The sequence below is a fragment of the Xenopus tropicalis genome, chromosome 4 (assembly GCF_000004195.4).
Source record: "Xenopus tropicalis strain Nigerian chromosome 4, UCB_Xtro_10.0, whole genome shotgun sequence".
NCBI lineage: Eukaryota > Metazoa > Chordata > Amphibia > Anura > Pipidae > Xenopus > Xenopus tropicalis.
In genome coordinates, this window is record NC_030680.2 from 118,917,457 (window position 1) to 119,061,635 (window position 144,179).

The 144,179-nt window shown below is 39.3% G+C and overlaps 3 protein-coding genes across 11 annotated transcripts in view; 2 read left to right on the top strand and 1 right to left on the bottom strand.

Annotated features, from left to right (window-relative positions):
• The first annotated feature begins 15,368 nt into the window (after nt 1–15,368).
• rxrg (retinoid X receptor gamma) lies at nt 15,369–84,014 on the top strand. Of its 5 annotated transcripts, none has more exons than XM_004913772.4 (10): nt 15,369–15,633; nt 63,755–64,008; nt 66,817–66,970; nt 67,730–67,909; nt 69,808–69,968; nt 71,454–71,583; nt 72,947–73,079; nt 74,244–74,335; nt 75,707–75,812; nt 82,346–84,014. In XM_004913772.4, the coding sequence occupies exons 1-10, from the start codon at nt 15,384–15,386 to the stop codon at nt 82,491–82,493; spliced, it is 1,608 nt and encodes a 535-aa protein (XP_004913829.2). In that variant the 5' UTR covers nt 15,369–15,383; the 3' UTR covers nt 82,494–84,014. The 5 variants fall into 5 exon arrangements, with proteins under 5 accessions (XP_004913829.2, XP_004913832.3, XP_004913830.3 ...); XM_004913775.4 differs by having other exon boundaries at nt 15,437–15,633; nt 72,989–73,079; XM_004913773.4 differs by having other exon boundaries at nt 15,437–15,633; nt 69,811–69,968.
• A 6,017-nt stretch (nt 84,015–90,031) lies between these two features.
• Nucleotides 90,032–133,371, top strand: ddr2 (discoidin domain receptor tyrosine kinase 2). 3 transcript variants are annotated; one of them, XM_002933778.5, is made up of 17 exons: nt 90,032–90,498; nt 107,309–107,417; nt 109,626–109,728; nt 112,727–112,958; nt 113,512–113,659; nt 114,099–114,204; nt 115,791–115,974; nt 116,785–117,028; nt 117,796–117,858; nt 119,308–119,438; nt 120,865–121,093; nt 121,664–121,887; nt 127,349–127,476; nt 128,731–128,922; nt 130,202–130,436; nt 130,949–131,098; nt 131,702–133,371. In XM_002933778.5, exons 2-17 carry the CDS (start codon nt 107,315–107,317, stop codon nt 131,849–131,851), a joined length of 2,622 nt encoding a protein of 873 aa, XP_002933824.2. In that variant the 5' UTR covers nt 90,032–90,498; nt 107,309–107,314; the 3' UTR covers nt 131,852–133,371. The 3 variants fall into 3 exon arrangements, with proteins under 3 accessions (XP_002933824.2, XP_031756925.1, XP_031756926.1); XM_031901065.1 differs by having other exon boundaries at nt 121,667–121,887; XM_031901066.1 differs by having other exon boundaries at nt 121,784–121,887.
• Nucleotides 133,372–140,071: 6,700 nt separating this feature from the next.
• The window catches only part of LOC100145323 (uncharacterized loc100145323), an 11,784-nt gene continuing 7,676 nt past the window's right edge, over nt 140,072–144,179 (bottom strand). For 2 of the 3 annotated variants that reach the window (XM_031899849.1, XM_031899850.1), the window contains 4 exons: nt 144,061–144,179; nt 143,348–143,535; nt 142,719–142,860; nt 140,072–140,733 (listed from right to left, as the gene is read on the bottom strand). The exon at nt 144,061–144,179 is cut by the window's right edge and continues 23 nt beyond it. In XM_031899849.1, the coding sequence (XP_031755709.1) occupies nt 140,555–140,733; nt 142,719–142,860; nt 143,348–143,535; nt 144,061–144,179 (628 nt within the window). In that variant the 3' untranslated portion in view covers nt 140,072–140,554. 3 annotated transcript variants of the gene reach the window in all.

A 144,179-nucleotide genomic window follows, 5' to 3' on the forward strand; every position in this document is an offset into this window, starting at 1 on the left:
GGTTAACCAAACTGTATCTCCACCACTAAACTTGGGTGCTAGTGGTTCTTTTAAAGCAGATTAACTCTTTATTGGACAAATAATACACACTTTGAAAATGATGGGTGCTGACGTTACAAGGTCATAATTGTTAAATGCTTCAAATACTTAATCAAACAGTTGTTGCAACCACAGAAGTAGTGTTCACATCACCCAATGTGCTGCCACGCAGCTTCTTACTGGCTAGCAGTTGTTATTACATGTTATGTTATAATGTTATTTGGTATCATCCTTTCACCCCTGCTGTTTTCTTGCCAGATATTTGCTCCCGCCCTCCATTTTCTTGCTGTAACTCCCCCTTTGGTTTAGTGTGTTATGAAGAGACTGCAGTGTGTGTAAGCTGTGTAACTTCATTAGAAATTTACCTATGGAAAAGTCTCTATGTTTATACCTTTGCTACCTTGAAGCATAAAGAAGCATTGGAAAACACTTCTGGAGTCTTTATTCATTGAGTAAGCTGTCTGTCAAGGTGATCATTCAACCTGCTGCACTCATCCTCACAGACTGGGTCTACACTGGGCTTGTGGCAGGTACAACCGATGCTGAGACAGAACACCCAAAGGGGTAGAACTGACTGCCTTAGAGAACAGACCCCAGTGCTAGGCTAAGCTTGCAGGGGTGCATTATTCCAGGGATCTCTCTGTTCTTGACCCTGGCCGTTTGAGTGCCTATACTGGTAGCACTGACACCGCAGGCTATTAAACCTTACTGACCTCCTTGTTTGAGCCTCTGACTGCTTTATTAACTTACACTGATCCTGGCTTTCACTCCTAGAGTAAGCTAATAGAAATCTTTTCTGGCACTTGCTTCACCTAATGAAACCTTTCTCTCTTCCAGGCCCAATCAGCACAACACCACTCCCTCTAGCAAGTGAGGGGCCAAAAGAGACCGTGCACACGTGGGCTTCTCTTTTTATAAACTAGAGAACTACTCCCCCTCCCTACTATATAGCATTTTCCCATATTGCTGGCAAAGGACCCTTCTAGGGGGAAACTAAAGAATTAAAGGTTGGCAAAGCCTTTACCCTCCCACACTTTTATCATAGGTCAAATTGCCTCCAGGACCAAGAAACCCTTTCTGTACATCTGTGTTTGTTCTCATAGATTGATGCTGCCATGCTGATTGCTTTGGCATATATAAACATAATCTCACCTACAATACAATGTCCACCACTGACCAATCCTTTATGAAAAGACAATATTGTTGGTTTTGCTTTTTTAATCACTAATCAGTTGCAAATAGAAAGCAGTCCTACACATTGGTTGCTGCATTTGGTTAGGGGTCCATATTAGTAATATCTGGGGAGCACTCACCGGAGCAGTTCCACAATCAAAGAGTTCCGTGCTGTCACGTCTGGATACGCCCCTGGTCCAGGCGTGAGTCAGAGCTAAGGAATGTAGATAAAGACAGAGCACTCCAGGACCTCTTTTCAATAAAAAATTATCTTTATTCGCGTGTCCATAAAAACATTCTTGTTGAACTACAACAACCTAACGCGTTTCATGGCGTCTCGCCACTTCTTCAGAAGCTACCACAGTGTTTCCCCCAGACCTGTTCCCCCCATGTGTATATTAACCCCACAGGTGCCAGGGGAAAAAAAAAACAATTTTCCCGCTTTTTTAATTAAGCAGATGACAACATAAAATACGAATTAAAAACATCAGTTAAACCAAATATATAATATAATTCAGCCATATCCCACAATGACTATAAGAAGATCTAAGGGTCAAGCCCCTTTGGACCACCCTCCTGACATTTGGTGTTTAATGAGCACTGTAGTTCCTTCCATAAATATGTATCAAAACACACATCAATCACAGATATTAGACATCAAAAGTATCATATTAATGTAAAAGTAAAAATAAGAAGGCCCATGTCATCCCAGAACCTCTAGTATCAGATTATCAAATTATTAGCAGATTATTCACAAATCATTAGCAATAGCAGGAGACCTCCCATTCCCTATTTAACCCACCGAATGACTCGATGGTTTTTAAATGATATATCCAGTAAACTTCCCTCTCAGAGAGTTTCTTATCCAATTCACCTTTTCTAATATTCAACTTGGGTTTATCAATAATTTGGAAGGTGATTAAACCCCTACCGTTATGCATCTCAATGACATGTTTAGCTATAGCGGACCTCAAATCGTTCCTCTCAATTGCTGATATATGCTCAAGAAACCTAGTGCCCGCTCCTACATACTGTGTCCCACATTCACATGTGGCAAGGTAGACCACACCCATCGACTGACAGTTGAAATATTGGGGAATCTTGTACTCTTGTCTTGTATTAGAGCTCACAAAAGTTTTGGATACCCTAATAAGGCTACAGGCTTTACACCTGTTTCTGCCACACTTATAGGTGCCTTTATAGCGTAGCCAAGCTGCCCCTTGTTGCCTAGTCTCGGTAGAGTATAGGCTTTTAGAGACCCATGAGGCTATATTCTTGCCTCTCTTATAGATAAATCGTGGTCTCTCTTCCAGAACACTGCATAGAATTGGGTCCTGTAACAACACCCCCCGGTGTCTACGGACACTTCTTTGTATTTCATAAGCTCCTCTCCCATAAGTCATACAGAACCGGGGGTTATGCTTATATTCACGTTAGGAATAGGTTAGGAGTCCAGTAAGGTATCATGTATGGAGTCAGCTCATATAAAAAAAAGTGGTGTATTTATAAAGCATTAAAACAGTAGAAGTTTGCCCCTGTTTTTCCCTTAGATGGATTATTCCAATATATTTTTCATGCAATCAAAATATCACAAAATGGATGTGGATTCATTTAGTGATATTATGCTACCCAGTGATAATATGTTCATTCATATGCTTTTGAAATAACAGGATTTCAGCACTATTTTACTATTTCAGGTAATGTTCCATTTCTATATTGATATACAGGTATTGGACCCCTTATCCAGAAACCCATTATCCAGAAAGTTCCAAATTACAGAAAGGTTATCTCCCATAGACTCCATTTTAATCAAATAATTCACATTTTTAAAAATGGTTTCCTTTTTCTCTGTAATAATAAAACAGGACCCTGCACTTGAGCCTAACTAAGATATAAATAATTCTTATTGGAGCCAAAACAATTCTATTGGGTTTAATTATTGTTAAATAATTTTTTTAGCAGACTTAAGGTAGGAGATCTGAATTACGGAAAGACCCCTTATCCAGAAAACCCAGGTCCCGAGCATTCTGGATAAAGGGTCCCATACCTGTACTTTAACAGCACTCCCACTTGATGAAACCCTTTTGAAGTTTGAATTTGGAGAACTAATGGTTATAACACTGAGGAGGGAAATATGTTGTGCACTGCCAAGTGAGGCAAATCGCTAGGGCACAGATGTGTAATCCATCTCTCAAGTGTCCTGTATGGCTCCCAGGGCAAGTGTATACAAAGTACGGTGCTTACGAAGAGTTTTACTACTTATGTTGGCCACCCCCTAGAAACTATAGTCCTCTTTTAAATATGAAGTTACAAAACAAATGGAAACAAATGCATTGAAATATAAAACATAACCAGTTCAATGATTAATACATTGGGCCTTTCCTATATAAACTCATTTATGATCACAAATTGCAAAGCCCTAAAATGAATGCAAAAGGTACTTGTGCCCATACACACCCCTGGCACTTGTAAGTAGCAGGGAACCAAGGCATATACTGATGTTAGGGAGCCCTGGAATTACTGCCAGCTTGGTTGAGCCAGTGGGCGCTATTGATTTGTGCCAAGCTAATCACACGAGGGATGGCATTATTAACATGCATGCCCATACTATATTGTGTGCAGTTACCAAATATTACATTAAATCTACAAACATATTCTCAGAAACTTCACAATAATTATGTTACATTGTCACTAATCAAAGAAGTAACTCCAGCAATACTGAATTTGAAAGAATATAGCCTGTTGGATATTTATTGCTAGAAACATTCGGCTATATATTATTCTAGGCTATCTGACTGACAATACCAGCATTACCAAATGCATTTTGCCGCTGGGACCAAGCAGCTCTCTATTTACCTGACTGAAGACAAATAGCTGTAGGACACAAGGTCAGTTCACTTCAACACATTGCCTAGGCTGCCATAGTACACACACAGCATCCACAAAATCAAGTTATTTTCTTTATTATGTTTGAAGGTTTCAGACTTTTGTCATTAGTTAGTGGGTTTTGGGTCTCCTGAGAACACTGAGAAAGACTTTTACATAAACATCCAGTTTGTGGTTATGTTTATTCAGAATCAGCAGAACTTTGTTTATTTACAACCTCATCCTTTTGGCAGACAACAATAAAGCTGCTATTTCTGTATTTGTTCAGAATATATGCTAATCAGACTCACACCAACTAGCTACGTATACAGTTAAACAAAACTGCTAACAAAACATGGCTTTTTTTTAGTAAATATACATGTATAGACCTTAGCTATTCTACATAAGTGATGAGTGAGTGGCATTTCTTAAATATGAGTGATGACACAATGTATTAATGTTGTTATTATTATGAGCAGTGCTACTGTTCTCAGCCCACCCACTATCCTGTCTCTAGAAATCACTGTCTTCTGGGCAATAAGTTCCAGCAATGCCTTCTCTTTAGAGGTAATTCTAACAATCTGCCATTGATTTAGAGTCAATAAAATAAACAGTTTAAGGGTTTGACAATGTCCAATGCAGTGTGCAAAGTGCAAAAAAAAGGCTGCAGTTGGCCTCCTTTTTTGCTTTTTGTCCACTGTGTGGGGCATAGACTTTGGGGGAAAGAGGACCATTTCTTACATAAGTTAATTTAGATTACTTTAAGGTAGTACTAGTAAGGCTAGTAGAAATGGCTTAGATACAATCAGAGGTACAGGTTAAGAGATCTGGGTTAAAACTAGAATTATATAAATATTTTTAGTATAGAAATGGCACTAGAAATTATATAAATGAATTAGTTGGCAAAGGAAGGATTCATACAAAGAGAAGAATAAGGGCATTAGTATAGAACCTTGAGGAAAAAAGAGAGGTAAGGAAGAAGCATATACTCCATTGTAGGGGGTCACTTAATTTAAAAGTTCAGAGGAAAACCAGGACAGGGCAGTGTCAATAAAAGCCAATGACATGGAGAGAATGTGCTGAAGGACTGGCATATGGTAGATTAAGATCAAAACTGGGATCATTTTTCATTGTGGCTTGTTGGTACACAAAGTTAAGGGAGGAAATAGGACATGTTGCACTTGTTAGAGTTTAGACCCAAGTTGCAGGTTGTATCCAGGGGCGGATTCGTAATGCAGGCGCCCCTAGGCCCCTGTCTCCTGGCTTAATGCTGCCCCCTTCCTGTGGGGACTGCTCAGGTGCACGCACGCACAGAAATTTGTAGTTGGGTCCGGAGCACTGGGGATGGGTGCGTGGGGCATTAAAAACTATTAGGTCTTCCACACCTCCCCAGTGCTTCTCAGCCCTAGGCCCAGGCCTTTGTGGCCTTGTCACCAATGGTTGTATCAGGCCCAGACTGGCAATCTGTGGGTTCTGGCGAATGCCAGAGGGGCTGCTGTAAATGCCATAGACAGTCACTATTTCTTGGGCTGGTGGGGGCTGTTGTAGCTGAAATGCCAGGGCCTATTTTGAATCCTAGTTCAGACCTGGGTTAACTTGGCGAAAACTCACAAAATGCGGCTACTGTGCAACTTTTTTCCGTGCGCAACTACAGCTTTTCTGATGTAGACGTGACTTTTTTTACACAGCTGCAACTTTTTTCTCACCTCAAATATATTAAATTCAATGGATGCTTTTTCTCTGCAAATTTTTTTGTTGTGGCAAATTTTCTCAGCAGTTTCGTGAAAAATTTACCAATGGCAAAGTGCGGAATTTTGCAGCGAATCCATGCCTGCCAAATAAATTCACACATCACTAATGTCCATTTTCTATCACTTCTGTTAAGCCATAGCACTCATTGATCAGTTAATGATAATTATTCCGGGTCATTCTGAGACCAGTCTCTGGGTGGTTTATGTTGATCACTCTGATCCTTTTAGCGTGCTCTGCAGACTCTGTTCCTTGGTATTTGATTAAGAAATCTATCTACTGACTGTATGAAAGGTCTAAGTCTCTAATAGCAGTTTGAAAGAAAGACCTCCAGGTTCTATAGGCTTCAGAATGATGTTCTCCAGCCTGGGGAAAAAAACAGTCTGAGTGCTGCGCAGGCATCTCCTTGCATTTGTTTCTTATTGCTTGGCACTTGGCATTCTACATATACGCAGTAGAATAAATCTCATATACACTGCTGTGCATGTATGAACAGGGATTTGCGCAGAGGCTGCCTGGGATGCCAGTAGAAAGGTAAGTGAAATGTGGGTGAGGTGCTCCGACAGTTTTTTTCACAGGCTGGTGCGGTTCTCTCCTAACAGGAGCACCAGTCTGGGGAAAAACTTAGCAATCTATTTCACTGGGGGTGCCTAACATTTCAAAGCACTTTTTACCCTAGCTTTGTCGGCAGTTTTTACACTGCTAGCATAATTTCAGTTTGGCTACAGAGGGAATATAATGAACCAATCTGAAATGGAATCTCGTGATGTTGCTTTTGCTTAGAACTGATCAGAAATGTCAGCTGATACCTCTCTGTGATTGGCAGAGGAGAAGAGGACCTGAAGTAGTGTGTGATGGTGCCAGTCAATCAATTAGCTACTCTGCAGCTACAGCATTCAGAGAAATTTAAAGGGTTCCTGGTAGTGTGGATTAGGGAGAATTCTGGAGGGACCCAACATATCAGGAAGAGTTTCACTTTCCTTTAAGCATTTCAGAAACTAGTGGTATTTACTAGTGTTTTTTATTTCTTTCTTCTTGCATTATTTGCACACAAGTTCTGGTTCTCAGTGTTTTCCACAAGAGGGCAGCATAACTTCTTTATAACAGCATTTTCTAGCTTGGCCAGCATAGACTTCAAAAGCCTTATAGCCCCAAGAGCTAAATGCATTTTAATATTTTTATAAATATTTATGCATGTGTAAATATAATGCTTATCTATTGTTACCCTGCACATCTAAAAACAATGTGGTTTATTCTTAAACTGGAATCTAGTTTTTTATATATATATAAATATATATATCTAGATTAATTTATAGGAATACTATTGACAGAATTCGAAGTGAATGTCAGCTAAAACAAATATGAAATACCATTGAAAATTGTTGTTTTACTTTACCACTTTGTTGTTATTGATGCTGTTTGTGCTTAAATGTGGGACCTGCAGGTATAAGTGCAAAAGTAAGGTGTAGTTTAGCAGCAGCAGCAGAACTCCCAGTATGCACATTCCAGCCCCTTAACTAAATGTGTCAACTTTCTATAGACCCTAGTACAGCTCCCAGTAACTCCACTGGAGGGGTGCATTCTGGAGCCTGCAACAGATATTAAACTATGAGACTGCCAGTGAGAGACTGAATTCTATCATGTTTTTCAAGAGAGAGGTGGGGGTAGTGGAGGCTGCAGCAAAGAAAAAGCATTATCATAATTTTTGGTTAATTCTAATCAAGAAAATGTTTTGTCCAAGGTTCCCATGCTAAACTTTCCCTTTAATAACCCACCACAGAGCTCTTGCACACAGGCGTTTTATGCATTTTACCACATGGGAATGCGTGAGTCACTGCTTCAGTGTGGTCTCATTGGTACCGGCAAGGATGGGGTCCATAAACTCATGTGTTCCAGTGAGGTGTAACCCATGAAAAGGCCAACACAAGGGAATGCACGGTGTGTATGTGCCATAAGGAGAAAAAGACATCAACACTTAACTATACTGTTGCTGGAATAATAGTTGAGCAGGGGCAGAGGCATATTTATAAAGATGTGTATGCCAAAGAGTGTAGAATAAATTACATATTTTTAAAGCTCAATTGTTGTTCTTATGCGTATGGGACATGAGACATGACCTCACAATTACTGGATCAGAACCTGGGGGATGTCTGGAGAAGTTTCAGTGTCTTAAATGCATTTCAATAAACTGAATTCTATTTAAAATTAGGACAATTTGGACAAAATACCTGATCTGTCCAGACCACATTTAATGACATTCTGGCATGGCCCCCAGTCTCACCGCCCACTTTGAATAAGCCTGCCCCTTTTCCTGTCCACAAATTTGCACCATCCCAACTAGGAACAGCTGGGGGGTATGTGACCAAGAAGCAGTCGAGCAGAGACATGTGTTTCCAAAATGACTGTGCCCTTATGAACAGGGATACAGTAAATCCCAAGTGTTAATGGTAACAATACATTTGAAAATAAATTTTCTTTTAGGCTTATTGGCTCCATAATCCAGCCCCTACCTCCAAATTCCGGAAATCTGGATGGAGGCCCCTTGCACTTTAACATATTAGCCTGGAAGATAATAATAACATAGCAAGAAAATCCAAGGCCCAAAGCCCTGCAGTCGCCAAACACCATTTAAGCAGCCAAGGTTTGGCAGAGAGCAAGACTAGACAAGGAAAGGTCATAGGCGGAGGATGACTTTTGTGTTTGGGGAGGCTAAAGATGGCCCATACACAGACTGACCTACAGCTAATGTGACACTTAGTGGATTCACTGCTGGTGTAAAAAATTAACCTCCCAACTACCTCTGGCAGTTTCCATTGACTCCCAGGGATACTGTGCAAAAGTGCGGGTGGGGGGGATTTTTTTAACCCTAAAATGCTTAGGATGTAAAAGCAATCATACGTGCACTTCTGTTAGGGGTTCTCTATACATTTGTGTTCAGTTAGGTTAAAGGGGTAGTTCACCTTTAAATTAACTTTTAATATGATGTAGACACTGATATTCTGAGACAATTTGCAATTGGTCCTCTTTTATTTTTAATGGTTTTTCGGTTATTTAGTTTTTTGTTCAGCAGCTCTCCATTTGGTATTTCAGCAGCTATCTGGTTGCTAGGGTCTTATTTACCAGGTAGTGGTTTAAACAAGAGATGGGAATATGAATAGTTAAGGGGTCTGCATGGAAAAATAAAACTGTAGCTTCACAGAGCAATACTTTTTGGTCAGTGACCCTCATTTGAAAGCTGGAAAGAGGCAGAAGCAAAAGGCAAATTATTCAAAAACTATAAAAAATTAACTAGGAAGACCAATTGCAAAGTTGCTAGAAATAGGCCATTCTATAATATACTACAAGTTAACTTAAAAGTGAACCTCCCCATTAGATGGGTTTAAGTTAGCTTTATAGAAAGTCCTGGAGGCAGCAGGTACTGACATCCCAGGCGCGTTATATACAGCGAGACACAGTCTTTATATACAAACCCAGCACATTATATGCCATGAGGAGCAGTGGGTACAGATGGAAGATATTCAGGCCCTGGCACTATAACACTGGCACTGATACACAGCATTGGCCCCACTGTAACTTACTATAAATGAAAAAAACAATGACAAAAGTAAAAGAAAAATAGAATGTGCAAAAAACCATAACAAATATATAAAAGCACAATGAGCTTTGTCAGGGGGGAAAATTAACTTACCCTCCATCTGTTAGGGTAGGGGACATTATAAATGTCAGGTGACAAAAAACAATTTAATTCCAGCTAGTGGGTCAGTCTTTAGAACATATACAGTACAGTACCTGTGGGATGAAAACTGCAGCAAAGTTCAAAGCTGGTTCATGGGTAAACTTACAGTCTGCAGATTCTTCTTTTTTAAGTCTTCATTTCTGCAGTTTGCAAAATTTCCCGATCCCTGTCTGCATCTGTGTCTTGATTGGTCAATTTTACTGTCTGTCAAGAAAGCTGTGCTCTGATTGGAGAATATACAAGAAGAAAGATCCAATCAGAGCACAGCTGATTAGAGCAGAACCCGGAGCTTGCAGGGACAGGAGAAGATTTGCAGGGCAGAAATGGAGCCAGGTTTTTTTTATTTTATTTTTTTATTTTTAGGGTGCTTAGCCTCCCCCAGCCTTATTGAAAATCCGCCTATGGGAAAGGTAGAGACTAAACTTGATGGACTTGTACTTGTGTCTTTTTTATACTCTACTTTCAGTCCATAAATAGTAGTGACTCAGGCAAGAGCCTTTTGCAGCTTAGGGAACATTAGTATGACTTTTCTGTAGGTGGAACATTGTTCAAGACTGGGTAATTGTATGTATTTAATGCAGATTGAACTGGTCCCATTTTTACTCTGATAGAATATTTATGCATTTAGATTAGGCAGTCAGATGGCTAGGAAATAGTGATGAAATAAGGATGAAATTGTGTGTATACATTTTACATAGAGAGAGTTTGGTGGTAGTGATATTTAAATTTATGGTAGGAAGTTACTTGGGGAAGTGAGATGGACTTTATGCTTGATAATATATTAAAAGATCAATCTGTTCATTAAGTCTGATCATTAAAACAGGTGCATGTAAGCCCTAATCCACTGAGTATTTAGACCCAAAGTTAGATTAGCCGGAAATGTCCTGATAAGCAGCACTGGCTTAGTGAGCAAGATCTGTTTATGTAAAAAGCAATGGATCACAAAGCATTTAGTGGGACCTAGTTGAAAACAAATATAAAATGCAGGATATGCTTTAGTACAGGGCTGTCCAACTGGAGGCCCATGGGCCAGTCAGAGGCTTCACTATATGACATCATTTTAGTTTAATCTGGCCCTCCAACATGCTTTATAAGATATAATTGGCCCATTACATGTAATAAGTGCAACTAGTCCCTCTGCCCCCTCCCTCCCTCCTGGCCCTTTCTTGCCACACTTCCCGGCCCAATTGCGCTGCTATATTTAAAGGTAGGAAAGGGCCCAGGGAGGGGGGATGGTACAGAAGACCCCGGGCCCCCCCTGTGATGCAGGGTCTGCTGTATACCTAGTTATATCACTGGTGAGCAACATGTTGCTCATGAGCCACTGGTTGGGGGGTCACTAGTCTTTATTTAATTCAGCTGCCCCTATGCAGTTCTAAATCAGGTACCTGCTTTCCATTCAGGACATTCTGCTTCGCAGTACAGCTAATGGGGGCACTGTTGTATGAATCCTCTGGGGCAGCTGTATGGGTAGGGTCCTACTCAGGGGAGCACTGAGTAAGCTCAGCAGATATTGTGATGTAGTTCATTTGCAGCCTTTTACTTACTGGTTCTGAACTTGCAAAGCCTCTTTTTTAAGGAGGAGACACTTAGGTTAAATGTCTTTACTTCCCTGATGTCCCACATTGCATTTGCTGTGCAAGTCACACACATGGTCAGCTGCCAAATATTCCACATCACCCTAAGACCCAATGGCAAAGACCTCGTCTTTTAAACTTTGAATGAGTTAACAGTCCAATATAAAGAACAGATTGAGAATTACTGATCCAATTATATCTACCTTTCCATATACATTAGCCTTGAGTTTTAATCACATGCAAGTGCAGGATAATGTCCGTGCATTGTTGTTTCCATGGCAACTACATTTTTCCTGTATTGTGAAGCTGGAGTATTAATTTAACCTCAAGAAGCCTGGGTTATTCTTCCTATAGGAAGCCAATTATGTCTCAAGGCCAACAGCTTTTTTGAGATATATTTCTATCAATTTTTTTTCTTTAATACAAATAAAAGTCTAACCAAACTTTCAGTGCAAATTTCACAGGAAACTTTACCCAACCCTCTAAACCATTGATGCCCGACCAGTGGCTCGTGAGCACCCCCTTTGATGTTGTTCCCAAGATGCCTCAAAGAAGTTGCCAATTTTAAATCTCTGGCTTGGAGGCAAGTTTTGGAAGCAATGAGACACAGTTTTACTCCAAGCAGAGCCTCCTGTAGGCCAGCGGTCCATATGTGGCTAGCAAATAGCCAATCACAGTCCTTATTTCGCACCCCCAAAGATCTTTTTTTCATGTTTGTGTGGTTCACCAACACTTTACATACATATAAATGCAGCTAAATATGGATTTGCAAATAGTAAGAACTAAAAATATTGATATTAACCATGTGATTTATTTGCCCAGGCTGCTGTGAAGCTGTTGTATTAATGGCTCAGGTTAAAGTTTTATCCAAACCACCACTTTCTCACAGACAAGCTAATCATAAGCATCCTATCATTTCCCACTGGGCTCCTACTGTATTTATAAGCTTGCCTTGCCCCCAGTGACATCACTTCCCACACCCAACCCAGTGGCCAGTATGGCAACCCTAGAAGAAGCCTAAGGTGATCTGTTGCTGTTGGACTTAATTGTAGTAGTTTTCCAAATACCTATTTTAAGCTAGAAAATGGTTTATTTGTGTTCTTTTTTCAACCTAACACTTTTTTTCTACCACAAACAACCCAACCATGCTGGTTGTCTTTTGTGCATTACAATTGGCTGACTTGTGCTGCAGCTGCAAAAAAAAAGTTATTAAATATACAAAATATATACAAATACTACAAACTATATTGAAGCAGATTTAAATGCATTGTTTTGTATTTTTTTTTAAATAACAGTACCCTTTTTAGCCCAGTAATTGTGTATGTGACACTGTATTAAAAGCATTTGCAAAATCTAAGGAGGCCACATTTACTGCAACTCCACATAAATAGCAAGTACCGTACATTTGTACAAGCTCTGCCCTCCATAATGCATGCTATCTTATACTTAAGAGGTCATTCAACAGAACACATTCCTGAGTATTATTATATTACTACCTACAGGTTTCAGTTGTACAGGCCATTATATTACAGACTGAGACAACACTGGAATTACATCTTCTTTCCTCCCCAAGATAATTTCAGACCTGGCTCAATGTGTTCTGGTGACAGGGGGCTTCTAATAAGTCTATATGAGGTGACACAGGGGGTTTAATCATTTCTCCCCTGGCAGATATATGTCAGTAGACTACGGCTCCATGCCAACAAATTAGAACTGAACTACAGTTTAGTTAAGAATATAAGATCCCCATGGGATTAGACTAGAGTTTTTAAATGTTAGAATCTGTCCTAAAATGCTTCCAATGTGAACAAAGCTTGTTGAGACAAGAATAAAAAGGGGGAATAAACACATATGTCTGTACCAAAAGGAATATGTGAAATAAACAATTACGTTGAACTGCAGCAGAGCAGCTGAATCTAATCTTTGCACAGTTACGAATCTTACACTGGGGATTTCAGTGCTATATTTTACTGCTTCTTGCAGCTTTGGATATGGAATTTGGGCTGTAATCCACAGGCTGGGGTGGTGCAGACTAGTCACTCTGATCGGGCAATGTTTGTTTGGATTTATTGATTCCAAATTTCTTTACCCTATCTGGAGTTACCAAACGCTGTTTGGAATACTGTCCTGTTTGCTTGCTCTTGAACTATTGATTTCCCATCTGACCTCCTTTAGCGAGGGGGCTGCTGAAACAATTCTGTTTTTAACTTTCACTATGTCTCTGATCATTTAACTATTGTGTTGAAGAGCAGATATTGTTCAACTCTTAAGGGAAAACATACACAAAGGCTTCTGGGGGCAATAAAACTACAGTAGTACTTTATTGTAAGTAGGAAGGCTTCGTGTTGGTCATCTCTACGTTCGATATCTTTTTTATGTGATATCCCACCACACAGCTTCTTCCAATTCTTCCTCCAGGCAACTGACTGTTCTTCCTTTTAGCATGGGCTGACTGATTACCTTTCTATATTTAAGCAGGAATGAGAAAATCTGCTTTCACAATTATTATGAGGAGAGCTATATCTGGGCAAGTAGTCCTGGGCATCATCACTAGAAAAGACTAGTGGGCTGTTTCCCTATTATTATGTGTATGAGATCATGGGTAAATCCAACACTTCATGAGCCCATGCTTCCACTTAGGCCAATGAGTTAGGTTAGTGCTTGGCTATTTGTAGGTGTGGCCATATTGTAGAGAAGTCATCCCCAATCAGTGGCTTGCAGGCAACATGTTGCTCATCAACCCCTTGGATGTTACTCCCAGTGGCCTCAAAACAAGTGCTTATTGTGGAATTCCTGGCTTGGAGGCAAGTTTTGGTTGCATAAAAAACAGATGTATTTGAGGGGCAGCAAAAAGATTTGTATTTTCTAAAGAAAGTTTCCAAATGTCACAGGGGAGCTTTACTGGGACTCCATGAATACTGCCTTGGCTATATGCGGCAGTGCTGTATTCATGAGGTACAAGCAAGGGGTTTCCCTTTTCCTTCCCCTTTCCCCAAACTATGGCAGGCAGTAAGAACAGGGCTTTCTTGCTCTGTGATCTGCATCCATCACCAAATTTTTAATCAGGCACTAGGTGCAGAACACAGCCAGACTCTAAACACAATTGCTCTTTAAATAAGCACTAACTTACCACATGCGTCTGCGCCAGTGGAGTAACTACAATACGCCTATTCTCACCCCAGAACCTACAATCCCACCCCCCTTGTCCCCCAAGTGCTTACCTTTTCTGGCCCGGATTGAGGCCGGGGGGGAAGAACATTGCTGAGCAGAATTTCCAGTTTAAAAAATGCAAATTCAGCTCTTAAAGTTACCAGGAAAAGCAACTCACCTCATGGCAGCAGCACCCCTAAATACAGCAGACCCCCAACATGGTCTCAGGGGGGTCTGGGCTGTGGGGTCTGCAGTACTGTATTCCTCCCTAACTACCCTCCCTCCTACTTTATACTTTGCCACCTGCCACAGTCTAACAGTGCCACAAGCAGCCTTGGGCAAGGGGGAGTGTGTGCCCTCAGGAGGCACTGTGCATGCTGGGCCCCTCCTAAGGTTTTTTCAGGGTGGGGGTTGACACGTTCTAGTTACACCACTGGTCTGGGCTCATAGAAAATTACCATTTGCATGTTGTCTCTCTGTTTGTCCCACACTCCAAAAATATACAGACTGGTTGATTGGTTTCTGACTTTAGTTTGTGTGTGATAGTTATAGGGGCTTTAGATTGTAAGCTCCACTAGGGCAGGGACTACTGTGAATGATGTATAATCTATATACAAAGAGGGTTATTTAAAGGGCAACTACCACAACACAAAGGCATACCTCCAACAGCTGCTGCATGGCACAAACTGCACTTCATCCATTCTACAAAACTTGCTGCCTCTCATGGAAAGCAGAAGCCGGCTAAAAACTGTAGTCCTTCTGATGCCATAAATTAACATGGGGGGGGGGTAAAGATATGGCATAAAAACTGTAAACTGAAAAAGAATTGTGTAAAAATAGCCTTTATTGCACAGCATTTTGCACCATTTTTTTTTTACAGAAATGCTGAGTACTTCACGTTTTCCACAATATTTTCACATCAAATACTTTACATAGCTTTATAAATCATTGCTCTTATGTGTTATTTCCTTGTGAAAAATGAAGCCCATAAGGTTCAGCAGATCTCAGACATTCACAATTCTGTGCCATGGAAAGGTAGGAAAAATCTCACTGCTCTTTAGTGGATCCAGCCCCTAGTGTTAGAAAGCAACACCATGCAGATATCATTTGGAAAGCTTGCAACACATTACACCTCTCCCCCTGATTCTGACTTCTCACCATCCTTTATCCTCCCTCCCAACACACAACTCCCTCCTCTCCTCCTCTTCCTCCTCCCACAGAGAGGGCCCCGTGAGGGAGTCCAGCTCCCACTCTGTTCTACCCTCCGCAGCCTGGCTGTCTGTAGGATGCATCTTGCTACTGAGACAGCTCCATCCATGGCTACGTACTCCTCCACTCACTTCAGTAAGTTCCTACTCACTTTATTATATATTTTTAGTGAGACTCAGTCATGGGCTGCACTTACCATGGCACACCACAAAGATTAGATCCATCAGCCTCTCAAGTGTTTATAAGAAGCTCAAACATGGACCAAAACTTGCTGCCCAATGTGCCTAGAAATGCATTTACTTACAAAAAGGTGCAAAGTGCAGCAACTCTTGAGTAATTGCTACATGGTTGCTATGGGTTATTGCTCTTGTGTGCCTATTGCACCTAAATAAATGCACACCTTATTATTTATAAACAAGCAAACAAAGACATGATTTTTAACTTGCAGCAGCCCACATAACCATTAACCAATCATTACAAAACCGTGGCATTATTCGTGGACAAGTATCCATGTGCTGATACATCCATGTTTAGAACTTCTGCTGGAATTGTTATGCATTTTTTCTGCCTTGATAGTAATTGTGAAAATGTAGCTTACTTTTATATTAAAAGCACTATTGATGTACTTTGCCTGTCAGTCTCAGAGGGGTTAATGGGACACAGGAAAGTCAAGCACAGGGAACATTTGGGCAAGAGTGCTTTCACATTCTACATACATTATCAGTGGGGATGTCATTTACTTTGATAGTTAAACATGTGAACTTGAATTAAATCCATTGGGACACATGGCAGATTGTTTATCTTCCCTGTTAGTTCATACTCTGCTCCAAGGAACAAGAATTGCTCTTGGAATTATAAAGAGAAGCTCCCACATGGTTTGCAATGAGTTCAGGAATGCCATTATTTTATTCTTTATGATTATAATGTACTTTATTTTCTTTTTTTTTTCTTAGTGGGAGTTGATTTAGTTTGATGCTGTGTGCTTGTCTGTTGATTATAAACCCCATTCCTTTGTAGTTCACATAGATCTATATTCCAGGTTGGAGAGTGAATAAAAGGAATACTAATAATAAAGCAATTAAGGCTGCTTATATGAATTTATCCTTTAATTTCAGTCCTGCTATGGTGCAGGTGTTTCCTCTTCCCACTTAGCCTACCTCTGCTGTGAGCAATGGGACAGAGCTGTATAACACAGTGGAGGGGGCACTTCTGATATAAAACCGGTAACAGGCTCAATCTAATAGCTAAGTATTTAAACAGTACTACTGTTACATCTAGTGGGCCAACACTTGTATTATTGGTAAATTTGATGTAAGAATGCAAATACCAAGCTTCATGCTGCTGCACTGCTCAGCCACAGACTTTGCATAGAATTAGAAATGTAATCTTCAGCTGATAATCAGGGATCTTTTTGTCTTCTACTCGGGCAATTCTGACCCTCCTGCTGTCTGAACCTGCAAACACGGTTTCTCACCTTTCCTAAAGTATATAAAGTATCTTTTCTTGTTTTACCTGTTTTGGGGGGAAGAGAGACTTTAAATAAGTTTTCCCCTTAAACTTCTCCTGCAGTGTTAAAGAGCTGGCGGCACGGGAGTTAATTTCTTAGGCTCTTTATCCAAGGGCATAGATATAACTGCCATCAATGTGGGCTGAAATTGTATGTATTACACCCAATGATAATACAGGTGTTAACTGATCTTATTTTGCCCATTGGGCGCAGGGCAGAATGTCACTGTGTGGTGGAACCTGTTAAAAATGCACCATGGTACAAACATGATTACAAAAGCCCATAGGTACAGAGCCTTCCTGTATGAGCTGATCACCCTGTCCTCTTGCCCCGTCCAGGCTCAGGTCTCTGTTATCTTTCTCTCAGTAAGATCATGTTATGTCGCCAGTCTGACACTGACCTAGTTCTTTCAATATGTTACACCCGTAAACTATATTTCCAAGTTCCCAGCAACCCACTGAATAAGCACAGGTACCCTACACCCTGATTGGGCTCATTGTGTATGTACAAGAGGGCTGCACAAAAAGCACTCAGTAGGTAAAATGGGGGACTGTAAATTGAGGTTCTGGCCCTAAAACCTCTGTTAAAGGGGGACTCCGGATTCCAAACTAAAACAACACACAGAAACTTCTAGTATAACTGTAATCTGTTTCTTAAAAAAGTATGAATAAATACCAGTTTTTATGCTAAAATCCAGCTGCAAACAGTTTTCTTTCTCTCTGCATCATTTGAAATCCTGGGGGGGGGGGAAACTAAAACATTGATGTTACAAATTGCAACAACTTCTTGACAGCTTATAGACAGTATGCATGAACTACGTAACCCACAATGCATCGCACTATGATGTTCCTTTCCTTATTGATATTACGTCTGCAAGGAATTGTGGGATTTGGCGGATGCAGACTGAAGGCAAGCTGAGCACAGTCGACTACTGTTACATTATTGTTACAGTCTTAAAGTAAGTCAGCCAGATCAGCAGGAGAACAGGGGGCAGGCTTACGTAACTGTTCCAAACCATATTATTACATTAAAAATCATGAAAAAGCTGCATATTGTTTAATTGATGTTGCTTGAAATTATGTTTTCTTTTCCTGCTATTCTAGCAAAGAAAACCCAAGAAATTAAGGGCAGGGGCCTGGTAAAACTAAAATGCATTACCCTATCTATGTATATACACTAATACACTGATTTCATGTTAAATAGATACATGGAGACAGACGACTGGCTTTTTGCCGTACCATTGGGAAAACCTTTGTTTTTACGTTAAGCAGCAGATGTCTGATTACAGTATTGTTGGTTTTGGTAATATTTCCTTCTGTTGCCCAGTGTCTGTACAGTACGGGTTGGCAATCTTTCACAATATTGTGTGGGACTTTGGCATAAAGGTAATAGGTGACTATTGGACGTAACCAGTTACCTTTCTCTGCTTTTATTTTTTTCACATCTGGGAGAGGGGGCAGCTATTTGTACTGGGTTATCAGTGTTGCCTTAACTCCATTTCCTGTTCTGTTTTGTCTGTGGCCATGTAGTACCACCTTCTACATCTGTGCCATTAAATTTTACACCTTGCCTTAGGCCTTAGGCAGAGACCAGGTTGATTTAAACTCCATCTGACAGGAACTGGAGCAAACTAGCAGGATTGCACCCCACATTGCAATCACCTGAGTGTATAGGTTTGCAACCTGGCTGGATCAAATGATACTTGATATACATGTTATTAATTGAAATAAAAAAGTGTAAAAAGTAATAAAAAGGCCAGTGTTTGTTGTCTGACACAACAATGCTGTGTAATGGAACTTTCACCCAACATTCATAGCTGGGTCACATTACTAGAAATTACATTATATAATATATACATATTAGTGCAATGCAATGCCACGCACCCATAACTTATTATAACCTATTGTCAATTCAACCAAAACTGGGCCAGACTTACAAATATGGAGTAGATCGTTATGATTCACAATGAATACTGGTCAATTTTATAGAAACATTTGAATTCTTGCCTTCAGATAGTTTCTATATGTTATCATATATTATGTTAACTTTTAGTATGATGTAGAGGGTAATATTCTGAGACAATTAGCCATTGGTCTTCATTTTTTATTATTTGTGGTTTTGTAATGTTTTCACTTTTTGTTTAGCAATTCTCCAGTTTGGAATTTCAGCAGTTATCTGGTTGCTATGGTCCTAATAACCTTAGTGACCAGGCACTGGTTTGAATGAGAGACTGATATATTTATCGGAGAGGTCCTAAATAGAAAGAAAAGTAATTAAAAGTAACAATAAAAAAGCCTTACAGAAAAATTGTTGTGGGTGCTGGGGTCACCCCCATTTGAAAGTTGGAAAGAAGAAAAAGGCAAATAATGAAGCTATAAAATATAAATAATTAAGACCAATTGAAAAGTTGATTAGAACTGGCCATTCTATGACATACTAAAAGTTAACTAAAGGTGAAACACCCCTTTAAAAGGTGAAATTCCACATTTTGCCAATGGCAAATTTTTTTTGCTAAAGTGCAGCAAAAATTTGCTGCAACAAAAATCCTCGGAGTGAGGAAAAAGTGAGCCAAGTTGTATGTAAAAGTGATTTAATAGAGGTATCTTGGTGACGTTTTGCTGCTGTGACCTGTTAGCCACAAGCTCAAGATCTGCTGGTAAATCCATTTCTGCTTTTTGGTCAGTAATGTGTTGCTTTGTCACTTCAAAATGCATAGTCTGGCTATATGTCAGTGCTTTGGGTTGTCACACGGTTATAGGGTGCAAAAGAGGCAGGGAGTGCTCAAACGCTATCTTCTCTTTTTATAGGGTATGTTAAACAATATATAATAGTAGGCAAGGATCAAGTTGAAAGAATAAGCCCCTAGTAATACAGGAGGCCCTCATATAAGGGTTATACAAGGATCGGGATGTCTAGCATCTCCCTATCTCCTGCTGACTGCCCTTAGCTTTGTGGATACGCTTTAGGAAAGGATAGGGTTTGTAACTGTGTAAAATGTTTCATTAAATAAGCAATTTACCCTAAAAATAACTTTTAGTATGAAGTAGACATTGATATTCTGAGGAGGAACTTGAAATAAAGAACAGTGTCACATTACATGACAATACCACGGCCTATGTCATCATTCAATTCAAGTTTATTTTAAAATGAACTGCCCCTTTATGATGGCATGGCATACAGAAATAAACATAATTGGCATAAGCACTAGTGGGTGTGTTTTATGCTCTTCAAACTCTTCTCAGGTGCACCAGGCATGCTATGCTTATGGTTAAGTAGCACATTTATAAAAATGTGTAAAATACCATTTTATTGCCATATAAAATGAAGGATATTGATAAAGCTGCATAATAACTTGTACACCTTGTGAGGGGTTATGTAGCTGGGACCAGCTTTCTGGGGCTAAAGCAGCCCATGGCACAATCACAACTCACTGAGCTTACACAGGCAGCTGTGTCCTTCCCCCAGACTGGAGCTTTCTACTTTGGCCTAAGCTGCCTTTTAATTATCCAACTGAGATACCACAGGTAAAAATAAATCACCTGGGCTGGACTAGCGCCCTGGAACCACTCTGTTAGGAACCTTGTAGATATATAAGCTCCATCCTGGACTTTGCCAGGTATCCTGATAGTGACCTTACAACAACATGTAGTCGGCCATAGGACATCATGCTGCTCGCTAGCCTATCACCACTTTGGATTGGGCAGGAGATTTTGAAAGCTGTTTGAATCCCCCACCCAGTCCCCAGTGGAGGCAATCATACAGAAGCAGGAATAATGGTGGATGTGAGTAGGGAGTAGGTGGTAGGATGAGAGAGTGGGCCTGTGGCCTAGGGGTGCGCACATTTTAAACTTTGCCTAGTTTACATTTCATTACAGTATATTGATACCTAAATTTGTCCTTTGACCTCATTGGGTTACACCAGGTCTGAAATCCTGTAAAATGGTACAATTTTAGTACCTAGTCAGTGTGTTACCTCAACAGCTCTCTTGTGCTACAGGCAGTCTGGGGCCAATTTCTTTAACAGCTGGTGTGGTTTAATGTAGGTAGTGATAGGGGCATATATATGTATTGTGTACTGGGAAACTCACTCTTATTCACTAGAGCTCTTCAAAAGGTGAGCATAAGACATGGAACTTTTCACCAACTACATAGCACCAACCAACAATACAAGAAACTGATCCAGGACTGCCCACAGCATGTAATATATACAGCAAGATAATGGTTGGGTTGGAGACAGAGCAAGTTTCATGCTAGCTTGAACTTTGTAAAGGTGCAAGAAGGCTGGGGCTGTTATGTACCATCTAAGATCCTATCTAAGGTTCTATTAATGGGCAGTTGCTGTTATTAAATGTTTTGTAATAAATACAGAAATATTTAAAAGGCTAATCAATAACATTTTGCTACTGGTCATAGGTTCAGGCACATTATTCAATAACCCACTATCGTTTGTTGGACTCGCTGACAGATTTGATGTAGTGAAATCAAATATATTTGTGAGTAGAGACGAAACATACAGAATTAAATTACATAATGTGCCCATTTAAACCCAGTAGGCATGTAGATCTCTGGTACAGTAATTTGCCCCTTTCTAAGAATGATCTCTATTGTTTTCAGCAGCAAGTAAGCTAAAAGCTGACCAAAGTCGGAAAAATCTTTTCAGCTCTTTTTTTAGGCAAGCGATGATGATGGTGATTCTGATCTTTGCAATGTCTCTGCAGATGTGACTTAGGTCAGCAGGGGTGTGATATAATTGGTAATGGATACAGTGACATGTATGGTTGAAAATGTACCCGCAAGGCATAATGGGGGGAACTGTAGAAATATCTGAATTCAATGGACAATTACTTTTATTCAACCCACACATTACGTTGCCATTCCCATGTCCCTTATCTCAGTGTATGACTTGTTCTAGGAATCATTTGTGAGCTTGGCATACTGCTGAGTGCGCAACACACAACTGAATAAATTCTTTATTCTTCCGTAGTCCTGAATGCTCTGGAAAATACTTTTATGCTCTTCTATACATTTCATATTTCTATCAATAGTGAGAAAGTTGCTGACCATTGGGATCTATAACTTTAATATGGATAAGTCCAGCATTGCAGTCATCTTTCATTATCTTTAGAGGTGATAGCAGCAGCTTTATGTCTCTATTCTGAGAAAGATTTCCTTTTTTTTTGCGGGGGGGGATCTGATTTATTGTGTGTATGTGTAGTGTGTATAATAGACTTTTTTTGTAAATTTTTTATGTAATTAGATAGAAAAAGGCTTCCTTGTGATAAAAACACTTTCCCTCTATCTCTCCTCATCTATTGTACCAGAGAATTCTAGGAATCAGAAAGTACGGGGCATGTTTACTATGATTGGTGATAAATATCACTGGTGATGTTGCCCCTAGCAACTAATCAGATCTTCATTTTTGATTTCTAACTTGTAGGTGACTGTTTAAACCTAATTGCTGATTGGTCGCTATGGGCAACATCACCAGTGATATTTATCTCCAATCTTAGTAAACACACCCCTTAAATATCTTAGATATTTAAGAAAAAACACGATTCTTGGTTAGGAATGTTGGTGGGAAAATAAAGCAATAATTATGTAGGAATTCATCTGTTTATTTTTCATGATATTTTTAGTAGTTTGTTCAGTACAATACTTGCTTTGGCAAGGTTAAATTGAATATATTTGATCGACTCCAGCAATACAGTGTGGTATTATATTTACCTGTATTTTTACCAAACTGGTTTATAATGAAGCATCTCTGTTGCATTCTGTGTTACGTGATGCCTCCACAAAACTTTGGCATTAGCCAATGAGATTTTGAGCAACTGACTAATGAGACTGATGGCAATTCCAAGAAAATGACATATTAAATAACGTGGAGTTTATGGGCAGTATAAAGCTGGCCATACATGGTTCAATTTTAGCTGCCGACTAGGTCCCTCAAGAATGACAAATAATAAAGTCTCCAAAAAAAAGTCAAGTCATCATTCATTTAAACATTTATGTTTTATAGTTTTAAACTTATATTTGTAAGAGTGAAGAAGTTCAGCTCAAGTGCAAACTAGGGGTACCTGCCTGGCACCCCATCATTGTTGCACCCTAGGCAGGTGCCTCTTCTGCCTAGGAATTGACTTTGGGTCTTGGCTTACTGAGCATGCTCCGTTCTTCTCAACTCAGGTTACCAAAAATGCCCTCCAGTCTATCATCCAATGAAGAGATGGCAATGTTGGTTACAATGGAAACTCCAGCTCTGCTAGAGAAACATGTTTTTTCTCTTAACCTCCAGTTCTGAGCTCAGTTTAACCATTACAGTATTCAATCCTAGCTGGACTTATCAAATTAAGTTCTGCCTGTGTAAGCCTGCATTCTTTATTGCATGAACTTTACAGCGCAAATGTGCAGTTTTCAGATGAAAATGTCACTGAAGATGTGAGAGAGGGAAAATGGCCGCCAGGTATAGCTGCTATTTGTTTTATGAAAATGTGATAGTGCTGGCATATGGAGGGGATATATACAGTACAAAAGGTGTGGTTTGGGTTGGAGAGATGTCCCCAACTTATACATGGTAGGAAAATATATGGTTTACATGTCCTTTAAGCTGTGCCACTGAAACAGAAGCTTCCATAGGAAAGGTTTAGCAGAGAAAGTAAAAGCGAGAGGGGGAGAACGTTAAGGATTTGGAGAGGGAGAGTCATGAAAGGGAGCAGTTTGTTAAAATATCAAGATTCTTGTGTAATTGTCTCACATGTAAAATAAAACAGAACCTGGAGTCAGAGATTCTGATTTCATTCTGGCTGATAATATATACATTGTGTAGCGTTCATTAAACGAATAAAAGCTTTATGCAAGATGAATGTGTGTTTCTCTGCCAGTTCAGTCGTATTTATAGCAAGGAAAATTGAGAAACAGTTTTGCAACAGAAGCAATCTCTTCCATCCATTGCTTTATAACAAGCAGACGTCCCTGCCAGATAACTGTCTGTTCGGCCCATTGAGACGTATTAACTTTATACACTCATATTAAGCAAGATCTCTTCTGGCGAGTCCCTTTATTTTTCTGTGTTTTAAGCTAAAAATCACTGTGTGTTAATACTGCCATTATTGTATAGATCAGTGTCTGAAGGGTTGTAAACTGTTGTTTTATTGTCTGTTGCGTTTTCCCCACAGCTCAGAAAAAGAATATAATGCAGGTATGGGATCCATTATCCAGAAACTCATTTTCCTGAAAGCTCCCAATTACAGGAAGGCCATCTCCCATAAACTCCATTATAAGCAAATAATTCACATTTTGAAAAATGATTTCCTTTTTCTTGGTACTAATAAAACAGCAGCTTGTACTTGGAGGCAAAACAATCCTATAGGTTTAATTAATATTTACATGATTTAATAGTAGACGTAAGGTACGGAGACTCAAATTACAGAAAGACCCCTTATCGGGAAAACACCAGGTTCCGAGCATTCTGGATAACAGGTCAAATAGCTGTAGTATGTGTACAGAGAAGGCCAGGTTATCTGTGCTAATGCATTCTGATGTGATGGCACTGTCATTTCTGCCAATATGATCGTATTCATGCATCGCTGATATTTATGCTGGAAATCTTCACTCCTTAGCCCAACATGCAAGGATTTGTGCTATAGACTCCTGAGCTTTACTTAGCTACTTCAGTTGAAACTTAACGTGTAATGTTTACTACATATGATTATTCTAATTTCTGCACTATAATGCGGTTAGACTTTTTTTTTTTTTTTGCTCTATTCTGACTGCTCCTAACCCTGTCAGCGTTTTGGAAGCTTTCTAGTACTTAGGACTTTAGGCAAGGGCAACAATTGTAGTTAAAAACTCCAGGACAAGAGGACCACAATCATCATTGTCTATAGAAAGCCTAGCAACAGGAATATTATATCACCTATATAATCTCTTGATATTTCATTACCAAAACACAAAGGAAAAGAAAAGGGTTAGTGCACCAAAATACGCTACATTATCATATCCTCTTCTTCTGCCCTTTGCTCACACACGGAATCCACTTTTTTAACTATAATTAAATGTGGCTTTTAAAAGAAAGAAATAACACAAACCCAGATGCATAGTTTTATTGGTTTATAATAAGGTCATTTTTCAAAGCATTATTATTCACATGTGACTCTGCTGATCTGAAGTAAAGAACGTCACGCAATAGTTTGTTTTAATGTCAGTCTTTTTTGGGGGTTTCATTGTGCATTTTCTCTTGGCATGTGTATGTAAGGAAACACTCCTGAGTTATCTCCAGTGTTGTGTGTTGAAGTGAATAAATCAGCACAACTTGTGGGGAAATTGGTTTAAAACATATGGTGTTTTCAATAAATTGTATTGATTATTGCATTTTTAGTGGCCCCGTTTTGATTTTGGCACCAACTAAACAGTTTTGTTTCGTTGTATCTTTGTTAAGTATACTCCTTGCTTAAAGAATGCTTCCATGAATTGCTAGAACATATCTGCGCTTGGACTGCTGCCATCACATATATAGTTTTCATCCTGCTTTTCTGTCCAGCTGCATAATGCTGTTGAGCCTTAACCCTTTTGGTGGTGGAAAGTAGGACAATGTTTGCAAATTTTGGATGTCTCATAAAATCATGTTAACATATCAGCAAGAAAATGCAATAACATAACAGGAGCTCTTTACCTGTAGTTTGAGACCCAAAAGAGTGGATCACCAGTATCCCCTTTAATAAAGCATCGCCCAGTACTAGCCCAATGCATAGTGCTTCTGCCGAACATTCTTTTTGACTATTGTTTTAAAAAAATATATATTATTTTCATTACTCCTTGCACTATACAAGAAAATTAAACTACTTTCACTTTAGCACTTCTTATGCACTGTTAAAGGAGGAAAAGGTAGGAGTCACTGTTTAAGGAGGAGCTGGTAGAAAAACAAACTATCGGTCCACGGATTAGTCCTTTGTATAATGAGCTGTTCCTTACTGCAAATGCTGCAGCTTAGAGTTTGTTTCCTTTTCCACCCATGCATGTCCTTCCCCTTGTAAGGCTCTGCTGGGGTGTCATCCTGGAACTTACTTGTTGCTGGCTGGTCTCCCTTGTTTTCCCTAACTACTCCCCAGGAGAGCAACCGGCAAGCACTTATATCCTTTTCATCTGGATCCCTTTCTATGTTATATCACCCCAGCAGCCTTATTGGTTGGGTCGAGTCAGCCAATCAGGGCTGACTCTGCCCTATATTAGCTCAGCCCTTTTCACATCCTGGGCCTGAGTATTGGCCTATTCTGTACACCGTCCGAGATCCTTTATCCGCTTCACCCTGCTCCTGCCTGTCTCAGATCCTTCATCCACTCCACCCTGCTCCTGCCTGTCCCAGATCCTTCATCCACTCCACCCTGCTCCTGCCTGTCCCAGATCCTTTGTCCACTCCGCCCTGCTCCTGCCTGTCCCAGATCCTTCCTCCACTCCACCCTGCTCCTGCCTGTCCCAGATCCTTCCTCCACTCCACCCTGCTCCTGCCTGTCCCAGATCTTTTGTCCACTCCACCCTGCTCCTGCCTGACCCAGATACTTTGTCCACTCTGTCCTGCTCCTGCCTGACCCAGATACTTTGTCCACTCTGTCCTGTTCCTGCCTGACCCAGATACTTTGTCCACTCTGTCCTGTTCCTGCCTGACCCAGATACTTTGTCCACTCTGTCCTGCTCCTGCCTGACCCAGATACTTTGTCCACTCTGTCCTGCTCCTGCCTGTCCCAGATCCTTTGTCCACTCCACCCTGCTCCTGCCTGTCCCAGATCCTTCCTCCACTCCACCCTGCTCCTGCCTGTCCCAGATCCTTCGTCCACTCCACCCTGCTCCTGCCTGTTCCAGATCCTTCCTCCACTCTGCCCTGCTCCTGCCTGTCCCAGATCCTTCCTTCCACTCCACCCTGCTCCTGCCTGTCCCAGATCCTTCCTCCACTCCACCCTGCTCCTGCCTGTCCCAGATCCTTTGTCCACTCTGTCCTGCTCCTGCCTGTCCCAGATACTTTGTCCACTCTGTCCTGCTCCTGCCTGTCCCAGATCCTTTGTCCACTCCACCCTGTTCCTGCCTGTCCCAGATCCTTCCTCCACTCCACCCTGCTCCTGCCTGTCCCAGATCCTTCGTCCACTCCACCCTGCTCCTGCCTGTCCCAGATCCTTCCTCCACTCTGCCCTGCTCCTGCCTGTCCCAGATCCTTCCTTCCACTCCACCCTGCTCCTGCCTGTCCCAGATCCTTCCTCCACTCCACCCTGCTCCTGCCTGTCCCAGATCCTTCCTCCACTCCACCCTGCTCCTGCCTGTCCCAGATCCTTCCTCCACTCTGCCCTGCTCCTGCCTGTCCCAGATCCTTCCTCCACTCCACCCTGCTCCTGCCTGTCCCAGATCTTTTGTCCACTCTGTCCTGCTCCTGCCTGACCCAGATACTTTGTCCACTGTGTCCTGCTCCTGCCTGACCCAGATACTTTGTCCACTCTGTCCTGTTCCTGCCTGACCCAGATACTTTGTCCACTCTGTCCTGTTCCTGCCTGACCCAGATACTTTGTCCACTCTGTCCTGTTCCTGCCTGACCCAGATACTTTGTCCACTCTGTCCTGCTCCTGCCTGTCCCAGATCCTTAATCCTCTCTATCCTGTACTGTTCAGTTACCACTTCTTCGTCTGCTCCATCCTGCTCAATCCAGTAACTGATTATTCCCCCTTTTCACCCTGATCTCACTGCTGTACCTTCATCACCCCTTTTCACTCCTGTCACCACAGTACCAGCTCATGCCCGAAGCACTCATTCCTTTTCCATTTTCCTTAAGATCACTTACTTTCCCTTGTACCCCCTGTCCTTACATTGTGCGGAAGGCCCTTACAGAGCTGCTCTCTCTTTAAAAATGCCTATGGAGCCAGCGTCAGACAGTGATGAAGTTGCATCAGACTTTCTGGAACGCACCCATTAAGTACAGTTTTGCATGGCAATATAGAAATTGTGAGTGTTGGGCAAGGCTTGCTAAATCTTCCCAAAGCAGCAATCAGTGTAACATTATAGAGGGCACACAGTATCTGTAATGAAAAAAGCAGTGCCAGCTGTGAACTGTTGAAAATAAAGTGTGTCAGTAGGAAAATGGCACAGGATTGCCTCCTAATGCAATGATATTAATATATAGTCTATAAATATACAGTCTATAGCACTGTAATGGGTTACCTGTCAAACATCTACTATTTGTCTTTTTTAGAGATTCCTTGTCACTGTGGTTCTTCCAGTTATGCTACTTGATGTTCAGTAAACTCACCTGTTGTGTCCAACAAACGTGCCATGGCACTGGGTGGCTGTACTGCTTGGCCAAACAATAGTCAGTAGGGTGTTGTTGTCACTATAGTACTGTAAGTGCATTGCCTAACCCATCTGTGTATGTGTAAGGGCTGTATCAAACTTGGTTTGAATGAATTCATCCACCTGAGTAAATGGGGAGGATATCAAACAGAGAAATCAACTTGAGTCTTAACAGGCAGATGCAATTCATGTGCACACATAGGCTGGTAGTTGGCATTCTTTCACAACATAAAGCATCACCTGTGGCATAGCTCTAATGGCAGCCATACATAGGCCGATAAAAGCTGCTGTAGGACCAAGTTGGCAGCTTATGGCCCCTGTATGGTGTCCTCAACAAGGTCTACCAGATTGATATCTGACCAAAGATCGGCCAGAAGTTTGTCAGGCAGGTTTAAAAATCCTGTCAGGTGAGGAGCCCACTGACTGCCCACATCCACATGGGATTTATTTATGTGGATTCCCCTGGCCAAACAATCAGATCAATGACATGGTGTCAGTTGGTTGATGAGAACAGGAAAAAAGCAGAAAATCTGAACTCTTATATTTCATCTGTCTACACAAAAGAGACTGGAAGGGATTCATTCCAGGGTATTAAACAAGCTTAGCACTGTGATTACCAAACCTCTTCACTTAATTTTTCCGGATTCATTGAGGTCTGGCATGGTGCAGAGAGACTGGCGAATTGCTAATGCGGCGTCATTATTCAAAAAGGGATGCCATTCTCAGCCTGAAAACTATAGGCCTTGAAACTTGAATACATTGCAAATACAGTTGCAAAAATATAGGTTTGTGCCAGAATGGTTTTATGCATAACAGATTTTGCCTTATTTAATTGCCATTTATGAGGAGGTGAGCAGGAACCTCGATGCTGGGATGGCAGTGGATGTCATCTACTAAAGCATTTCATAAAGTACCGCAAGTTAATGATAAAATTGAGGAATATTGGCCTGAAACATATTTGTAACTGGCTGAAGGATAGATTACAAAGAGTGGTGGTAAATGGAACATTTTATAATTGGACCAGTGTTGTTAGTGGAGTACCGCAGGGGTCAGTCCTTTGTCCTTTGCTTTTTAACTTGTTTATTAATGACCTGGAGGTGGGCATAGAAAGTACGGTTTCTATTTTTGCTGACGACAACAGTATTCTGCCGCTTTGCAGAGCAATTTGACAAAACTGGAAAACTGGGCAGCATATTGGAAAATGAGGTTCAATTTTGACAAGTTATGCATTTCGGTAGAAATAATTTAAATGTGAGTTATACACTGAATGGTAGTGTGTTGGGGGTATCCTTAATGGAGAAGGATCTGGGGATTTTTGAAGATAACAACTTGTCTAATTCCAGGCAGTGTCATTCTGTGGCTACTAAAGCAAATAAAGTGCTGTCTTGTATAAAAAAAGGTATTAATTCAAGGGATGAAAACAAAATATAGGACCCTGGTAAGGCCTCACCTTGAGTATGCGGTGCAGTTTTGGGCTCCAGTCCTTAAGAAGGATATTAATGAGCTGGAGACAGTGCAGAGACTGCAACTAAACTGGTAAAGGGGATGGAAGATTTAAGCTATGAGATGAGACTGTCGAGGTTGGGGCTGTTTTCTCTGGAAAAGAGGCGCTTGCGAGGGGACATGATTACTCTGTACAAGTACATTAAAGGGAATTATAGGCAGATGGGGGATGTTCTTTTTCCCCATAAAAACAATTAGCGCACCAGAGGTCACCCCCTTAGATTAGAGGCAGCCTAGGTTGTTTTTCGGTGAGGACAGTGAGGTTGGGGAATGCCCTTCCTAGTGATTTTATGATGGAAGATTCTGTTAATGCCTTTAAGAATGGTTTGGATGAGTTCTTGAACAAGCATAATATTTAAGGCTACTGGGATACTAAAATCTACAATTAGTGTCGATGTTGGTATATATAGTTTATGTATGTGAGTGTCTAGATAAGTCAGTATGGGTCTGTATGTGAGTGGATAGATAGGTCAGTATGGGTCTGTATGTGAGTGTATAGATAGGTCAGTATGGGTCTGTATGTGAGTGGATAGATAGGTCAGTGTGGGTCTGTATGTGAGTGGATAGATAGGTCAGTGTGGGTCTGTATGTGAGTGTATAGATAGGTCAGTATGGGTCTGTATGTGAGTGGATAGATAGGTCAGTATGGGTCTGTATGTGAGTGGATAGATAGGTCAGTGTGGGTCTGTATGTGAGTGTATAGATAGGTCAGTGTGGGTCTGTATGTGAGTGGATAGATAGGTCAGTATGGGTCTGTATGTGAGTGGATAGATAGGTCAGTATGGGTCTGTATGTGAGTGGATAGATAGGTCAGTATGGGTCTGTATGTGAGTGGATAGATAGGTCAGTGTGGGTCTGTATGTGAGTGGATAGATAGGTCAGTATGGGACTGTATGTGAGTGTATAGATAGTTCAGTATGGGTCTGTATGTGAGTGGATAGATAGGTCAGTGTGGGTCTGTATGTGAGTGGATAGATAGGTCAGTGTGGGTCTGTATGTGAGTGGATAGATAGGTCAGTGTGGGTCTGTATGTGAGTGGATAGATAGGTCAGTGTGGGTCTGTATGTGAGTGGATAGATAGGTCAGTATGGGACTGTATGTGAGTGTATAGATAGTTCAGTATGGGTCTGTATGTGAGTGGATAGATAGGTCAGTATAGGTTTGTGTGTGCTGGGGTTCACTTGGAGGGGTTGAACTTGATGGACTTTTTTCAACGCAACTGAACTATGTTACTATGTAATCCAATATCGCCAACCTTAATGTGGGCACGATTGGCAGAAAAGTAAACCAAATATAATTTGTAGATATACATAGGGGTAAATTTTCCCTTCCCAAGGGTTTGAAATTTGCCCTAGTTCAGGTTTCCAGCCTGTGAAATTTTAGAATAATAATGATAGGGAGGTTTTATAAAAGGCACAAGGTCTAATAACCTAAAGTAACGAATTAGATTTTTGCTTTCAAATAGGTGACCAAGAAACACCACTTGCTTATTGAATTGTATAGCTGCAAACAGTCAGGTGAAGCTTTGGCAAATGTCCAAGGGCCCACGTGCCGCAGTGCATGCTTTACTGTACATATAACTTCAAGTGGTCTATTACCCCATAGTGCTCCTATCATGTCCAGAACACTACTGAGAATGAACAGTCTATTTAATGGGTTAAGAGGAAGCAGCTGGACTGAGCAGGGGTCCACCAAAAGATAAACAGAAAGAGTCAATGGCCTTTAGGTAAGGAACACATTAACTCTCTGATTTCTACTCATGCCAGAATGCTGGCTTGTTAGTATTATGCATGTTACTTACTGTTATATGGACATTTGGTTGTAGCCTGGAAACTTCTGCATTCAGAACACTGTATGATTACTGTAATAAGAAAATCATTATTGAATTAATAAAACTGAGTGATAGAGTGATCTGTCAATCATGACCGTAGGCTGAACTTTTTTTTATCAATACATAAGTGACATGGAAAAAACATGAAAGGTTGCAGTGTAAGGGTAATTTCACACATTGCACTCAGATTGCTGAGACCGTATCATGGAGAACTGTGTAAATGAAAACTACTGGCAACTGTTTCCCATTCTACCGAAATCTGCAGTGTCATGGCCTACAGGGCACCATGCCAAATGTTCCTGAGAAGAGTTTGTATGCAGCAACAAAAATAACTTATTAGAAATCTTCTCTGTATTTTCATAATCAAAAGCTGCAGTTATTCTGTTAAGGCAGTGAATGCTGGGGGTGATATATCTAGATACCCAAAGGATATTCCAGATTGTTGCCAATGGTGGCTTGTTACCTTTAAATCATTTATTGCAGCAGAACATGCTGTCCTGAAGAATAATGAACATTGGTTTGCTACTGCAACCCTTATGTTCCCTATATAGTTTTCAAATCATTCCATCTAGTGTATCAAAGAGTCTGAATTGTTAGGACTTGCAGCAGCTGTAGTAATGCTTTACAATAGGTAGGCCAGGTTTTAAAAAAAATGGTTTTAATTAACAAGATAACAGAGTTTTTCCTTGAGATGGTCCAGTGGTGGGGTTCTGCTAGCCATTGGCAGTGCTGTATTCTGGTCCATTGCTGCCCTAGTCACCAGAACATAGCATGCCCCCTGAAGCCCGAACAGTTCATGTGCAGAAGGAAATGTCCTACTGTACCTGCACCGATAGGGACTTTCTGCTACCCCCCCATCCTAGTAGCTCTGCAGCTAAATACTTAACTATATAATAAATATGACCCTGGGTATTGGTTTTCCCAGCAGCAGCAACTAGTATCATGAAAAGTATCATCGTGTAAGTATTTTCACAATATTAATGTAAATTTTAAAATATCTACTGTCGTTGTTTATAGTGTGTATTCCAGCCATCTAATTCTCAGAAGACTTGTTTGAATAATCACGTTATATTAATACATTTTGGCAGCAGCTTTCAAGGATATTTGACCTACTATGTGAAATAAAAGTTGGAAAATATTGTCAGATATCAATGATGCCTGTGTGCAGTCCCATGTCCAGTGTAGATATTTGCAGGTCCTAAAGTATAGTGATTTTATCCCAGGGAGACTGATGTTTTAGTTAAAATGATAGCCTTTTTCAATGCAAAGATACAAACACATAGTAAACTATAAGAACAGTTAGTGGGGAAAAATATAGGGAGAACGAGTTAGTGACGTACTGGCACAGCAAAACTAAGACACTCGGTGTATACAGGCAAAAAACAACATAATAAAGTGACATCAAGGGGCATTTTTCCCAAAATGTGAGATTAGAGTGCTCGCCACAAAAAAATCCCCCACTTTCTAACTGTTCCTATGAGATTTTTAGAAGGGGATTTATCAAATAGTGAACTCTAAATTTCTAAAACAATAAGATTGATATATATTATATGTAGAAAGATGACACTTTTTCCATTCTTTCTGATAAAATCCCCTTGCAACAAGCTAGCCAGGGAAGTTACTAGCCATAAGTGTGATGTAGTTCAATTCTCTCCTTGAATTGGTTGCACGGGCAGACACATTCACTAGGTTTAGCAAGTTAGGAAATAAAAGGCTACTGAAAGTAAATGATAAAGCTGAGAAATTGGCCTAATTACCCTTTTAGAGTCTGGAGCTATATTTCTTATTTTTATTCTGGGGCAAACTGGACTTGACTTTAGATGGAGATTTTCTCGCCTCCTCTGGATCATTTGGAAGTTAAGCAATATTTTTCTGGACAAAAACTTGAGCTTGATAGATGAGTTTTTTTGTTTTTTTTCCGCTTGGTTGTTTTTTTTTAACCCAAGATATTCACACAAAAAATGTGAAGAAATCATTAATATGAGGTGTAACCAATGCTGTAGGAGTGACAGTCTATTTCCAGAACTGTCTTTTAAAAAGTGTGGTTCTTTTGTAAATACAATAGCAGTAAAGTGGATATAGAATGACTTTTATATTTCAAATACAATGTGAACTGATCATTTTTTCTGCCTTTAATTCAGCTGGGCCTGAACCCCATCACTGGTCATAAAATACTTTTTCTTGCAATATAAATAAGCAGAATACACAGAAGACACAGAATACAGCTGACATAATAATTGTTTCCACACAAACTTGCAGTGTCAGATAGCTGAGGCTTTAGGCCTGCCATTTTTTTTTCTTGTGCAAAACAGATAATAGCATAAGGTTTCCATGTACAGCACCTAAATCCTTTGCTAATTATGTGAGAGATGTGCTTCTTCTGTGGATTCTTTGAGTACAAATTACCATTGCTAGAATATTGCAAGTTCATATGTTCGTATTTTACTTTTGTATAACTTATTGAGTAATGATGGGCTTGTACAAATAGCACTACCAGATAGAAGGTACTGTAAATTTATATCGTGAATAATGTACCCCCTATTTTAAAGGAAAAGGATATTTCAAGCCATCAAGGAGTTCCATGACCATATAAAAGCATGAGTCCAAGGTCAAGTACTTTTATACAGGTCAAGGTGACTTGTAATATCCTCATATTTTATTCTATGATTTGTATCACCATACATGGAGTCTGCTAAAAGTCATCTAAGCATTAGATAAAGCCAATGTAATGTCCCATAATTCCAGAGAGATCATATATAGATTTATATAGGCTTGTCACAGTGGAAGTCCTGTTGTCACTGCATACACTGCACCAGGTAGTAAACAGTACAGGAATGGGACCTGTTATCCAGATTGCTTGGACCTGGGGTTTTCCAGATAAGGGATCTTTCCATAATTTGGATCTACCTACCTTACTAATAAATTATTTAAACATTTATTCAGCCAAATAGGATTTTTTTGCCTCAGATAAGAATTAATTATATCTTAGGATAAAGTACAAGCTGCTGTTTTATTACAACAGAGAAAAAGGAGATCATTTTTTAAAAATGAAATTTGAAAATTTGATTTATTTGCCTAAAATGGAGTCTGAGACCTTCCCGTAATTGGCCCACTTTCTGAACTATTATTCCTCCTCTCCTCCCTCAACTTCTTTATTATCCGAGTCTCTTTTCTCTATACGTCTATCTCTTTTTTCCTTGCAGAAATAGGGAATGACCATGCAATTAGCCAAATAGTTAGAAGCAAGAAGACCCACTGGGAGTTTTCCTGGTATCCTGATGGGCCAGTCTCACACTGTGGCCAGCAAATGTTCACACCACACATAACCCCAGCTGACTTTTAGGCCGACACCTCCTTTCTGATTTAGAAACCTACTCCTTCAGATTGTAAGTTATTGTGAGCAGGGCCCCTCTGTTTCTATATTTACCCTGAAACCCTTTTTGTTAAGTTATTGTAAGAACCCAATTCATTATAAATGACATTAATCAGTGTAACTTGCTGGTGCTATATAAATAAATGATGATGGTGGTATCAAAAAATAAAGGGAATATATACCTTTAGAAAGTGTTATTAAAAAAGTTCATTTAAATATTTGACTGTGGTTCAATCTTTTAAAAGTTAAAGCTGAACAGATATAGCCCCCCACTCTCTGCCAAAGTCGGGGGTTCACTGACCCTGCTTGTCATACAATGTCATGACAAGGGGAGCACAGGCATGGAGCATCTGATATGTATCAATCTGCAATTACCATTACTATTGCTGTCAGTAAAGTTATTATCAAAGTAAAATTGGCAGCAAATGAAATGAGGCAGTTTGTACATTTGCTTCTGGCTTAACAATGTTTTGGATTTGGTTTTACTTGAAGGATTTATGACTCAGCTCCTAATTCTCAGCTATGCAACTCCAGAGGGTAATTCTGGGAAAAGATGTGCTGACTATTAACTGGAAAGAATGCTACATTTACTTTTGGGTCCTTTGCTGGCCTGTGACGAGAGGGTTGGCAACTCTTCTCTATACCTTGAAGGTAGAGAACATGCACAACCAGACAGATGCTGCTTTCAACAGCAATTACATTTACAAATAACTGATAATGTTAGTATGTTAGGTCTCTAGAGGAAATGGAATCACTCATATAAAGTACATCATTACATAATTATGGTTCTGCCATAAACCTTCACCAGCCAACCAATTATATGCTATGTTACTTAGAACAAACATAGGTTATGCCATGGGAAAAGTGTGTTGCTAGGCACGTTTAGTCTGGTGAAACACTGCCAGGTACAGGACTAATACTTGCTGTTACCATACATAGCAGGAATACAGTGATATGTCTATATTTCAGTTAGGTCACTAAGGCTGCCATAATCCTGGCACAGGAAGACTTGTAGGCTACTTGCTGAGGCTCTCGCTAAAAAACACAGAAAGAATACACTGTATGTGGTACAGACCAGGTGGAGGCTGCAACTTGTTGGGACCAAAGCTAGGAGACTGGTACTAATTCGCCTCAGAAGTGAGAGGAAGACAGGCTAGTCAACAAGGGTTAGTATTTTGGCCTAGGACCCTGTGCGATTGATCTCCAGTTAGGGATTGGAGTGTTCAGGTGTAGGTTAGTGAAAAACACACAGGTACTGCAGTGGGAAGCTTGTGCACTGAATACTGGACACTACAGAGGAGAATGTGGATGTGTTGCATGAGAGAGGGCCCTCTGAACAGCTATTGGCACTATGCTAGTGCATTTACTCAAGATAATGGCACCTGGAGGCGTCAAGAGAGAAAGAGAAATGTAAAGTACAGGGGAAATGTTTATCAGTGTATCATATGTTTATTGAAATCTGCTACAATAAAGTCTTTTTATTAAAGTCTGTCACTTTGATGTAAAAGATGTCAACTTTTCACAGCAAATGTCTGTCCAACCATCTTTCCAGTGACAGGAGTCCACCAGTCATGGATGGCCCCATCAGAAGCTTTAAATGGACTTTAGTATGTTATAGATTGATCTATTTTTCATTGTTTATTTAGGTTTTTTTTAATAAAGATTTTGCCTGTTTTCAGCTTTAGTTTTATTGTTTTTATTTCTTATTTCTATTTTTTAAGCCTCTTCTATTCATCTTTTGTTTTGACTCCCAAATACTGCCTGTTTGCTAGGTATTGAAGTCTTAGAAGTTGGCTAGCAACTAAATATCTATGTCATATGCAAAGCTTTCAAATGCCACCAAAAAAATCACACTCATTGCTATTTTGGGTGGGCTTAAATAAATAGTTCCATATAGAAAGGTCCCTCCCCCACAAGCCATGCTGAATGCACATTTATCTTTAAAGAATATCCATTGTGTCCATTGTCCATCCAGTGTCATTAGAAACAACAAATACTCAGATACCTGTATATGAAACCTATAGTATATGTGAATAACACACTGGGTGGCACAAAGTGCCCATATATATAAGCAAATGCCCAATTCTGACTTTGTAAAACATAAGATGACAAATGCTTTAGTTATAAACTGATGCACAATTGTCAGAATTGATGAAATACCAGAATAAAAATATTAGTTAGAATTTTAGAGTGTTAACTAACTAGGGCATTACACACTTGAAAAGAAAGAACACTTTGAAATAACCTTGTTTAATGAGATTCTATACAAATGAATGCTATCTGAGGAGATAGGTTTTTGCAGTCTGTATTAATGCCATGAACCCATTTTAACTGAATATATCTAAGCCAGCCAACTACATCAAATCATCCTTGGTCTAGCATGTCCTACATCTAAATTCTTTTATTTTATTCTTTTTACTAGTGATGTGGTAATGGCAGATTCTGTTAATGCCTATAAGAGGGGCCTGGATGAGTTTTTGAACAATCAGAATATCCAAGGCTATTGTGATACTAATATCTACAGTTAGTATTAGTGGTTGTATTTATAGTTTATGCATGTGAGTGTATAGATTGGTAAGTATAGGTTGTGTGTGCTGGGTTTACTTGGATGGGTTGAACTTGATGGACTCTGGTCTTTTTTCAAAAAAGACCCTATGTAACTATGTAACTATACAATTCTATTTCATTTGCACATTTTACAGGGACTTCATTTTACTTGCAACTTGCTTTTTAAAGGTGTAAACTTCCTAATAGTTGCCCTTTTTATTGGATACAGCAGGTTAAAGTCATATGGAGGTCCAGTTTTTGAAACCTGGACCCACAACCTGCAATTTAACCCATACAGACCCATAATATGATAGTATGGACCATTTTTAGGTTCCTGAATGTCAAGTATTCTGCAAGTAACAAACCAGAAGTAGAACCCTACTGAGATTTGCCTGAGAGGAGTTGGGAATGATGGCCATTACAACAAGTAGTTGCCCACTGCTCCTGTATAATCTAATAGCAAAAGGAAAATGTGTACTTATCTCTTAATATTTCTGAATTATAATGCAGGGGGAACACAATGTGCTTGTCCAACTTGATATCGTAAAAAGAAATACCTTGTTTGTTTAACTTTTAATTGCACTTTTAGTAGCTTAAGGTCCTTAATAGATTGAATTGAGTGTCTATATAAATCTGGTATAACCATCGATGACACTAAAGTGCACTCAAATATCAACATGTTTTGTCAGTTTACTTTTCATGCACCCCATTCATATGGAAATGAGCTTCTCTTGTTGCTGATTTAAAGTGAGATGAATGTGCCCAGATGAAGTATGTGTACAATGTGGGCAGCCACTTCAGTTAATGGATGAAGGACTCTTTCTGGATTTTTTATAGAAGACAAGCTAAGCTTCTTAGCACAGAAGGCCTTTAATACAAGTGGTTCACATAACTAGGTACATCGTTTGTTCCAGAAATGTCCATGCATCAGGCTAAGTGGAACGCGCCGTCGCTCACAGTGCCACTCACACAAACATTTTACCATTTTAACTTTGGAATCTGCAAGTTGCTAAGTACATGATTGGCCTCCTGTTGTACCCGCTGAGTGAGAGGGAAATGACTGCCTTGCACATAATTCTGCTTTTATTCCATGCTTTTGTTGGTGTATGTCATTTTTCCTATGTGACAGATTTCTGTTAATTTCTGTGCAACGAGAGTTGGAGGTCAGAGAACGGTCAGTGGCAGAGGCAGCGTTAGAACTGCAGCCCCCACTTCCATCATGGGGAAAGAAGTCTGCAACTTTGCTTTAGTTTTCATGAATTTCATGTAACCTGCTACTTTTTACATTATGGAAAGTTGATTGCAGTTGGAACTCTTCCATTTAAACAGCTTAAATGCTAGATGAGCAACACGATTTTTATATAAAATTAAGAGTTCCTGTCTTTTAACTCTGGCAGTTTATTGTAGAAGAGAAGTTTCTTGGAGGTAGAAGCATATTGTTTATGTTATATATTATACAAGAGCTGTGAATAACCTGTAAAAAAAAATGTTAATTAAATTCCTAGTGATATTATGAGTTATAATTAGTGCTCGGTGAGGGGTGCAGCCATGTGCATTTGTAAGTTCCTGGAACTACTCTGTGACTTGTAATATCCTTCTATTATACAACAGGGGATTAGTTTGTGTAAAAATTCTCAGCATGGGCAAAGCTTAACTGGTTCTCCTCCCATCCCTTCAACTTCTGTTTCCTTGCTATTGATCAGTGTCAAAAACAACCATATAACCCAATTTCCCACTTAGTGGCCACCTTTGTCTCTGCCCTCTTTATCATTCCCATCATTCAAATGCTCACTAAATTATGCTGCTTTCACCTTAGGAACATTTCTTGTATTCAACCCTTCCTCACACAAGCAAATTAAAATTCTCATCCATCCCTCCTCATATACTGTATAAACTGCTGTAAACTGTTGCTCTGTGGACTCCCCCTATTTAACCTGACCCTGCTCCTATCCATCATGGACACTGCTGCCAGTCTCATACAGCTCTTCTCTGGCACCACAAGTGCCACCTCTCACTACCAGTCCCTGCCTTGGCTCCCTTTCATACACCATAATAATCTAAAGATCAAGTACCCCCCCCCCATCCATAACCTTTGCTCTGCACTTGACCTCCTACTCTCTTCCTCGCTGATATTTATGCTCTGACATCCATAACATCTCATGTGCTGCACCAATCCTCTGGAACTCTCTCCACTGTCCCTTTAGGCACTCTCAGAATCTCCAGGCTTTCAAACGGTGGCTTAAAACAAACCCTTCCATTTAAGCCTATAACCTAAGCCTTCAGGTGCCCTCATCAACTTGACAGTGTTCCTAACCCCTTTACTCTGCCCAGCCACACCATCTAACAATATGCATCTATTCTAGTGAAATGTTTGTGTTTATTTGTAACTGTTGTTTCTTGTATTGGTATCCCCTTACTCTGTAAAGCACTGCAGGAGACTATTGTGTTATATAAAGAATAATGGTGGAGTTTACAAATGCCCTATAGTTATCTATGTGTGCAAAGGTGGGTAAACAGCATCATGGATCTGTAACACAACTAATAACTTTGGTTCCAATCCTCATTGGTACATGCTTGGGTCACCAACCAGAAGTCCTCAGTGCTTAAAATGCAGTGGAAAGAATGCCTTTCACTTAATTTATTGCAGATTGGAGGTCTATACAGCATCTTCCTTTTCTAAGACAGAGCTGCATAAAGGATTAGTTTTGATTCAGAATTTCTTAAGTGAAGGCTCAAAAAAACTCTTTTTGGAGTTAAACAGCACTATGTGTGTGTCAGGATGTGTGTGAATACCTTCTGTTTTGGTTAGTCAGCCTATGGGGCTTATAGAAACAGTGACAATTGTGCAAGTACATTTTTATTAAAAAAGTGCTTTAGTATGCAGTGTTGTACAGCAGAAACATATAATAAGAAAGACAGTCCTTAAGAGAACGAGAAGCTCCTCCCTCTTGGGTATAATACATTAAGTTGTTCTGGTCATACTTAAGGAGCAAGCAAAAAATCTAAGATCAAATCTTGGATGAAGGTGTATAATACATAAATGCCAAAAATAATTGAAAACATATATTTAGAATATTAACAAGTGCTTAATGATGTCATCACTTACAAATGGTGCATAGTGAGGTCAGTTTATATCACATGACACTTTGAAGCTTAGTTTTTAACATGCCAAAGTGTTAGGCGTCCCCCAGGAAATCTATTTGCTATCCTTCAGACTAAAAGTTCCACCGCCGCCCCCTGTGAATATCGCATTATTTCTCCTTTACAATATAAAGACCGCATATCCATGATCTGTATAAAAACAGTTGTATGTGGTCATGGAGCTCCTTGCTGATCTTATATATTTTTTCACTAGAGGATGTATTATTTTCTATGTAACTGACTTCACTTTTATATAAGGCAAATGCAAGCTGCTTAAAAACAGCTTTATATATTGGTGTGTCATAATCAAGCCTTTTAAAGGGCTGGTTATAATATTCTTTGGGGCATGTTCTTCAGTTAGAAAGGATATGCCTTCCCCTTATATAGTATATATATATATATACTCGAACAGAAGGACCGCTCCACACAGGACTTATGAAGAAATTTAGTTTTATTCACGCATCTAAAAATGGAGATATTTTTTGATGCATGAATAAAACTACATTTCTTCATAAGTCCTGTGTGGAGCGGTCCTTCTGTTCGAGTATCTATGCAATTTTGATTTGGACTGCACCCAGGCCACTGATCCTTTACTTTATTGTGAGTGCCCTTCCTTCTACAGCATTCTATATATATAGCTCCCACCCCTCCCAGCTGCAGTCAGGTGATCCAGTGGAGCCAATAAAAGGGCAACCATATGGGGGTTTTAACCTTGAAAGCAAGTAAGTTGCAGGTAAAACTTAGTCCCTTGGCTAAATGTATATTGAAGCAGTAGAATTCTTAATGAATCGCATAAGTCAGTGTATGAACTGGTCAAAAGGGATGACTTTGACGCAGTTGGCCAGCTTGAAGTATATTGCAATATATGGACAAACAATCCCTGTTTTGCTTAAAGGGAAGGGCATTTCTTAGTAGCTTAAATGCACCGGATGTCTTAATGTTCTATATATTGATAATGGGTGAGTGCAGAGGATCTCTTGTTGTTGTTTCTATATATATATATATATATATATATATATATATATATTAGTATGCTTCTGCTCCCATTTATTTCTTGGTCAATGTGTGCATTTCACAGCAGCTTGTCTGTTTACAGATGCAACACAATTTGTTTTGTCCCTTTGGGGAATGTCTTGTGACGAGAAAGAAGCTCTGTCACCTTGAACTTGGAGCCCCAGATAGCGCACAACAATCCAAGAGCTATAAATAGGAAGTTTCATACAAGGGATGGTGATGGGAATTGACAAGTGATCCCCTGGGATGCTTCCTCTGTTAGAGCAGGAAAATCTTTAGTAACACAGCAGCAAGTGACACACTCAGAATAGCACATTTCCAAATATTGTGAAAGAGGAAAACAAAAGGATTGGTACTTTAGCCAGTGTTGGAAAATGCCTCCACATCAACATCTTACTCCAAGCACATGGCCCTTCTACTCATGCTAGTAACCTATGAATATGTTATTGGGATATTGGTTTTGGTTTGGTGATGAGTGAATCTTTCTCTTTTCGCTTTTGCTAAAAAATTTGCGAAGCTGTGGAAAATTCATTAAAATACAGGTACCACATGACTTTTTTGACGTGCAAATTTTTTGATGCGACCACAACTTATTTGGCATGACCACAACTTTTTATTGACATGACCTTCATTTTTCCCTCACAGTTAATTCCTGTGGCAGTTTCGTGAAAACTCAACAATGGCGCAATGTGGAATTTCCCTGTAAATCCATGCCTAGCAAAAAAAAATTCACTAGTAACAATCGTGAGATCCTTTTCAAGTAAATGGCTTTGCCCAAACCATGTTTTCTCTACCACCACACTTTTATCCTGACAAAGGGAGGGTGCACCCCCCGAAACGTTGAGCTAAAGCAGTCACAAAAATTGGGGTAAACTACCGGACTGCGTATACTGTGTGTGTGTGTAGAGCTCCATTACAACGCTATTTGGTTGTTGAATTACATCTCCCACTGCCAAATGTAAAATAGTGATGTAAAGAAGGATGCCAGGAGTTCTTTTGCAGTACACTAGACATAAGGGCGAGGAGGGCGACTTTTTTGTTTGGGAAGGCTAAAGATGGGACCTAAAGCCAATGTGAGACTTAGTGGATTCACCGCTGGTGTAAAAAATGAACCTCCCAACTACCTCTCGCAGTTCCCACTGACTCCCAGGGATACTGCAAAGGTGCAGGTGAGAGTCCTTTTTTTTTTTACCCTAAAATGCTGAAGATATAAGAGTATTCATACATACACTTCTGTGAGGGGTTCTCCATCCATTTGTGTTTGGGATCAGTTAGCTTAAATGTGTTTTAGTTAGTTTTATAGCAAGAAAGGCAGTGAGAACTGGCCCCCAGGCACATTATATACAGGGAAATGCAGTCTCTATTTACAAACCAGCACATTATTCAGTAAGAAGCAGTGGGTACTGATGGCAGATATTCAGGCCCTGGCACTGATACACATTATTTTGTTTCCCAGCTATGCAGTCTCATGAGGGCTCCACTGTAACTAACTAGAAATGAACAAAACTAAGTGACTAAAGTAAGAAAAAAAGTAAGTCCAAAAAACAGCAACAACAAATATATAAAAGCACAATTATCTTTTTAAGGGGTAACGAGTTAATTTAGGACTGAAGCAAGGGTGATATGGATATAGGGATAGTATTGATGCCAGGTGACAAAAATCTATTTAATTCCAGATAGTGATTAAGCCTTTAGAACATGTTAAGTACGTGTGGGAGTGGGATGAAATCTGCAGCAAAAGTTCAGAGTTGGTGAGATTCTTAGGTAAAGTTTGCAGTCTGTAGATCCTTCATCTTAGTCTTCATTTCTGCAGTTTGTTTGGTTTGTTATATCTCTCCAGCCTTGCATACATCTGTGCCTTGATTGGTCAATTTTACTGTCTGTCAAGAGAGCTGTGCTCTGATTGTAGAAGCCACAAAAAAAAAGATCCAATCAGAGCACAGCTGATTACAACAGAACCAGAGCTTGCAGGAATGCAAGAAGATTTCCCCAATGTTAAAGGTTCCAGAGCAGAGCAGAAACAGAGTGAGTTTTTTTTTAAGGTACCAAGCAGGTTTTGGGAGACTTAGGGGCTGATTTACTAAGACACGAATTTGAATCCGAATTGGAAAAATTCCGATTGGAAAACGAACATTTTGCGACTTTTTCGTATTTTTTGCGATTTTTTCGTAGCCGTTACGACTTTTCGTAAATTGTCGTGACTTTTTCGTAACCATTACGATTTGCGCGAAAAGTCGCGACTTTTTTGTAACCGTTACGATTTGCTCGTATCTTGTTGCGACTTTTTCGTATTGAGCGCTCGTAAGCGGCGGGCGAAACTTTCAGACTTAGCATGATTTTGGAAGCCTCCCATAGGACTCAATGGCACCCTGCAGCTCCAACCCGGCCCAAGGAAAGTCTCCCATAGGGCTCAATGGCACTCTGCAGCTCCAACCCGGCCCAAGGAAAGTCTCCCATAGGGCTCAATGGCACTCTGCAGCTCCAACCTGGCCCAAGGAAAGTCTCCCATAGGGCTCAATGGCACTCTGCAGCTCCAACCTGGCCCAAGGAAAGCCTCCCATAGGGCTCAATGGCACTCTGCAACTCCAACCTGGCCCAAGGAAAGTCTCCCATAGGGCTCAATGGCACTCTGCAGCTCCAACCTGGCCCAAGGAAAGTCTCCCATAGGGCTCAATGGCACTCTGCAGCTCCAACCCGGCCCAAGGAAAGTCTCCCATAGGGCTCAATGGCACTCTGCAGCTTCAACCCGGCCCAAGGAAAGTCTCCCATAGGGCTCAATGGCACTCTGCAGCTCCAACCTGGCCCAAGGAAAGTCTCCCATAGGGCTCAATGGCACTCTGCAGCTCCAACCTGGCCCAAGGAAAGTCTCCCATAGGGCTCAATATCACTCTGCAGCTCCAACCTGGCCCAAGAAAAGTCACCATACTGAAGCTTGAATGAATCCGAAACTTTTGTACTTGGCGCGAAAGCTGCGAAAAAGTTGCGACAATTTGCGCAAGTTGTAACGCTACGAAAAAGTCGCAACATTTTGCGAAACATTCGGAATGGCTACAAAAAAGTCGCGACAATTTTCCGAAAAATCGCAAAATACCGATCATTACGAAAAAAACACAATCGGACGCATTCGGCCGTTCGTGGGTTAGTAAATGTGCCCCTTAGCTTACGAAACTAGAAATAATATCTTTATTGTCTAAGATATTAACAGAGCAGGATTATCAATACTTACAATGCAGATAGAATGGCAGGCATTAAAAGGCACAAAAAATCAGAAAGGTGCACCACTGTGGAGGACCAGCTGGGTTAAGTAGATTTATGTCTTTAGGGTTTCTACTTTCCAGAAACCCGTTATCCAGAGGGTTCCGAATTATGGAAAGGCCATCTCCCATATACTCCATTATAAGCAAATAATTCTAATTTTTAAAAATGATTTCCTTTTTCTCTGTAATAATAAAACAGTATCTTGTACTTGATCCCAACTAAGCTATAATTAATCTTTATTGGAGGCAAAACAAGCCTATTGGGTTCATTCAACATTTAAATGATTTATAGCAGACTTAAGTCATGCAGATCCAAATTACCCTGGGTCCCGAGCATTCTGAATAACAGGTCCCATACCTGTACAGATAAAGCAAATCAGTCAAAATTAAGAATTGTTTTAATTTAAAGAATATGGAGAAGACAGAGAGTTGTCTGGTCAACAGGTTTCCAGATAATAGATCCCGTGCCTGCACTGAGAAGCTGTTAAGGATGCATGTTGGCTGTGTTGCCTGTCACCCTTCCAGTATGAATAGTTATTAACACTCATTAACTTATTAATTGTCTTGAATGTTACTTGTTTGCAAAAGGAGCTTCCATTTGGCCCCTTCTCTTGTTTACTGGATTTCATTTGAATCTACTGTATATCTATGTATGAGAGATCAGAAACGTGTTCTCTTTGTGTCCTTTTTCTTACTCAATTATTGTAGGCAATTAGCTGCTTCGATTCAGCCGTTTGCTAAAGTGTTTGTTTTTTTTACAGTTCTGGGATGCATTTATATATATATATATATATATATCCAGTTGTCCTTTAGAAAGGCAACAACGCTAGATAACCCTCCGGAACACATCTTAATTGCAATTGTCTCACAACAGTCTGTACGCAGACCTCCCTGGTATTTAAGGAGAAGAGACATCAAGGCTAGCTTTACACAAAAGGGTTTTTAGGTTAATGGCCGCAATGCAATTTCAAAACCACTAACGAGCCACAATTTTTTTGCTTATCTGAGCTTATTTAAACAAAAGATTTGAACTGTCCAAGAAGCTTGTAAGTTTCACTGCTGAGAAATGACAGCAAATGAGCAGCAACAAAATGAATTTGTGTGCAGGTTGTGCTGTTCAATAAAAGGTTACATCCTTTCAGTATTAAGGAGTAATTAATTAACAGAATCTTTTGAATAATGTTCATAGAAATAACTCTCCTTCGAACATAAATTGCTTGGCAGCTTCAGTAAATCTTGCCTCACTTAATCTAGAGACTCCATTATTTTTCATTTTGGGTGGCAATTTCTGCGTTTGAGTCTGTTTCTGCCCTAGTTCGGGGCAGACCCAAGCAACCTGTGGATTCTGGCAATGGCCAGAGGGGCTGCTGTAGGATGCCATAGACCAGTGCTGTCCAACTGGCGGCCCGCGGGCCGCATGCGGCCCGCGACCCCCCTCTGTGTGGCCCCCCACCTGTCTGGCTGCTTTGATGGCTTACCTTTGTGAAAGCTTTAAATGGTATCAGTACTGTGATTAACTGCCCCCCTGCATGGTTCTCACCTCAGATTCAGGCTGTAATCCCTCTGTATTGTTTAAATATGTAATCCCCTGTGTTGTTCACACCTTTTAATCTCTGCATTGTTCACCCCCTGCAGTGTTCACACCTCAGGCTCAGGCTGTAATCACCCACATTGTTCCCCTGTTCACACCTCAGGAGCAGTAGAAACCCACAAATAATCCCTGCATACTACAAAAAGAACATATACTGAGGTGGTACTGCAATTAAAAAGTTTTTTAATATATAGTTATTGTGCAGACTGTAGGAGCAGTGCCAGCATTGTGTCACTGTAGGCGGATGTGTGTGCCATACACACAGGCAGCATAGGGCAAGCAGAGTATGGCACACACAGGCAGGGTAGGGAAGGCAGAGTATGGCACACACAGGCAGAGTAGGGCAGGCAGAGTAGGGCAGGCAGAGTATGGCACACACAGGCCAAGTTTGGCACAAACCAGCCAAGAATGGCACACACAGTGAAAGTATGGCACACGCAGGCAGGGTAGGGAAGGCAGAGTATGGCACACACAGGCAGGGTAGGGAAGGCAGAGTATGGCACACACAGGCAGGGTAGGGAAGGCAGAGTATGGCACACACACACAGGCAGGGTAGGGCAGGCAGAGTATGGCACACACAGGCAGGGTAGGGAAGGCAGAGTATGGCACACACACAGGCAGGGTGGGGCAGGCAGAGTATGGCAGGTTTTTGCTGTACTACAACCATTAATATGGGTATGGTTTTGTGATAACATGGGTGTGGTTTCAAGTGGGTGCGGTTTCAAAAAGGGGAGTGGTCAAAACTGGCTTCCATTATCTGCCCTCCACCACGTAGGTCGGAAAAATTCCGGCCCTCGGTACAACAGAAGTTGGACAGCACTGCCATAGACAGTCTCTATTATTAGGCCTAGGTGGGGGAGGGGGCTGTTTGGGACCTCTGTGTACTTAAATTGCAGGGGCAGTTTTGAATCTCAGTACAGAACTGAATCTACCCCAATACCTCAGTGGTAATCATGGAAAATCCAGTATTTTGAACCACATGGAGCAAAGCATACAAGCTTCCACTTAAGGACATATTTACTAAAGTTTAAACTGGGGAATACACTTCATTACAGTCATTACCATCTTTTTACAATTAGGTAGGTGTTTAACAAACTGACTTTTATCAAAGCAGATGTGTTAGCTTTGTGTGTTAGTGTAAAATCAGCCACTCCAAATCATTAATCCCTGATGGAAGTTAATGGGGCGGATTAACAACTGAGACATAGACTTTTTAAATTTGTTCCAATAAGGGAAAAGAGCAGTATTACTGTTTGCTAAAATACCATTCCTTTTAATAATTTTGTCTACATATTGCAAAGTATTGCCACACTGTCACTTCAAAGTAATGGCTGGACTGACCAGCTCATAATTTATGTAACCAGTTAGACTACATTATACGACCTTTTAATATTAATTGGACTGATTATAAGCCTGACAAATATACCTGTTAGAAATCATTATAGCACAAACCTTCATCTTCCAGGGGACGAAACTAGAAACTTATATTTAATTTCTGTATTTTACTTTGCAGTAAAGGATTGTCTTGGTCGAGCATATATAGCAATTATTTCATTTGTACAAAGAACGCGATTGTTGGAAGTTCAGATATCCTTTATGTGTATCAGCCTCTCACATACAGTGACTGTTTCCAAAGTTCTCATTTATAGAAAGTTCCTTGCGGCAGTCGTATCAAGGCTAGCGCATTTGTCTGCTGCTGAAATGATGAGTAATGTCAGGAACGGGAGGACAAAAAGTCTTTATGTGGCTATTGACTGTTGGAGCTTGCCTTTGTTATGTGGTGGACCTACAAATAACATGTGAGAGTTAATTTACTGAAGATGTCTGGTTACAGATCAGGACCTTTTGTACTTGGCAGTTGCATTTTATAGATCACAAGGAAATAAGACGTCTTCTGCTTTTATTGTACATTTGCTTCATGTAACACAAGGATGCCTCATCATTTGTTTGCGAGGTGTGAGATGTCCTTAGTGAGCATTCAGTAACCTTACACAGGTATTGGGTCACAGGTATGTGATCCATTCACCGGAAACCCGTTATTCAGGCAGCACTGAATTATGGGAATTCATTTTAAACAAATAATTCAGATTTTTAAAATAGATTTCCTTTTTCTCTGTACTTGATCGCAAAGATGCAATTAATCCTTATTGGAGGCAAAACAGTCCTACTGGGTTTATTTAACACTTAAATAATTTTTAAATAGACTTAAGGTATGGAGATCCAAATTATGGAAAGATCCCTTATCCAGAAAACCCCAGGTCCTGAACATTCTGGAAAACACGTCTTATATCCAAATTCAAAATTCTCAGGACCTGAGGTTTTTCAGATAAGGGTTCTTCCCATAATTTATATCGCTATGCCTTAGGTCTACTTAAGAATAATTAAATAAACCCAATAGGATTTTGCCTCCAATATGGATTAATGAGATTTTTTATTGGGATCCAGAACAAGGCACTGTTTTACTATTACAGAGAAAAATTGAATCTTTACTTAAAATGGGCTCTATAGGAGATAGTCTTTCTGTAAATTGGAGCTTATTGGATAGGGTTTCTATATCCCATGTAAAGAAATGGGGCAGTGCATCTGCGGCATTCATGTAGTAAAACACATACTGAGCCCCTGGGTGTGCATGAGTCCTTTATAGTGTGTCCCTTCTGGATCTCTCTCACAAACTAATAAGCAGATTTATCAAAATGTGAGTTTAGAGCTTAGTACATAAAAACTCACCCACATTCTATGCATTACTATGGGGTTTTTAAGCTTATTTATCAAATCGTGAGTTCTAACTTTCACCCATTGATACCCTTTTAGAAAATCCCATAGGAATGAATAGAATGTGGGTTAGATTTTATATATTAAGCTCTAAACTCACATTTCAATAAATCTGCCCCTAACAGTTCCCTATTTTTAGTGATGAGCCAATCTGTCCGATTTAAGCGTCCAATCTTACATGACATCGCCCGTTTTGATGTGACCGTGACTTTTTTGACCCGCGACAAATTTTTCTGTGAAACAATGACAAAATGTGGAAATTCGCTCACCACCTATTTTAAATCCCAGTATATAAAGAACCTGTTGGGTTCATTTCAGGGGGAAGTACACTTACACAATATTGTAGACACACACTGAGGGGCACAATGAGGTGCAACATAGCACTATACTAAATCCACACTCAGGTCAGAGGATCATGGGAAACTCCGACTTCAGAACCAAAATTTATTAAAGAGCCCCAAACAACACAGAAACCTCTAATATTTCTATCACCGCTTTAATCTTCAAAAAGTATGAATAAATGGCATTTTTATATGCTGAAATCCAGCTGCAAAACAGTTCTTCTCTTTCTGCATTATTTGAAATCCTGGCAGGGAAGGAGGGACCAAAGAATTTATGTTACAAAACAACACACACGCCAATTTATTGATGCATGGCAAACTTTTCCGGCGCACATATTATTTCGCCCATCCTTAATTGTAACTACTTACAGCTTACAGACAGCATGCAGGAACTACATAACCCACAATACATTGCACTGGGATGTTCCTTTCCTTATTGACATCACGTGTGCAGGGAATTGTGGGATTTGGAGGATGCAGGCTGAAGGCAGGCTGAGGACAATCGACTACTGTTTTTAAAGTAGTCGGCCAGGTCAGCAGGAGAACAGGGGGCAGGCTTAGGTAACTGTTCTAAACCATATTATTACATTAAAAATCATAAAAATGCATATTTTTTAACTGATTTATATTGCAAAGTTGCTTGAAATTAAGTTTACTTATCAAAAAAAGTTTTGTTTGGTTGGAGTTCCCCTTTAAGTACAGGGCTTCCTTGTGCCTGTAGGTAGTATGCTCAGCATCTTCCACAGACACTGAGGGCAGCACTAAGCAAGGGCATGGGCACCAGTGGTAAGTGTATGGGGTTTAATTTTGTGCCCCTACAGCACTATAGTGTATACGATAGTATTTTTACTGTGATGCAGCATATAATGTGATGAAACCTCTGCCTTTTTCTTGTGTGTCTTGTGAGTAGTTAAATGACATGGCTGTTTAGCTTCCTTAAGCCTTTTGACCTACAAAGCTTATTATGGCACGGAAGAGTTAACCACGTAGACCTTTTAAATGATAAAATGGCAGCTCTAACTAGCCCTCCGCTACGTTCCTTTTACTGCACAAATCGATAGCCGTGCCTTGCCCAGGGATTAACCTATTACTGAGACTGTGAAGAGTCTGATGTCCGTTCTGTTTTAGCACCAGAGGATCCAGAAGGGTTTAGCTCCAAACATTAGCTGCCAGCTGGGTCCTTAGTAGATAAACATTATTAAGGTATAAAAGAGGATTTAATGGCAAGAACTTAAGCCTCAGAGCCTTCCCCTAAAGTTAGTAAATGAACACTCCTGTGAGCTATTGACATGGTCTGATTAATCCCTAATTAGACACTTATGTATTAGCTGCACGTTGGTGGGGCATTGGCTTGGGATCTGGCTTCTGTTTAGCAGCCTGGTAACTCCCTCTGTCCCTCTGTGCTGTGTCATTTGTCTCTGCTCAGCTCACTCTGTCAGTCTTTTTGCACCTCTCTGGCCTCCACCAAGCGCTCTGATTGTTAAGTTATGGTGTTGTCAGGGCTTTTTGTGACTGAGGTTCTGGCTTGCAGTGTCTCTTTCACAATTTATTATGTGTTACATGAACCCATAGGAGGTCATTTACTTAAATAGATGGTTCACCTTCAGGTTAACACTCAGTATGTTATAGAATGGCCTATTCTTAGCAACTTTTCAATGGGTCTTCATTTTTTATTTCTTATACTTATTTGCCTTCCTCTTCTGACTCTTTCCAGCTTTCAAACTGGGGTCACTGACCCAAGCAGGCAAAAAACTATTGCTCTGTGAAGCTGCAATTCCATTGTTATTGTTAATGTTTATTGCTTATCTTTCTATTTAGGCCCTCTTTTATTTATATTCCTGCCTCTCTTTAAAATAACCACCTGGTTGCTAAGTTAAATTAAACCCTAGCAACCAGATAGCTGCTGAAATTCCAAACTTGAGAGCTGCTGAACAAAGCGCTACATAATACAAAAACTGCAAATAATACAAAATGACCAAACTGTCTAGGAATAGCACTTTTCACATCATACTAAAAGTTTAAAGGTGAAAAACCCCTTTAACATTGCAGTTTGCAATGTTTTTTTCTTACAATTCTACCCTCGAGAATTACCAAATTATTTCACTGGCATGGTTCACAGTGAAAGTCTAAGAAGGGACAGGTACAAACCATGTACCAGTGCCCTAATAGCACAACCTTATTTAGGCTGATGTCAGACAAGGCGTCTTTACGCCGCGTATTTTCTCCGCCTATAAACGCCAAATAACCCACACGGCCCCTGACTATGGTGTTTTTCAGCCAGGCATAGCTACTCTTGAACGGGTGACACTGCAAATCCTGTTTCCCATAGTGCTTTCTGTCATTACGAACACGCGTGCTCGTTCTCCAGCATGCAATGCGTTTTATCATATGCTCTAGATTTGGCCAGTGAGCGGTTAATTCCTGTTGTTACAGAACAACAATGGGCTAAATCATCCCGGAGCTCCACGTGAGACATGTAATAGTAAAACGCCTTTGCGTATACATAGGGATAGAACACTTTGGAAATGACGGCGTATTTTGGAAAATGCAGGAAAAGTCCAGAGTAACGAGTTTTCTAATGTTTTTATGCATGGTGTGTCATCCATCTAGAATTTCAAGTTATTTCTATGGAAGATGATATCGTGCGTTATTCAGCTGCCGAGAGAATTAGAAAATATGCGGCCTAAAAATTCCATGTCTGACATCAGCCTTAGGTTAATATCCGACGAGGCGCCTGGCGTATATTTTCGGCAAGCGGATGGCGATATTTTTGGCAAATGCTTTTCTGCTTGCCGAAAATATACGCCAGGCGCCTTGTCTGACATTAGCCTAAACCTTGAAAACAGACATGTTTGTTGTAGAGTTAATCATAAATGTAGAAAAAAACAAGTGATAAACCTGGTCTTTCTTAGGTTTGGCAATAGTCATTTTGGAAGTAGTTTTGTGTAATGTTGAAAAGCTTGTTCCCCTCCAGATGTTGTAGAACTATGTCTCCTATCAGCTAGACAGCTAAAAGTGCAGAGAGCTGCTGAGTGTCTGACTATGAACTGGCATATAATAGCAATAATAGATATACATTTAAATCTTTGTTTTCCTTACTTTACCAGCTTCAATGCTTGCTCCAGGCCAAGTGCCCCATAGAAACCAATCAGCGCAGAGTATTTAGTCTTTTACTTCCTTTATATTTATTTCATGTATTTATTTTATATTTCTTTCACTTCATTTATATTCATATTTAGTCTTTTAACTTCAACCAACTGAAAGGAAAATCTGCCCTCTTGCTATGGCATCATTTCCTAGTAATAATTTCTCCTACTTTTAACCTGTCCATTGAATTTAAAGGAGATCCATTTTTTCACAGCTGAAAATTGCCATGTGTTTGCCATTGTGTTTGTATGCCAATCAGAATGGGAATTCCATATAGAACTAGTTCTAGAAACAGAAAGTGAAACTAAATCAGTTTATAAACAGCACACAGGATTGCAAATGATAAGGAAGGGCAATGAAACCCAAATTCACTGTAGATATATGTTGCAATGACTCCAAATTGCAAACTTAGAAACCCTCTAAAATGCATCAGCCAGGGTACTCTTCCCTGGGAAAATCAAAGAGGATTGCATTGTAGCACTGACATACCCTGGGCTGGTCCAAGGCTTCTGGGTTAGTGATTAGAGCCACTAGGGATGCCTAGCAAATTGGACCCCTCTCCCTTCAGAGATTTTGGGTTTAAGGGAAAATCAAGAAGGATGTCATTGTAGCACTCACTCCAACGCGGGGTATATTTATCATGCTGTGTAAAAAGTGGAGTAAAATATTACTGGTGATGTTGCTCATAGCTGCCAATCAGATGCTTTGCTTTGGTTTGCTAACTGTTGAAATCTAATTGCTGATTGGTTGCCCTAGACAACATCACCGGTAATGCTTCACTCCACTTTTTACACAGCATGATAAATATACCCCAGTTGGCAAAGGGTCCCAGGTTAGTGATTAAAGTCACTAGAGGGCCTAACATATTGAACCCTTACTCCCGTCAAAGAATTTGGATTTTATTGTCCTTTTAATTTTTTCCTTATGTTTTATTTGAACAATTTACCATCTAAGATAAAAGTAACTTCTAGTAAATAATGCACAGTGATATAATAAGACATGTAACATTATCATAATGTTCTCATATTTTTGCGATTTTTGAAATTAACATTATCTACCCCACCGTTTTAGACTTGGAATTTAAAATCCTGACTGGTTTGCTAGGATTTAATTGCCCTAGCAAACACAAATCTGTTTGGAAGTCAGAACAGAAGATAAATATTAGAAGGCCTAAATAGATAAGATATAGACCCGTTATTCGGAAACCCATTATCCAGAAAGTTACGAATTACGGAAAGATCGACTCCATTATAATCAAATAATTTAGATTTTTGAAAATGATTCCCTTTTCTCTGTAATAATAAAACAGAACCTTGTACTTGTTCCCAACTAAGATATAAAAAATCCATATTGGAGGCAAAACAATCTTATTGGGACTTAAAACTTAAGGTATGGAGATCCAAATTAAGGAAAGATCCCTTATCCAGAAAACCCCAGGTCCTGAGCTGGATAAACAGGTCCAAATACCTGTCCAACTAAAAGCCTGTCTAGTTTGTTCTTTTTGACAACTAGATGGCATTTCAGGCGAAGGCTGGAAAGTGGCAGAATAGGAAGAATAATAATTCCAAAGTCATCCTTATGCTGAAGTAGTTTCTTTGGCCAATCAGAATGATTTCATTAGCTTCCCTTTCTTTTAAACTGCATATTGCATTTGACTGTTTAGCTATATTTGTCTTTCTATTAATTATTGCTATTATTTTTCTGCCCCCCTCCCTCTCGTGCTTTACAGAAATGCACAATGGAATGCTCAGGGAGCCCTGCTCCAGCGGAGTGTGAGTCTTTAGCAGTTGCAGATCACATTAAGCATTTATGAGTTCCGTTCCATTGCAGTTAGCTCGGGGACAACTGCAAACAGTCAGACACAGAACTGCCAAAGGATCGCTGCAGGGAAAGTAAAACAAAGGCACACGTGTCACATAGGTTTCTCCCCTTGTGGGAGGCTGCAAATAGAAGTGTTATGTAGTTAAAATGCACTTAAAAGGTTTATTTTCTATAAAGCTCCTCTCAGCCCCGACACATCTATCTTATGATGTACTGGGAAACTAGCTTTGGCTTGACACATCTTTTCATTTCATATCAGTCATAATCTCCCCAGGCTAATATATTCTATAGCAGCCAGTAAGCAATTTATACAACTAAAACACCACAACAAATGCTTTTATAAGGAAATATACTCTTTTAAGAAAGGGTTTTTCACAAGTATATTTTACTATTAATTTCCAGCAAAGTGCATGGATGTGGGTTACTCTGTGCTGTCAATCTTCCAAAAGTATGCCTTAAGCACCGGGTAGGGATCAAGGGGCCAAAGCCTTAATTGCTTAGAGCTGGTGTCTGTGAAAATCTGTACAGCAGCCTTCTGCTGCAGACAAATTCATCTTCTCCTTGGGGCTTTAGTTTCCCTTTAATAAATACCATGCCTAGCTTTGTGTAGAAGCGTGGAGTGCCATCATCCTGTAGTTATTACTGCTGATTATTTGTATTATGCACTATAAAGTACTGGCAAATTTTTAAAAAAATGGTGACACCATTACTCAAATGATAAATGTGCTGCATTTTCATCCCTTGAATTCAGTGTGTCTACTGTGATGGTGAACAAGGGGTGGCAAATTAATTTGTCAATCGCTGACATGTGGTCTATGGTAAATACAAGGCTCCCTAGTAACTTTTGTTCCCAGTGTTCTTGGTCTGTGTGCTCTGAATGACACCTATTTGTTACCCACCCCCTCCTGTATGTGGTCCCAGAATGGAGGTGCAAAAACTTGGTGTGCTGCCCAGGCTTTTCCCTTTTATTAAATGAGTCTGAGAGTAATAAACAAAGAATATAGCATTTATTTTTAAAATTATGAAATAGAGAGTTCATTATTAATATGCTTCAAATTTCAGGCTTCTGCCCAGTGGCATTTTGTTTGTACAACTTTGGGCAAGCCGAAGTAACAATAGAGGGAATTGTTAGGTAATGCTTAACATTATATTAAATGGGAGTTACCATGAGCGAGCTATATCTGTATGATTATTAGCAAATAGTCATGTATATAAATGGCATACTAATGGCAAGTTCTATTACCTGTACAATGTTTGCCAAGAAATGTTAGGTGACATAATGGGCACCTGTCCCCCCCCCCCCCCTCCCAAAATTTTGCATACCTCGCAGCTCACAAAAATCCCCCAGTCCCAGATTGCTGTTTAAATGTCCCACATTGCCCTGCTTGTCATTGGTTCTTCTCATCTACCTGCTCCTCAAGAAAAAAAGCCAAGGTGGCTTTGAATTCCACTGGGAATTCACAGCCATCTTGGATTTTTTTACAGGAGTTTGGCAGAGAGAGTGAAAGATAAGCAGCATGGGAGAAGCAGTATTCTGTCTGGTTTAAGTGTAGGTGAGGGAAAGTTATGAATCTGCCCATTTCTCCATTCATCTAACCAGCATGTCTGGGTTCAGTGGAGTGCTCATTGGCCATTTTTAAGTGATCGTACTTGCACATCTAGGGTTAATAGGTTAATTATCTATTTCCTGTAGTAATTATACTGGCATATCTTGGCTAAACATGCAGATTATCCATTTTCTGTAGTAATTATACTGGCATGGCTGCGGTTATGATGCCCTTTATCTATCTTATGTAGTGATCATACTGGCTCCTAGATCCATTATCTGTAGTAATTATGCTGGTACATCTTGGGTTAATATGTTGATTATCCATTTTTTGTGGCTATTATACTGGTTTCTCTGGGGTTCATATGCTTGTAATCCATTCTGTGTACTAATTATACTGGCACGTCTGGGGTATGTTTTGGTAAAATAGGTGTGGTATTTAGGGGGATATTCACAAAGTGCATATGGCCATAACGTTTTCAGAGCACTACACATAATTATACAATTATGTAAGTTGTGAGTGACTTTATGGGCTTCGCCAATAAATTGATTTCCTGCAAACTTGGCACCATTTTTGTATGTAGTCTAGAAAAAAGGGTTCAGAATCTGCAGATTCTGGCATGCCATAGACAGTCACTATTTAGTGGGCTGGTAGAGGACTGTTTGGGCCTCTGTGTAGTGGAAATTCCTAGGCCTATTTTGCATCCCAGTCCAGGCCTGAACACATTATTTTTGCTTGATGACTTTTGGACCATATCGTTGTGAAAGTCAAAAAGTTGGTTTCTGTATAAGTTAGTGGGCACTCATCATGGCACAGATGGCCCTGCACACAACTCTGTTATACATTTGCCCGGACAGATCAATAGTATTACTAGACAGTCTAAAAACATTCTGTTCAGAGCACTGTGACTCTACACAAGCTTGACGTCAACACAAGAGATAAACAGAAGGCAAGCTACAAAGTCAGAACTTAGAGCTGGCAAAAGCTTCAGTGCTTCAGACCAATGCTAATTATATCCAATTATATTCAGAAATATCGCTAGCCTCTTTGACCCTCAAGGATCCTCAACAATTGTCTTCAAAACATTCTTCAACATTTTTGTATCAGTCTAGAGAAGAAGTTCAATCAGTCTTTTACCTGAAGCTTAGCTAGAACCTAGGTCATCTGAAAAGAATCTCCAGCCCAAACATTGCTGTAAATGCAGAATAGGGCACGTCAGACTCCCAAGGCTAATTACTAGTCAAGTTCCATAGCAAGACTAAAGCAAAGCAATAAATGTATAACTCAGGGCAAACAGCTCTATATCACCTAGTGAATACAGCCAAAGATATTCCTCAAAGCCAATGATAGATATGAATCAGTGGCTACAGCGGATTTTTAGTGAAAGTTACTGCTGCCCGAGGAGGTACAAATAATAACTGAAACATAGGATTTAGGTCATCTTGCTTTGATTTCAAATTGTGTAAAACTAGAGACAATTGGTAGAAGATAGCTTTAGTTTATACATTTATTCTTTATGCATGCAAACACATCTTGACCTATGACTGGGGCAAGTACTTGGACTGAACCAACTGGGAGACTGTTTCATAGCTAGTTTGGGCTATATATCTTTTCAGTCTAAACAAAACAGCAGCTTTAGTTAGGTTGTCATTATTGGAATGGAAATTATGGAATTTAGATTATTAATTGGTTACTAATGTCATATCTGTTTTATATATTAGAATATTTTTTAATACTATGGGGTTAGGTATTTAATGCATAGACCAACATAAATGCCCCTGGGGTTCATTCCAAGTGCACAGGGGCTAATTAACTCCAGCTCGTGGCATATATAATATATACTCCAGTGATTCATCATTTCTACCAGGTCCTGGAACTTAAAATATCCATTATTGTTGAAAATGACCCCCCCCCCGCCTTACTGTGTCTAAAGCATTTTGCAAGCAAGTCTACATAAAATAACCATTGCTGTATTATAGACTAAAAATCAGATTTTGAATAAAAATTCTGATTTAGATTGATTATATTTTGTGATCCTGTTTCATATTACAGTTTCTCTTCACTTGGTTGGTGTGATTTAGGGATACTGGCAGCTGGTAGAGGACTCTTGCCATTTTCATAGTTCAGGTTATCTTTAAAATAACCCTTACCTTTGCCAAAGCTGTTAACTAAAGCTGCATGCACCCAAACCCTTTTTGCAGCAGAAACCACAAAATTCACTAAGGTTATTAAATATTATAGTATTTGTACTTGTTATAAACAGGAGTGGCTTAACATTAAGCTCTGTGCTTATAGATACCCTGCTAAATCTAAATTAGGCAATAATTCCCTATTACTTATTGATTTAAGTACAAGGAAAAAAGCAGAATACTGTGTTTGGGGGCTTAGGATAAAATGGTTGCATATTACTGATACTTCTCTGGTTCTCTAACAAGATTTGTCCTGGTTTTGCACTAAGTAGCAAAGAAAGGAGCCCTCCTCCCTTGCCTTTATCCTTTTCCCACCCCCTATGAACTAGGCATAGCATCCCGCTCTGTGTCTGTGTGGCTGTGCTAAAGCTGAAGTCTGTGAGCAGCGGTGCTTGGATACAGCTGGCAGCCCTGACTCCAGGACGATACATACACAAATCAGGCTGGTTTGATGAAAAGGCGCAATTGTGGAGAGAAATTTAGGCTGTGTGTGAGTACGAGGTCTATACCCCCTGCCCTGTGCCAGAGACGAAGAGTGGTGCTTTCATCATGAACTGAAAATGGATACACAGTACCATCCAATCATGAAGTTTCCTGCAGGATTCAGCAGTAAGTACACATATCTGTCTGCTGGTCTAGAAGTCACCCCAACAGAATCTCTCTGTGTTTGTAGGAGTCGGAATGTCTTACTGTCATGTGCTGTGGAACTGACACTATAGGGGCAGGCAAAATATGAAAGTATGTAGCTGTGTATGCAGCGTATGGGAGCTGATGATACAGTTTGAGGTTAATTAATTATTACTGTTTATATAATCAGATTCTTTAACTGATACAGACACTATAAAACTACTCTGCATAATATAAACTTACATGAAAAGTTACCTATAGGTCATGTTGATCATTTTTTGCTGATAGGGCTGCTTTTCTGTGTAATTTATGTGTGGGTGATTTCATTCTCATAAATGCTCTATGCATGCAATGACATCTTGACCTATGAGTGGGCCAAGTGCTTAGACTGAACCAACTGGGAGCCGGCAGCTTCGCTCTTCAGTAAAGGGAATGTTTCATAGCTAGTTTGTGCTATATATCTTTTCAATCTAAACAAAACAATAGCTTTAGGTAGGTTTTCATTATTTTCCATACTAGATTATTAATCGGTTACTAATGAAATATCTGTTTTATATATTAGAATTAGAAGACTATGGGTTGAGGTAGTTAATGCATAGAGCAACATAAATGCCCTTGGGGTTCATTTCAAGTGCAGAGGGGGCTAATTAACTCCAGCTCATAGCACATATATATATATACTTCAATGATCCATCATTCCTACCAGGTCCTGTAACTTAAAAAAATGTTAATAAAATGTCTGTTATTGTTACTTGAAGTTCCTAAACCTGACTGTTTTGCCAGCCTGTCTGTCCATTCTCAACCAGACTTTCTAAAACTAAAAGCAGCACAAATATGGCAGCCCCCTCATAGAGGAACATGGGGGATCGGATAGGGAATGTAAAAAGCACTGGGCAAATACTTTAAAGGCAAAATTATAAATAGCACAGATGTAAAAAATGTTTTATTTGTGGTGCCATGATCTCTTTTATAACAATTAAGAACACACTTTGGGTTTGTGTGCCTTTTAATGCCTCATTTGATCCCACTCCATACCTAGATCCTACTCCATACCTTGATACCTTACTGTCTAGCCCACCGTGCTTTCTGGAATTCTTACTTGCATTACCTTACTACCCCTCATCCTAAAATCTTCCATGTCTATGATAGACATGGAAGATTTTTTGTACCCTACTATTACCCCTGCATATGTTGATTGTTGTGCCAATAGTCTTGTTACTAACTATTCTGCATTAGGGATATATAGTACCTGCTTAAGGTGAAATGGGTTAATCAGTGGCTAAGTAATTTTGACTCACCAAAAGGAAGTCAGGCTGTGATATACTGAACTCTTGGCCTGACACGTGCCACTTACAATTAGGCTTTGCCATCTTTAGACCAATGGATTCCACTGACTGACTACTCTTAGTGAAATCCTTACAAACAATCAGTGTGGCTTGAGCACATTGCTTTAAGGACATGTTCAGCAGTCAGTAGTTTTAACTAAACCTTCCCCCTAGTGTTCATTGCCTAGTAAAGCAATGCATTTGACAGGCTGGAGTGAGTGTAGTACAGCTAATGGCCCTGTTGGGTTATTACAAACTATCACATGAAGCATCTAGCGGTGCTAGTGTGGGGGGTGGGTTCTGTGAGGAAAGTTCAAGTTTAGGAAAAGGGTCAGCACCAGGTTTGTGTTACATGTACAGGAGGTAGTGTCTTAACATTTTTCCTCTAGTTCTCGAAATCAATAGCAATCAGTCATCAGTTAACTGAGTGGCACCGAGTGTAAATCTGTGGCAGTACAATGAGTGCATGGGCAGATGACTGCAGGGGGCAATTAAGGAGGCCGCAACTGCACTGACAAGCATGAGCCTTTTTTTTTTAAACCCATGCTTTAAAATTGCCATTATGTCAAGTAACTCTTTTTTGGGCTCCTTTGTACCCTACTATTACCCCGCTATTAGGTAGGCCTTTTTTGGGCTCCTTTGTACCCTACTATTACCCGCTATTAGGTAGGCCTTTTTTGGGCTCCTTTGTAGCCTACTATTACCCTACTATTAGGTAGGCCTTTTTTGGGCTCCTTTGTAACCTAATATTACCCTACTATTAGGTAGGCCTTTTTTGGGCTTCTTTGTACCCTACTATTACCCCGCTATTAGGTAGGCCTTTTTTGGGCTCCTTTGTAACCTACTATTACCCTACTATTAGGTAGGCCTTTTTTGGGCTTCTTTGTACCCTACTATTACCCTGCTATTAGGTAGGCCTTTTTTGGGCTCCTTTGTATCCTACTATTACCCTGCTATTAGGTTGGCCTTTTTTGGGCTTCCTTGTACCCTACTATTACCCTGCTATTAGGTAGGCCTTGACTAACCTGGAATGGACCATACAAAAGCATTTAACATTATTCACACTGAAAGTCAGGTGTTATTGCAAAAATGGCGCTGGCATGAACTTTATGAACCAAGGCTTTTGCATTAATTGTTGCAATAATGGATCATTTTGTGCACATTCACCTATTGGGTTATGTAAATCTTTTTGGGGCATGTCTTTCTATTTTGTCACTTTCTGTACTGTGTATATAATATTTATAATAACAAATTTATTATATTATTTATAATAATATAATGTTACACTTACCCCTGAGGGCCGATTGGGCCCAAAACATGTGCCAATAAAATTTTGCAGCTAGTAGTTTGCTCACTAACCTTGGCTGCCCTACACCTGTGACATAGTCAGACTAACAATATCTATCCTGGCATAACCCAGAAACTGAGGCCCAGTCCTGCCTCTAAACTCTCGGCACTCCTACCTAGGGTTGCTACCTGGCCGGTATTTGACCAGCCTAGACAGTAAGCCAGCTAGAGCACCCGTATTACAAATAAACCAAATAATAAATTTGTGATAGCCTATAAATCCCTCCATTTCCAGACCCTCTCTGCTGCCCATCACCTTTTATAACTATGGGCCCACATATGTTCTGCCTATAACCCTGCCCAGTCCACAAATTTCCCTACTCACTTACCAGCCCTATTCACCTTTCCCTCGCCCAGCCTGCCAATTTCCCTCCCCACCCTTACATCATAGACCCTCTCCCAAATGACATCATACCCCACCTCCAACCCTAAGGCCTGCATTAGTCACAGAAAAAGGTGGCAACCTTACTTTTATCTGCACATCAGGCAAAACACATAAAGCACATGGTAATCCCACCACTTTTTATTATTATCCAATATTACAGAACTAAAGAGAAACACCTACCTCCCCACAGGTCAATGGTCATGCCTATCTCAAAGATGAACTATTTTACATCCCTACAGAGAAAATTATTTTGAGCTTTGAAAAATCTGTTCTTTATAAACTCTGGGCTTTCATTGTTTAACCTGTAGCTGCCTGTAAAAAAAGCAAGTCACTACTGGCAGATGGGCAGTGGGGGCATAAGGGCAGTAGGCAGACTAAGGCCCAGACTAGGGGTAGACAAAAGAGGTACATGCCTAGCGCCCCCCCCCCCTCCACCATTGCACCCTAGTCACATGCCTCTTCTGCTTACACCTAGTTCCAGCCCTGAACTTGACACCCAGTCATGCCGACACCAAGTTGTCACTACTTTTTCAGACCTGGATTTGTGGGAAGGTCACAAAGGACCAGGCCTATGGCAACCAAAGCAAATATTCTTGCCAGAAAAGGGCATTTACCACCTTCCATAATCCGGGACTGTATAATTGTTTGGGAGAAGGTTCTTCTATGCAGAGGGAGGAGCTAACTTGCCTAGTACCAACATGGAGAAGAACCAGGGAAGTGATTTTACACTAGAGATATAAATAAACCATTGCATTAACAGCTTGCTTGCCACAGACTTTGACACACTGACTACTACAAATCAACACAGTTTTATTTTGCAGAACAGAAGTAGTAGGAAGCAATGAGGTGCTAAAAGCTTTCAGCAGTTATTAGTAGCACATTTGCAGACGGCTGTATGTGTTGTGGGAGTAAGTGGTTTGCCTGGAAATATATTTATCAGCATGTCTCCCTCTCTGCGTGTGCATGGCAAAAGAAAATAGTCGTCCTTTTAGTCAGGTAATTCTAGCTCTTAGGTGAGCAGGCAGCACTCATGTTTATCAAGCAATGTCCTGGCGAGGTGGGGAATGGCAGCCATGTCATTTGAATAAGTATAGCTTTCAAATGTCATCATAATGCATGCCTGCTGCTTCACAGTGCTGGGAAAATTTACAAGGTAAACTTCTTCACCTCGTGTGGCTTTGGGGATTTCATCCTCTGTGTTGGTACTCGGTAAAGTAGTGTTTTGCCTTTAGAACAATGGAAGTCTTTATTCTGATTATACCAATAGACATGTTGTTGTACTACCACTATAATTCTCCATTGTATAATTGTATATAGCAGTGACTACAAAGTTTGTAGTTTGAAAATAGGCAAAGTAAATACACATATATATATTTATATATAATCTGAATCGTGTATGTATTTATGACACTAACATAATAGGTGGGTTTGGATAATAATCAACCTGTATATATCAAATCCTTAGATCCACAGGGTAGATGTTTAATATGCTTTTGTTACAGGGCATAGGGCTGATAAAAACATGTAATCTCAAAAGCAGCAAAATTGACTCCCACTAGAATCTAATTTATTTTTAAATAACTGTTTTTATAACTAAACCAAGTTAAATTACCTATTATAGGGGAAGCTAAAAAAAATAAAATAATTGCTTTATATTATTTTTTCGGCACAGATGCTCCGCTTCATGCTCATTCAACATCAGTCAGCTCCTCGTCTAATCTGGCAGCGATGAATTCTCTAGATGTGCACACAGGATACATGGGAAATTCCATGAATGGACCAAGGTCTATGACAACAAATATGAATTCTCTCTGCTCTCCGGGCAATAATATAGGCCCTCCATACAGAGTGATTGCATCCTCCATGGGACCGCACTCCCTGCCTTCTCCAACAATCCTCAATTTCCCTGGCCATGAGAGTCCACCGGTAAGTCCCTCAATAATTAACTTTCCATTCAGGCCACATCTGAGCAAGCAGTAGGTATTTTATTCTCACCTGTGCTGGAAAACATTAGCTTTGCATTCCAAAAGAAGGCTCTTAAAGAGAAACCTCAAACTTGTGGCCTACTCCAGCAATTACTGAAGGACTTAAAGATGCACAGTCTAAGGGGTCTATTTACTAACTTTCATACAGAACAAAACCCATACGTTCATGTAAAAATGTAATTGCTACTCTATAGCTAACAGTTTAACAGTCTAACAACTGTTTTGCAAATTTCACCACTATTCATGATATTCAAACAAACATCTGTAGTCTTATCTGCCATGTCCTTATACAGGTATAGGACCTGTTAGCCAGAATACTCGGGACCAAGAGTATTCCGGATAAGGGGTCTTCCTGTAATTTGGATCTCCATATCTTAAGTCTACTAAAAAAATCAATAAAACATTAATTAAACCCAATAGTTATTTTCCATCCAATAAGGATTAATTATATCTTAGTTGGGATCAAGTACAAGGTACTGTTTTACTATAACAGAGAAGGAAATAAAATTAAAAAAATTTGAATTATTTGTCCTATGGGAGACGGGCTTTCTGTAATTCAGATCTTTCTGAATAAAGGGTTTCTGGATCCATATCTGACGATTCAGCCCTCAACGTCAGTTGAGTGTGGGAATGATCTTTCGTGTGAACAATGGTGGCACGAAAGCCACTTTTACTATAAGGGTGCCTAAAAAGAAAACATTGCTTTGGTTCTCAAGACTGAAAAGTTACATTCATGAGAAAATAAATGTTTTAACTACCAGTTTTCATGAAAAACCAGATTATTGACCCTACAGGACACCAACTCACATATTTCAGCCCAAATTGATAATGTGCTTATCTATACTAGGGCTGCTACCAGTTGGCTGTTTGCACATAGGAGCCCTGTGTAGATCCCAGCAATGGGATACTAAAAAAGCAAAAAATTAGCGAAATAACTTTTTTTTACGCAACCGTTTTTTTTTCTTTTTAAATGACCGCAAATTTCGCTGCAAAATTCAAAAAATTCAATGATGACAAAATGCAGAATTTTGCTGTGAATCCATGCCTGTAGAAAAAATCGCATATCGCTATTGGCCTGCGTTTTTTTGGCAAGATTTTTTTTTTTTTTTTTAGAGTTTTTGCTGTTTTAGTATCCCATTGCTGGGATTTACAGTGTAACCTCAATTTTACATACTGTACCTTGGTATCAGGTTTTCCCACATTTTGCACCATTTTGTTGTGGCTCCACCAATGCCTAATGCATGTCCTTGATTTTACATTTTCCCAGATTAGAAACCTTTTTTCTGGTCCCCTGAAAAATGTAAAATAGTTTCTACTGTATATTTTATTTATTTAATCACATCTGACCTCTTAAAAATATTTGGTTGTGCCTTTATTAGTAAAGGTATGGAACCTATTATCCAGGATTCTCTGGACCAGGGGTTTTCTAATAGACCCAGGGCCGGATTTCTCTGTGAGGTGCCCCGAGGCCGCCCCTGTGGCTATCCCCCTCTGCGTATGCGCGAACGCGACCCCGTGCGCATGCGCGAATGTGCCCGCTCCCCAGTGCGCATGCGCGAACGTGCCCGCTCCCCAGTGCGCATGCGCGAACGCGCCCGCTCCCCAGTGCGCATGCGCGAACGCGCCCGCTCCCCAGTGCGCATGCGCAAACGCGCCCGCTCCCCAGTGCGCATGCGCAAACGCGCCCGCTCCCCAGTGCGCATGCGCAAACGCGCCCGCTCCCCAGTGCGCATGCGCAAACGCTTCTTTAAACTCCCATACGGAGCAGTGGGGAGAGGTCCGCATGCCGCCCCTAAACTTCTGCCGCCCTAGGCCCAGGCCTTTGTGGCCTTTCCACAAATCCGGGCCTGAATAGACCTTTACAAAATTGGGTCTCTATACCTTGTTTGTCAGAAATCCTCTATACATTTTAATAAACCCAGCAGGATGGTTTTGTCACTAATAAGGATTAGTTATATCTTAGTCAGATCAAGTACAATGTACTGTTTTATTATTGCAGAGAAAAAAAGGAGATACTTTTAAATATACATACATGCAAAATTTCAAATTTTTTCCATGATTCTGAGCTTTCTGGAAAACCGTTTTTCATATAATAGATTCCATATTCATAATAGATTCCCTGTATTCAAAGCTGTAATTGCATATGTTTTTTAAAGGGGTACTTCAGCTGCAAATACATTTTTAGCATGAGGCACACATTGATTCTGAGGCAATTTTTCAGTTTTCAGCTCTTTTTCTTTTTGTTCAGCAACCCTCTACTTTGGGGTTTTAGCAGCTATCTTTTACCATAGCAACTAAGCAGTAATTAGAATAAGAAACAGAAATATAAATTGGAAAGGCCTGAATAAAAAGATAAATAACACACAATAAGTAACAATAACAACAAAATTGCAGCCTCACAGAGCAATAGTTTTTTACCTGCTGGGGTCAGTGAACCCCATTTGAATAAAGGAAAGAAGCAGAGGAGAAAGGCAAATAAATATAAAAAAAAATAAAATAATGAAGACCAATTGCAAAGTTGCTAGGAACAACATACTAAAAGTTAACTGAAAGCTGAACCATCCCTTTAATGCTAGACTTCTGTCCTTCTGATTTTTTTCCCTTTGGGCTGTGTCAGCATCAATACATGGGAGGCAGTCACATGTGTGATAAATGGGGCATGATTGCACGATTTGAATGTTTCTGAGAAATAGCCTAACTATTTGTATTTGATTGTTAAATTCTTTTTCCTTATTTCTTTTCCCCCCAGTTTAACCTCATGAACAATATAAGCTGTTCGGAAGACATTAAGCCCCCGCCAGGTCTCAGCAACCTTGGGAGTCCGTGCATGAACAATTATTCGTGCAACAGCCCAGGGGCATTAACCAAACACATCTGTGCCATCTGCGGGGACAGGTCCTCAGGTATTACTCACTGTCTGATCCACTTGTTTGGCAATATATCATCTGCTAATAAGATTACATACAATTAAATGGGGTATAGTATATTATAAATGAATGCATACAAGGGCATTAGATTTCCCACTGAAAGTAAAACAGGTGAACATGGACTTACTGTTGCAGTTAATGTATAATATTATGTATTTAAATTATTTGTTTTCTGCCTCTTTCCAACGTTCAGGTGGGGGTCACAGACCTAGGCTACAATTTTATTGTAATTGTTACTTTTATTCACTAACCTTTGTATTCCAGCCCTCCCCTATTCATCCAACAGGCTTTCATTCAAACAACTTCCTAGTTGTTAGGGTAAACTGGACTATAGCAACCACATAGCTGCTTAATTTCCACACTGGAGAGCTGCTGAACAACAAGCAAAATCATTAAAAAAAAACACAAAAAAATGAAACATGAAAACCAATTGCAAATATACTTAGAATATCAGTCTACATCATATCAAAAGGTGATTTAAAGGTAAAGCACCCCTTTAAGCAATATTTGGACTAGTATTTCAGAGCTCCCTTTCTACTGGTGCAATTAAAGTGGTCTGCATAGAGAAGTGAATAGTCATTAGACACATCTATCTTCCAGACTCTCTTATGCCTAGTAAGCATTCTAGCCCAACTCATGCCTTGCAGTTTGATAGCTTTGGGGAGAGCGGTGAAACACTGGGAGCAACCTAGTCTTGCACAGACTCTGATATTTATCATTTCTACATATTTCCAGGCAAACATTATGGAGTGTACAGTTGTGAAGGATGTAAAGGTTTTTTTAAACGCACAATAAGAAAAGATTTGGTTTACACATGCCGAGATACCAAAGACTGTTTGATCGACAAGCGTCAGCGCAATCGCTGCCAGTATTGCCGCTATCAGAAGTGTCTGGCCATGGGTATGAAGCGGGAAGGTGAGTCTGCACTCTGGGTAACTCTGGCAGCAAAAGGATATTAGAATGTGAATATGATCTTTCATTCCTTTCCAAAGCTTCCAGTCGTATCTAAAATGTAGTGTTGGCAATATCTGAGTACTGGCGCTGTTGTAATCAAATAAATGTGTGATTGATGGAATTTGAGAACTAGTACAGAAAAACACTTCTATAGGTATTAAATCGATAGGATAAACTGCTTTTTATGTGCTGTGTGACTTTGTGGCAATACAAGTTATTATTTATTCCAAAAGAATACACCCTTTTTGTATTTAGGGTGGACTTTCTTTGGAAATTAAATAACACCACTAGGTTCATGAGGTTACCAAAATAATGTCTTAGGGCAGGAAATTAGAAACCACAAAGCCAAAGAGCAATAGAAGCCACATTGTCCTTGTTTGCAAATTCCTTAAATGGCGGTGGTTAAATTGTCCCATGAAGATGCCTTCCAAAATAAATACATGTGTGGGGCCACCAGACTTAATAACAATTGTATGGGTTCAGTTAAGACAAAAAAATACATGTATATTGACTGTCAGCCTTTTCTAATGCAAAGTTAACTTATTAAACAGAAAGCTCAAAAGCTGCACCTTCCTGTATTGTGCAAATTATGACTGCAACATATTGTAACATCATAATTTATATGGGCCAGCAAGCTACATAGTGCTTTAAAATACAAAGAGGGAATTACTAATAAGAGCTGGCAATCTAAATTGATGAGGAACAAAATAGGCATAACATTTAGGTTGGTCTTCAGGATGTTTTTAGAGGTAATGGACAGCTGGTGATGGAATAGGATGAGGTTATAAGAGGAAAAGAAAGGTGAAGGGCAGAAACAGACTGTATGGACCTTAAAGGGAGACATTTTTGAGAACAGAGCTGAGAATTGGGAAGGTTTTTATTGTTAAAGGGAAACTATTGCAAAAATGTAAATGTAATAAAAGCTTCATCATACTGAAATAGAAACTCTCTATATATAATTGCTAAAAAATGCTGTACTGTTTTTGAAATAATCAACTTAATCTTCACACACCTCCTCTCCATGCAGGAGTTGGGTGTCAGCTCCGTTTCCTAGCAGATGTATTAGAGCTCAATCACATAACTGATTTTAGTCACAAGTGCGCTGCGTCTATTGACACAAGACACATTCTGGTCAGGAGGTGGCAGTAGCTCCAGGGTTCCCATGTGTCAATAGGCACAGCAGTGCCCGATTCAAAACAGAAGGGAGGAAGGTTTGAGGGGCATCAAGTGCAACTATACGGAAGTGCAAGGAGAGCATTTTCTTCTATATAAAAAGAAAGTGGTGTTATGTGCAATTCACTGTGGGGAGAAGTGCAAGCTGCCTGCTATGCTTGTAGACGTAAATTAACCCTTATGTTCATTTGAGTGGAAGTTGGAAGAGAAGGACTGCCTAGAGGATCAGCTGGTATGGAAAGCTGAGGTAACTGGATAGGAGTAGCAGAAGGATTTAGAACAGACTGAAATTACGTAAGACTGGAGAAAGGATTGCCTATAAAGAGTATGAAGCAGTAATCTAGGTGGGATTTGTTTGGCTGTTTCTATGCATGTATGGCTACAAATATAAATTGTTTTTGTAGCAATGTAGATTGTTTGTATAGCAAGGATGTTTATTTGAGAAATTGTGTTGCTAAGACAAAGTCACATTTTTAGGTAGGTATTGGTCAATGGGCCTTGTGACAGCACTGCACACTTTCAGTGTATTATTCCTGTGTTGTACCATGAGTGGCACAAGCATGATACACATACAAACAAGAATACTCTTGCACAGTACTCACTGACTAGGCTCCATTTGTCAGATTTCTTTACCTGTAAATCTTGTTCAGTGTTACTAACATTCTACCCATCGTTCCCACTGGCAGCAGTTCAAGAAGAAAGGCAAAGAAGCCGAGAGAAGAGTGACACCGAGGCGGAATCTACTAGTAGTACAAGTGAGGAAATGCCAGTGGAGAGAATTCTGGAAGCAGAGCTGGCAGTGGAACCGAAGATCGAAGCATTCGGAGATGCTGGTTTGCCAAATTCTGTAAGGATTACTCTTGCCTCATACTTGTACAATACAGGTTACACTTCCCATGCATGATCTTTCTGTATCTACAGAAAAGAAATCTTATCAGGGGCATAAAAACACACACCCAGATTATTTCAGAATATATGCAGGAATAGGAATGCATATAGGAAGAACGTGACCTGACTGAAAACAAGAACTGAACCTATTGTAGCTTCTCAGATGTGTCTTATCTCACTGCTCATGTTTAAAAGAACTTGCAGCCTCTTATATCAAACATACTGATTCAGGAGTATCTACAATGTATAATTCAATATATAAGTTCATCTCACAGAAGAGAATGGATTATTAAATATTCATACTAAGGAGCGTTTATAGTAAAGTGCAAAATGCCAACATTGCCACCATATCATCACTTTATTAAAACATGACATATTTCTGTGTATCTAAGGGATTCTGTCACAGGAAAATGTTTTTTTTTACAAAACACATTGGTTAAAAGGGTTGTTGACCTTTAAATTAACTTTATTATTTAGGTTTTTCAATTTTTTAGCTTTGTGTTCAGCAGCTAACCAGTTGCTATTTTTCAGACTACCCTAGCAACCAGGCAGTGGAAAACAAAAGTTTGACAATAAACTTACTAGGAGGAACCTAACAAGTGTTAAAACATCACAAGCAAGATCCAAATGCAGGTCTATTTACTTCAAAACTTAGGGGCAGATTCATGAAATCACGAGTTCCAATCCCGAATGGGATAAATTCGGATTGGATATGAAAATTTCTGAAGATCGCAAATATCACGAAAATGCTTACGAAAAAATCGTATTAGTCATGATAATATTGTATTGGCGATCCGAAAGGCACAAAATTTTCGTACCAAAAAATTGTAAACAGCGGGAAAACCTTTCTGATTTTTTCTCACAAGCGTACGAAAAAGTCTCGCAAGCGTACGAAAAAGTCTCGCAAGCGCACGAAAAAGTCGCACAAGCATATGAAAAAGTCGCATAAGCATATGAAAAAGTTGCGCTGGCGTCAAAAAAGTCACGCAAGCGACAAAAAATTTGGCGAAAATACGCTCGGAACGTTCACTCTCCAAGTGTATTTTCGACAAATTTTTCGTCGCTTGCGTGACTTTTTCGATGCCCGCGCGACCTTTTTCATACTTTTTGGTGTCTAGGAAATCTGCCCCTTAGTTTGCCCCAATGCAGTGGATGGAGAAGAGGCAGCCTGAAGGCCAGTTAGGCAGAGACTAACTTGCAACACTGTGTCAGCAGCCAAAACTAGGAGAGCAAAAAAAGTAAATAGCCAGATACTGGTTTTAATTGAAATTCTGTTTACAAATAACTTTAAAACTATTGAAATTCATATATAGGAAAGATGCTTGGCATTTCGTTTTCTTTCAATGCAAAACACATTTTCTGGGTGAAAGACCCCTTTAATTTTGAAAATAACACACCAACACAGTTTGGTTGCACCTCAATAGAATATTCTCTGTGTTCACAGACAAATGACCCAGTCACCAATATATGCCACGCCGCAGACAAGCAGCTATTTACCTTGGTGGAATGGGCAAAAAGAATTCCACATTTTTCAGATTTGCCTTTAGAAGACCAAGTCATTCTGCTGCGAGCAGGTAAATATTACAGGCCTCTGGAGCACTGGCATGTTTTATGTATAAACAAACTCACACCTCCCGGTCAGTTACTGAACTGTCAGGAAAATACTTTAGCCCAGGATAGGAAACATCTCCCCTTCCCAACAGTATATTAGGACTACAGTTAGCTGTCTTATATTGTAGGAGACTGCCTAAATAAAGGGTAACTAAGCCTTTAGTCCCTTACATGAGAGTCTTGCTTCTATTCTAAATAATATTCATATGATAGTGCCTTTTCCCTGCACACCCTAACTGGGTTGGAGCAAATACCAACATACCAACAGGTTTTCAAGCAGTAATTGCCCCTACATATCACAAATGACATGATTTCCATTGACAATATTGGAATTTGGAAGTGGTTGCTGTTTATAAAACTGTTGATTATTTCTATAATATTTCTAAAAATATTGCATGGTTTATTTGTTGGTGAGGGTGGATGTAATTAAACTTTAACTGCAAGAGTTAATTTGTGATCAAACTATGCCTTTTATGATGGGTCTCCATAACCCTCTTAATAAAGGGAAATGTCCTGCCACAATAGGGAATATTAATTAAAGTATGTTAATAACTGTAAACAAGTTTGAGGGTTGCAAAGCTGACTTCCATACTTAATTTTGGCCTCCTGAGAAAAACCTTTTTCTTGTTTTTTTCTAGATAAGAATAAGAAAAATTGCTGCTAAGATAATGCAGTGAATGCAACCTCACAGTGTCTAATGTTTTATCTATTTAATTTTTGTATTTATGAGGTGATATAGAACCTCACAGGTACAGGTTACATAAATGTAATAATATGGTTCTGTAAACTAATAAACTGGGGCATAAATTGTAATTAAATTGTGTCATTGTAAATAGTTTAGCATCCCTTTTGTAATGTATTAATATTATGGCAGATCACCTGTGTATGGAATAACATAGTAAATTCTGAAACAAGTTCAACCATAATGCCTATATATAACCTGCCTAACTGCTAGCTGATCCAGAGGAAGGCAAAAAAACCCTTTCTGAAGCCTCTCTAATTTGCTGCAGATTAACTTATACTATGAGCTATCTCCCATAACCTCACTAGCCAGTCAACCCATTCCATCTAATGTATCAGCCAGTACCACTGATTCAGGGAGAGAATTCCACAACACAGCTCACTGTAATGTAATGGGTGCTTGTATCTGCTGGAAGGACCTACTGGTAAATAAAGCATAATATAACGGATATAAATTTAAAAAAAAATCGGGGATTAGCGTTTGCCTGTGAAGCCATCTGTTTCTCATTTTCTGTTTTTTGCTTTTTGCTTGTTAAAATATGCTTGACAGACAGACAGGTGAGCCATAATATCTTTACATTGCAGGTTGGAATGAATTACTGATTGCTTCCTTTTCGCACCGTTCAGTTTCTGTGCAGGATGGCATTCTTTTGGCTACCGGTTTACATGTCCACAGAAGCAGCGCACACAATGCAGGAGTAGGCTCAATCTTTGACAGGTACATACTTATACCAACCTGTCTATACATGTATACATATGTATGTATATTTTTATTTATAAAGCGCTACTTATGTACGCAGCGCTGTACAGTAGAGATATATATATAAACTACATATTCTGATACCTATACTATACTAACTGTGGCTCTTAAAAGAAAAACTATACCCCCAAATAATGTAGGTCTCAATATATTACTTAAAAAGCTCATATGTAAAACATCAGCCAATTAATGGACAGAGTTCTGCCTTTTGTGTCCATACTACTTCCTGTTACAGTTAGAGCTACATTATTTTTGGTCATGTGATCTCTGAGGGAGCACACAGCCCATCGCTAAATGGTGGATCAAGGGAAAGGATGTAAAAGAGCAATATTTACTGATATATATATATATTCCAGTTTGGTGAAATTCTTTAATAGGTCACTTAAAATAATATAAACGGTTAAGTTTTCATTCTGGGGGTATAGTTTTCCTTTAAGATTCCAGTAGCCTTATATATTATACTTGTTGAAGAAATCATCCAGGCCTCTCTTAAAGGACATGTAAAGCCTATATTTGCTACAATGTATATCAGTTGGGCACGTCTCCCCCACCCAAATGGCATCATTTGTACTGCAAATATCCCCTCTGTTTGCCAGCACCATCACATTTTCCTAAAGCTAGCTAGCTTTCTAGGTGTTATTTTTTTGTAGGCACCTATACTTTTGAATCTATATATTTTTTAATAAATATTGCATAAAGCTAACTGCAGCTAATTTACGACTATAAGAGCCAGTGCATTTTCCATAGAAACCAATCAGATCGTTGCTTAAATCTTCTAACTTTTAGTAGCCTCATGAAAACGTATACCTGGTTGGTGCTATTGGTACCACTGGTGTTATTACCTATGTTAACTATGTTAGTAAATGAGACTCGGTGTCTTACCCAATACAGACAATGCTAGAGTTCAGTGTCGATTTATGATGATAATGACCACCTTCTAAGAAACCTACATAATCAGCTCAGGTTACTGTATGTAGACCTTATATAATATCTGGGCATGGAATTACTGACTCGAGTCTGGTTAAATGTTTCTCTCCAAGAAAATGTAAAAAACATATTAAGACCCTGTTGCTTTATTTGTATAAAAGGCATTAACCCTTGTATCATTCCATTTCAATACAGGGTTCTAACTGAGCTGGTCTCTAAAATGAAAGATATGGAAATGGATAAATCAGAGCTGGGATGCCTGAGAGCTATTGTTCTGTTTAATCCAGGTAAATGAAGACTTTGCATAACAAAAAAAGTGCAGATAAGAGATCTACATACTGGAAACCCCTTTTGATGCTACAATATGCCAACTATTCTTTTTTCTTGACTGATTTGCTTTTCTCTATAATCATATCACAGTATTTTGTAGGTAATGATGGCCTTAAAGAAGAACTAAAGCATAGATAAAGAAGTAGGCTAGAAATGTTAATTATGTTTTGGGCTTCCGTACCAGCCCAAGGCAACCACGGCCCTTTAGCAGGGAAGATCTGTGCCCCCAAAGATGCCCCAGTAGCTCCCCATCTTCCTTTCTGCTGATTCCCTGCACCATATCTGTGCTGCTGGCACTTACTTGAGCTTAGGGGCCGACTCACAATATAATGTATCTATAGAATATACATGTTACGATATAAGGCTGAGTACATGGCAGTACTAAAACCAGTGCAATTAGCACCAGAATTTATTAATTAGCCCTGTAGCTTCAGCTTATATGAAAGGCAAACCACATTTTTGCTTGATGATTTGCGATGACCCCAAAGCTTAGCTTCTAAACAGCTGCCCAGAGCACACTGAGCATGTGCAGTGTCACCGACCCTCCTAACTTAATCCCAGATGGGGAGCTCCTGTGACAGCTTTGAAGGCCTGGATTATTACTGTTATACAGAGGCTGAACCTTTAGCCTGGTGCAGTTAGTTCAGTATATAAAATATGGCATTTCTAGGCATATTCATTTTTAGGGTTTAGTTATCCTTTAAGACAAAGTGTTTCACATTACAGGAAGACCTTTTATACAGAAATTCCCAGGTCATGAGCATTCCAGATAACAGATCCCAACCCTGCATTATACTGTATGGGTGATAAACAATAAAAAGGTTGTATCTGCTGGCAAATGTAATGTTTCCTGAGAACATTTATAAAACTTTTCCTTGAGATCTCCTTTGCAAAGCATTCATTGCGTTTCCAATCAATAGCATTCTACAAAAAAGCCTCTTGGGCACACTACAGTGAAGCCCTATTTATTTTGTGTGTCGTGCAAGGTTTTTACCATCCATGTTGTTTGACCCATTTAAGTAATTGGCTGTCCAGTTTACTCCAGTGTAGATCCCTTAAGCACTTCAAATATTTGGCTTAGCAGATGTACCTGGCTACACTGTATGAATCATTTTTCCTCACACAGTCTGTAGAAGCCATTTTTGTGGAATACAAATAACAAACGCATTGCACAACTGTTTTTCACTTCAACTGATCCGTGGCTTTCCCTCAAGTTATCGGAATATTGATTTTCCAGAAAGGATTTTTGTATTTCCCAGCCATAGGCCCGTCTTCTATGAATGTTCCAAGGAACAGCGATAACACAGCTCTTTCATATTGATGTTTAGATGCAAAGGGACTGTCCAACGCTGCAGAGGTTGAGGCACTGCGTGAAAAAGTCTATGCCACTCTTGAATCCTACACCAAACAAAAGTACCCAGAGCAGCCAGGAAGGTGAGGAGTGATTATTTGTTTGTATTCATCACAGGTATGCTGTATAGTTACATAGTTACATAGTTACATAGGGTTGAAAAAAGACCATTGTCCATCAAGTTCAACCCATCCGAGTAAACCCAGCACACAACCTATACTAACCAATCTATACACTCACATACATAAACTATATATATACAACCAGTAATACTAACTGTAGATATTAGTATCACAATAGCCTTGGATATTCTGCTTGTTCAAAAACTCATCCAGGCCCCTCTTAAAGGCATTAACAGAGTCTGCCATTACCACATCACTAGGAAGGGCATTCCACAACCTCACTGCCCTCACCGTGAAAAACCACCTACGCTGCTTCAAATGGAAGCTCTGTTCCTCTAATCTATAGGGGTGACCTCTGGTGCGCTGATTGTTTTTATGGGAAAAAAGAACATCCCCCAACTGCCTATAATCCCCTCTAATGTACTTGTACAGAGTAATCATGTCCCCTCGTAAGCGCCTCTTTTCCAGAGAAAACAACCCCAACCTCGACAGTCTCACCTCATAGCTTAAATCTTCCATCCCCTTTACCAGTTTAGTTGCACGTCTCTGCACTCTCTCCAGCTCATTAATATCCTTCTTAAGGACTGGAGCCCAAAACTGCACTGCATACTCAAGGTGAGGCCTTACCAGGGACCTAAAAAGCGGCAAAAATATGTCCTCATCCCTTGAGTCAATGCCCTTTTTTATACAAGACAGCACTTTATTTGCTGTAGTAGCCACAGAATGACACTGCCTGGAATTAGACAACTTGTGATCTACAAAAACCCCTAGATCCTTCTCCATTAAGGATGCCCCCAACACACTACCATTCAGTAGATAGTTTGCGTTTATATTATTCCTACCAAAGTGCATAACTTTGCACTTGTCAACATTGAACCTCATTTTCCAGTTTGCTGCCCAGTTTTCCAATTTTGTCAAATCGCTCTGCAAAGCGGCAGCATCCTGCATGGAACTTATAGTTTTGCACAATTTAGTGTCATCAGCAAAAATAGAAACAGTACTCTCTATGCCCACCTCCAGGTCATTAATAAACAAGTTAAAAAGCAAAGGACCAAGGACTGACCCCTGCGGTACTCCACTAACCACACTGGCCCAATTAGAAAATGTTCCATTTACCACCACTCTTTGTACTCTATCCTTCAGCCAGTTTTCTATCCAATTACAAATATTATGTTCTAGGCCAATATTCCTCAATTTGATCATTAACCTTCTGTGAGGTACTGTATCAAACGCTTTAGCAAAATCTAAGTAGATGACATCAACTGCCATTCCAGCATCAAGGTTCCTGCTCACCTCCTCATAAAAGGCAACTAAATTAGTCTGGCAAGATCTGTTACGCATAAAACCATGCTGGCACAAACTAATAGTATTGTGAACTGCAATGTATTCAACTATCCTATCCCTTATTACCCCTTCCAGAAGCTTTCCTACTACTGATGTCAGACTAACAGGCCTATAGTTTTCAGGCTGAGAACGAGATCCCTTTTTAAATAACGGCACCACATTAGCAATCCGCCAGTCTCTCGGCACCATGCCAAACCTCAACGAATCCTGAAAAATTATGTGAAGAGGCTTGGCAATCACAGCGCTCAGCTCATTTAATACCCTGGGATGAATCCCATCCGGTCCTGGACCTTTGTTTACCTTTACATGTTCAAGTCTCTTTTGAATTTCCTCCTGAGTGACCCATGCGCCAGTAGCTAAATTACTAGCACTGGGTATATTAAAAGGGAAGCCTTCATTATCTGGCTCCTCAGATGTATAGACAGATGAAAAATAAGAGTTCAAAATTTCAGCTTTTTCCCCGTTCTCATCAACTAACGTACCTCCCCGTGATAATAAAGTTCCCACCCCTTCTTGCTTCATTTTTTTACTATTCACATAATTAAAAAATAATTTTGGATTCTTTTTACTCCTAGCAGCAATATCCCTTTCCATCTCTATTTTAGCTTGCCTGATAGCTTTTTTGCATGCTTTATTTGCTTCCTTGTACCTGATGAAAGTTTCCGCTGTCCCAGCTAACTTGAATGCTTTAAAAGCACGTTTTTTATTACCAACCTCGACCTTAACTCTTTTATTCAGCCATAAGGGTTTTGCTTTGCGATGCCTCTCCTTGCTTACAAGGGGAATATACTGTTGTGTATACCTGCAAAGCAATGTTTTAAAGATGTTCCATTTTCCTTCTGTGTCTAACCCCATGAAAAGCCTTTCCCAGTTGACACATTGCAGAGATGCCCTTATACTGGCAAAGTCTGCACGTCTAAAATTGAGCGTTTTAGTTACTCCCTTATAGAGCTGTCTCTGTAGCATTATCTCAAAGGAGACCATGTTGTGATCACTGTTCCCCAAATGCTCACCCACACAAATGTTAGAGATAAGTTCAGTATTATTAGATATTACCAGGTCCAAAATAGACTCATTCCGAGTAGGTTCTTGAACCACCTGAAATAAAAAGTTGTCATTTAGCATATTTACAAACCTACTAGCTTTTTCTGACTTAGCCACCCCATTACTCCAGTCAATGTCCGGATAATTAAAGTCCCCCATAATAACAACTTGACCCAATTTTGAAGCCTCCTCCATTTGCAAAAGTAGCTGGGACTCATCCCCCTCATCTATACGGGGTGGTTTATAGCATACACCAATGATCATTTTCTTTGTGACCTTCAGCCCTACTGAAATTTCTACCCAAAGAGATTCAACGTTTTCATTGGTAATGTCTTTATTACATGGCTTTAAATCTGACTTTACATAAAGACAAACCCCTCCACCCTTTTTAATCCCTCTGTCCCTCCTAAAAAGCGTATACCCATTTAAATTCACTGCCCAGTCGCATTTTTCATCCCACCAGGTCTCAGTGATACCAATTAAGTCATAATTTTCAATACATGCAATAGCCTGCAGCTCCCCTATTTTTCCCGACAAGCTACGCGCATTAGCCAGCATGCAGCGGAGATTACTACTTCTTCCTCTACAGCTTACATTAGCTAAAGGACAGTTAGAGCTAAGGTGAAAATTAGTCTGTTTCCCTTGTAACAATGGAAGCTCCTTATCTGATAAACTATATGCCCCCCTCACTCCTCCCCCACAACCCTTTACTGGTCCCACTGCCCCATCTACACTAGCTCTCCCATAAGAATCTAGCTTACCAACCCCCCCCTTGTCTAGTTTAAACACTCCTCCAGCCTCTTAACCATTCTCTCCCCTAGCACAGTAGACCCCCTTCCATTGAGGTGCAATCCGTCAGGGCTGTATAGATTGTACCCCAAAGAAAAGTCAGCCCAGTGCTCTAGGAACCCAAACCCTTCCTTCCTACACCAAGACTTTAGCCACGCATTTAGCTCCCTAAGCTCCCGCTGTCTCCCTAAACTAGCACGCGGCACCGGCAAAATTTCCGAAAAAATGACATTGGAGGACCTTTGCTTAATTTTAGAGCCTAGATCCCTGAACTCACTCTTTAAGGTCCCCCACCTACCGTTCATTTTGTCGTTAGTACCGATATGTACCAAGACAGCCGGGTCATGCCCAGCCCCTCCCAATAATGTGTCGACCCGATCAACCACATGCCGAACCCTGGCACCAGGAAGACAGCAAACTGTCCGGTTGAAGCGATCCGCTCGACAGATTACCCTGTCCACTTTCCTAATGATTGAATCCCCTATAACCACCATCTGTTTAGGCCTAGCTCTGCTCTCCTCCCCACCACTACTAGAGAAACTGGTCTCCCGGCTGTTAGAGAGATCAGCCTCATCTAGAACCGCCAGTCCAGAGTTCACACTCCCATCTTCTTCACACAATCTGGCAAATCTGTTGGGATGCGCAAACCCTGGAGCAGCCTCCCTTTTTCTTTTCCCCACACTCGATTTTCTAACTGTCACCCAGCTTACTGCCCTATCATCCTTTCCTTGCTCCCCTCCCCCCATACTATCTGACCCTGCTAGTTCTTGTTCAGTTAGCAAGAGACTTCTTTCAAGATTGTCAATAGAACGCAGTGTTGCAACTTGTTCCTCTAGTGCTCTAACGCGAGCCTCTAAAGTGGCAACTCGCTCACATCCACAACAGAGGTATGCACTTTGGAACTGTTGTTCCACAACTGCATACATGCGGCAGGCTGTGCACTGTGTCATACCTTCAATGTTGCTGCCACTCATTCTCCCAGTTACAGAAACAGTTAAACAAAAATTGGTGAAAAAAGGCTATTAAATAAACAAAAAATTTTTTTTTTTTTTTTTTTTTACCTTGTTTTAACTCCCTTAGTTTGTAACTCCTGTGATTATAACTCCACTTATAGAGCCCCCACTAACTCCTGTGATTATAACTCCACTTATAGAGCCCCCACTAACTCCTGTGATTATAACTCCACTTATAGAGCCCCCACTTAAAGAGCAATCACTTACAGAGCACCTACCACCAGAGCAAGCTCCACTGGAGTGCCAGTGGTTCTATTTATACAGTCTGTTAAGGTCAACTAATCAAACCCCACCCCCTCAAACTGAGGGTAATTACAAAGGAATGTAACTCTGGCAAACCTGCTGTAAGCCTTATAGTTAACCAAACTTTGTAAATTGGCACCAAAAAGAGCAAATACAAGTACCTTGTGCTGAACTGGTATTTCTGCATGTATAACAACTAGATATACAGTAAACGTCATCTCTTGCCTGCACTATAACTGGCCCTGAAAATTACTGGACAGAAAAAAAACTTGTACATCAGACTAGAAATTCAACATTTTAGATCTAATAAATGGCTTCTAATGACTAGCTGTAATTAGCTTTACTTAAATAATAAGAATTGTCAATTCAGGTCACCTATTTTAACGTTAATGTAGAAGAGCAACTGTTTTCTATGTCCTGCAAGATACAACCTTCTCTAACTGTAATTTACTATATAATGCTCTCTGTATTATACTCTGTGTCTTATACCCCAATCGCCCCTTACACTCTTCCTTTCTAAACCCTCCCCTTATCCTTGTTTATATAAATAAAAATAAAGAATGATTTAAAAAGAAATTTATTTTAAAAATATACAAAAATAAAGCAATGCATATTATTTATATGAGGTCATAATGTCTGATTTATTGCCCTTCAACTGAAGGTTGAATTCGTGCCATCTTGCACTGCTATACCTACTGCTGCTCACTTACAGCTCTAACCTCATCATGAATCATAACTATAGAACTGTTTTTATTTATATTATCATTGGACTTTAACTTACTTATACTGGGAATAATTAAATGTTTCATATGTATTTTTTTTTTTTTACAATTTCAACACTGCCATCTTTTGGGCAACTAAGTGCACTGCACAGTGTATTCTAAATCAGAACCACAGAAGTGCCAACAGGGCACTCTATTATTATTATTATTATTATTATTATTATTATTATTATTAACATTTATTTATAAAGCGCCAACATATTCCGCAGTGCTGTACAATAAGTGGGTTTCATACATTGAACATGCAGAGTAACATATAAAGCAACCAATAACCAATACAAAAGGTGAAGACACTCTAACACACTGTAGTACTATTTGCTAGTTTTAGCTAATCATTAATACAGTTAGTAAAAATCATTTTCACAACTCATGTTTCCCCCATTTCCTAACTTGGGGCTAGTGGTGCAGTGATTGCTCTGGGGTGGGGGGGGGGGGAATTCGAGTGTTGGCTGGAGGCTGTAATGGGGCAGATTGGGGCCTGGAATCCTTCAAGATTTTTAATACCAGCCCTGGCAATAGCCCCTGTTCCAAGCAAGGCCAGAACAATAACGCTTTTCACAACTGTTTAATAAGTAAAAACACAATAACAACTACTGTCTCAACCCCCATAACTACACCTTTGTTCTTAACTCGGTCCACCAAAATAACAGTAAGTCATCACTGCAATCTAGAGAATATTCTATTAATAAATCAAAAATATTGATCCCCTCGAGAATCTCTTAGAGTAAGTGCTGTGGGGCACATTGCTATTAGAACTGTATGGCTTTTTTTCTAGTAGCAGCAACAAAGGATTATACTGTAAATGGTGCTCCACAGGTTTTGTCCATGATTCCAAAGTAGTTCGGCAAAGCTCCATATAATTGTGGTTTCAGCAACCCTTATGTTGCCTATGCTCAGCATGCTTTGGATGCTATGGTGCTTATTGGTTATGTTGGAGCACTATCCGGCCCTCTGTGCATGTCTGGTGATGTCAGTGCTCTGGGGTTAAACACATAATCTATAAGCATTGAAGCATTACTCAGTTATATACCTATTGTCCTTTGAATACTGCATCTATATTGCTTTTTGTATTTACACATAATCCCTTCTTTTGTCTTATTATATTCCTAGGTTAAGCAAAAACTTGCAGGTGCATACAAATTATGACCATACATTAAGTTCATTTGTAAATGTTACTGGAATGGGCTGTGCATATATCAATGTACATACTACCTTCAATGATAGGTTTGTGATATCTTCTTTATTTGACCAAGTTCTTAAAGGTCTTTTTGCATTTCAGGTTCGCTAAATTGCTGTTACGTCTTCCAGCTTTGAGATCTATTGGACTTAAGTGCCTGGAGCACCTTTTCTTCTTCAAGCTCATTGGCGACACACCCATTGATACATTCCTTATGGAAATGCTAGAAACACCTCACCAGATTTCATGATAACTTGGATTCATACCTTGGCTAACAGGACCTGTAACAAAGCTTTGCATACATTGGTTATCCTTGCACTCTAATTGCTCCACCAACAGGTTATCGGTGCAAATTACACAGGATATAAACCCCAGTGATGTGGCAGTGGTTTTGCCTATAATTATCTTGGCACAATACGGACAGAGCATTTGTGCCACATTCAGTAGCTGTCTCCTGATCACCTGCATTGTGCATAACATAGGAGCTAGTTGGGAGGCCTAAAGCCATTCAAACGCCGATGGTTTTTCACTGCATGGGTTGTTACAGCGGACTTGTGGATCACAGCTGCAGTATTATTACGCTCATGCCACAACGGACATATTTGCCACTGGCATGTTGCAGCCAATGGAGAAGAGCCAGAATCTGGCTGTAAGGAGAGAAGATTCATTATTGGTTGGAGAACATTTAACTAGCCTTAGCTAAGAGAAAAGGCTTTAGTGACCTTTATTTTAACAATGCCCAGTAAACTGCTGTCTGCAAACCCTGACAGGTATTCCTAGACAGCCTATGGATTGCATTGTAATATGCTACAGTCTCCCAGTGGATACCAGCTTATATTGTTATGCAATGTTCTGTGGCTTTTTTAAATATAATTTTACACATGTAAAATTTGTGTCATGGTTATTTACATGGTTAAAAAAGACCGCAATATTCCCATTTGCAATAGAGCCACTATAGACAGATCATTAAAGAAGGCTGCACATTTACCATTAAATCCTTTAATAAGTCATGAGGAGATACTATGTAAAGCATTTAAATCATTATCAATTAAACCATAAGTCATATGTTTGGTGTCTATGTTTTATAATCATTTTTTTATTTCTTGCCTTGTCATGTGTTCATGTTTTCTACTTTTAATTGTTTGTGCCACTGCAATAGCCATCATCCCAACTGGCAATCTTTGCTAGGGATTACCATAAACTCACCCGAGTACAGTATTCTATTAAACCTGTAATATTGTAGGCCATGCATATAAACCAGGGGTTATAAATTCTGTGTAAAGTTGTTTTGCTATGTATTTGCTACGCATAGCTTTGTAGTTTGTTCCTGGGTCAGAACATGAAAATGGGGGCCCTCAACTGAAGTGTCTCAGGGTGGACATCCCTGATGTACCGCATATACTGAAACGCAAATACAGTACACAACAGAAAAAAACATATTTTCGGAACTAACAGGATTTATAGTTTAAAGTAAAAGAGGTTTTTAGGGGGCAACACTGTATAAACATATAATTACAACATAACTTCACAATTGCTAAAAAAATTCCATGCAGGATGTTTCCACTTTGCAGAAATATTTGCCTGAACTGGAGAACTGGACATCACATTGACAAATGAGGTTTAGTGTTGATAAATGCAATTGGTACACTAACTAGTACTTAATTGAGAAGGAATTGGGGGGTTTTGTTGATAACAGACTTTGTAACTCTAGGCAGTGCCACTCAGTGGCTACTAAAGCAAATACAATGCAATAAAAATGTAATGAAAACAATATTTTGTCTCTTTATAGATCCCTGGTAAGGCTTCACCTTAAGTATGCGGTTCAGTTTCCAATTTGCAGTAATTAAGAATGTGTATTGGGTTTATCATTATTTGTAATTGCAATTAAAATCAGTATATGGCTGTTTACATTCTCTACATTCCTGGCTCTGACTCCTCTTAAAATATTCAAAACTGTGATTGACCGCCCGTCTTCTGCTGTACTTCTGGGCAAGGGCTGTTAGGGCATATTCACCAATGATTCATATTACACAGCAGAACAGAAAGGAGCTAAGGAGAGTTCCAATAATGGTGACATTTGTAAGGTAATTATCCTTTATAACTACATTGAAACCAGGCAACATATGTTATTTATTCTTGCCTACATAATAAGGGTGAATTTAAAAATGCAATATGTACATAAAAAGGTGGCATGTGGTGGAGCACATCATCTGGCACATTCTAGGACTTTCTAAAAAAGAACCCCTTTGTAAGTTCAAGCCATCTTCCAGCCCTGTCTAAAGCAGTAGTAGCAGAATCCTTATAGAGAACAATTGTTGAGCTGTGTGCTCAATAGCTTGTAGGCATCCTTTCATTTAGGCAATGTGTTATTTCCCATACACCCAGGCTTTATAGATTCCTTTTTTTCCTTTTGCTGCAAAATGTGGCAGAACAAATCAAAGTGGTGCAAACTGGAGATAGTTTTTGGGTTTTTTTTTTTGTTTTTTTTAATCTTCCTCGTTATTAACTAGCAGTAAGGAAGCGTTTACTTAGACAAGAAGGTTGAACTTTATAGACGTGTATCTATTTTTTTCCACCTCGCCTACTGCTACTATGAGAAAGTAAGCTACCAGATGGGAAGGTTTTAGTGAATCACTGTACAAATATCCAGCTATTAGACTGTATTAAACAGTTTTGTTAAAATGTATGACTAATAAGAAGCCAGATGAAAACAGCGAGCTGAAGAGAAGTGTTTGTTGCCTTTAGTAGAGGAAAAAGTACAGAAATGGAAGTTCCACAGCTGTAACATCTTTTATCGAGTGGAGAGGTCTAAAAGAAAACTATTTTCGAGAACTTCCAGATGTGATGATAAAACTCATGTACAACAGTGGAATGTAGTGGTGAAGGGACGGGGACGATTTTGCAGGAGAAACTAAACAACAGTCGAAGGATAAACACAATATAATTCATAAAACAAACAAAACCTTTGTTATGACATGGAAGCACAAATGCACTGGAGTTTAGGAGAGTTTTCCCTGTAGGCAACTGCTGCTGGCAGTTCTACATGGTATTGCATGTGAGAACCAAACGTTAGGTGTTGTTCCCTAATACACCAGGCACAACTTGCTAGCAGATAGGTAATGCACCAATCCCCATCAGTTATGGTTAATGATAAGTACTACTATCCCTATATCCTATGTAAAAGAATAAGGATTTGTGGTAACCAGGTTCCACTTGCCATAGGGTTCATTGCCAATGACAAGTGTTTTGGACCTTTCACTCTTTATTAATCCATGTATTATGGATCCATGTATTACATGGTTGTAATTACATGTATTACATGGTTGCAATTATAAGTGGTTTCAGTTCAACATTGACTGGGTTCAGTACATTAGGAGCCAATATGGAAAGATGTTTTTTGGGATCATATAATTACTAATAATGGCAAAATCATCTCCAACATGTATTTAAGTGTCCATCTGGGTAACAACAATCAGAACATGGTCTCTCTTGAGATTATGGTGGAGGGACATTATAAATACATTGTTTACATAAAAACATTAGCAGTATATGCTGCAGGGATTGGGTTAAACACAAACACAAATAGGTAAAATGCTACTAAACAAGTGTGCATTATTGTATGTTCCCTTAGAAAAAAAAAGCAAAATGCCTGTGGTTTAATATAATAATTAGCACCAAGAATGGTAAGAAGATTTTATTAAGTGCAAAAAGTTCAATCAAGTATATATATATATATATAATATATATAGTGGCTAATGTAATAAACCCCTATAATATTGTTTGGTACTTTCCACTTACTGGTCAGTTGTTTAAAAGAAAACATCTGGTTGGTTGCTATGGGTTACTAGACTTTTTATTACATTACCCTGATAAATTGTATGCTAGCAGGGAGTGGAACTTTTGGTTTTTAGAGTCAGGTAACCTGGTTGATAAAAGACGTAGGCAAGACGCAAACAAACTTTTTACTTTTAAAACCAAAAATGAACCATTTAATAAAGGCTTCAGAAGAAATTTATAAAGACAGTAGATCCTATAACGGTATATCTATAACAAATATCTAGAATCTGTTGATATTCACTCCAGGAAGCATATGGATATTTGCTGTCTAGTTGCAAGACCACTTACTGCCCTGCTTCTGAAAGTTGATTGGAACATGTCAGTATAATGTAAAAAAAAGTAAAGGCTATTTTTTCCTTAGAAAAGTGCCCCCCATGCGACCCCCAGCCCCACCTGCTGAGATGATCAGGAGACTGTGCTGTAGGGCTCCTTCCTGCTTCCTTCTGTCACAGTGGGATCTGGCGATACGGCCATTAGCTGTAGTACACATGAGAACAGTACTCAACCCCTGTGAAGGATTCCACTGTCTCCTCACCACTATATACTGGGGCAATGCCATATTTGGTGTTACTGGAAAAAAACAAGGCAATGAGAACAAAAATGATGTTTTACCCCTGCTGCACAGCACTGCAAAACTTTTAACTAGTTGTTGCTGGACTACAAATCCCAGAATAATGTAACATACAGTATACTGAGAGTTGTGGCACACTGGGGGCTGTAGTCCAGGGTTGTATTCTTAAAGCCTGAAATATAGCACTTAACAGGTCTTATGCAAACAAAGACCCAGGTTTGTAAATTAAATAAAAAAACTTATCTTTGCTTTGTTAAGACCTGCTGAGTGCTGTACTTTGTGGGACTATTACATTATTTGTTACTAGCACCCAGGCAGTCAATATATATTTTTTAGTGTGAGTGCTCCTCCTTTGGTTGGGACTATATATATATATATATATATATATATGTTTTTTTTGTCTGTAGAATTCTCATTGGTAAATTTTCTTGCATCTAAACTTATGTTTTGGGAAACTCCTATAGAAAAACTAGAGGGCACAGTGGGACAGCATCATAGTTGGGTTTATACCCCTTTAACCTAAGAAGATAACAAATAGGAGCAAAATAAGAACACAACATATAGGAGCAAAATAAATGAGAAAAATTCCTGATAAATGCACTGGTGCCAGTATATGCAAGCAATAATCACCAGAAGGATTTGGGCCACATCACAATATGCCAGAAGGTACATTTCTGTGGCTCTATGACTACTGGGGAACCTATATTTCCAATTTTCTTTGAATATGTTGATTTGTTTTATTTTGTGTACTGGTTGCCCTGGATTTATTTTTTCCATTACTGACATATGGTAATGCCTGAACCATCCCTGCTTTAATGATTCTCATAATGTAATAAATAGTACCAATCTTGTTTCATTATCCAAATGATGAACCATTTTGCTACTTGGACTTCATTTCTCATAATTATACCCATTGAATGAACACCTGCTGTTGAGCCTTCACTGAAGCTTTCTAAGCCTCACATGTGCTATAGAAAGTATGGTCCTTTATTTTGTGAAATTGGAGTGACGTACAGAAAAACTAAATGCAAGAGAACCTGAAACCTTTGGAGTGAGGGGGCTGTTAAATGAAGCAGTAATTAAGGATCAGTCTGCCACAGATTTGCTCACACAAAGATACCTGAAATTTATATATCGGGTTATGTTTTCTTGGCCTGTACTATTAAAGTATTGTATCAATGTACAGCACTGCAAATACAATACAGTATATATATATATATATATATATATATATATGTAAAGAAACAGAGTGCCGCACACACAGGGACTTTAAGAAAAACAAAACATATTTATTGAAAAGGATATATATATATAACAGGGAGCCAGGGAGCCCTGGACTGGAAATCAATCTATATATTATTAAAAAGTCCATGACAAGGATACTGCAAAATGGAACCGGGGCACAGTAGGCAACAGGATCTAGCCTATCTAGCCCCTTGCCTAATGGTACTGGTCACAATAGGCATAGCAATGGGATATAGCCCTTGTGTTTATTTTGTCAAACAAATACCGACAAAAGCCAGTACCATGTTAGCAGCTTATTGGGCTGAGTATGGGGCCATTCTAAGGGCCTGCCCAACCAGTATCTGTCTTTTTTTAATATACTGTTGGACAAGAACCACATTGGTGCTTTCCTAACAGCTCGCTGTAGGCTCCCATTAAAAATTGTCATCTCTCCTGAAATTTTCTGGAGTCATCCTGATTTATTCCCCCTTACCTGGCCACAGAAACAGTGTGAGCGTGATCGGGGCATGGCCAGGATAGAACAGATTGTGGTGGGGGTGTGGGGTTTAGAGGGTGCATAGGCAGATGCACCAGGATCTCTTTAGATTCAGATTGATGTCTCTGCCCATAATGATCCAGCTGAGTTTAGTCCAGCCTGTTGGTGGCCAAATTGGGTTAAAATCCTCTCACATTTTATGACTAGCTTAAAAGTTCTAAAGTTAAAAAAAATGATTTTCAGTTTCTCCACACAAAAATAAACATATCCTCGGTTTACTTGCTTCAAAAGGCTAAAGAAATAAAGGCTAAAGTTTGTCCTGATCCTCTTCTGACCTGACAGCCGTTTGTATTAATGTTTAGATGGCTACTGGCTGTGCTGCTTAGGAGGAATTTTCAGTTCATACTTCACTGCCCAATTGTTTTTTTGGCACTTTTGGCACTTTTCAGCACTTATATTGTAGTGTCACCCACTGTGACATACAGCACTTATATTTGCCTATTTGTGTCTGTAAGTTACCCTCCCATATAGATTGTAAGCTCTACGGGGCAGGGACCTCCATCCTCTTGTGTCTTTGACTCTTAATTTATTGCAACTGTATTTATCTTGTATCTATTTTTGTATCTATCTGTATTTATTGCTATACTTTGTATTTATCTATTATTATCTTAATAACCTAGTTTGTATTAATGTATTCTTCTACTTTACAGCGCTGCGTACATAAGTATCGCTTTATTAATAAAGATATACATACATATACATACATTGTATACATTGGGCTCACAATAATTCCTAAGGCCTTTAAAGCTACAGTAACACCAAAAAATTAAAGTAATTAAAAGTAACTACAATATAATGTACTGTTGCCCTGCATTGCTACAACTGGTGTGTTTGCCTCAGAAAGACTACTATAGTTTATATAAGTAAGCTGCTGTGTAGCCATGGGGGCAGCCATTCAAGCTGGAAAAAAGGAGAAAAGGCACAGGTTACATAGCAGATAACAGACAAACCCCCATTATATGGGGCTTATCTACTAGGTATCTGCTATGTAACCTGTGCCTTTTCTCCTTTTTTACAGCTTGAATGGCTGCCCCCGTGGCTACACAGCAGCTTATTATATAGTAGCTTGTCTGAAGACAAAACACCAGTTTTTTGCAGAGCAACAGTACATTATATTTTAATTACTTTAAAACACTTTAATTTTTTGATGTTACTGTTCCTTTAAGCCATCAAAGTGGCTGAAGTCCCTTTAGTTTTACCATGAATGCTTGAGCCACGGTAATTGGCATCTGTACTCATACAATTATTTTGTTTACTTCTTCCTTTCTTCTATTTTACTCCTCTGTCCATTATTTCCTACTGCTTGTTTCTTTCCCAACACAAGTGTTTCTCATGCCAAACTGACATGGTTCCTGTACCTTTTAGCAATAGGCATTTAACCCTTATAAAGTGCCTTTGATTTCCTGTGTTTTCTGAAAGAAAGAGGATTTGCAGGCCTTGCAGTTTTGATATATGGCCTTTTTTCACGGTAAACATCTCTGGGGTCAGGAGAAAAAACTGAGAGAGGCCAGTGTGATTGTGAGCTACTTTTTTCCCCTTAATTGAAACCAAATGTTGCACAGGTTGCATGCTGGGAATTCTGGCAGGCAGTCTGTTATAGCTAGAAACTCAACTTTCTCAAAGGCAGCTTACATCAGGCACAGTACAGTACCTCCCTGCAGACGTTTCCTTCGGAAAGTGCTCCTCCTCTGGCTTTTTTTTTTACCTCTCTTTATGCAGAAAACGGATAAAATATCTCTTGCTGAAAATAGAGAGAAAGTTTCACCAACTGATTAAAAAATCTGTCACCTCCAGGACACATGACTTAATGGAATAAATGGAACTGCTTTATAATAGAGAAGACAGGACTTTTCAGAGATTATTGGGCAGCAGGAATGAAACATTGGCAGTAAAGGTGGATTGTTCACATATGTGCTGACAACTACAGCCTGGGGTAGCCACTTTACAGGAATATTACAAATGATCTTGGATCCAGACGGATGGGGAATTCTGTTAAAAAGATGAATTTTTCCTGCTGATTCTAACAGTAGAAACTGTGTATCTTTAGTGGAATAACTCAGAGACAAGGTAAGTATGCGTTATTCTTGCTAAGATATTGCATGTAGTTTCTTGCCTTTCAGTCTAGCAGTATGTTTCATGCTTTGTGTATATTCAGTGCACTGTTGGTATCTCAATCATTACTGACAGTAGAACTGTGTGCCTTTTCACTACCTATTGTACAAGTTAGGCTGGCAACATGGCATGGAGTGGCTGGATCCTCTTGCAGAAGTGGTGATTAAATCAGCAGCAGTGTAGACACAGAGTAGGGGTAGTGGCATCACCCATGGCTAATGCTAGTCTCCTCTCAGACTTTAAGAAGGCTACTACTAAGGCTGAGGTGCTTTATAGTGGTTCGGTGAGTGTGTACTGAAACCTGCGATTGTTACTGATGCCAAGCGTGAGCAGGTATCACAAACTATGTACACTTGTCACTAACGTAAAATCTTTCTCATTACTGCCTCATTTTAAAATAAATTGCAGGTTACAATTAATCCCAAAGATGCTGTAACGGTACCTGCTGTTTATATCAAAGTATTGGGTACTTTTATGAGAAGTTGCTGCTGCTAATTTCAGTCCGGGTGCCTGAAGGAAAATTCCAGTCCTCCAGTGTCACGTTTACTATTCAAGGCTCTGTCGCTTGTCTGGCTGTAATCCACAGTTCCTTACGTTTGCAGTGTGTTCGCCTATATTTATTATGTTTGTGATTTAGATTTGATTTAGATCAGTTTGGATAATGGTACAGAGTGATACACTATTATATGTTCTTATTGAATTCCTGCTCTGCAATCAGTCTCTTTTTCAAGGTGTTGTTCTTTCCCTTGGGTTCAAGCTGGTTTTGTGTATCTGTTCTGCACAGTTTGTGTAAAAGAATTCTGTGTTTAACCCATTCATGGCTTGTGATGATATTCAGCATGCAAAGCTAAACTAAGGCATCAAGTGTGGAATAAAGAGGAGGGGATGTTTGCATGGCAGGCATAACAAGCCGCTCACAGACAGTTACTAGAATCTGACATTATCATTCAGGTTACTGATATCCAATGTGCAGCCGGCGCTCTAGGAAACTGCCATGCTGCAGCCCTCAAGGGAATGTTAACAGAATCCTATTTAGGTATGGGATTTCTTATCTGGAAACTGAATCCAGAAAGCTCTGAATTATGGAAAGGCCACTACCATAAAATCCATTTTAAACAAATAGTTTAATTTTTTTAATAATTTCTCTTTTCTCATTAAAAATAGAACAGCTTGTACATAATGGTAACTAAGCTACATTAAACCCATATTGGTGGCAAAACACTCCTAGTGAGTTTAGTTTATTTCTGAATTTTTTTTAGCAGACTTTAAGTATGGTGATCCAAATTACAGAAAAAAAAAACCTTATCCAGAAAACCCGGGTCCCAAGCATTCTGGATTAGAGATTCAATACCTGTGTATGAAATGTTTTTCTTTAATGGGGCTTGCTACCTGCTGTATTAAATAGACTTACCGTATGTGCATACATTCTTCCAGCTTGTTAACACAAGAGCTTAGTACATTCCAGGCTTTGGTATCTATACATGTGCCTAAGGCTGCACAACTCATGGCCGGTGGGACTGTTCTGTTGCAAACTATGGAAAAGATTTGCCTCCTAGAAAAACTGGTGATAGATGGAACTCCATCACTCATATGCAATGCTTTATTAGAAAAGCCGTAGTGCTAAAGTGTTACTGACATGATATCTCTAAACTCATTTAATATTTTGCCTACTTTGTGCTCCCACTTAGTAGTAGTCTTCTCCTTCTTCTGACAGGCCCTCTAATAATGCTCTTGAATTTGCCCCAGGTTTCATATGTTAATTTAATGACAAAAAGGCCAAAAGGCAACTAATCCCAGCCACAGGGAAAGAAAGCTCAGCAGGTCTCATCCATATAACTTTTTACAAATCACAGAGAAACCACTGAAATGAATTGTTCTCTAAAGCTGGCCATACACCTAAAGATGTGCTTAATTGGTGAGGTCACCAAGCGGATCTTAAAATGCCCACCTTAAAGGAAAACTATAGCCCAGAATGAATGCTTAACCAACACATAGGGGCTGATTTACTAATCCACGAATCTGAATCCGAATGAGAAAAATTCGGATTGGAAAACGAACATTTTGCGTCTTTTTCGTATTTTTTGCGATTTTTTTCGTCGCCGTTACGACTTTTCCGTAAATTGTCGCGACTTTTTCATAGCCATTACAAATTTCGTGAATTGTCGCGACTTTTTCATTGCCATTATGACTTTCGTGAATTGTCGTGACTTTTTCATTGCCATTATGACTTTCGTGAATTGTCGCGACTTTTTCATTGCCATTACGACTTTCGCGAATTGTCGCAACTTTCGTATTGAGAGCTCAAAAAAGTTGCGACAATTCGCGAAATAGTCGCAAAGTACCGATCATTACAAAAAAAACGCATTCGGACGCTTTTCGGACGTTCGTGGATTAGTAAATGTGCCCCATAGTTTATATTATGTTAAGTGACCTATTAATGAATCTCGCCAAACTGGAATATCAGTAAACATTACCCTTTTACATCCTTTCACTCAATCCACAATTTAGTGATGGGCTGTGTGCTCCCTCAGAGATCACCTGACCAGAAATAATGCAGCTCTGACTGTAACAGGAAGAAGTGTGGGAGCAAAAGGCTGAACTCTGTCCATTAATTGGCTGATGGGGCCTAGCATGTATGTGTGCCTTGGCTTGTTTGTGTGTACTGTGTGTTTAACTCTTAAAATGGCGATTTTCTATTTAGAAGTGCCCAACAGCACATACTACTAAAAAAAAGTATATTTTTATGAAAATAGTTTATTTAGATGAAGCAGGGTTTTACATATAAGCATGTTTAAGCAATATATTTTTATAGAGACCTACATTGCTTGTGGTATAGTTTTCCTTTAAGGAGCGCCAAATTATTAGATGCCAACAATGGTAATGATTTCCGCCAGGGCAAGGACCGTATCAAGAAGCCAATATCTGGCCAAGTCAGGCAGGCCCATCCTATACATGGGCCAATAAGCTGCAAACTAAGTCTGGAAGGCAGCTTTTATCCATCCATGTATGGCCTCCATAACACTGACACAAAAAGCAAAATGATTAAACAATATAAATAACAGGCCAGGTAAATATTTAATAAAGTGAGAAATTTCTCTTCGTCTTAACCCCAAGTTCACATGAGTACATCAGCTGTATTTTCATAGTGGCATCACATATTTACTTGAAATCATAATTACACCATGGTGAGGGCAATGTGGCAACATTTTTTTGATGTAAATACTTTGTATGGGGAAAATACACTGGAACATTTACACCATAGGGCAATGACATATGTGGTAGGATATTAGCATGGAGGACATGATGTAGATATTAGGATAGTAAAGTGGCTGCTTTATAGTTATTATGGTAGTTTACCTGCCTGGACCTGGAGAAATTACTGTTTGTGAAAAAAATGCATTGGTGTCTGCAATAAATTGTTCTGTTTTTTAAGTTTCACTGTTGTGTATTTACACTTATATAGAATACAGAATGCTCGGAACCTGGGGTTTTCCGGATACAGGGTCTTTCCGTAATTTAGATCTTCGTACCATAAGTCTACTTAAAAAATTTAAACAGTAATTAAACCCAATAGGATTGTTTTGGCTACAATAAGGATTAATTATATCTTAGTTGGGATCAATTACAAGCTGCTGTATTATAACAAAGAAAAGGAAAATACTTTTTAAAAATGTGAATTATTTTATGAAAATGGAGTCTGTGGGAGATGGCCTTTCCGTAATTCAGAACTTTCTGGATAAAGGGTTTCCGGATAATGGGTCCCATACCTGTTTGGCAAAACTCCTTGTAATGTTCTCACATTTTAATAAAGTGCTATAATATTTTAGTATAAAAAGGAGTAACATTTAAGTCAAATGTTATAGCAAATTTTTGTTTTTTCTTGCAAAAATACATAAATTTCATTGAGTCATGTGACACAAAATACATCCCTAGGCACTGATTATAACTGATGACATCACTAAGCACCATTTATGAGGATATATTTTACAGGGTATTGATGGCTATTGTGTATAACCCAAAAGTAATACAGTACAATAATGTGCTTTTCATTATCCTGTCAACTTCCAGACCAGAGCATAGACATCAGGCCAACTATTCAGTGATTTCCTTTTTGTGATTTTAATAGCTCTGCCTCCATTTATAAACATTTGTTTCAATTATTATCATTCCAACTTATTATTATATTATTATAAGGTTATTCCTTCAGGACCCTTGGGTGCATTTTCAAATATAACATATATCTTGTTGCAAAATATGACGATATTTAAAGTCACCTTGTCACTTGTTCTATTGCCAGATCTAATCCTATCCCTTGTGTCTTCTGTTGGTGTCAGCTACTATATGGCATGAGGTTGGCATTATAGTATATGTAGGCAATGAGAAGCATGTTATACTTTTGAACAGTACATGTTTTAATAGCATTGCACCTTAACAGAGCTTTATATTTTGGCAAAGAATAGAAAGGTAACGCATCTCGTATTTTCCAAACTATTGGGGCCACATTCAGTAATGCATAATGCATTCTTTTCTTAGATACAGTTAAGATGAGGGGCCCCAGATATCTGGACCAGTGTACAATATAAGCTAAGAGTAACTTGGAGTGTTAGGGGTTCAAGTATGAGAGGTGGTGTTTCCCCTAGGGATGTGCAGAATCCAGGATTCGGTTCGGGATTCAGCTTTTTTCGCCAGGATTCGGATTCGGCCGAATCCACAGTCCTGGCCGAACTGAATCCGAATCCTAAAAATCACATGACTTTTTGTCATGTTAACACGTAAGTGGACATTTAATCCTCCCAAATCCTAAATAGCATATGCTAATTCGGATTCGGTTCGGTATTCGGCCAAATCCCTTACAGTGACATCTGGTGATCATGCAAAATACAAGAAAGATCTCCATAACAAGCCACATATAATGGAATACATTGGAATATGCCAAAATGTTATGTCTTGTGATAAATAAAATCTGCCAATAAAATATCTAAACAAGCCCTAGCTGCTGATACATGTTCCAGTAGTTCGTTGCAATGTAAGTAGTGATAGTATACTTACTATCACCTACTAGCATGGTGATAGTAAGTATACATTGGAACAGAAACCCACACAGACTGTATAACTGTCCTGTTACCATAGCCCAGTGAGAAATGCCAGCAGCTCATGGCACTGAATTAGTTAATGCGAGGGCTCGAGATTCCACATTGCGTCTCCAGATTGGAATTTTGCTAAGACCATTTTATAAGTGTTATAACAAATATTAAAAGCGTATTCCTGTTACATAAAAGGACAAGCTATCATTTTTGCAGCCATGTAAAAGATACCACGGCATGAGAGAACTAAAGCTTTACACAAATGTCAGTCTATTTTTTAATTCTGTGGGTTATATGGGAAAGAAATTGCAGGTTTTTTTCTGGAAATTCCGCTTCACTGCATAAATTAATACTGCAAGCGTGTACACGGTCAAGCATTTGTAGCCTGCTTACACCAGTTTGTGCAAACTTGGGGGCATTGATTGTAATTAGCTGGGATGTGTAACCCACCTCCAAGCTCCCACTGGGAGCTCCCAATGCAGGCAGCCATATTTGGTTACGTGCATGTGCATTGTGAATTGTTTTCAGCTCCTTCATTTTGCACATGGATATTAACTAAGATTGGGGGAGGAGTCAAATGATTCTATGTCACGATGCTAAGCAAGCTTGGACATCCTTGTTATGCACTTGTATAGTCCTAAACATGGTCACCTGAACCAGGAACTCCTTCCTAGTGCAGGTGGCATTGTGCCCGCCACAGCATTTTCAGTCCAAAATAGTATTGTTTCCCCCAACTGGAGTGCGGCTCTATAGGTAGTATGAAAACATCTAAAATTTTAAATCTAATATCTCAGAAACCATAAGGAATAGAAAAGTAATGTAAAGTCTAAAATTGCTCAGAGGAGCACTCTGAGTCAGTTTACATTAAACTGTCAACCCCATTACATGTCGACCCCAAAAATATTTTTTTTTACTAATAAAAGATAACATAATTCCAAGCAACTTTCCAATGTGAATTCATTGTGCTTTATTGCTTTATTGTGCTTTAAAAGTTATTTGTAAAAGTATTTGCTGAACTCCTGGTTATTACTTTTTTAAACAATGTTGCAAAGGTCAGTCTCCTTCAGAAAGACAGGTCTGTCAGTCTGCTGCCTTGTGTTACATTGTTTGAAAAGTCAGAGCCACCAGGGCAGAAAATAGAAAAGGACAGACAAACACTGCTTTCAAAGAAATAATATATACAAATAAATAAAAAAAACATTGCAAATTTGTAATGAATGTATATTGCAAAGTTGCTTAAAATTATGTTTTCTTTTATTAGGCAAAAAAATTATATTTTGGGTTGCCTTGTGCTTTTTGGGATTTTGATCTCAATTAAGTCTCCTGGTGGGCCTCCAGCAACTTATTCCAGCACTAAATGAGCTTGTCAGAAGGATTGATTATCAGCTGTAAACGAGATGACCATTAGGGCAGGCTAGGTACTAGCAAGTAAAGCCTTCGAAAGAACTTCAAATAAACGTAAATTCCACCGAAAACCTGCAATAACCAATGTCATTTTTTAACATGAATTTATTTCTGATGTGACATTTAATTTTATAACTGGCTCAGCTAGCAAATACTGTAACTACTGTACAGCAGAACGTGCAGTTATTCCTTAGACTAACACTTTAACAACTGGCCTATTTATCAACCAGCTTCCCCTGGAACCCTATCGGTGTCTTGAAACTTATTGGCCACGAAAGACCAAAAACCACTCATTCTCATCATTTGCTTTTACAGAATGTTCTTTATATTTCGTTTGACTAAAATAAAGTCACATTGAGAATCTTGAAATCCTAGGTTTCTTCAAATAATTAATCATTTTTCCTACAGATGCATTCATCTTTTTTAATCATAGTTATTATACATATAAAAAAGTTTTTCTGGGAGGTGATCCATAATCTCCCATGATTGTTTCTAAGCAACTTTCCAAAAGTGCCTCCAGGTGGTCTCGTGGTATGCGCTGCTGTTCGGCAAGCTATACTAAGCAGACAGATCATCAGAATGGATTTTACTGGGCTTATGCGGAAATGTGTGGTTAGGACACTAGTAATCAACTTAAAGTTCTACCTTTAGAATTCGGACAGAGGGAACATGAGCTGGCAGAATTTTACTTCAAGGATGGAAGTAATTACAACATCTGAGACCACTAAGTAATAATCAGGCTACAACGGAAAATGTAAAGATATGATATCAGTGCTAAATGACTAATAATTCTCTGCTGCCATCTTTTTCCTCTTTGGGCTAAACGCCAAGGGACATTCTGTAGGATGGTGTTGGAATACATGCTACAGGTTGGATGTAATTGCATGAGTTAAAATATAATGGGACTGATACAAAATCTGATGTGTGAACTAAATGAAAGAATTGCGATCCTACACAATGCACCTGTAGGAAGAAACCGCTGCATGCTGCGTCTTCATCCAACGAGAAAAAACCTGATGGCGTCTGATAGACTTTTTACTGTTGAAATACACTGACTGTCAGTGTAGGCAGGAACAAAACACACCATCAGACTTTATCTGATCCGACTTTATATTACAGCTGTGGGGATCAGATATTGTAGGATCCTATAAAATCTCATGCTGTTGTGTGGTGTTGCATGGTGTTGCATGAGAAGATTAGATAAAGTCTGACCCTTAAATCTGATCAAAATCTCCTAAGTAGTCTAGACCTTAGGGCTTTGGCACATCGGGGAGTTTAGTCGCCCGCAACAAGGGAGATTTGTTGCGGGCGACTAAACTCCCCGATATGACATCCCACTGGCGAAAATGTAAATCACTGGTGGGATGGCATACACAGTGGCGTGATTTGTGGAAATCACAGAAATCATCCCGTGTGCCAGAGCCCTTAGCAATGTTCTTCTGATCAATAAATTAAATTAAGGAGAAGGAAAGGTACAATCACTGGGGGGGGCCAAAATGTAAGGCACCCCCAATGATGGTTATCACTTATTTTATACCTCGGGCTGGTGCTCCTGTTGGGAGAAAACTACACCAGACTGGGCTAGCTGCGAGACAGTGATCCCTTCCTTCCTCTGTCTTTGTGACGATTTCGCAAGCGAAACGCCGAACTTTAACAAGAAAGTTGTCATTTTCATTTTCTGATGACCCCCTAAGTTTAGCTTCTCAGCAGCCCAAAGGAAACTGAGCATGTGCGGTTTCTCTGGCTCTCAAATATACCCTAGGGGTTGCCATATATGTAATGATAATACCATACAAAGATAAGCAAATACCTAATAGTCCTAAGTTTACAAGTGGGGGTGTTATGCCTCCTGTTGTGTGTTTTTTGCTACAAAGACTGAAGACCTTTTAGTTTTAGGAACATCAGCAGTTGGCTTTCTCACCAGACTTCTAGACATAAACAAAATGGACACTTGTGCAAACAATAGCTGAAAATGCACAGGACAAACAAATTCTGTTGTCAGAACGTGAGTCACAAAAATAAAGGATTCTGTTATCTTATGTTGCTTTGGGTAACACCAAATATATTAAAGAGGGCATGGCTTCCCCTTGGTGGGTTCAATACGGACATGCTAAAGTCATCTGATAATCAGACCCAGATTTATAAAGTGGGTTCCCTTAGGTCACCACTCCTCAGATGTCCACTTGCCCAGTCTTTAGCACTGGGAGGCGCTGGGTATTGAAAGAGCAGTCACATTTTCCTGCGTTTCCCCAGTGCTTTGGAACAAATTAGGACACTGATAGGCCTTTGGAACCTTCCCACAAATCCAGGCCTAATGATAATTTGTATAAATCATCAATATCCTGGAAAACAGGGGGGTTCTGTAGGGCTGGTTATATGGATTGCACCAGTTTTAGATCTGAAAAGTATCATGGAATGCAGAACTTTAAGAAGTCATTTCTTTTTTTAACCTAAATTACTATGTTGTGTTGTATATTTGAAGAGACCATGTGCATAAAGTACCCGTGTCCCTATTTAAGAATAGTACATTTAATGCTGTTCACCCACCAGTTTTATGTGGTATTTACAGATCTAAACCATAACGAGACAGAATAAGGTTTGGACTATGTGATGCAATGCCACAGTATTTCTGCTGACTCCGTTTTTTAAGTCCAGAGACATTTGCACGTATTGATTTCACTCTGTAAACACTGAAAGAATGGGAGGCTCACAATGAACTGTGGTGAAGATCAGTTGTCAGAATGTGCCTGAATCACAAGAACAGAGGATTCTGTGGTCAGTGCTGTCTCCAGGGCAAAACGTCTGAAGTCTCCAAAGAATTAAAAGTGAAGTTATCCATTACAGAATGAACACCTTCAAGAACTTCTTTTGCTTTTTGTCAGAGAGTCTCAGGACCAAATCTAGGGGAAAGAAAATCCTGTCCTTTTTGCTCTGACAAAATAAAATACATATTCTATTAGAAATCTAAAGAAATCTTAGATATATTTAGCACATTTCATTTACAAATCATTTCACTTACAAATCATTTCCACCTTTATTTTGATTCCTTTGGTTGCTGGAATGCCTATGATATCTTACTAACCACCTTTGTATCCCTGGCAGGTTAATGAGTAAAAGGCCCCTTGGAGCCATAATTTACTCCTGCAAAGTCTCTTTTTGCTTGTGCTGTGCAACTGACTACATGTTAGGTTCATACAGAGGTGCTTACTCAAAGCCAAAGGCACACAGGCAATGTAATTAGAATAAGTGCACTCCAGAACAAGCATCCAAAATAGGCCCAGGCATTTCTAAAACACTGAGGCTCAACCAGCTCCCCACTAGTTGAATAAATAGTGACTGTCATCTTACATTAGCCCCTCTGGCATTTACCAGAACCCACAGATTGCTGGACTTCTTGGGATGTCTAGGAGTGCAATCATTACAGGTATGGGATCCCTTATCCAGACATCCATTATCCAGAAACTCCGAATTATGGAAAGCCCGTCCCCTTAAACTCCATTTTAATCAAATAATAGAGACTTTTAAAACTGATTTCCTTCTTTCTCTGTAATAATAAAATAGTACCTTGTAATTGATCCCAACTAAGATATAAATAATCCATATTGGATGCAAAACAATCCTGTTGGGTTTAATTAATGTTTGATTGATTTTTTTTAGTAGACTTAAGATATGGTGATCCAAATTACAGAAAGACCCCTTATCCGGAATACCCTTGGTCCCGAGCATTCTGGATAAGGGGTCCTATACCTATACATATATATCAATTAACTTACAATTCCTCTCCTAGTAAACTGTATAGCATTTTACTTATATTCGTGTGTAACTAGTATCTTGGGGATGGGTTTTCTTTGGCATCTGTCAGTTACACTTCAAAGGGCAAGTTTTAAGGTTTCCAAACAAATAAATATTATACAAGATTCCATGGTTTGCAAGTACACAGTGTTGGCAGTGATGGACAATGACTTGAGATGTATTCTTAAACCAATGAGAAGAACTAAATTGTACAGTGGATGAAACCCTTGTGTAACTAAATTTAGTTACAAAACTGTTTCCCCTATGAGGCAGTTTAGGGCTATATAAATTATATGATTAGTAAATTAAAAAAGTGAATCTGTCTCGGGAAAATTTGTAGAACTGCAAAAGTCAATTGTTGTTTTTTGCTTTTTCTGCGCAAAATACATTAAGTTCCATTGGTGCTTCTGCAAAAATCTTTGCAGATGGCAAAATGCGTTGATGCAGGGGTGCTGCTGCCATGAGGAGAGTTAAGAAACTTGCTTTAAAATTAGATTTTCCACAAATCCGTGGCTGGTGAAAATGTTGCTCATCACCAGTATTAAACAATGAAAGTTTAGCACCCAAAGCACCACCTCTTCTGTTCTTGGGTGGTATAGCACCCTTCTTGTGATGTGTAAATGGGAACTGAATGTCTATGGGGATGTCCATAGAGATCATTGAGTGCAAGGCACAACTTAGTACTTATGTTGGACTGCGGAGGCTGAAGAAGAAAGAGGATCCAAAGAGATTCTGTAAATGGAGGATCTCAAGTCCATAATGTAGTTATAGGGGGACTGATTACAGCAGTGCCATGCAAAGAAACTGATACATGTACACATTTAACACATAAATATTTGAAATTTGGTGGGCAAAAATTATATTAGAGACAAGTGGAACAAGTCACTTTGTTAACTAAGCTGGAAGCTTCTCCCTTGGTTAGAACTATTACACCAGCCTGATTCATTATGGTTGAATGAACTCTTCAGAGAAGGGTTTATACATTTGTGTTCAGCGTAGGGAGAGGAGACACAAAGTGCCCCTAATGATGTGGGAACACTGCTTTGTACATTAATGTCAGAGAGGGATACAAGCCATTTACTGTAATTCATCTTTAAACACATGGAAAAATATGCTCATCTTTTTCTGGCTTTTAATTATAGTCCTGGCTCCTTTTTAAAATAACAAAAGTATAAATCTTTGAAGTTAAGCCCAAAAAATTGCCAGCTTCCTTACATACTCCATTAATATAGTTAAAAATTTGACTTTGTTCTTTTTATATCTTCTTTCTATATTTTTAAAATTCTCATAATCAAACATGATGTTCTAAAATTGATAAATAGGATACAATTACTTAGCTTAACCTATAGCAGGCATGGCACCGTTTAGGTAGGACAGCCTTGATTGTTCTTGCTGATTAAAAAAAGGATACTCCCATGGCTGATATACTGTATATGTCTTAGCAGGCTTCTCTTTTGTGTATATGCATACTGCTGCATTTTACGTTAGTGAACCAATCAGTATGGCACATACATATGCTCATACACATAAGTACAGATAAATATATTTACATTTGCTTTACTGGACCATTCTGCTCCACAGAAATAATGATGTGAAGAATGAACAATGTATAAACCACTTTATCCTTTATACCATTAGACCTGTATCCGTATTCATTATGTTTACCTGGCTAGGCATAGTTATTACTGCTGTCTGAGGGGACATAAATAGACTTATTTGTTCTACTTAGAGTAGTTGTACATGGGCCAATATAAACTGCCTATTTGGTTCTTCCTGACCAAGTTGGCAGCTTATTAGTCCAGGTGTGGGGCCCTCCGAAAATCGACCTGGTATCAAAAGGGCAGGTTCAAGGTGGGCAAAGATCCATTGGTTTGGTGACCACGCCAAATGAGTGGATCTTTAGGTGTATGGCCAGCTTCAGAAAACAATGAAACCAATTTTCTAGCCTGCAACTGTGACAAAGTAAACATTCAGGGATATGTGGATATAGTTGTAAAAAAAAATCATAGGAGATTTAGGGAACTATTAATAAACACTCAAAATAGAAAATGGTGCCAGGGCAGTCAATTCAGTATCCAGGCACAGGCCAAATAATTTCTCTTGCTAAACAATATTTACTGACCTGTTTATATTTTGGGGGTATTTATTTTGAAACCATGGTCCTCAGCAAAATTTTAATAAGCTTCCAGCTATCAATGCCAGATGTTATAATGTACACAATCAGCAGATGCCACCATAGCAAACTGGCATTGGACGTAAGAGACATCTTATGCATGATGTGCCACTTTCTTCACCGGGTCTGTTCTGTTGTTTAATAAGAGAATGTGCCCTGAGCTACAGCCTTACATGGGGATCTTAGAGAGGAAATATTCCTGGTAAAAGTGATTATGAGACGCAATTACACTGTGCATATTTCTGTAGATGTCAGCCCGTAGTTACCCAGATGTTGCTGAATTATAATGCCAAGCAACCTTTAAGTCAATAACTGCAGGAGGGCCAGTAGAGCATTACAGATTTTAAAAAAGAGGTTGGAGCTCAGATTTGGTGCATTGCTTGGGCCTGTCTGTGTAACTCTGTGTTTGCCATTAAAGATTGCCCCTTACAAACGGTTTTTGCATATTTTTTTTAGACGTGTGAGATTTCAATATTTGCAAGTGATCTTGCTTTTCCTGGAGAGTTACCTGGCGGCTTCTGTAACTGTGTTAATCTCGCTGCAGGCTCCATACAGAGCCTCTTTGTTCCTGGAAAAGGTCCCTACAAGCAAAGACTGTTTTCTGATGTTGCCTGTACTTATATTGCTTAACCCCATCCCTGCAGCGGAGTCCAATGTCTCTTTCTTTGCACGGCCAAATAGTATCACTTTGTGCGGCTTAAAAAATGGTGAGAATGTAAACCACCCTCAAAAGTTGTTATTGTTTTTCTATGGCGGTGGGGTGGTGGTTGTTGCATTCCCTGCAGAAGTTTGTTGATTCCCAGATAACCCATTTATGTCCTACAGCCTTCAACTCTGATATAATGTCAGTATATGTCATTCACCTGATATACTGAGAATAACACACCACTGAGGCTTCTAAGTTAACAAGCCACCAACCAATAGGGGGAAATGAACTAATGTTTTCATGGTATGTACCATCTCCCACATCTCATGCACACGTTCAGCATGAGATAGCTGTTGGCAACCGTGTTTGTCCAGTGAATAAGAGTCATTGCACATTTCCAATCACCTACATGTGAGCGATATGGTAATAAGTTGGCTGGCCAAGGCCAAAAGGTATACAGTAACAATTGAGTGAAACTAAGCAAGCAGGTCAGCACAAATATAACCTATATAAGCCGGGCACATCACAGTATGTACAGTGACTCTATGTGCATACTCATACATGTAGCTCGCCAGGCTACCTTTTTAATAGAGTAGACTTATCAGATTATTTTTAGGGATGCATAGGACCCTGCATAACCCTGTATCATCATAAATATAAATAGATATTTTAGGGTTTGCCCAGGTGGATGACTTACTGTAAATATTAAAGACAAAACATAGTGTAAAGGTCTCCCTATGGCAGCAATTCTGCATTTCAGGGTTAGCTGAGACATGCTCATCAGTTCAGCTTTGGGCATTTCCAGAGCCACTAAAAATACTAAATGGCTCCTTTACAAACACAGAGAAAGTGCAAATTTGCACACTGAAAGGGGTAGAAAAGTCTGATTTTAATGACTATCTTTCTTCTGTGAATTATTTTAAATTGAAAAATAAATCTTCAAAAGACAAAAATATTGCTTGTGGTCAAACGCAATCCTCATAAGAAGATACTCAGCTTCATCACAGAAGAATATGAGGTTATTTAGCCACATAAAATGATTATTGGCAGGCCCCAATGAAGTAACTTAGAAACAACTTGGAAAACAAACACCAACATGGGAACACTGAGAAGCATTTTTGTGTGAAATCATCTTCACAGAATGTAACTACCAACAGACACCAGACCCTGGATTATGGGTTGTTTTTTCCCTTAGAATTGCTGAATTACAGATCAGATGACTGCAAAGTAAAAATTTCCACTTCTTTTAAAACATATTTACGGGGAGTTTACTGTATGCTTCCTACTAGTACTGAAAGGAAAGCAACAGGATAGAGGCTTAAAACTCATACCTAGGCATGCTTTAACCTCCCCTGGACGTGTGCCCTAACTGACTCAGGGTTAGATCATACCCCCTCCTGTGCTTGTTAATTGCATGCCTACATAAAATATTCAGGATGTTTTAGACCATGCTCTTAATCTGCTTTGGCAGGAAACTTTTTTAAAGGCAATCTTCTCATTGGTTGGTTCCTCCATGCTAATATCCCACATACTTCATTTCTTTTTGGTGTATATTTTCTAGAGAATTTTCTCCCCTACAGTTGTAAGGGAAAAATACACTGGTACATTCTAGTGAATGCACTTACAATGGCACACAAGATTTTTCTTCATTACAGCACCCCACACCTGAATCACATTTAGGAAGTCATATTGCTTCCTGCTTGTATAGGAGAAAGCAACCCAGCATCCACTGGATAACAAACAAATGCTGAAATCGCCATTGCTGTGTGCTGTCATAATGATAAGTTATTATTATTAACATTTATTTATAAAGCGCCAACATATTCCACAGAGCTGTACAATAAGTGGGTTTCATACATTGGACATACAGAGTAACATATAAAGCAATCAATAACAGATACAAGAGGTGAAGAGAACCCTGCCCAAAAGAGCTTACAATCTACAAGATGTGTAATTCCTGTATTAATATTCATACTAAGTCACTATATAACTCGTATTTTGAAGCTGGGAGTGCAAAACTACACATTACTGGGTTATACTGTGCACAGATAATTGCTGCACACAACCAAAGGTATCATAATCCGCAGTGTTGTTTACCAACCCCTGATCTTGATGTTACCAAATCGAGGTACCATATTTGGGAAAGAAACTGGCTGTTTATAGACCTATGTTTTTAAGATCTTTGTTCTAACTAGTGACAAGTGAACATAGTGTACTTGTAAAATGCTACTGATATGCACACACAGCTTGCTGGAAGATGGTGTTTGCAACACGTGGCTCTAAACTATTTTGGGACAGTGCTATAAAAATCATAATAAATTAAGCTCCCCTTGCATCCCCTTATTAGGTGTGCACTTCTGCCCCACATCTTGGTAAATAACCCCCTGTGTGTTCTACAACCTCATGCACTGGCAGCACCTCACATTAGCCCAGCTGGAAATATGCACTTTGCCTCTATACAGAACACCAGAAACTCTGACAAGAACTGAACATAGTAGAATTGCTAGGGGGGAACTCCAAACAAAATCATCTGAAATTTTACTGTAAAACTGCTGATGCTCAACACAAGGCAACTTACCAGTGAAAGCTTGCAGTGATGTTAAATAAAAACTAAAAACAATATTGCTAAAAAAAATATTTTATATACAGGACCATGCTCAGCACAAAAGGTAATGATCCATTTATTAAAAGTTGTCCACAATAGTTCCCTATCTACTGATCCTGGTAAGCCACTATTTGAGGGCCAGGGGCTCTGCACATGCTCAGTGCGCTTTGGGCTGCTGTTGAGAAGCTAAGCGTAGGAGTTGTTATATATATACAAAATATTAGACACAAATAAGGCTTTATATACTTCATTTTACATCAAAGATATACTGTATATTGTAGCTGTAAATCAGCAGGACAGATTAAAAGGAGCTGCTGGGGACTCTTTGGAGGTGCATATTTTATCAGATAAAGGGCTGTAGTGGTCTGGGTCTGCTGGAGAAGCCCAAAATATAAAAGCTAGTATTTGTAGTCTAATTTTTTGTTAAGCTTTAGTTATTCTTTAATTGGGAAATAAACACCATTATGCAAATATTATTTTATTTTAGTACTGGGTCCATTGTCCTTCACTCTGAGAGCACTAAAATGCCTAGTGTTCCATTAGCATTAGGTACTCCCAGTTGTTACTAAACTCTAGATAAGTCATATATATGCTATATTCTACTTTTGCTATATTCTGCTCACTTATATATGAATCCATACATTATATGTCACATGTCATTTGTGTCTTCATGGGCCTAATAAATTGGATTTGTGCCCCCCCCCATCTGTTAAACATATAATAATATATAATGAACTATCACATTATCTTGATAACATATCTACTGTATGTATCTATATTAAATGTAATAATTACAAGTTATTGAATTTTGATTTTATATCTAAAATACATTTTCAAGAAGTTGAAAAACAACCCTCCTGGTTGTGTATTTATAAATGTCTAATTGAGAAATATTATACAAATATGTTTTATCTTAGCTGAATGTAATTCTCTCAGTAGTACTGATGTGGTAGATCTTGATCAATTAAAGTAGACCCCACATCTGTCTGGGCACCCCTGCCTTAAGAATTTGTGTCCCAATAAAGCAAACATTTATTGTAATAGCCTTTCCTTTGTTGCAGGTTTCAATGTTGCCGAAGTGCCGAAAAATGAGAGGGAAAAGCCAAATTCCACTGATTTTACCCTTATTCCTACTAATCCTGAGCTCAGTGGAATCTCAGGTCAATCCAGGTAAGTGTCGTCTCGCTCTTAAAATAACATTGGTCTGTATCCTTCTCTGGGATAAGGGCCCATGCAAGCAAAGTCAGTCAATAGCTTTTTCCCATGCCAAGAGAGAAATCTTCCAGACTTCTGTTAGTCAGCTACCTGTTACAGAAGCAAATGTGTTCATCAGCTGCCTAAATAATTGCACAGCCCCCAGCAAAACATGCTACAGGACAGAGCAAATTTAATTTAGGGCCCTAAAATATTAGAAAGTTGATATTTCTGCTAAGATATATTGAAGTTACTTATTAATAGGGACCTCACTGGGCCCCCTACACATCTGGGCCCCTCTGCAACTGCAGGGTCTGCTTCCTCTGTAGTTAACCCCTGCTTCATGAATAGCTCTTGTACTTTTTTGACAATACAATATCCAAATAAAAATAAAAGCTACAAGCCAAAGGGCACATAGATCACTTTGCTGACCACCGTTTTTAGTAGATTGAGGGCTGCTCCAATTATCCTGTTCCTACAAGTGCTTTAAACAACTGTACCTTTCAAAATTTTGCATTCGATGCCTTAAGCAATAAGCACCTGACCAACACTTGCAGGTGATTGCCATAGCTCACACTTGCGATTTCATGGGATTTGGCACCAATGCCCAACACTAAAAATCAGATGCAAAACTGCCTTGTATGCTCCAAAACATATATACAAACAGTAATTGTTTGCTCAAAGGCCCTATGTGCAGTGCAAGAATTAAAATTATATTTTTAGTCAGCCAAGCAAAGTGCCACCAGTGTTTCAGACTAGAATCCTTTGGTAGCTCCTAGAATCCCCCACCTTACAGAATAACAATCAAATCAACCCACAAACATATATATCTGAGGCAGTTAAAGTGATCATAGCTGTTTGACCATGACTCCCACCACAGAATTTCAATATCTTAAAATGGACAAAATATTTCATAGAAAACCTATGTGGTTAAAAATGTAAGATGATTTTCATTGTTAACATGTATATATCTCTTCAATTCATGTATTTAGTTTACATACTGTAAATTCTATAAAACCCTGACGTTTCCAGTTCCCTGTTAAGAGGCCCCCTGAGTAAACGTACGGAGAAAAATTTAGAAGCTGAAAATGACGGGCAGGCCAACATAAACAACCCGCTTCCAGCCTGTGGAATGACTAAACATAGGATGCATAACTGGGGCATTTTGTGTTTTACTAGACATTTTTTTATGCTAAGTATGTTTTCAGTTTATATGCTTGCAAAGTTTGTCATTTACAGTGAAGTCATTCTATATGGAATGTTTGTGATCTCTTATTATACTTACAAATAGTGTTACACATAATAATAAGTATGGCACTATTATATTTATTTAGGACAGTGGCACCATGGGCTTTGCTTCTTTTTACATGTGCCTGAAGAGCCCCTCCACCCCCAGCAGAGTCATTTGGTACAATGTTTAAGCTAAGTCTAACAGTGATGCCCTGAATTCAGAAGAGAAAGATAACTTCTATTGTGTTTAGTTTATGCTACATTCTGTGGCTAAATTATTGTAATCTAAATTTGGAATATCCAAACCCAGCAGAAAGAGCATTCTGTTAATAAATACAGTAAGCTGTAAAATATTGTGCCCTTTGCTGAAGTAACATACAGTGAGGTTTAGGACTCCTGATGTATAACACAATTCACAAGTGCCTGCTTCTCTTAGGCCAACAGTCTGAGCTCATAGCCCATATAAATGTCCTACATACATTCATTTGCAACACATCTTGATCAGAAATACATAAACCATCCCTGAACATAACCTAATGAGAGCTTAAGAGATTTACACAGACTGGATGCATATTTTTCCAAGAAGTCTCTCATAGCATTTATAGTATTGTGAAAGGATCTTCGGCCCCTCTTAGCCCTTGCTACTTCTCAGAAGCCATGTTCCAGTATCTTGTACTGAAGAGATGGAAAAAGGCTGCCTGCAAGTTTGGATATGTGGTTCTCAATTATTAGGCTATATCTGTGTTATTAACCAGTGGTTCTGGGTGCATATTTGGCCACAGGATCATTGAAAAGTAATCTTCATCCATAAATCCTTAACAGTGAGTGAACAGTGAGTAAAGTATAATAAAGCATAATGGTTTCTAAAGTCCATGAAAGCTTTTTTTCTTATTAATTTGTAAATATAGGTCATGATGTCATCTAAGTTACTATTGTAATCTGTCATATCCCTAGCTGTCTGCCGTTACCCTCTGGGCATGTCGGGAGGACATATCCCTGATGAAGATATTACAGCCTCCAGTCAGTGGTCAGAATCTACAGCGGCCAAATATGGAAGGTAGGGATTTCATTGATTGTGGAGATAGGGAAAAAACAACAATTAACAGATTTGTAAATGTACAAATACTGTATATACTCGAGTATAAGCCTAGTTTTTCAGCACCCAAAATATGCTGAAAAAGTCACCGTCAGCTTATACTCGAGTCGGGTGCCATGGGTCCCTCTAGACTAGCACCCTCTCTCCTTTGTGTGCAAATAAGGCCACCTGCAACCAGACCCTCCAGTGCCCTGGCCTAGGCTCCCACTAGCAATACTTATTTCCCCTTACATCTGGTCTGCTGCCAGTTTGCCAATGTGCAATGAGCGTGGGGTAGTACTCATATTGTTTTTGTTGACCCTCTTCTCCACTTACAGAGCTAGTTTACTGTTTTTCTTTGAAATAAATATTGAAAAACATATAACCCACTGATGCCTCGATTAATGTAATTTTATTGGTATTTATTTTGATTATTAAAACTTAGCAGTAGCTGCTGCATTTCCCACGCTAGGCTTATAATCGAGTCAATACATTTTTCCAGTTTTCTTAGGTAAAATTAGGAACCTCGGCTTATATTCGGATCGGCTTATAATCGAGTATATATGGTACTATGATATATTCAACTAATTAATGTCAGTGGCTTCAAACAAAGAGTTTATTAGTAATTCAGTGCATTAAATGGCTATCCAGTGCATTGAATCATAAATCGATGTCTGAAAGTTTGTCTTTACATATTTAGTGACATGCTTATATATATATATCAGTGTAAAACTCGCTTTCCCATTCAGATGTTCCCTGCTGAGTACTGGTTCTAATCTGATGGGTGCCACCATGTTTATATTCTCTATACTGGTTAATTTCTTGTCCCCAGGATCCTGAAGCAGTCTAAAAGAGTCCATAAGGAGGCTGCCCCAGGAAAGAGCGCAGGGAATGGTCACATAATAATCCTTGACCTAGCTCCATGGAGGCACAGACCTGAATGGCCCAAATAGAGCAAGGAGTTTTATCTAAGGAGCCTTTTAAGAACATGGGGGTGTCGAAAGTCACAAAAGTCTAGTTTTTAAGGGTCATCATTTCATTATAATTTTAGGTAAACATCATTTTTATATAGATGTGGATTTATTTTCATGGGATACTGAGACTGTCTTGATAAATATTCTGTAGCCAGGCAATAATATTTTGCTAAACATTGCAACAATTGTCACTATTATGCACTCTATTTTTTTACTTACTGAATAAAAATAATGCATACATACCAGTTCTTGAATATTATTTTTCTGTTTTGTAAAAATGACCAATACAAAATAAAGTGTTGCCATCAGAGGGCAGGACAGTCCTGTTAGGGATCTGATCCCCGTGAGTGTCTTGTACTGCTGCCAAGGGTGCTGGGTTTGCCAAAAATGGGCGGGGTTGGGAAAATAGGGCACATTAAGAGTAACAGGTATGTAAGAGTAATCATTGTGATAGTGTAACAATATTGTGCCAGTCTAACACATGGCGATGATGTCACTGAGCTGGTGTGAAATTAGTGCCAATGTGCTGAGGAACATGGCATACATATAATACACCAGGGTTTCCAAAGGATGTCACCTTAATGTGCCAGGTGGCGCAAAATTCAAACCTTTAAAGCCCCACTATCACTAATGTACTTTACCAGTCTGGCTATTTGAATACTTAATATTGCTTGTTTTAATCATGTGATCCTGTAAGCTGTCTTGCTTGAGAGCTCGTTATAGTGTGTTGTTGACTAAAGGTGGCCATACACGAGCAGATCCGCTCGCTTGGCGATGCCGCCAAGCGAGCGGATCTTCCCCCGATATCCCCACCTACGGGTGGGCGATATCGGGGAGCATTTAGGTAAAAAAAAAAATAATCCGATCGTTTGGCCCTGGGGCCAAACGATCGGATTATGTGGGCAGCAATGGGGCAGTCGGATCGGAGACCGCATCAACGAGCCGATGCGGTCCCCGATCCGACCGGATTTTCTAACCTGGCCGATTGAGATCTGGCCAATTTCAGGCCAGGTATTGGTCGGCCAGGCCGCTCTGCTCTCCCCATACACGGGCCGATATCGGCAGCTATATTCGGCCCGTGTATGGGGACCTTAAGATAGGGTAAAAACCTTTTGAGCTAGTAAAGGTTTTGACTGAGTTTATATGTGTAATTAAAGAAGCTGTATAGCACAAGTTCAGTAAATTGGGCTTGTGTTACATGTATGTTTGACTGTTAGAATTAAGAAATTTTTTTGAGCTAAATAGGGCAAATGGAGAAGAATTATTACAAAAGTGTGAATTCAGCAATGGCAGTACTAGATGATCACTATTACCGAATACTCTGCTGTCTTTTGGGTGCTAGGGTTTAGAACATGGTTAAATGGCTGGGGCTAGGCATGACCCAGGTCTTTGTATAGATTGGTACCTAATGGCAAAGTTAATTGCAGATAGAGGAATTCAATATGTGGAAAACAGCTAATAGAGCCAAATGTGTGGCTAAAGTTTTGTTATAAGGAAAATGGCCATGAGGTCCTAAAGAAATGGGGAACATCTGGATTTTCCCTGGTACTCCAGTGGCCAGCTCTATTCTGTAACAGAGAATCACTTTTGTATAATATAATAGGCATTACTGAGATCTGGTTGGATGAAACACCTAACAAGGCCATGAATTTGTATGGGTATCCACTTTTTTAGCAGGGACATTCATTTGTCTTGCAATTGTTTGGAATTCAAGCTCAAATGTCATAAGCAAATTATATTTCATTGAAGATTACTATATAGTTATCACTGAATGTGATATAAACATCACAGCACAAGTACAAAACTTAATTACTAATACAAATAAACAAAGCTTCATAGATTATGATTACTAACACATTAGTATGTTATGCACTGCATTACATTTGTTCTGGATTTTAATCTAATTTTGAAGGGTTTTCATACATGACAATTATGGCCTACGTTTGGGCAATTCAGGTTCTACAAAGTTCTTTCCATGCTAATTAAATGTATCTCTATACTTTCAGGCTGGATTCAGAAGGAGGTGATGGAGCATGGTGTCCAGAGATGCCGGTAGATCCTGAAGAACTAACAGAGTTTCTCCAAATTGACCTACGTGTTCTCCATTTTATAACCTTGGTGGGCACCCAAGGGCGACATGCTGGAGGACATGGCAATGAGTTTGCTCAGATGTTCAAGATCAATTACAGTCGGGATGGAACCCGCTGGATTTCTTGGAGGAATCGGCATGGTAGACAGGTAGGCAAGCACCGTAAGTACCTTACAAATATTTACACTCCAGTAATGGATGTGACCAGCACATTCACATAATGCATTTCTAGTAGCCAATAAAAAGTAGCACTCCCTTTTTAAAAAATGAAGACTCCTAGTAATCATGTAGAGGTGTGCAACTCTCATTTTTCATTTGATTCTGTCTCCAGTTCTTTGTAATAAAAAATACTAATTTATTAAATTTCACACTATGAAGCCTGTGCCCATTTCTAATATACTATAACATAGCCTTTATATAACATATCATCTCAAATGTGTGGCAGAAATCATCACATTTATTATAGGAAAAACAAATCAATTTTAAAACCACTATAGAAATAAATCAGGATATATAATTTTTATAAATTCCTCTGGCTACAGATTTTTTAACAAAAATACTTGTTTTGTTTAGATTCAAAATCCTGACAGTATGTTAGTATTTATGTAGTGCATTCACACAGTTGTATTGTTAGTGCATTTTTGACACCCCCACCAATGTATATTCTCATCCTATTATGTTTTACACTCTTGTTTCCTGTAGGTTCTAGATGGAAATGTCAACCCTTATGACATTGTCTTAAAAGACCTTGAGCCACCAATCGTAGCTAGATTTCTACGATTTATCCCAGTGACTGACCACTCTATGAATGTTTGCTTGAGGGTTGAGCTGTATGGCTGTGTTTGGCTTGGTAAGAGTCCACAAATCCAAGATGGTATTTACATTATGAAGAAAAATAGAAATGACCATTAATGTAAAATAAAACATGGCGGGCAGCAAACACAGTGCTGTTCAGTTGTTAGGTTTTGTTTTATATATTTGAGCCATTTTTTTCACTCCAATTGCATAGTACCAATTTTACGGTACAGTTTCCATACTTTCCATACTACTGTTATTTAATCAATTTTTGGCATGAATAGGTGCAAAACACACCATTATTTGCCATGTTGAATGTTTACCTTTTATAATTAGATTAGGTAAATAAAATTTAATTTTCTCAAAGTCGCCACAGCCATATTATATTAATTCTTATTTTATTTTTAGTGAATAAATAAGATATTGTTGTGTCCCATGACAGTTGTCTAAAACATATCAAGCATTTCTGAGTGGATCTCCATTTCATTATGTAGATGGATTAGTTTCATACAATGCTCCTTCGGGGCAGCAGTTCCTTCTCCCAGAAGGCTACGCCATTTACCTGAATGACACTATCTATGATGGAGCAATTGGTTACAGGTAAGGGTTGACCCTGGGTTTTTTGTTTGCTGTTTGTATCTCCCCATTGCCCCTGGGTTAAAAATGCATTAATTTACACATAGGCAGATAAAGAATAAGAATTTGACTGAAAATGCAAATCTCAGAGTTTTAAAATGAGATCATACAGTATCATAGCCACACATAATTCAGCTATCTGGCCAGACTGATGACCAAACTGGATCATGTGCAAACTAGTCCCAAATGGATAGCAGAGTTACAGCAGTCTGGCCAATAGCCAAATGGCTAAGGTGCTGGATTATTGTGGCAGCATTCATATTTAAGGCTATACAGTAATGTGTTGCATGAAAGTCACTAGTCATCAAAAATAACTCCAGTGGACTGGACGGTGATCATTAAGAACCTCTTTCAGTTTCTATATCTGTATTGATAAGCCAAAAATCACTGTAATAAGTTTCTTGAAACATAATCTAGCACTAACATTTCAATCCATAGTTAGAGTGAGGTCCCTGCCCCGAAAAGCTTTCAATCTATTAGGAAGTGAAGACATAGAGAAACTCAATAGGGAGGGAAATACATGCAACCGTAAAGGGATTTGTGCCCACTGTAGTTGTAGCAGCTTGGCAAAACAAATGCAATTGAGTGTGCATGTATTCACAAATGAGTCAATGCATTTTTAGAGTTGGGATTGAGTCACTTCTAATACCATTTTTACAATTCAATGTTATAAAACCACTAGTGACCATCACAGCCTGCTGTAGGAACCCTGGAATTACCACCATGTTCAGACTGGGGGTAGCTCCTGGATTCCCCGCTGTCAATAGGCACACTTTCAAACAGATCAGCAGAAGAGACAGAACAAATGCAATGACAGTGCAACTATACAGAAGTGCAACAAGCGTGTTTGGAAGCAAGATTCTTTAATGAATGTGAGTGTCATTAAGCGCAACATTTGCATCCATTTATGGGAGGCCACACTTGTGGCTATGTGGCTCATTTACTAACGTTTGTATTTTGTTCATTTTCATGAATCCTATTTATTTAACACTAAAAAATCTTAAAATATACTAATTATTCTAAACCAGGAAAATGCATGGTCATGTAAAAGTCAATGGAGCTGTAGTAGGCAAATTGTAACAATCTTTATTATATTTTATTTTATGGTTCTAGAGGTTTTTGTGTTTTTTTTATTTGTAAAGGAATGAAATTTTTACAAAAAGAGGATTTCGAAGTTTCCGTATTCTTATTTGGATTCTTTTTGCGGGTTTTTTCTTTTGTGCTTTTTATATTAGGCTGTTTATTAAGCTGTAATAAATTACTTGGCATTTGTGGTTTTAGTGAAAATTAGTTTTTTCGTGGTTTCAAAAACCACTAAAATCAGAATGTTGATAAATGGATCTCCTTGTCTCAAGAGTCTTTAATTTGTGCTGTTGTAGTTATTTCAGTGAATCAGAAAGTTTGTACTGTTGCATTATTAGCACCCTACAAGAAATTATATATGATAAACACAAATGTCTATATAAATGAGCAAACAAAAATATGTCTTCATATGTTTTCCTGCTAGATACGGGCATTATGACTTGTTTTGATGTATTTGTCCATTTCAGTATGACTGAAGGACTTGGCCAATTAACAGACGGTGTTTCTGGGCTAGATGACTTCACGTTGACTCATGAGTACCACATGTGGCCTGGGTATGACTACGTAGGATGGAGCAATGAAAGCTTCAGCAATGGTTATGTGGAAATCGTTTTTGAATTTGACAGAATAAGAAACTTCACAACCATGAAGGTTTGTTGCAGAATATAACACAAACCTGCAAAATGTTTTATACCTCTGGTATTTGTGTTTATATTCCCCCTGCTGTGATGTAATTAGCGTGTTGGTTCTAACTCTGTTAATGTGTAGAACAAATACAGTTTTTAGGAGGAAGTGGCCATTTATTCTCACTCACAGACATAGTATAACTTTAGTGCACAAAATTTATCATCCTTTTTTCAATGTGCTCTCTCTGAGAATGGTACCTTCTTCAGCATTTTCCTGTGCTCCATTGCATTGTACCTTAAGAAGTAACCATGTGCTCTAAGAAGCTTCTGTTGTACCAGTATTCAGTGTTCAGCAGGGTCAAGCGCACATTACAGATTTGCTTTTGTTTAAAAATGTAAACAAGATAATTTTATAGTCTTACTTACAATTGTATGTAACAATAAAAGACTGAGAACAATGACTAGTCAAATCACCAGTCTACCTGCTGCAAGGATGTAGGGTCACATTGCAAAATGTGATACAAAAAACAAACACAAAGCTCTCTTTTTTCATGTGCACCTTGACCTGTGTGCTGCAGCCTGATGTGCAACTCTTTGCACTGTATGTAATACTGTATATAAAAGAGGCGGGAGGTTGGTAGTACTTGGGCATCCCATGGAATGCCTCTAACTACTGTTTGCTTTAGAATGAGTAGGCAGGGTCCTACAGTTAACAACAGATGAGATTATCAACTTTGAAACTATAGCATACCTGCATAAGTTGGCTCAATAAAGAGAGTATGTGCCAGTTCCCACTAGGACTGTGTCTGAAGTAACATTTATCTATATATTTTAGGTTCACTGTAACAATATGTTTTCCAAGGGAGTTAAAATCTTCAAGGATGTCCAGTGCTTTTTTCGCTCCGATGCTAATGAGTGGGAAGCTAATTCCATCTCATCCACTTTAGTTCTGGATGATGCCAACCCCAGCGCTCGCTATGTAACTGTGCAACTCCATAATCACATGGCTAGGGCAATCAAGTGCCACTACTACTTTGCTGACTCTTGGATGATGTTTAGTGAGATCACCTTTCAATCTGGTAAGAAGCAATTAAAAAACATTATGGAGGTTTGGGTAAGCAGGTTAAGAAGAGATTGGTAAGAGGCTTGCCAGGGTATGTTAAACATGTCCGAAGTCAGGTCATCTACAATTTGATTGTAGTTATATTATAGTGACCTAATATCTAAATGAAGGCAGCTGTGGTGCCTCTAGATGTCTAACATGGTTCAAGAAATTCAATTTTATAAAGATTTGGAATTATGTACCCCCATTAAACAATATAGGTAATCGTAGAGCTTCTTATTCATAGTAAAACTGCAGGGGATGGTGAGATTAAAGAATTGCCCTCTCCTCCCATAGTAAGTCTTCAGAATATAAAGGGACAAAGCTTTAAATTAACCCCATGTTTAGATGCTAATCCTCTAGATCTTGTATTCTTGTTTAATCCAATAGTTTAAACACTTGTTACCACAAGCCCTGTAAGGCCTTTGTGGACATAAGAAAAAACTTTCTTCATATTGCTTACTTTAGGGTATGCCAAAATACATTAACATTAGTATAAATTAAGGCCACCACTGTATACTAAAGATTGATTTATTTTTGTAGATCTTTAACAAATGTGTGTAAATGCATTGCATGTATGTATTCTGGAAATGGAAATGGAAAGTAAATGTAATGAAATAGTACCTATATACAGAATATATGAGGGATAATATGACATGCCCACAGCTACTGTCGCAAAATAGTCTACAGAGTATAGATTATACTGATATCTGTGATATCTGTTCTTTTTTCAAAATTCTTTAGATGCTGCAATGTACAACAATTCAATGAACCCTCCACAGCCAGCTAGTGTCCCAACTACATATGGTATGTTCATCCTTGCCAATAATTACCAATATTTTGTATACATGATGCCACCTATATATATATATATATATTTTTTTTTTTTTAATGGAACAAAAAAGTAATGTGACATCTTACTAAGTTTGTGTAAAAGGCTCCAAAAAAAAAATAACAAAGTAGCTCAATGGGATTAAACTGAAAATCTAGGGTAAAGCTATACAGTTTGAGTTGTTTAAACTGGGTAAGGTGTATTACTGGGTACACTAAGGGGCTGATTTACTAAGACACGAATTCGAATCCGAATTAGAAAAATTCCGATTGGAAAACGAACATTTTGCGACTTTTTCGTATTTTTTGCGATTTTTTTTTGGCGCCTTTACGACTTTTCGGAAATTGTTGCGACTTTTTCGTTACCAATACGATTTGAGCGAAAAAACACGAGTTTTTTGTAGCCATTACGATTCGCTCGTATCTTGTCACGACTTTTTCGTATTGAGCGATCGTAAGCGGCGGGCGAAACTTTCAGACTTAGCATGATTTTGGAAGCCTCCCATAGGACTCAATGGCACCCTGCAGCTCCAACCCAGCCCAAGGAAAGTCTCCCATAGGGCTCAATGGCACTCTGCAGCTCCAACCCGGCCCAAGGAAAGTCACCCATAGGGCTCAATGGCACTCTGCAGCTCCAACCTGGCCCAAGGAAAGTCACCCATAGGGCTCAATGGCACTCTGCAGCTCCAACCCGGCCCAAGGAAAGTCTCCCATAGGGCTCAATGGTACTCTGCAGCTCCAACCTGGCCCAAGGAAAGTCTCCCATAGGGCTCAATGGCACTCTGCAGCTCCAACCTGGCCCAAGGAAAGCTTCCCATAGGGCTCAATGGCACTCTGCAGCTCCAACCCGGCCCAAGGAAAGTCTCCCATAGGGCTCAATGGCACTCTGCAGCTCCAACCTGGCCCAAGGAAAGTCTCCCATAGGGCTCAATGGCACTCTGCAGCTCCAGCCCAAGGAAAGTCTCCCATAGGGCTCAATGGCACTCTGCAGCTCCAACCTGGCCCAAGGAAAGTCTCCCATAGGACTCAATGGCACCCTGCAGCTCCAACCCGGCCCAAGGAAAGTCTCCCATAGGACTCAATGGCACCCTGCAGCTCCAACCTGGCCCAAGAAAAGTCACCATACTGAAGCTTGAATGAATCCGAACGCTACGAAAAAATCGCAACATTTTGCGCAACTTTCGGAATGGCTACGAAAAAGTCGCGATAATTTTCCGAAAAATCGCCAAATACCGATCATTACGAAAAAAACGCAATCGGACGCATTCGGCCCGTTCGTGAGTAAGTAAATGTGCCCCTAGGGGTATACTGTACTATGATGTCCTCCTTTGATATAGATATTGTTAACAGTAATGGAAAATGTATATGTTTCTATACCCCAAATATATATTATATATTACTATTCCCCACTTTGATCTATTACAGATCCCACTCTTAAAGTAGATGACAGCAATACGCGCATTCTGATTGGTTGTCTGGTAGCCATTATTTTCATTTTGGTGGCAATTATTGTCATCATCCTCTGGAGGCAGTTCTGGCAAAAGATGCTTGAGAAGGTAAATGCTTAAACTAAGTCATTAAAGAACTAAGGAAAGTACAAAGTGTTTCTCATGCTGTGATTGTAAGGGTGACAGCTACTAAACACCAGAAATCCCCTGCCATAAACAATACTGAGAATTGCCTCTGCTAAAACACACATAGAGACAATTTTCAGTAAATGATCAGCATGGTCTTTTCTTGTAGCCATGACAAGTAGCTGCTACTAGTAGCTCTGGGTGTCTTCTTAGATGGTGTGTTTACAAAACTGGAGAGACTCAAGTGGTCCCCTACTGCCTGTAAGGCAGTGACCTCTGTATCAGCGACTTTGCCAACACCTCTAAGGGTGAAGACACACAAAGCTACTTAGTAGCAGATACTTTTCATGGCTACTGAATGCCAGAAAATACCCTGCCATAGACAATACTGAGAATTGCATCTGCTAAAACACATGTACAGACAGTTATCAGTAAATGATCAGCATTGTCTATTTTAGTAGCTGTGACAAGTAGCTGCTACTAGTAGCTCCGTGTGTCTTCACCCTAATGCTTATGTTCTTTGCAGTAATGATGTTTATGTTATATTGTAACCCATCAGATATGAATCAATACCATTTATAAATCACTTACAAATAGGGTGGCCAACTGCCTGGTATTTTACCGCCCATTAAAAATTATGCTAAAAGCCAATGTTATTTATAGGGCAAAATGGCAAAAATATAGGAAGGCCAGTATTTTTTCCATAAAAATATGGCAAAACTATCTACATGTAAGCATATTAGGGTGATCTAGAAAGGTGTCGTAAAATGTATCATGCTATTTTTAGTATTTCTTATCTGGAAATCAATTATCCAGAGCTCCAAATTACTGAAAGGCCATCTCCCATAGACTCAATTTTAATCAAATAATCACATTTTGAAAAATGATTTCCTTTTTCTCTGTAGTAATAAAACAGTACCTTGTACTTGATCCCAACTAAGATATAATTAATCCTTATTGGAGGCAAAACAATTGACATTTAAATGATTTTTTAGTAGACCGAAAGGATGATCCAAATTACAGAAAGACCCCTTATCCAGAAAACCCCATGTCCCAAGCATTCTGAATCACTGGTCTCATACGTAAAATTGATGCCAACTAAGATATAATTTATCCTTATTGGAGGAAAAATAATCCTATTGGGTTTAACTAATGTTTAAAAGTAATTGAGCAGACTTCTTCCCTTATCCAGAAAACCCCAGGTCCCGAACATTCTGGCTCACAGGTCCAATACCTGTATTTCCTATAATAATGAAACACATCACAGTATGTATTGTTCAAGTTATAAACATATCCTCCCTGAACACGTTTTTTTGTGATGTATAACTCTTTTAGAATGAGTTAAAGACTGCCTAGAGTACCTTATTGCTACAATGTAGTAAGTTTGATCATTCCTCTGTTTATTTAGGCTTCCAGGCGGATGCTGGATGAGGAGCTAACAGTTAGCCTCTCCCTTCCCAGTGATTCCAGCATGTACAACACCAATCGCCGCCATGATTCTGTTTCAGCCAGTGAGCAGGAGTCAAATTCAACCTATGACAGGATATTCCCATTAGGTCCAGATTACCAGGAGCCCACGCGACTCATACGGAAGTTGCCGGAATTTACTGCCCAGACTGTAGGAGAGGAAGAAACTGGTAAGCAAAATAATTTTTTTTAGGAGATGCATTATGTTTAGCTTTGGTTTAGAATATATCAGAGTAGTTAAAATAAGGTGTCCAACATAGTTACACATGTAATTGTTAAGCAGTGGTGTTATTGGCCATTCCAGGGATCACCAACTATTGCTAAGCTGTATCCTGCAGACAGATGAAGGGTTCTACATTCCAACCAAGTATTCCATGCCAGCCCATGTTCTTAATGCCAATCATCACTTTAATTCTCCAGTAGAAAGTCTTCTTTGGTGTTCTGATTTAGAACCCAGGTTGCATGACATAGTGGAAAAGTACAATGTTTGAACATGTTGGTTAGGATAGTATCAAGAAAAAAAATGAATAAAAATGGTTTCTTGTTGTGATATTTGATCTGTGCAATTCATTACCACCGAGTGGATTTATAAAAAGAAGAATGTGTTAGATAAAGATTACATTACATGGGTCAATAATTGTTTGCTTTTCAATTTAGACTTTCTCTCCCACTTGGGGCAGTAGCTACATAATAAACATTTGAGGCAGTAGTTAGTCTTTACTTTCTTGTTTTCACTTCAGCAGGTAGTTCTGCTGGAAAATCTGCTCTGCCTGCTAGTGCTGATGGAGTTCCTCATTATGCTGAGGCAGATATAGTAAATTTACAGGGGGTAACAGGTGGTAACACATATTCTGTCCCAGCCATCACCATGGATCTTCTGTCTGGTAAAGAGGTGGCAGTGGAGGAGTTTCCCAGAAAGCACCTGACCTTCAAAGAGAAACTTGGTGAAGGTCAGTTTGGAGAGGTCAGTACAGTCTATATTTTGTATATCTGGCATTAACCTTTATTTGTTTTAGCTGAAATGTAACAGATTAAACACTTCATATTCTTTTTCCAAGGAAATGTAATAAATGAATGTGGACAAGTATTGTTTGCTGCTTTGGATTTCTTTATGCATTGTTTCTTTTTTTCTATATTCCCCAACATATTTCTTAATGAAAAACTATACCCCCCCAAAAGAATACTTAACCAACAGATTCATTTATATCATATTAAGTGGCCTACTAAAGAATACAAACTGGAATATATATATATATCAGTAAATATTGCCCTTTTACATCTTTTCCCTTGAGCCACCATTTAGTGATGGGCTGTGTGCTCCCTCAGAGATCAGCTGACAGGAAATAATGCAGCTCTAACTGTAACAGGAAGAAGTATGGAAGCAAAAGGCAGAACTCTGTCCATTCATTGGCTGATGGGGCCTAGCATGTATGTGTGCCTTGGTTTGTTTGTGGGCACAGTGAATTGTATGATCCAAGGAGGCGGCCCTTAATACCGTATTTTTCGCCGTATAAGACACACTTTTTCTTCCCCAAAACTGGGGGGGAAAAGTTGGTGCGTCTTATACGATGAATACTCACCCCCAGTACCGCCAAGTCATCGCCGAAGGCTCCTTCTCTCTAATGCGGCAGCGTCAGGCCTTTTTATAAGGTTGCGCCCGTGCGCATGACGTCACACGTCAGCGACAAGGCGCAACCTTATAGAAGTGCCTGTTGTAGCGGCATAAGAGAGAAGGAGCCTCCGGGGGTGACTTGGGTCTGTTGGGGGTACTTTCTATGGGGGCAATTGGGGGCACTGTGTGTGGGGCTACTGTCTATGGGGGGTACTGTGTATGGGGGAAATTGGGGGCACTGTGTATGGGGGCAATTGGGGCACTGTGTATGGGGCAATTGGGGCACTGTGTATGGGGGAACTTTCTATTGGGGGCACTGTGTGTGGGGGCTACTGTCTATGGGGCAATTGGGCCACTGTTTATGGGGGCAATTGGGGTACTGTGTATGGGGGCACTTTCTATTGGGGCACTGTGTGTGGGGGCTACTGTCTATGGGGCAATTGGGGGCAATTGGGGCACTGTTTATGGGGGCAATTGGGGTACTGTGTATGGGGGCACTTTCTATTGGGGCACTGTGTGTGGGGGCTACTGTCTATGGGGCAATTGGGGCACTGTGTATGGGGGCACTTTTGTAATATTTTGGGGGATATTACCCCCCCCGTGGACGTCCGTACCATGCATCCTCTTCCCCTTGCAGTGCCGATCAGCGCGCACTGACACTGCTGACATTGGCGCGCGCACCTCTAGTCATGCAAAGCACACAGCAGGATGGCAAGTACTTGATAATTACGGTAGTATATTATATAGTTCAGAATCTTTTTTTTCTAGATTTTTCTCCTTTAAAATTGGGTGCGTCTTATACAGCGAAAAATACGGTACTTAAAATGGAAAAGTTTCTATTTCTCCGTTTAGAGGAAGGGAGGTTCCGTTTAAATATTCAGAAAGGATTTTTTACAGTGAGAGCTGTGAAGTTGTGGAATTCCCTCCCCGAATCAGTCGTGCTGGCCAATACATTATATAGCTTCAAGAAGGGGCTGGATGGATTCTTAGCAAGTGAGGGAATACAGGGGTAGGGGAGATAGCTCTCAGTACAAGTGAGGGAATACGGGGTTATGGGAGATAGCTCTCAGTACAAGTGAGGGAATACAGGGGTATGGGAGATAGCTCTCAGTACAAGTGAGGGAATACAGGGTTATGGGAGATAGCTCTTAGTACAAGTGAGGGAATACAGGGTTATGGGAGATAGCTCTCAGTACAAGTGAGGGAATACAGGGGTATGGGAGATAGCTCTCAGTACAAGTGAGGGAATACAGGGGTAGGGGAGATAGCTCTTAGTACAAGTGAGGGAATACAGGGATATGGGAGATAGCTCTTAGTACAAGTGAGGGAATACAGGGGATGGGGAGATAGCTCTCAGTACAAGTGAGGGAAAACAGGGGTATGGGAGATAGCTCTCAGTACAAGTGAGGGAATACAGGGGTATGGGAGATAGCTCTTAGTACAAGTGAGGGAATACAGGGGTATGGGAGATAGCTCTCAGTACAAGTGAGGGAATACAGGGGTATGGGAGATAGCTCTTAGTACAAGTGAGGGAATACAGGGGTATGGGAGATAGCTCTTAGTACAAGTGAGGGAATACAGGGGTAGGGGAGATAGCTCTCAGTACAAGTGAGGGAATACAGGGGTATGGGAGATAGCTCTCAGTACAAGTGAGGGAATACAGGGGTAGGGGAGATAGCTCTCAGTACAAGTGAGGGAATACAGGGTTATGGGAGATAGCTCTCAGTACAAGTGAGGGAATACAGGGGTAGGGGAGATAACTCTCAGTACAAGTGAGGGAATACAGGGGTAGGGGAGATAGCTCTCAGTACAAGTGAGGGAATACAGGGTTATGGGAGATAGCTCTCAGTACAAGTGAGGGAATACAGGGTTATGGGGGATAGCTCTCAGTACAAGTGAGGGAATACAGGGTTATGGGAGATAGCTCTTAGTACAAGTGAGGGAATACAGGGTTATGGGAGATAGCTCTCAGTACAAGTGAGGGAATACAGGGGTATGGGAGATAGCTCTTAGTACAAGTGAGGGAATACAGGGTTATGGGAGATAGCTCTCAGTACAAGTGAGGGAATACAGGGGTATGGGAGATAGCTCTCAGTACAAGTGAGGGAATACAGGGGTAGGGGAGATAGCTCTTAGTACAAGTGAGGGAATACAGGGATATGGGAGATAGCTCTTAGTACAAGTGAGGGAATACAGGGGTAGGGGAGATAGCTCTCAGTACAAGTGAGGGAATACAGGGGTATGGGAGATAGCTCTTAGTACAAGTGAGGGAATACAGGGGTATGGGAGATAGCTCTTAGTACAAGTGAGGGAATACAGGTGTAGGGGAGATAGCTCTCAGTACAAGTGAGGGAATACAGGGGTATGGGAGATAGCTCTCAGTACAAGTGAGGGAATACAGGGGTATGGGAGATAGCTCTCAGTACAAGTGAGGGAATACAGGGGTATGGGAGATAGCTCTCAGTACAAATGAGGGAATACAGGGTTATGGGAGATAGCTCTCAGTACAAGTGAGGGAATACAGGGGTAGGGGAGATAGCTCTCAGTACAAGTGAGGGAATACAGGGTTATGGGAGATAGCTCTCAGTACAAGTGAGGGAATACAGGGGTATGGGAGATAGCTCTCAGTACAAGTGAGGGAATACAGGGGTATGGGAGATAGCTCTCAGTACAAGTGAGGGAATACAGGGTTATGGGAGATAGCTCTCAGTACAAGTGAGGGAATATAGGGGTAGGGGAGATAGCTCTCAGTACAAGTGAGGGAATACAGGGTTATGGGAGATAGCTCTCAGTACAAGTGAGGGAATACAGGGTTATGGGAGATAGCTCTCAGTACAAGTGAGGGAATACAGGGGTATGGGAGATAGCTCTCAGTACAAGTGAGGGAATACAGGGGTATGGGAGATAGCTCTCAGTACAAGTGAGGGAATACAGGGTTATGGGAGATAGCTCTCAGTACAAGTGAGGGAATACAGGGGTAGGGGAGATAGCTCTCAGTACAAGTGAGGGAATACAGGGGTATGGGAGATAGCTCTCAGTACAAGTGAGGGAATACAGGGTTATGGGAGATAGCTCTCAGTACAAGTGAGGGAATACAGGGGTAGGGGAGATAGCTCTCAGTACAAGTGAGGGAATACAGGGGTATGGGAGATAGCTCTCAGTACAAGTGAGGGAATACAGGGTTATGGGAGATAGCTCTCAGTACAAATGAGGGAATACAGGGTTATGGGAGATAGCTCTCAGTACAAGTGAGGGAATACAGGGTTATGGGAGATAGCTCTTAGTACAAGTGAGGGAATACAGGGGTATGGGAGATAGCTCTTAGTACAAGTGAGGGAATACAGGGTTATGGGAGATAGCTCTCAGTACAAGTTGATCCAGGGACTGGTCCGATTGCCATCTTGGAGTCAGGAAGGAATTTTTTCCCCTCTGCGGCAAATTATAGAGGCTTCAGATGGGGTTTTTTGTCTTCCTCTGGATCAACTAGTAGTTAGGCAGGTTATATATAGGCATTATGGTTGAATGTGATGGACGTATGTCTTTTTTCAACATAATTAACTATGTTACTATGGTTTATTTAAAGGCATACTGTCATGATTTTTAATTTGTGAATTACATTGTTTAAAAAGCAAATAATTCACTCTACCAAAATATTAAAATTTTATTCTTGAACCAACAAATTTATTTATTTTAGTTGTAATATAGGTGTGTTGGCGCCATCTCAGTGCATTGTGCCTGAGTCTGAGCTTTCAGAAGGAGCCAGCGCTACACATTAGAACTGCTTTCAGGTAACCTATTGTTTCCCCTAGTTCCATGTAACTGGAGGAGTCCCAAGCCAGACTTGGATTTCTTACTATTGAGTGCTATTCTGATACCTACTAGGAGCTGTATCTCGCTACCTTTCCATTAGGTAAAATCACTCCAACCTGCAGCTCAGCAGTAAAGTGCGACTGAAGTTTATTAAAGCACAGGTCACATGGTTGTGGCACCCTGGGAAATGAAGAATATGGCTAGCCACAGAAAAAAAAATTAAGAATCTGTTTGTGTTTTTAAAAAATGGATTTCAATGCAGGATTCTGCTGGAGAAGCTCTATTAACTGATGTGTTATGAAAAAAACATGCTTTCTGATGACAGTATTCCTTTAAATGAAGCAGGGTTTTACATATGAACAGTTTTATGTGTGTTTAAGTTTCAACATTTTAATCATATTCATAGCTTTCTTACTGGAATTTCTAAGTAATCATTTTGAAGAACGCTGTGCTGGTTAAAGTGTGTCCTCATACGTGACTGTAATGCAGTTTCAAAAGTCAAAACTTCTCTGGTCATAGGTAACAGATTGCTTCTGTCTAACAGAGCTGGGTATAGCAACTGTACGTATATACCTTTCCTGGCCTTGATGTATTTTTGATCAAATACTATTAAACTGATATTAGCCATATAGTTAGATGAATACTATGGATATAAAAAAGCACTACAGGTATGGGATCTCTTATCCGGAAACCCGATATCCATAAAGCTCCGAATTATGAAAGCCTGTCTCCCATAGACTCAATTTGAATCAAATAATTCAGATTTTTAAAACTGATTTCCTCTTACTCTGTAAAAATAAAACAGTGCTTTGTACTTGATCCCAACTAAGATATAATTAATCCTTATTGGATGCAAAATAATCCTATTGGGTTTAATTAATGGTTTGTTGATTTTTTTTAGTAGACTTAAGGCATGAAGATCCAAATTACAGAGAGACCCCTTATCTGGAATACCCTTGGTCCTGAGCATTGTGTTTTGTTAATGTACCCATTTTCTCCACAGGTGCATCTTTGTGAGGCAGAAGGGGTAGAGGAATTTCTTGATAAAGACTTAATTCTGGAAACTAGCCCTGGTCAGCCCACCCTGGTGGCAGTGAAAATGTTAAGAGCAGATGCCAACAAGAATGCCAGGTCTGTTACTGGAAAGAAATGAAACATGTTTTATACCTATGATTAGACAAGAGTGGTACATATGGGTATGTTCTATATTATAAAGAATAGTTAAAGTAAAAATTATATTTCATGGTACTCAGATAATAACATCACTACCTCCATAGCAGAAACAAAGCAGTCTGCTCTATCAGTTTGCATAAAGAATGGGACTATGGCTTATGTCATATGCAGTGTTTTTACACTGCCATTTTTCTAACCAAGGAGAAACCTTTGAATCAGCCCCTTATGTGTGAAGGACAGGTATTCAATCTTTTTGTCACTGCACACACAGGATGGACTACGGCCCAAAAATACTTGTGTGCATATGGGAGTAACACCTGCCCTATGTATGCAGTAATATGCAACACCACAACGTGTGACACTAGCCTGAAGAACTCAGTGAGGCTCATTTATTAAAAGTGGACAAATTTGCTGATGGGCAGTAACCCATAGCAACCAATCAGTGATTACCTTTTTTTCAGCCAGCTGCAGGTAGAACAATGAGTGTAACAATTTGATTGGTTGCCATGGGTTACTGCCCATAGGCAAATTTGCCCCCTGTTGATAAATGACCCCCAGTGACTTGTGCCCTGGGTGTAAGAGCACAAAGTTGTGTTTTTAGTGCTCATTTATACATTCCTGTCTAGGACAGAAATATTCTCTGTACCTTAAAATCCAGTGTAAGGTGCAGAGCACAGTGCTGTTCAGTTCAAGGCAAGCCAGTACTTCATGGCTTCCACAGGCAGGGTAAGTACTGGCTGCTTCTGCAACTTGGGCCCACCAACATTTCCTAACTTGCACAAGTTTTTTTTTGTTTTTTTGCTAATTTTTTGCACTTTGCACTCAGTCCAGTACTTCATAAATGAGCTCTTGTGAGTCTTACAAGATTAATTGCAAAGCAATAACAGTTTCATTTACAGTTACAGCAATGTTGGAAGCCTTAACTAGCAGGGATGGCTAAAGCAGAGCAAACAAGAGCCATGACCATTTAAACAACCAACTGACCAAACACAGGATTTTCTTTAAATTATTTTAATTAATACCAAAATAGATATTTTTGTGGAAAAAAAAATTACGCCAGGTTCATTCACAATCCATATATTATTGGAATGCATGTGATAATCATATACGGCTTTCAAGTGACCATAGTCATGCTTATTCACACTAGTGCGGCCTCTAATTGTTTTCATAATCTTAACCATAATCTTATCTCTTCCTGATTCCCCTTGATAGAAATGACTTTCTAAAAGAAATCAAGATAATGTCCAGATTAAAGGATCCCAATATTATACGTCTGCTAGCTGTGTGTATTGCAGAGGACCCGCTGTGCATGATAACAGAATATATGGAGAATGGAGACCTCAATCAGTTCCTCTCACGGCAGCAGCCTGAGGGGGGGCTGCCTGCTGCCACACTGCCAATAAGGTAAGGTAAACCCCAAACCATGATATGATGTAATAAAACATGAGAAGTCTGGATAACATCAGTATTATATTATTACCATCCCCCTAGCACAGATAAGCTTGAATAAGAATCAAGGTGCTCTCCACCCTAAAGGTGGCACAGATGGGCAGATATAAGCTGCCAATTCAAGCCCTTTAGAACAATTAGGCAGCGTATCTGCCTTTGTGTGAGCCTCCCTACCCCCCATTTGATATCTGGATGAAATTATGGGCAGGTTTGATTTTCCTGTTGATTCGGGGGCCATATCAGTCCGACGGTGCCAATGCCCATCTTTGTAACTTGATTGTTTGGCCTTGGCCAGGTATTTCTGGAGAAGATCCATTTGTTTGGCCACCTTTAGACCAATTGCACAAGGGTTATTCACATGCCAGTGGAGTCTTCCTCCTCCTGAATATGTGTGTGCACAGTGTGTGTGAATACAGGCGATTTTGGTGCGAAAATGCATACTTTAGCACTGCTGTGCCAAAATCCATTCTGTGCGGTCTGATGTAACAATTCTGCCTGTCAACTTATTTATATATTTTAACCTAAATCATAAAGTGTATATATCACCACTTAATTATAGATTCTAAGTTCTGCCAATAGGTGAAAACCAACAGCAGAGAAAACAATGTAAAATTCCATAAGAATGGCATTGCTGCATGAACTCCAGACACCCCAAAGGCTCACATGTTCATGGTGGGAATTAAATGCTATTGAGCCCCAATGTCTGCAGTCCTGCAGAAAAATTAAAACACCTTTTTATTTATTAAAACTAAAAAAAAAACATTTGTATAACTCTACAGCTACGTAAAGTGAGGGATCAGCCATTGCTTGTAGATGTGTCAAGATGTTACAGTTTTAGAATGGGCCCCATTACCGTAATGTACTGCATCTTGGTAATGGTGAGAAATGATACTTAACCATAAACCAAGTTCACCGTAAAGCAACATATCCCATTGCTTGTCATGTGATATTTGTTATCTCATAGTATTCACTGTAATCAACATAATGCAAGGACAAGTTATATAACAACACCCTAGTAACCAGTAGCAATCAGTAAGATATTTGATTTTAAACAGGTGACCAGCAAGTGCCTTTTATTACATAACCCTAACAATTGCTATATTTTCAGAAACATAATCATAGCAGGTTTAAGTTTTTGCTAATGTATGTATGAGTTTGGGGGTAGCGCTTTCATGGAAGATGAGAACTTGTATGACCCTCTTTAGATTAATGGCTTCTGCTCCATTTTCCTCAGTTACACAGATCTCAGGCACATGGCTGCACAGATTGCCTCTGGGATGAAGTATCTCTCCTCTTTGAATTTTGTACACCGTGACCTTGCTACGCGAAATTGCCTGGTGGGAAGGAATTACACAATCAAAATAGCTGATTTTGGAATGAGTCGCAACCTTTATAGTGGAGATTATTATCGAATTCAGGGGAGGGCTGTACTTCCAATTCGCTGGATGTCATGGGAAAGCATATTACTGGTGAGCCTGTATTATCATAATCACATCGTAGTCTGTTTTGTATAACCTTTTCAAAGCCAGATTAAGAATTCTAGACTTTTATGACCAGAGAACTTTTTGAGGTTTCCAAGGTCATAGAAGAAAGGAAATAAATGTCAATCCATTGTTTTTGTCAATGTTTTGGATATATGGCTTCTGTATCTTAGTACTAATAATGCAGAAGTCTATATTTTCTTCTGCTCCATTAACAAAATGGGACAAGATGGTTATTGTCCATCTTCTATTTCTGTGACATACAAGAAATAAAAGTGACAGGTAAAGTAAAAAAAAAAACAATAGAAGCTACCAATTTGTTAGGCACTCCTGGTGACCAAAGTTGCTAAATGTTGAACCAGGCGCGTATGCCTCTTCTCTGAAAAAAACAACCTGGGACAGGGTACTTTGCTATAGAATTAAGTGATCTTTCTTGTGGGCCAGTGTGGCCCTGTTTTTTTAAAGCAGCATTTAACACTGTGTACTGCCCTTTAATGCAGGGAAAATTTACAACTGCAAGTGATGTTTGGGCCTTTGCAGTCACTCTGTGGGAGACCCTTACTTTCTGTAGGGAGCAGCCATACTCTGAGATGTCAGATGAGCAAGTAATAGAGAACACAGGGGAGTTCTTCCGAGATCAAGGAAAACAGGTAAGTGATGCACAAGTCAATAAAGATAAGTATCTTCACTAGATGTCTTGATAAGAGATGGGGGGAAATATATAGGGAATAATGTACCATCTATTGTTAAATATAATGGTATTAGAAGTCAACAAGAAGTCCCATAAAGCACTTTTAAGGGACAGGAAATGCTGCACCTCATGGCCACCAGCCTATACTTTCCATACTTTGTCTTTATATTTGTAGTGTTTAAATAAAATGTGTGAATGCCATTAATTGTGTCTGTCAGTACTGTCATTGTGGTATGTGACAGCTAAGCTAGTTTAACAACCTCAAAAATATTTTTATCATATATGACTCTTTAAGCATTCCTTAACTCTACAATCATCCAATGATTCTCTATTAAGCAGTGGGATTGAGTTAGGAACACCGGTGTTAAATTGCACCATTGCAGGTACCCATAACAACCAATCTTTGCTTTATTTTTCAAACCTTTAGTAGACTAATTTGTGATTGGTTGCTACTGGCACCTGCCCCTGTGCAATTTAGCACCCATATTAGTAGATGTGCCATGGGATGGTATAAACTTACACTGATGTTCAGACATTTTATTTTATTTTATTTCTTTTTAAGGTTTACCTTCCGAAGCCAAACATTTGCCCAGAACGTGTCTACAAACTGATGCTGAGCTGCTGGAGGCGAGAAACCAAAGACAGGCCAAGCTTTCAAGAGATATGTCAAAGTTTGCAGTCAGAATCTGGTCTGCATGAAGGACCCTTGTAAATAAATTCTTTCTAATCCATGGGCCATGGATTATGAGTCTGTGCAAAATGATAAGTGGGTGATTGACCAAATATATAATTAATTCCAGTGACTTCATTTATAGAACAATATGCATCCATTTGTAAGTTATTGGAAGTCACTGGAGAGTTTGAAAAACCATTAAGGTCTTGATTAAATAGGGGTATACTTGTCTTTTATAACATGTGTAATAACTATGGACTTTAAGTATAGGCAAAGTAAATGACATTTTTTTTATTTTGAATGAGACTGTTTGCTTATAGGCAAGGTACAGTATTAGCCTACAGCTTTTTTCATCATACAGGTCATGGAATTAGAAGAATTTGTATATACTTAATTGTTGGAGAACTACAACTTCAAGCCTTCAGCTTGTAAAGAAAAGTGTATATATATAGCACTTCCCCTGCATAGGGTTAGAGGCACTTTACAGTCATCTAAGAAGCACTATGTAATGATAATGTACATTGTCCGCAGTAATGGAAAGTTGCATTATTCAAATGCTTTAGGCTGAACTCTGATGTTAAAGATGGTTATTTAATATCTAGAACAGAGGTTTTCATAATTATGGAGGACAGTTATGGGGCCCTCCTTATGGTTCAACATCTGTTCAGGACCCCCTGAGTTTATAGTAGATACATTTAATAATTTGCGTAACAGTCGCCCTGCTGGGCTAATAGGCATTGATTCCAATATACAGCTTGGGCCACCCCATCTTCTGCAGTGAGTCTTCCTCAGGGACCATCCCCATTCTTTAGCAGCATTGTTTTGTGTTACCTCTTCATATATCATTATTATTTGGGGGTGCTAACCCTTTTAGTATTTGGAATAAGATTTAGTGAATAATATTGGTGTTTTCACATAACATTTTTGTTATAAGCATCTCTCTGATGTCTGAAAGAAACAGGCTTTGAAAACATATTCAAAAAATCACCAGGAGGTCCCAATTTGACTTAAACCTATTAATTTCTAATAATAGTGTATATAGGAACACATTAGGACATTTGCTATTGAATACACAGTGTCTTACCTACATCTTCAGCAGTCATCAAAATGACTTGATTTTACAAAGCACTAACAACCATCTAGAACCAGTGGTGTCCCTTTAAACTAAACCCCTGTTCCATGTATATATATATATATATCTGTTCCACTGACGGCACTCACCAATCGCAGGCCACGTGCCGGGTGCTCACCAATAATATATATATATATATATACACGTAGACGTCTTTCACTCTTCTGTGAGAAAATATTTTCAAACCTTTTCAGGCTCTTCAACAAATGGAAATAGCCCATGGATCTATATAAGGTAGCAGTCTGTGTACAACTGACACTACTCAGTGAATGCAGACAATGCCTTTGTTCTACTTATTTATGATATATTATAGCCAGCTAGAGTTATTTAACTGACTAGTATTTTTTATATATAGGTTTTTATGTTTATTAGTTCTGTGGTAAATAAATTGCTTTTTGGTAGTTTTCAGATAGGATTTAGGACGTTTCATCAATCCACTATGCTCAATCACCACCTTGCCTTGTATAGTATTGTTATTTATTATGTTTTTAGTGTTTGTGGGAAATAACTGTGGGCTATGGATGTCTCTGCAAGAATATACACATAAGGAAATAGAATTTAATGCGCACAGCGCTATCTCTGTATTTGTATCAGATATTATAAAGGGCATGTTTTCAGATAACATCCTTTTGGTTTGGAATAATATAAGGGAACATTTATATTAGACCATGCTTGATAGGTGCAATTTTTTAATTGTTATGTACATGTACCAAAGCGGTAGTGGACGTTTAATCATTTCTTTCCACATTTTTTGTGTTGCGCTCACTCAACCTAGCTCATGCCTAGGCAGCTCATATACATATAGTTCTGAAATTTGAGGAAAGGTAAGATTTGCTAATACATTATTCATTTTAGGGATTAGTCCACCTTTAAATGAACGATAAAGACCAAATTACAACTTTGTATGGAAGATAGTTATAATTATATATAAGATACAGTATAAGTACTGTACTGTATACATACCGTTTTAGAAACACTGTCTTGGTAGGAGTTGTGCCCTTGGAAAACTGGAAAAATATGATATATATTACAGCTGTAGTGTGCCTAAGGTGCTTTGCATCACTAGCTCTCTAGTATCAAGGCATACAAGTATACGCAGTTACACAGAATGCTTTGGACTTAGGGTTTTCTAAATAATAAATATTTCCGTAATATGGGTCTCCATACCTTAAGTCTGCTAAAAATCATTAAAACATTAAATGAACTCAATAGGATTGTGTTGCCAACAATATAGATTCATGTAGCTTACTTACCATCAACTTCAAGGTACTGTTTTATTATTACAGAGAAAAAGGCTTATTTGCTAATAAGAGCAAAGACACATGGAGCTAATTAGTATCAGCTATTTGTCATGGCTACTAAATACCCTGCCATGGAAAATACTGAGAATTGCCTCTGCTAAAACACACATAAAGACAATTATCAGTAACTTATCAGCATTGTCTATTTTTGTAGCCGTGACAAGTAGCTGCTACTAAGTAGCTCCATGTGTGTTCACCCTAAAGCACATGGCCTTCCTTTAATTTGGAGCTTTCTGGATAACTGGTTTCTAGATAAGGGATACCATACCTAAAACCCAGCTGGCACTGTATACTGTACGTTTACATAGTCTATACAATATTTTATTTATGATACCTATTCTAATTATGATAACAATATGTAACTACTTTCAGCACCAGTCCTGTTAAGTACCATACAATGAACTTGATTTTATTTAGAGCTGCCTCCCTTTTTTACTCTGGGTTGGCAGAAGATTCCAGATTTTATATGCCCCTGCCTGCCGGCAAGCTAACTGCTATAGCAGCAATTTAGACACAATTGACAGTGCCACCAAGTCTATTGAACTGTTATCTTTCCCCTTAAAAAAAGATCCTGAATATGTCTCTAAAGCCTTGTACTGTTACATATAAACATTGCAGATAATTAAGTGTATTTTCAAGGACTGGTAAGATTATCTCTTAATAGTAAGGAAACATCCCCTTCTAAGTGAATCTATCGCTGACTTCAAGGAGAGTATTTACCAAGGGCCAGGCAGTAGCAATAGGACCAGGGCAGATGGGTTTTCTTCTTCCTGTTGGACAGTAGCTGCCATATTTTACCATCATTTACTTCTCAAAGAAGAGATATTTTTAAATATCTCCATTTAAGTGCATGCGCTTTCTTATACAGAGAAAATCAACTTGCATGATTATATTGCCATTAAATAGTGGTCTTTTTAGCAGTATAATGACAAAAAATCAGAAGTCAGTGCAATTGGAAGTGTTAGGGCTCTGGCACACGGGGAGATTAATTTCCTCTCGAGGCAACTTGCGTGATTTCACTGAAATCGCGCCGCCGCGTATGCCATCCCACCGGTGATTTACATTTTCGCCGGTGGGATGGCAATCCGGGGAGATTAGTCGCCCGCGAACAGGGAGTTTTGTCGCGGGCAACTAATCTCCCCGTGTGCCAGAGCCCTTAAATGATGTGTATATTGGTGTGTCATAAAAGGAGCCTTCTGATTGGCTGCTTATCTCTGTATGACTTACTGTGTAATATTTAGTTTGTTTTCAGGTTATATATAAGTTATTACATTCCTTACTACAGGCAATGCATGTAAAGGTGATTTGCTTATTTAGTTCAATTCTTTTTATCATTGAATACATTTGTGTACTTTAACCTATGTAGTAGTACAGACAGTGTATCAGTATATACAGTATTTCACATCCACTGCTAATGACACTGAAGTTGGCACTGTGTCTCTATCTCTCTACTTTGCTGCTGGTACCTCAGCTCCCAAGAGAAATGGGTCTGTTTACCATAAAGACCAAATAGGTCCCAGACCTAAGTCAGTAGCCTAAAGGGGGGCAATAAGAAATACAGGTATGGGACCTGTTATCCAGAATGCTCGGGACCTGGGGTTTTCCAGATAAGGGGTCTTTCGGTATTTCGGATCTCTTACCTTAAGTCCGCTAAAAAAATTATATAAACAGTAATTAAACCCAATAACATTGTTTTGGCTCCAATAAGGATTAATTAAATCTTAGTTGGGATCAAGTACAAGGTACTGTTTTATTATTACAGAGAAAAAGGAATGTGATCTTGGGAAAGATTTGGAAAATCTGTGTACTTATGTGAAAAGGGCATCCTATAGATATATTACCTGGTGTGAATGAGAAATTATGCATCAAATTCTGTATACAGATTGTTGGGGCAGATGTACAAGATATGATTTTTACAGAGGTGTGTTTTATAAAGTCCTGCTTAATGGCCACTGTACTAGGTTTAGGTATACTGAATGTGCATGTGTAGGTTCTGTGTTGGAGAAGCAAGTTAATACCCATAAGGAAATATGGGAAATGGATACTGAATGTAGGCAGAACAACATAGTTATGGACAGGTTAGGGGTTTACTAAAAGGGGAATTTTTGCCCAGGTAGGTGGGTAAAATATCACTGTTGAATTTGAAAATAAAATATACCAGCCATGAGACGTATATGGACTGTAACTTATATCGTTAGTTCAGTAGTGACTTACAAATGTAAATAAGTATTTTTATATAGTTGGAGCTTTAGGACAGATTTACAAAATATCAAACAGAGTCAGATACGTGCTTACAGAACTAATACACCTATCAAAAGAGAACAATTCGGCATAACTCCATTCTGTACTATGAGGTGTTAGAGTTTAGTGGTAGAACTCAAAACACCCCCAAATCATTAATCCCCCAAAGTGAATAAGCACTATGTTAAAATAAACTTAGTGCTGAAGGATTCCCACCTGCTTACTACTTAAAAAAATATATGTAGTCATAAAACTGGCCCTGCATATCAAGAGGGCCGTTTTACTAAAGTGCGTTAAAACATGCGCTATTGATATCGCGTCTAATTTTTCGCATCTTCACGCACGATTCACTAAAAGCATACTTGCGTTAATGTAGACGCGATACTGCTTGCGTTATTTAAGTCTCAAAGACTATTTTCATGCGGTATTTGACGGAACGCATTGCGCACAAATAGTCGCCGTGTGCGAAAAAACTCACGCCATATTAGCCATACATGGAATTACTTTCGTAAAACTACTGTTCTGAAAATAACCATTTCCCTGCAAACTGGAGGCTGCATCACTCTAGGGCCAACACAGACTTGAATAAATCCCACTGCAAAGTCCATATTGTGTTGCCAAAAGCTCATGAACTGTACTTTTCTATAATTACCACCTGCTTCAAGTAGGTGTTAATTTTCGCACAGACAAATGCGATATTTAGCGCGTCTAAGTGTTTGTGAATTATGCGTTAGTATTATTTCTGCGCGCTACTTAGCACGATGCGGTAAAACTAACGCATGTGGTTACGCGTAAATTAACGCACGCAATATGCAACTTAATGCGCGGTTGTTTTTTTTTCCGTCAATTTTAACGCAGAAAAACGTGCGATAAAACTTATCGCACTTTAGTGAATCAACCCTAAGATCTTTGCATTATATTCAGACATGATTATGTATAGGCACACAGGCTTTATTTATCAACGTTCAAGTTTTTTCGCTCTAAAACACAAAATTGAATAAGAGTTTATGATACTTAAGCACAAAAAACTCAAATGTGAAAAATTGGCATGTAAAAGTTGGTGAATTAAGGCAGAAGTCAAAGGGACTTGACCTAGGTAATTTTTTCAACCTCAGTTGTTCCAATTTTGTTGAAAGTTGTTAACCATTTAAAATTATGAGTGGAATGCGATTTTACTTCCTTTGAGTTTCACTTTTTCGTTTTCAAGTTCGAGTTTTTGAGATGTGGGTAAGTAATAAGCAAGTGCACACTTGCAGTTGGTGAGTTTTCAAGTTTTTTACAATGGAAAGAAGAACTCAAAAATTTGCAAAAGTAAATTTTGATAAAGAGGCCTCCCTGTGTAAAATACAGTCTAGCGTATTGAGATTCAGGCATATTATTACATTTTTAGATATGAAAATGTTGGCCTGGTACAAAAAACCCATGCAATGGCCTTTAGAGTTACGATTCTTTGTCCTTACATACTAGTATGAACTTGCGTTCTACAACCCAGCATATTCCTCATTTTCTTTAGTGCCATACCATGGAAGATACACAGTATATCTTGCCCATGATAATGTTCTCTCTGTAACAGACCACGTGCCTGCTAATATTTATAATGCTTTAGAAAGAAAAGAAGCATTTTTACCCACTAAACACAAGTTTAAATTCATTACCATAATGGAAACATTAAGGGGCCGTATATTGAGCAATTGTTTGAAGTAATATCATTTGTCTGTACTATCATTTGTCGGGTAGTAACATGAAGGGAAAAAACCCAATACACTAATGTGTTATATATTCCAATAATTTGGAAATGTAAGTTCATACTTTTAATCATGTGATCATTTTGTGTGCTAATAGTTATATTTGAGAGAATAAAACAAATACAAGTAAACTGTGGGACCAGCGTGACGATACAGTTGATTTATTAGTTTTTCTTCTTTAATTTAGTGGCTACTGAATGATCAGTTGTATTTGAAGTCATATTAAACAGAAATGTATAAACTAGCATATCAGTCTGCCTTTTCACGTTTCTGGACTTGTCTTTTAATTTCATCATGTTAGGTCTCTTTTTTTGTATAGATTAATTTTTCTTTTACTTTCTTAACACATTACTTGACAATTTTGTATTTTTTATTTTTCAAAGTGGATGTGGAGTATTTAATGGAGATTTAAATAAAAGGTAATTGCATACAAGATGCCATTTGTGCTTCATTTAATAGAGACTTTTATTGGGTAGCACCTTTGCAATGTACTTTTATGTGACCACTCAACAAGCAAAGATCAAACTTATGGGCAGTTTCTGCTTGATCTTTGCTATTAACTGGCCAGGTTCAACAGACTATACCTATATGAACAGGTACAGGGGGTTGTGTTTGTATTGTAGCTCCCTAAGAATAGTGCACTTTGCAGGATTTTGCAGTAACTTTCAAAACATAATAAAGTGCAAATGTACAGGTAAAAACACACTTTGTGAAAAATAGGTGCAACCTCCACCTCAGGAGTCACTCATAGAGGTTACTTCCAAGTCCCAACATGTAGGCAAATTAATTCTGCATAACTACATAGGACAATTATTAACAATGCTTGTACAACAATCAGATTTGGATTTACACAAGAATTGTACAATAATATAATTATTTGTATTAAATATTGTATTAATATGTATTAATAATGGGTTCTGATGGTTGTATATTTATTGTACAATCATGGTCAAAAATATTGGTATATTTGTACTTATTGCTGCTAGAAAATTTTGGAAAATAACAATGATATGGTCACATACATATTTATTATTTTAATTGTGGCAGAACAGCACAAAAAAAAGCTGTAAAAAACAACTAATCTTATTTTATGACACGCAGAAAGGACTAGGACTGAAAAATTTAGAGGCACCTTTTAGAATGTGAGAGTAAGAAATATTTTGATTTTTCTTTAATTAGTAAGTAAGTTCTCCAGTGATGAGGAGCAGGAGCCAGCAATATAAGAAGCACACATTCCCCCAGTTTGGATTGAGCGCGGCACAGTGGAGATTGCAGGCCCAAATTCACTCCCTTCCGATCCTCGTTGTGTCTCAAGGCTGCTAGTGTGGAATCAGCTTTAACTGTGCATACTCCTCCAGGCTCAGTGTCGGAGAAGAGACACAAAGAGGATCAGAAGGGAGTGAAGATGGCGCCTGCAATCTCTGCCATGTTATTAATGTTATTAATGGGAATTAATTACAGCATTTTTGATCCTTCCTTACAGAGTAAATTGTCTACTGATGCATCACAGAAAGGCCTTGGGGCAGTCCTTCAAAAAACAAATGGCTCTTGGTTACCAGTGGCTTATGTTTCCAGAGCACTGACTTCAACAGAACTTTCATATGCACAAATAGAACAGGAAACCCTTGCACTGGTATTTGGCTGTGACAATTTTCATGAATATTTGTATGGTCATGGATTTCAAGCAGTGACTGACAAGTAGTGATGAGCAAAATTTTTTACCAGACATGTCTGTGACATAAAGCAGAAGCCCATGCCAAGTTGTCTGGGTATGAAACATTTAACTGAACAATTGCCCTTGGAAAACAACACCACTAATTCAAAATAAAAAGAAAGTCGGTCACCCACAAGCAGCATTTTATTCAAGAACTCACTTTCTAATATGAGACATCAACAATAATTTAATATGTTACCTTAGGAGTGCACCTTGAAATGAATAGCTGTGTCAGAATGGGTCTCCTAGGACCCACCAGAGAACATAGAATCAAAGGCCCAATCTCACAATAATTAGATGGAGACATTGGTAAATGGTATAGGGGTTATATAGGCTTATTGTGGAAATAAAAAGGGTTCATGGGTTATCCCATATTTGGTCCCACTAGGATCCCACTAGGGCAGCCCAACCTGGCTCAGTACATTGTTCATGGAAGAAATCACAGAAACATTGCTATTAGTTTTGTTATTCTATGTTTCATGGTTTATTAATGATTTGCACCTTTAATCTGCCCCCCTCCGGCCCAAAATGTAAATAATTAATACTGCCATATTTACATTATAATGCATATTCATCATATTGTATATGAGAAACATAATGCAATGTAATTTATCTAATCTTGGCACAGAGTTTATAAGGGTGTGGGATCTGCACTATATAAACAATAGGATCATCCCGTGGGCAAGGCTCTCCGTCAGGGATCTGAAACGAGAAGCGCTGCAGGAGAGACGTGAAGAAGAGAAAAAGTTCCATCCTCGCCAACCTCTCCCCTAGGCAAGCTCGGCGACCTGAAAGAATTAGAATTTTATAACGTAGTATGCATGCAGTACCCACAAGCTATGTGCCAGCTTTATCTACCAGTGTCTTGCTGCAGCCTGAATTGGTGGCACGTGGCTACTGTAGGCATGACCTGGGTGGTTTGGGAATCTCTGTTAGGTATGGCAGGTAGTTTCCCTTAGTAAATAAAGGAAGGGGAGAAGCCATGTAAGGCCTCTTTATACTTTGCTCAAGGAGAGGGGTACCTGGTAAGGAAAGTATATCTAAGTGAAGGGAAGACACTGGAGTCGGAAAGATACCTTATTGGAATTTGGGGTGGAAGGACTTAATGGGGACTCAAGTTTCATTTACAGTAGAACCCCCATTTTACGTTTTTCAGGGGACCATGAAAAAAAGATGTAAAATCAGGGAAAATGTAAAATCAGGGAAATGTGTTAAGGACACATAAATGTCAATGATTTAAAGGAAATAAGTACAGGAATAATTTTTTATTTGCAACACAGTTCCTTTACAGGTTTTAGCAGAAGTACTGAAACAACTTTGTACAGTACTGTAAAACATTTTGCATTTAATGCATGTGTTTGCTAAAAGTTTGAATATCACTATAAATTAATAAGATGCGGAAAAGAATACTGTACAGCACTGAAACAAAAATCAGTACTCTTTTAAAAATCTGCACCTTGTACAGCTGTTCCCCACACTTGTGCAACTCTCGCGGTATTTTGTACGCTCCCGGATAGGTACGCATGCACAGTATGAAATATGAGGCGATAGTGGTGACACTAACCTTCCTAAGATGGCGCCTGTGATCGCAAGTCATGGGGGAAACTTTAATTCCTAAAGTAAACTGTATTTTTACCTTAAAACTAAGCAATTTGCTAGGGAGAGGCATGATAAAAACAGTGTAAAATGCGGGAAATTCATATGTAAAATCCGGGAATAGAGCCCACAGGAATGCATTAAAATTGGTGGGACCACAAAAAAACGGTGTTAAAAGCGGGAAAACTTAAAATCCGGGGATGTAAATTGGGGGTTCTACTGTATATCTAAGGGAGGAATTTAAATGCCTAGGAAGTTCATACCCCTATTACTGTCTATTGGCAACAGATTTGTTAAAAAAAACCTTTTCATTTTCCTTTTTTTTTTTTTTTTTTTTTAAATAAAGGCATATGCCTGATACAAGGATTTAGTGCTCTCAGCCCTGATACATCTCAGGGTAACACCAGTAGCCAGGGTAGCCAGGGTAACACCAGTTCCACTCCTGTGTCCTTCTAGCATAGCATTAATAATATACTGGATGCAGAGAAGTGCAGCCTCGTCGTCATCTTCTTACCAAGTGCAGGCACTTCGGTTCTCACTGCCAACACCTAACCTGCTTGTGCATGCGCAGTTGAAGAGGATTTCCTGCTACCTCCAACTGCACATACGCAAGCGGGTTTGTATCGGCGGAGAAACCTGTGAAGTGCCTTCACTCGGTAAGAAGATGTCGGCGAGGTACACGGCTGCGCTTCTCTGCAATTTTAGTTAGTGATTAGGGAGAGGGTTAGGGGGGGTGCAGCCAGTGATACTTAAGGGTGCTTTTTGCGCCCGGGGGTATAGTTCTCCTTTAATAATACACAAAGGAGCAATGAAGAGATGGGGTATGAGCAACAGCAGCACTCAAGCCCATAATGCCCTGGCTCTGATCCACTGCCAATCTCTGCATTAATGTAGTGTTGACTACTCCTCTTCCAGTGTGACATGGAAGTTCCTTGGATCAGGTAGGCAATGAAAAGACCACATTTTTGTAAATAAGTCCCTACTGCAGAAAGAAAACCAGCATGGGGAGATTATCACAAAATGTGAATGACAGCTTAATCCAAAGATAATATTTGGAATATTGTTCCTAAACCTGCAAAGGAGATACTAGCTCTATGTAAGTTACAGCCCATGGTAATGCTATTTTTGCGTCCTTGTCATTATATGTTACATTTTCCTTGTTGTTTTACAGCTTTACCTGTAGAAAATGGTAAAAATGCTTCTTGTTTCACAAATTTGCCATCCGCATCCAGGAAGTGCTCTGGATAGAACTGGAATGGTTTCTCCCAGACTTTTTCATCTTTAAGCACTGAGGACAGGTTGGGGCAGACAGCAACACCCTGTAAAGATCATTCAGTTGCTTTACCAGCAGCAGAATTCTGTCTGAACTGAAGTCAGTGTCACAGTGAACATTGTTATTTCCTCATCATCTCTTCTAGAATCACAACAGTCATCAGAATATAATATATGTTTCAGTAACAGCATTTACTTAGAAAATGGGGATATGCTCAGCCCGTACATATAGCTATATCTAATTCCAATACAAAATGTAGTTTAGTAAACTTTTCCTCCATAGGCATCCTCTCTGTAACTAAATTACTGTAAATGTATCATATAGTGATGAGTGAAACTGGTCTATTTTCAAATCTGTGAAATGCCAACATTTTGCCAAATGCATTGGAGTTAATTGAGTCAAGCACAGATTTCTAACAATATTCACTGCTGGCAATAAAAATATTGGACGTTCCGTAAAACAGTACCAGTCAAAAAAGCTTACTGATTCCTATATTCTGTCCTAATATGTTATATAATGGTTATATTGCCCACCTTTGGTATGGAAAAGCCTTGGACTTCCGTGTCTCTGTATGTCATATGAATTAAAGACAGAGGCACAAGGTCTGCGCAACGTTGGATTTCATGGATTACTGCATTTGTATATGACATTTGCAAAACATCTGCCATCACAGGCTTCCTGCTTTTTCCAATCACCTTGTCTATTTCCTCTTGAACCTTTCCTGAATTAGTAAAAACACATGGGAAGGAAAAGGACTGACATTTAGGAGATCTCCTATTTTGCACAATAGCAAAACTACACCATGTACTAATCTGTCAAGATGATCGTGGGAGTAGATGCTTATTGACCTCTAAAACTATTGTAATGTATGCTGCAATTGCCAAAGCCTGTGCTTTAGACAGTGTTCTGCAAATAGAAGGCTTATATTAAAGAGTGACATTTAGCCCAGAATAGTAATAAGTGAATCTGTTCCTTTTCACTTCACAGGAAATTCACAAATCTGCAAAAAAACACATTAAGAAACACATTAAAGTCAATGGGCCTTTTTTGCCATGCAACTTTTGTTTTATGGTCGTTGGAGTCTATAAGCGTTATTTTGTGGCAAAACCTGGTGAAAAATTTCTCTCATCACTAGCCCAGAACACCGCACTGTATCCATAGCCCCAATAGAGGCAGGACTCAGGAAACAACAAACTTTGTGAGGCTCCATTTATTATTTAACCAGGACAATCCATGCTATTCTTACTCTGGACATCTGGGTATTGCAACATGTACAGCAGCCCCCATCTCAGGGTGGTGGTTGACGTTTCTGATCCAGCTGTAAATAAGTCAAATGTAGTAAACAACAGATTCTTCTCATTAAAA

Bases quoted from the DNA above. Each gene is read 5' to 3' on its own strand.
- rxrg (XM_004913772.4), top strand. From the start codon at position 15,384: ATGCAGATATCATTTGGAAAGCTTGCAACACATTACACCTCTCCCCCT. The intron at 71,584-72,946 runs GTAAATATTACA...TTTACATTGCAG, and splicing joins AGTCATTCTGCTGCGAGCAG to GTTGGAATGAATTACTGATT. The intron at 75,813-82,345 runs GTGAGGAGTGAT...TTTGCATTTCAG, and splicing joins TACCCAGAGCAGCCAGGAAG to GTTCGCTAAATTGCTGTTAC.
- ddr2 (XM_002933778.5), top strand. From the start codon at position 107,315: ATGTTGCCGAAGTGCCGAAAAATGAGAGGGAAAAGCCAAATTCCACTG. The intron at 112,959-113,511 runs GTAGGCAAGCAC...TGTTTCCTGTAG, and splicing joins GGAATCGGCATGGTAGACAG to GTTCTAGATGGAAATGTCAA. The intron at 117,859-119,307 runs GTATGTTCATCC...GATCTATTACAG, and splicing joins TAGTGTCCCAACTACATATG to ATCCCACTCTTAAAGTAGAT.